At 45.3% G+C, this 143634-nt stretch overlaps 6 protein-coding genes and 1 long non-coding RNA gene across 19 annotated transcripts in view; 3 read left to right on the forward strand and 4 right to left on the reverse strand.

Moving 5' to 3' along the window:
- The window catches only part of pid1 (phosphotyrosine interaction domain containing 1), a 27651-nt gene extending 6068 nt beyond the window's left edge, over positions 1–21583 (reverse strand). Inside the window, exons 1-3 of one of the 2 annotated variants that reach the window (XM_064303664.1) lie at positions 21356–21583; positions 8975–9030; positions 8088–8234 (exon numbers count right to left, since the gene is read on the reverse strand). In XM_064303664.1, the coding sequence (XP_064159734.1) occupies positions 8088–8222 (135 nt within the window). In that variant the 5' untranslated portion in view covers positions 8223–8234; positions 8975–9030; positions 21356–21583. The remainder of the gene's footprint in view (positions 1–8087; positions 8235–8974; positions 9031–21355) is intronic. The other variant, XM_064303663.1, reaches the window with a different exon arrangement.
- Positions 21584–22636: 1053 nt separating this feature from the next.
- dner (delta/notch-like EGF repeat containing) lies at positions 22637–54868 on the reverse strand. Of its 2 annotated transcripts, none has more exons than XM_064303660.1 (13): positions 54357–54868; positions 36701–37009; positions 36024–36106; positions 35452–35615; positions 33984–34132; positions 33614–33767; positions 32083–32196; positions 27293–27523; positions 25623–25745; positions 25224–25337; positions 24970–25101; positions 24119–24365; positions 22637–23675 (listed from the first exon to the last, which is right to left on the reverse strand). In XM_064303660.1, the coding sequence occupies exons 1-13, from the start codon at positions 54597–54599 to the stop codon at positions 23564–23566; spliced, it is 2175 nt and encodes a 724-aa protein (XP_064159730.1). In that variant the 5' UTR covers positions 54600–54868; the 3' UTR covers positions 22637–23563. The 2 variants fall into 2 exon arrangements, with proteins under 2 accessions (XP_064159730.1, XP_064159731.1); XM_064303661.1 differs by lacking the exon at positions 54357–54868 and adding an exon at positions 48340–48529.
- A 4433-nt stretch (positions 54869–59301) lies between these two features.
- Positions 59302–93828, reverse strand: trip12 (thyroid hormone receptor interactor 12). Of its 5 annotated transcripts, none has more exons than XM_064303706.1 (42): positions 93702–93828; positions 86893–87039; positions 85580–85705; positions 84619–85379; positions 78732–78837; positions 78326–78462; positions 77977–78060; positions 77520–77615; positions 77124–77275; positions 76998–77033; positions 76815–76910; positions 75933–76025; positions 75593–75754; positions 75233–75301; positions 74974–75139; positions 74476–74593; positions 74203–74359; positions 73871–74024; positions 73229–73457; positions 72687–72805; positions 70659–70863; positions 70329–70429; positions 70016–70190; positions 68971–69112; positions 68695–68886; positions 68342–68493; positions 67990–68147; positions 67813–67886; positions 67528–67727; positions 67197–67324; positions 66811–66962; positions 65787–65929; positions 65485–65641; positions 65100–65198; positions 64880–64994; positions 64604–64758; positions 63642–63806; positions 63366–63530; positions 62817–62930; positions 62531–62625; positions 61303–61406; positions 59302–60817 (listed from the first exon to the last, which is right to left on the reverse strand). In XM_064303706.1, the coding sequence occupies exons 2-42, from the start codon at positions 86988–86990 to the stop codon at positions 60621–60623; spliced, it is 6147 nt and encodes a 2048-aa protein (XP_064159776.1). In that variant the 5' UTR covers positions 86991–87039; positions 93702–93828; the 3' UTR covers positions 59302–60620. The 5 variants fall into 5 exon arrangements, with proteins under 5 accessions (XP_064159776.1, XP_064159779.1, XP_064159777.1 ...); XM_064303709.1 differs by having other exon boundaries at positions 93768–93789; XM_064303707.1 differs by lacking the exon at positions 93702–93828 and adding an exon at positions 92763–93335.
- Positions 93829–104073: 10245 nt separating this feature from the next.
- LOC135236970 (uncharacterized) lies at positions 104074–117861 on the reverse strand. Of its 3 annotated transcripts, XR_010324722.1 has the most exons (4): positions 117771–117861; positions 116090–116199; positions 104399–105098; positions 104074–104333 (listed from the first exon to the last, which is right to left on the reverse strand). It is a non-coding gene; the product is annotated as an uncharacterized LOC135236970 (long non-coding RNA). The 3 variants fall into 3 exon arrangements; XR_010324721.1 differs by having other exon boundaries at positions 104074–105098; XR_010324723.1 differs by lacking the exon at positions 117771–117861 and adding an exon at positions 116383–117725 and having other exon boundaries at positions 104074–105098.
- Positions 105097–114706, forward strand: zbtb38 (zinc finger and BTB domain containing 38). Of its 4 annotated transcripts, none has more exons than XM_064303623.1 (3): positions 105097–105397; positions 107838–107945; positions 110245–114706. In XM_064303623.1, exon 3 carries the CDS (start codon positions 110251–110253, stop codon positions 113812–113814), a length of 3564 nt encoding a protein of 1187 aa, XP_064159693.1. In that variant the 5' UTR covers positions 105097–105397; positions 107838–107945; positions 110245–110250; the 3' UTR covers positions 113815–114706. The 4 variants fall into 4 exon arrangements, with proteins under 4 accessions (XP_064159693.1, XP_064159692.1, XP_064159690.1 ...); XM_064303624.1 differs by lacking the exon at positions 105097–105397 and adding an exon at positions 106089–106226; XM_064303622.1 differs by lacking the exon at positions 107838–107945.
- Positions 117849–132953, forward strand: LOC135236969 (ras GTPase-activating protein 2-like). 2 transcript variants are annotated; one of them, XM_064303627.1, is made up of 8 exons: positions 117849–117967; positions 126075–126198; positions 129284–129384; positions 129583–129677; positions 131078–131154; positions 131901–131984; positions 132222–132294; positions 132828–132953. In XM_064303627.1, the coding sequence occupies exons 2-8, from the start codon at positions 126179–126181 to the stop codon at positions 132906–132908; spliced, it is 531 nt and encodes a 176-aa protein (XP_064159697.1). In that variant the 5' UTR covers positions 117849–117967; positions 126075–126178; the 3' UTR covers positions 132909–132953. The 2 variants fall into 2 exon arrangements, with proteins under 2 accessions (XP_064159697.1, XP_064159696.1); XM_064303626.1 differs by having other exon boundaries at positions 117962–118101.
- Positions 132954–135895: 2942 nt separating this feature from the next.
- Positions 135896–143634, forward strand: part of LOC135236968 (ras GTPase-activating protein 2-like) — a 13438-nt gene continuing 5699 nt past the window's right edge. The window contains exons 1-10 of the mRNA XM_064303625.1: positions 135896–136144; positions 136357–136505; positions 136854–136968; positions 137305–137379; positions 138313–138436; positions 139211–139317; positions 139543–139629; positions 139895–139972; positions 140261–140334; positions 140606–140712. Of these exons, the coding sequence (XP_064159695.1) occupies positions 135911–136144; positions 136357–136505; positions 136854–136968; positions 137305–137379; positions 138313–138436; positions 139211–139317; positions 139543–139629; positions 139895–139972; positions 140261–140334; positions 140606–140712 (1150 nt within the window). The 5' untranslated portion in view covers positions 135896–135910. The remainder of the gene's footprint in view (positions 136145–136356; positions 136506–136853; positions 136969–137304; positions 137380–138312; positions 138437–139210; positions 139318–139542; positions 139630–139894; positions 139973–140260; positions 140335–140605; positions 140713–143634) is intronic.

Raw genomic sequence — 143634 nt, forward strand, 5'->3', positions numbered from 1 at the left:
TGTCCACACACACACACACACACACACACACGCAAAAGCCCTGAGGACAATCTACAGTAAATGCAATAACTAACAGACTACAAAGTAGTGAATTCATTTTTATAAGATTAATACGTCCTTTCAGATGCACACATTGCATGCAAGCACTTAATTTGTAAAGATGAAATCACATCCCCGACCGCCAAGACCTGCAGCTAATCTACTCTGAAACAAGCAGTGGCTTATCTACAGTGAATATAGGCGCTAACCACATACAACCTCAACCTACACAATGATATAAATAGATTCCTTTGGCTTTGATTACAATAAACAAATTACTGGAAGTCTATCCAATCATTTTGCAGTGTGGGTGGTGGAGGGGTGGTAGGGAGGTGAAGAGGTAGTTAAATCGGCTGAAATCAGCCAGACCCTTCTGAGTGTGTACTGAACACTGCACCTGGAAATCTTAAGCTCCTTTGCAATCTCTCGCTGGGAATAACCTTCTTGCCACATTATGTTCATTTGGCCCCACACATCTAAGCCTAACTCCATCTTCTTTCCCATATTTCTTCCAACTTCAGTGCCTATTTTAGTTTCACTACAGACTAAAGTTACTAGGCGACCGGTGGTTTAAAAGAAATTAAGGTAGACAAGATTTCACTCAATTTAATTACCCCTTCACGTCCCTCCCACTCCTCCACCACTGACTTTGAAAAATATTAGGACAGATTTCCAATACATTGTTAAATTGCAATTATGGATGTTAACAGTAACAGTATGTATGTGTATGTGTATATACACACGTATACATGTATATACATATTATAATATCTAATATATCACTGTGAAACATATTTGTCATATTTTCAAAATAGTCCAAATATTTGCAATATATTGCAGTCGATCCCATTTTCATAAGGGAATGCACAGGTAAACAAATGAAGAAAAACACAATGAATCATCATTTTTTAGCACAGAGGAACCTGAAAGAACACCACTAATTCACCAACAATGTGATCAAGTAGCTGGTGTGGGTGTGAGATGTGAAGCACAGAAGAATGAAATCAAGCCTCTGGCGCAGATCTTATTCCCATTCTTCCAGACTTCATCCCCAAAAGTGGCTCTGTTCTGCAGGCAGCTCATGGAGCAATACACTGTAAGAGATGAGGGAGCCAGACTTCCCACAGAAACAGACAAATTAAATTACCAGGTACAGTCTTGTCTAAAACCATACAAACAACACAGTTTTTTGCATTTCAGCTGGGATTTGGTTTTTGAAAACAGTTTGTGGACAGACGCAGAGAAATGCAGCTGCGGGCATACAGGCACAGTCATACAGACACACAACACAGACTCACACACACATACACACACTCACACACACACACACACACACACACACACACACACACACAGACAGACACACACACACAAAATACCGTGGGGCACACAAAAAGCAGTGGCAGTGGCACGGCCAAGTCTGCACAGTTCACAGTGTCAGGCCAAGCTTGGCACTGGGGAAACGCCTGCGTGTGGTGACACAGGCAGCAGAGTATCAAGGAAAATACACTTACACTGTCTCTCTCCATTCACAATTGGTGGACTGTGATAGTGCGGTCACTTTTTCATTCGATAATTGAACATGTTTGAAAATTTTGAATATGTAATTAAAGGTTTGAGTTATCTCATTGCCTGGGTGAAATTAGGAGCCAACCGGTGCTCTGTGCTCATTCATCTTGCGTTCGTGGTGGCGCTCAATATCAGAGACCGATAAACAACAAGCCAAGTTATTGTTTTGTCTGGAGGCTATACTATTACAGTAGGTAGCCTAAAAATAAAGTTCATGTGTGGGTCTTGCTGTCAATGTGGCCAGTAGAGGCTATACATTTAAAATGGAGGAGCCAAGATACACTGCACCACTTGGAAATATTACAGGATCTATGCCATTGGAGGCAAAATAATAACCAAGGAGGAAGTCACCTGCAAGGTAAGCAAGTGGCAACTGCCCTATAACCCTCCAAAGACAGATGCCTTTTCCCCTCCTGATGGGTCAGTCCTGTTTAGTTTAAGTAAGACATGCCATTGTTGTGAATTAATTATGGACACATGCATCATAATTTTTGTGAATGGCATCACTGGCATTGTTATGATGCTCCCAGATTTTATTTTGTTCTCATTTCTTAGTTCTTAGAGTTTTAGCATAGCATGTTTAAACTATTTGCCTACAGTTTTAATGGGAAATTAAAATTGGGCCACAATGATTATGCATTTAGGCCACGTTTTATTGAAACTTTGATGGCAGGAAATTCAAACAAATTCAAATGAAATTCTCTTACTTATGGGATTTGTTCAAACTCAAATTTAGGAAACATAGACAGCCCTACAGTGTGACGATTTCAAACATCTTCACATTGCACAGGCCAACAGCCAACTAACACTTGCAGTGCTGGGCTGCACAGTGGCAGCTCGTCAGGGTTTGCAGTTTTCAAAAAGGAAGTGCCTGTGATGCCAAACATGTAAAGACTAAAGCACCATTTCATTTTCCATGGCCCAGACAACATCCTGTTAACATGCCAGAGAAAGACAGAGCAAGAGAGCACATCCGTAATTATATCTGCCTGAATCCCAAAAGGAATTCCAAATTCCTAAAGGAGACCCTTGCTGAGAGGAATACCCAGAGCACCTCTCGGTAGATGAAGAGGCTCAGGATAGGGGGCGGGGGGGGGCTTGGGAGAGGGCAGGACAGGTCCTGCAGCTGCAAGCCCAGATTGTCCCTGACCACACTGCTCCAGACTGTTTACTAAACACAGGCACAGCTGTTTTCAGAATCAGAGAGACAGAAGTGCACAGAGAGCCGTCTGTCTGTCTGGCTGCAGCGACACTCCCCCTGCTGTAACGCACTTCTACCTCCTGTTCACAAACACACAGCCTACGGACCTCACAACCATCCGGCAGACTTTGCATTATAACATCACTCACTATTTCACTGACATTTCAGACTGGGAATCTACAGAATAGTCTCCCCCAAAGCTCAGTCCCCAAGCAGAACTGCTCTTAACTGCTACTGCCCCCTCCCTATCCAAACTGTAAATCCTACTTTCTCCTCCTCGCACGAAACCCCCTCCCCTTCATACTAAGCCCCCCTTCAAAAGCTTAAAGTCAGTTCTGCATTCCTGGGGAAGTTAACATTCTTCCCTACTCGATGCATTCTTGTCGGCCTTGAACATGGTTCCGTCTGGGGCTGTGGAAACGGTGTACAGTAGAGGCCCTGTTCACCCCAACTGGTCCCCACACCATTCGCTTCACCTCCACCTCCACAAAGGGGGCTTTCATACCCCCTTCAACCCTTTCAGAAATACCAGGATTCTCGCCACCAGGGGGCGAACTTCTCTGTGCCTGTCTGTGTTCTGCCTGCTGTCAACATCACGGGCAGATGAAAAATAATCTCACTTTCATACAATAAATATTCACAGGAGGCCAGCAGAGGTGTACGCTTTCCCTGCCAACGCATGGAGATGACTCTGTTTCATACAAAACTAAACACCTCAAAGCCTGCAGTGGCAGCGTTAGGTATTTGAGCAAACAAGTGTTATGCAGCATGCCTGCTACTGAACAAAGGTAACCGCAGTGTTGTGCAGACTCCACGGTGGCACTGCATTTGCATGTCTGTTTCTAGCTCCCCTCTTCCTGTGTCCCTTCCACACACCAGTAGCTGTTTCCATCTCCCTTTCCCTCTCCTTCTCTCTCTCTCCCTCCCTCTCACCCTGCCTCTCTTCCCCTCCCCCTTTCTCCCTCTCTCTCTCTCCCTTTTGCGCTCTCTGGCTCTCCCCCCGCCACCTCTCCCTCCAGACAGCTTTATGGTATCCACAGTGTACCAGTACAACAGTGCTTTGTTCCGCACGTCTCTCACTGCATGTAAAGCCCTGTATGACAGCGCGGACAGCGCGAGAGGCAGGACCAATGAGCGGAGCTCAAACTGCGGCTAATACACCAGAACCCACGTGTTCTTCATATCAAAGAGAGGAATTTCTGGAAAACCCAGGCGGTTATGGAGATTAATATGTACGTGCAGAACCCGCAGCTAACTGGAAACGGCTGGGAGACCACATTCATCCTTGAGCGACTCTCACTCTCGCAGTTCAGCTGTACGGATCCCCCCTCAGTCACACAAAGGATCAGTAAGAATCCTGAGCCACCCAGAATCCTTGCTGAGCAGAAAAATGTATCCAGATACTGTGTTAGTATTTTTCCAAATACATCTTTAAAAACACATGTAGCTTATGCAGACCTGGTACAGACACCTAACATAATTTCAGACTTCCAACAAACTAGCCTTTTGGAACCTGTGAACAAATTTACAATGAAACATTGTGACCTCATGAATACATATGGAAATATTGAATGCTATATCAACTGTTGAAGTGCTTGGCAGCCTGAAATACCACAATAATAAAGGGGAAATTTAAGTACCTCAAGCTTTACTCCGGCTTTTGAACTGTTGTTGAACTTGAAGCAGAATTATTTGAGTGTGCATGAGGGGGTGATCAAGGAAGCACAGGGCTTATTTCACTAAAATGGGAACCATACCCTGGGCTCCAGCTCCACAAGGCAGCAACATTACTGCCTTGCCACGGGCCAACCAGGAACAAAAACAATCTTTTTGACCTGTCCAACAGAACATGCAACTTGGTCAACTCTGCTATCGAAGTGAACTGACAAACAATAAGTGCAGTTATGGGGTGCTGTAACATGGTGGATGAATCCTTAGTTCAATGTGTCAGACAGCTGGGATACTGCTGGTGATTTCCCTTTATTTAGCTTCCAAGCAAATAAAAGGAAATCACAAGCAGTATCCCAGCTGTCTGACACATTGAACTAAGGACTATTTAGCCAGCTATCATCCACCATTTCTATTTTTTAACATAACTGGGAATCTACACTCAGATTAATGCACTGGATAAGTGATGGAGGAAGTACTATATGTTTGGAAAAGCATTTCAAATTATAGAGTTTATGTAACATCTTTTAAAGATTTCTGGAGGTACAGAATTTAGGTGAACCAACATAAGCTGGTCATAAATGTCAGAATCACGGCTGTGGATAACCACTTACAACCAGTGCAGTCCTGCAGCCCAATCATCTGTTTACTCTCCCATTAGCTATTCAGTCAATAAGACTCCCAAACCGCAAGACTGTTAGACTTGTTGTAACACTATGCGTATTTGAAGATGCCATAGAAAGCAATACAAGTTCAAATTCAATAAAATATTTCTATAATATTAGGCCTAATAGATATGTCATACAATACCTGGAAGATCAGAACCATTGAGATAAGCAACTGCTGACATTGTGGATATTGAAAGTGTAATAGATAATTCCAGTGGGTTGAGGGTGAGTAATACCCTGATCCTGGATCAGTTGTTGGGGGCAAAAAGACTCAACGCGTTACAAAATTACAACGACACACAGCCTTGGCCACAAGATGCCCAGCTCTCTTCAGCATTCACCGGCGCGCGGCTGTGTCACCATGGCAACAGCGTGTACCTCAGCTTGGGTCGGGTCGTTGTGTAATCACAGGGATGCAGACCGTAGCTAGGCCAGCAGAAACACTCCCCTGCACAATCCCACACTCCTCCGCCCACCTCCAGGCCCATGTTGATTACATGCAAAACGATACGGAGGCTAGTCATTTAGGCTGCATCAAACAGAGCAATGTTCTGCACATTTCTACGAATGTTAAGAAATGCCTGACGAGTAATTATGTCTTAAGAAATGGCCACCAATGCAGAAGAGGGTGTCACAGTTACAGCAAAAACAGACAGCTGTATAATTCCCCATGTTATTCACATAGTTTCCTTTACACCCACATTACAATTCATTAAGATTCTATGCAATAGAAATTTGTGCAACAAAGGCTAGGGGGAAAAGCTCCAATTAATTATAGCCACATAACAAAATGTTACTTTCAGTTTACAGACAAAAGCTTTGAACTTGCTTTTTTCCAGCCCTGGAGCTAATGTTGTGCTAGCTGATCCAGACCAAGCTAATTCTAATCCTCGTAGCTGGTTAATGAGGGAACATTAGGAATGCGGTTCAGACCAGAGCTAAAGAGTTGCGCTGCATCTTTTCAGCTCTCAAAGTCCAGTGTCAGCTGTCCATTCACTGCGCCTGTTAGCTCTGGCATAGTGACTATGGGGAGGGGGGTGTATGAGGGGAGATGGGGCACACAATTAACCATTTCACACCATCATCTGCCAGCCTAAATAAGCAGCAAAGCTTTTCTTATTTCTGCCACAGGCACAGATACCCACACAGAGGGGCAGCCGTGCACCAGAGACCTGAAACACTTTGGCTGGTCCCCGTTTCTCCTGACAGAGTCATTTGCAACCCAGCGAATCCTATTCTTCTGAACATCCGAGTCATGGAAGATGCACAAAAAATGAGAATGAAACAAATCGCAGCTCTTCTTTCCAGTGAGTATTCTTGGATAAATGGATGCAGCGGTATCCATAACAACGCAGGCAGGCTCTCTCCCAGCTCCCTTTGAGGGAGTATGTCTGGAGAGCAGGGTGGATACAGGCCATCGCACCCACCCAGAGAAGTCCTGGTACGGGAGCCTTCCCCAGGGAATGACTAAATAAACTGAGAAAGGCTTCACTATAATCAGGGCTGCGTACATCAAGGATTGGCTGAAAGTCTGACTGAAGGTTTATTGAATATGCCCAGTCCTGGCTCGAAATGCTTCAATACCTAATTCACATCCTCACAGCTGTTTACCACCTCTAATATGAACTTAAGCCTGGCTTAAAGAACTACGTCCGAGCCCAGCCCACCAAAGATGAATCCAACCTGCTGACGTACCATCTGAGTTGCAAAACCCAACACACGCGTTATTTTATGTTTATAATTCTAGGGTAGTTGCCAGCATGTCTTCAAGCAGTCTGCCTGTCCATCTAATATTGTCAAGAAGGACAAACATTTCTGATCAATAAATATGCACGTTACTGTCTGCGCATATGACGAATGCAAAAATAATTTCTCTTTAAAACCTCAGGCTTCTCCTTGCACACATAAATAACACCCCAAGCACACACCTACCTCCTAGTAGTCTGAAAATGAAGTACATCTTAAAGTACCTCTGACCCAGCTGAGATTTATGCCCCCTGCCCCCCCAAATATTTGCCACCATTATTAACATTATCTAACCCTGGACATTGAGTATGCAATGGGGATGTGCCTGTTCAGTGCACAGCAACCTGTGGTTCTTGAAAGGCCGCAGTCCAGTTGATCATAGCTGGAATACTGAGTGAACTGACTGGGCATTGTCACTTCCTGTGCACATATAATAACTTATTTTCACAGACGAGAAGTTTTTTCATTAAATAAATGAACTAATAATTGAAAAAATATATTTTGTGTTTACTCAGGTTCCCTCTGTCTAACAAAGATTTGAAACCATTCAGTGTGACAAATTTTCAATAACACAGGAAATCAAGAAGGCGGCACATACTTTTTCACGGCACTGTACATGACTGTGATATTTGTGATTATTAGCAGAAGACTAGCAGGAAGCCCCTGTCGAAATGAGTCTCCCCCTTTGTGTTATTGTGACTTGAAGTAAACCCACATGTGCCGCCCCCCACCAAATGCACACACATACCCACAAACACACCCACACACAAACCCACACGCACACCCACAATGCCATGCATTTTCCCTGGTGTTACAGTGTTTACCGCACTGGTACTGTCTGGCTTCCCGGAAATTATGCAACAATAACACAGTATATTTACCTGACTATTTTAACTCCACAACAGAGTTTATTTTTCTTATGACTGAGACAGAGCCACAGAGTAAACTGAATCAGCTGAGACCCACATAAAAATGCATGCACACGAATGGAAAAACATGGCAGTTCGTATAAACACACGGGAATACATACCGCTACGTAAACACATATAGCAATACGTGTCAGGGCACAGTTTTCTCAGTAAACAGTCTTTTGAACTGTGCAACACGCAGGTCGTGGCAAATACTTTACTTCATATCAGGAGGCCACCATAAGGGCAGAGGGCCTTAGGCCTGGTGCCGGAGGTACAGCAGCGTACCTTGTAGCCCGTGTGGGCCTTGTTCTTCACCAGCGGCGTGGTGGAGCAGAGCTCGATGGCCTCCGGCTCATGGAATATCACCGTCGGCAGGGGCTCCTTCTTCAAGGTCAGAACGGTGAGTTTGGTCTTCAGCATCGTTTGGAAGTGCTGGAACAGAGAGAAGCAAAACCACCAGGGTGACCCAAAGGCAACATGACGGCGGGACAACTCTTGAGCCCATGCCACCCCCTCACACCCCTCTGCACTACAGCCCCCCCAGCCAGGACACCCAGAAACCACACAGATGATTGTGACTAGCATGGTCTCTCCCAGCCTCTAACCCAGTGCAGAACGCTCCATTACCTTCCTCACACAGAGGGTGTTTGTACACAGAGTGAAAAATGTCAATAGAAATAACAGATGTAACCTTGTACTCAAGTGGGAATCTGAGAAAATGATATTACTGAGTCCCAGGCAGAAAAAAAACAGATCCAAAAGCAATACCCTTGGCTGTGGGTTTTAAACTTTTTTTTTTTGTGTGGCAACTATCCACTGCTTAGGGATTTTATCCAATAAAGAAGGAAGTGGGCGGATCCAACTGCCCACGTCCAACCAAATAGCTAACGAACCATAACTAGCTGACTCACACAGTGTGCAGAGATGCTTCCCACACATTCTGGCACCAGTTCTATCGGTACTCAGTAGTGGTATGCAAATATTATACAATGTGTTCTTTTTGAAAACAGAAAATCGATTTAGCACATTACATACTAAAAATGACACGTGTATAAATGAGTCAGCAGCTTACCAGAAATTTACACAACAGCAATGGATTCTGGTCTATAGGGGAAAGATTCAGCATAGTACATGCTAAAAAAGACATGTGTATAAATGAGTCAGCAGCTTACCAGAAATTCACAGAACAGCAATGGATTCTGGTCTATAGGGGAAAGAAGAATGTGGTCTGTGGAAACACAACGCCAAAACTTGGGATTCGAAATCTGTCAGCAGTGAACAAAATTAACTGCGCTATAAACCAATGTGAAGTAAACGGATGAAATAAAAATAGCAAAAAGGAACTCTCCAGTGCTGTGAAGCTGAGTGGTGGGGAGGAAGAGAGTGGTTTGGAGAAATGGTTCTTATATCCGAGTGCTAAACTTCACGGTCACCGTTTATAAAGTACACAAATTAATTATTCAAGCCAAAGCAAAAAGCCTCAGGGCAGACAAGCAGTGCACTGTATGACCAAGCATTCCAACCTGAGCATGTCAGAAGGTTCACAATATAACGGACAGTACCTTCACACTAAACACGTGTCTGCATTAAGATTGGCACTCACGGCTGCGCACTTCCCAAGAAACACATCACAACTCAAGAAAAGGGAAAAGCGATTCAGACACGCATTCATGCCCAAGCAAGGACGTGTGCGAGACGGCGAGCTCCTCCAGCTGGAGTTCCATCCCCCGAGCGACCTCACTGCGCGCTACCTGGCTGCAGCTGGACTCCATCTGAAGTAGGACATGCTGCCTTAAGGCAGGCACGTCATTGGCCAGCCCTGAAATCTAACCTGCTCACATCTGAGGCACGACGAGGTAGTGCAGAGGGGTTTTCTATACCGAAGGCTACCTCCATGCACAATTGTACATTAGTAATGCATGCCACAATGTTGGCCTTGCAAACACCAAGAAAGTGGATCTTACAATGCACCCAGAGGAAGTGTTGAGTGAGGTGTACTGTGTCAGCAGTCTCAGTTTCAAAGAACATGAATGCTTGTGCTCGTCTCCGGAAATTGACTGACTATGGGACACTTATGAGTAATGAGACAGGCCTATATTTAACTTAATAGCTAAAAATAAGGAATTAGATGTTAAAAAAACTAAATCAATGTTTAGTTTACTTCTACACATTTTAAACATTATAAATAATATTATAATGTTTCATAACATCCCACAAAATCAAAGGAGCTAACAACCTTTCACAAAATACAATGTGACCTGTTTCAAGGAAAAATCAAAGGGCTGGTTCTAGTACTCCCTAATGAAGCAGATCATACAGTACATGTGCTCAAAAAGTATAAATACAGCACATATAGTACCGTTTACCTTGTATACTCAATGAAAAAGCTTTTTAATGAGATTTCTACATTACATTGGAGGCATGTTTATTATCACAGTTTATTATGCAGGCCTATATTAGAGCAGAATACAGTAATTATGTTTATTGATGTTTTGTCAGTTTTTCAGACAGATTGTCTTTATATTGAGTTGGAGGCAGACGGTACACACGCAGGGTGGCAGGCTGTAGTCACTCTGGTGAAATCTCCGTCCGTTCAGCGTGTTCTGTGAGAGACAGAGAGGCTTTTTGGGGAATCTGCGGCCCATCCGGGGAGCAGACGCAGCCCCCCGCGCCCGCTCGTGAAACAGATTCCAGCTCGGGCCGGAGCGGCTCTCAGACCCGCGTCCTGTTTTGACTGAGTCTCACACGCAGAGCGAGTCCAGCTGCGCGGCACATTTCCCCCGCGGAACGCCTCGCGCCGCGTCACCGCCGCCGCCGCCGACGTCGCACGCGCGTCCTCGGGGCCGGAGCGCGGACACAGACGGACATACAGACTCCGCGTGACGGACCAGCACAGGACGCGCACCTTTAAGAAGGGCGCCCTGGGGCGCGGCCCGCGCTCAGAGACCTCCCCGCCCCGCAGCGCGGTCCGCGGGTCCTCAGCGTGAGGCGAGGCGAGGATCCTCAGAGCGGAGGAGCCTGGGTAATAAAACCCGAGACACATGTGCGCAAACGCTCCGTGACCCGGGCTTCCTGACGGAGGTCCACATTCCTGCGCTCCCGCCAGGGGAGGCGCAGGAATTCTATTCATAATATTTTTTCAGTCATATATTTTTTTTTTTATTCCTCAGACAAAATCTTTTTTTTTTTTAATATCAAGTTACTTATGTTATTGATTCTATTTATACCTTATCCTTTGTAGAGAGGAGTGGCTTTTCCTGAGGCGGGGGGGGTGGGACGCTATGGCTAACGCCCCAGCACCGACACTGCAGACGGGAGCTGCTCAGCCTACACTCCCCCGCCCGGCCTGAGACGAGCACACAAGGGAGAGACACCTTCCCAGACAGGGACAGTCCCTCAGAGGGACGGACACACGATTCCCCAAACAGGAGAGAGACTAGTCTCCTGACAGGAGTAGAGGCACATCTTGAGCGGAGACAATTCCCCGCTGAGGAAGGTTACTCACACAAAGGCACACTCACTTCTCCTTCCACTTCCCCTCCTGACCATTAAGAGACAGACTGCCCCGTGCCAGTTTAAACTGGAATCAGCACAGCCTCAAATCCTTCAGTGTCACCATCATCACCCCCTGTAAATTGTCAGAGGGGTGTCTTTGTGTATGTCGGCGTGTGAGTGGATGTTTAAGTTGTACCGTGAATGTACTGTATGGTTCATATGCATGTATGAGTGTAGTTTATGAATGTATGCGTGTATGTGTGGAGTTTGTGAATGTGTGTGCGCACATGTGTGTATGTGTGAAGTTTGTGAAGGTATGTGTGCGTGTGTGTGTGTGTGTGTCGCTGTCTCTGGCTCCAGCAGTGATGCGTCTAACAGCTCACAGATGTTGGCTCTCAGAAACAGTGGAGGGGCAGGGGGCGCATTCCTGTAGGGACTGCGCTGTTTTATACACGACCCTTCAGCTCATCAAACGCTGGTCCCAGGCAAACACACACACACACACACGCAATCGTGCACCCACACACATGTACATGCACAAACAGGCATACATGCTCACATACACACAAGCACTCTCATACACACACACACACACATACACACGCACACACGCACACGCGCACACACACGCACGCACACACACGCACACACACGCACACACGCACACACGCACACACAACAACATGCACAAACAGACACACACACAAAGACACAGGCACACACACACATTCGTTCACTCGCTCACTCACTCACACACACACACACACACACACAGAAGGTCAGCGTGACATGCTGCGGAGATGAAGGGCAGAGTAAAGCAGACTAACAGATGTCAAGAATATCAAGAGGTCCTCAGAGTGGCCGGGGAGAGCAGTACTGGCACCACTAACTGCTCTCAGATCAGCCAATCATTGCTCAGACAAACGGAAAACCTATAAGACCAGTGGCCTTCAGTTCACTTTGACAAAAACATTTTTACTACCCCTACAGCCTGAAAAGTAATAAACCCACACCTATTGTGCTGTGCCCATGGCCAACAGACTGGGCTGCCAGCACTGTGAACCTAACATGCTCAATCTAATAGCTTATCTGAGAGTATCCCTTGTTCATGGGGCTATTCACAAGCATTAATGAAGGCTAAGACCACCCGTGGGAGGTTGAGGGCTCTGATTGGTGGAGGATACTGTAGGAAGAGAGCAGCACTTCCACCAAACCTCAGAGCAAGGGTTGCACCTCAAGTGATTCACCATTAACCATCTCACATTCACCCTGTCACGCACCAAACAGGCATGTTCACCATCTGAGACACAAGCAGACAAGGACTGGTGCTGGCGGTCCTGGGGGAGCTAAGCGCAGAGGAACTGGGGGGTGGGGAGGGGACCATGCGGACAACGATGGAGTGTCAAAGACGAAGCACAGCTGGTCGGACAAACGCGTAAATTAGACCAACTCCAGAGCTCTCGAGGTCAAACAAATAACAGGCTGAAGAGACACTGTTTTATGTTCACACAGACACAAACCAAACATCCCCTCTTAAATCACCCCATCACAAACCTCCCCCTTTCATCCAGACCCCGTTCTTTTAGACACCTCCCTCTCCGCTTCCGCACTCTACCACAAGGGGTCTCACTGCAGCGCAGACGTCTCCTCATTCTCCTGAGAACAGTCACAACAATTTCAGTTTGTTTTTCTACAAAAAAAAAATCTAGCCTACATTCTACTTATCTACATTCATTACCAGCAAAGGCAGAAAGTGTTTATAGATAAACAAAAAAAAGGTGCCTGTTTGAAATAGTCACCATTCGTGTAATAGAGGTGCATATTACTTACCATTACAAAAACGCAAATGCAATAAAAAAGAAAGTGTGTACTTTCAATGTCTTTTTGTTCTACACTGTAGAATCACCTTATCGCTAAAGCTGATACACAGGCTGTCCTGTGTACTGTACCTTTAAGGTTTGTCACAGCAAGATGAACAGCTCCTTTACTCTGCCACTGGATTGGATTGGTCAGTTATTCTCACTGCCTGGCACCGTTTGCTCCATCACTACCTTTCAATGATCTCCACTCTTCCCATCGCCACATCTCTCTTCAGCTCATTCCATTTCTGTGATTCAACACTGCGCAACAGTAAACAAGCTCAGTCTAATGGCCTGAAGCAATCCCTTCCTCTCAGTCTATGCCAAAAAGGACCCAAACTATTCTATTCCAGACACAGAGCGAGGAAACTTTCATGTAAAATTACAATAGCATATCAGAAATTAGTGTTGCGATTATGTATCAAATTATTATATAGCCAAGAATTCAAACTGATTCTAGTGGTCTGAAATTCATTTCGGTTCAACAACTTTTGTTGACAATTTCTTGAACATGCCACCACAGAGCTCGGACCCAAATGCAACAATTGATGTGAACTAGTTGTGACGTTAAGGCCAATATGCACTCCCAACCAATCTTACATTTTTTCTGTTTGCTTGGATGTGAATGGATTATGTGAACGGAGCCCAATCCAATACCACCATCTTGTTTCCGGCTATTTTGCACAAAATTTGTCAGATAGGAACATGAAAATGCAGTCATGATTCATTATTCCAATGGAGCTCTATGAATAGAGTTCAGTTTCACACCTTGTGTACAATCCCACATACAGCAGTGGGATTAGGATTTCACACAGACCCAAACAGTCTGACAGGATTGATTGTCTCCTCTACTGTGCTTACATATGTGCCATGGCATGCACTATGATTGAGTTATGCTTTCATCATAATCCGAGTGTAAATTTTGCTGGCGGCTTCCTGTTTTCTTCCAGTATTTTATTTTTTCAAATTTAAATTCCATTCCTGTTGCTCATTATATAACAAGGCACAAAGTGTGAAGTGTCAAATAAAAATTACAGCCGTTTTACAGCTTTTCCCTTATGCAAAATAAAAAGGAAATACCAGTGCTTTTGGTATGCCTCTGGTGTGACTGGATGTTGATGTGGAAGAGTAGCCTTTTGCCAACATTCGTAGTTTGTCATTCGCTTTGTCATTCTCTTGCCGCCCAATATGAGCCATTTTATAATTAATACTGCTCAACTCTGTGAAAAGAACCATTTTTGTAGATGTGGGAGACACTGCAAGTCAAGGCCAGTCAGAGAAACTCTTGAGCAAAGTCATAAGAAACATCAAGTTAATTACTAGTATACGCATAGCCCATATAAGCTTGTTATTTATAATTACAGTCTACAGTGCATCCAGCACCGTGTAAAGCTAGGTCTCTGATTCCATGAAATAGTGGATTTTTACTAGTAGATAAACATTGGTTTGAGGAGACTCATGTGTACATGTTCTAACATTATGACAACATAATATAAACCATAGACGTGCCTTTCACATTGGTATTTCTGTTCTGCATTCCAGAGCCAAAATGGCTCAGCCAGAGCTTTCAAAAACTATTTGAATGAATGAATTTCGATGAATAATTACTCAATGAAAGTAATGGTGTTGTATCGAACACCGCGTGACTGATAGTGTTAAAAACCCTGTGCAATTAAGCTACACAACAGAGCACAACCAATTCATAAAACTGCAACCAAGTTTGCACTTTCATGGAAGAACTAAATGAAGTTTTCAACATATGAACGAAATACACAACAAATTTTATTAGTATGACAACATTCCTTCAACTATCTGTTTACTTTATCATTATGCAGAGAGTCTAGAGAGCTACTGTACTGAGTTTGTATAGCTTTACTTGAGATTAACTAGTAAAAATGATAAATTAAAAATAAATAATAACTACGAGAAGTTCCGATACTTATGATTTGGCTATTCTTGCGCAAGGGATTTTCTTCATTTCACAAGTTTATTTTAAGCTATTACTGGCAAATATTGATGGGACCCATATATCATTGCACATCCCTAATTACAATATTTATTTTTTTGTGTCTTCTCATGTGTAACTATTAAAATGATTACGTTGATTGCACAGGGTCTTTAATGTATTCATTCAAAGGGAAAAAAAATACATCCAAGTATATTATTTAAAAAAAATAAACAATTAAATCTTCAATCAAAACGTTCTCTCTGAGACTAAAGGGATGAGGAGTCTCGGTCAAATGCCCTCCCTTCTCTGCTATCTGACGTCCGGCCATATGAAGCGGTCTGCCTGGGGACAAAGACCCATGACACGGCACCATCAGAGGTTCAGTTGGGAGGGACCCGGTTGGGACTCCATTTGCTGTCCTCTCTCGTTCTAAACCATGCCCCTTTGCCTCCACACTGTGCTCATCAGAGAAAATGGAGAAGAGCATAAAGAACAGAAAAACAGAAGGAAATGCAGATGAAGGATGGGAGTGCAGCTGCAATCCATGTAAATACAGAACAAAACAGGAACAGAAACCAGTTCTGAGATCTGGGAACCAAGGGGGGGGGCATTTCTACTTCCCTCTCCCACAGATTACTCTTGATCAAAACAGTTCTGTTTATTTCCACTTCTTATTTCCACTTAAATTAATAATTATTTCGCAACACACAACTGAGTGCGAAGCATCAATTCCAGACTCCAGGATTCCAGGAAAATGACTGCATTTTAGCATTTGACTCTGGTGTGGATAAGGGTTGGTGAGAAAGGCCAGCATTTAGACAAATGCTGGCCGTTGTTTTTGGTGTGCTGCCCGCCAAGCTCTCTTATAGCCCAATATTATAATCTTCTAAATTAAAATATAAAAATCACAATTTGCTCACAAAATAGAGGGGAAACGCAAATCTCTCAGTACAGATGAATAGGGGAAGCTAACATGAAAAACATCACAAAAAGTGATTTTTAAAACACTAAATGTGCAACAGTTGCATTTTTCAGTGATTATTAATAAAAATTAACTGCCCATTTTAGTTGCATTTTAGTTTTTTAAGACAAAATATCACTACGATTCCTATTATATATATATATTGTAACTGTAAAGTACTTATGGGTTTGGAATGCAGTACAATCAACAAGAACACGGTGTCATGTCACCTGACATTGTCATGCGCCCAGTCAGCCAATCACCTAACTAGAAAGTCCAGTCAGCAAGCAACCATGATGGTATGGACAGCTAACAAGCTAACTAGTCAGCCCAGACAGGTCAGTGACACATGTCCCTTACAAAGAACCCAAACACAACATTCTTCTATCCACTTCACTAGATTTTGATGTTGTAACAGTCATTAACTGAATATTACTCTGGATGTGCCTGAATTGGACATGTCCAATGAATTTACAGTGTGTGAAGCCAAGAAAAGGCAGGTTTGTTCCACAAACGTTGAGCAGAAAAGGCTCAAGTCATAATAGGGAACAAAAATGTTGAGCAGGAATGGTTCAGGTCTGTGACTAAGGGCCGGTAACTATACTTGCATAAAAGGGTGGGCTATTTTGGCCTAAAATAAGATTTTGATTAATTCAAACTTACGGACGATTCACAGTTTTATCTCAATTTTTAATGTTTTTCTCCAAACAAACTAAGACAAAGACGTAATTCAAATAAACATTTTCTTTATTAGGACTAGAATAAAATAGTGAGTGTTCTGTATGAACTTGGATCCTTCTTGTCATATGGGATGACACTGTAAAATGACGTAGCTAACGTCTTATGCGTTTGGGGAGTGGGACGGCAGCCATCCACAGTGTCACAGATTGCTCCCGTTCCACTGCGCGTTTCTGTCACAGGTGCAGGAATAAATCTGTCCAGCTGCCACTATCAGCTGCAATGGACTTTCTACAAACTTTACACAGGACACCGGTTTTCTCACGTCAGACCTCGCAAAACCAAACCACGTCCATATCACTGAAATTACATTACTGCCTTTTCTTTTTTAGAAATCTCATACTCCCGAGGAGCGTTGCTGGTTGCCAAGTGGCAGCTGGACAGATCTTGATAGCATGCCAGACTGACTGGCAATACATTTCATGGGCGTGGTAACCAAGAACATGATGCGTGATTGGTGGATAGGCAATGTTTGTCTGACAGAGAGCGATCAGCTGCCACATTTGCACACATATTAGGCGAACATAAAACCTTGATTCCACGATTCAGACATTTTCTATGCCGTGCTAAAACATAAATTTGAATTAACTGATTTAAATCAATTTATCACGCAGCCCTATTACATAGACATCTTGTTTAATCAATATTTGAGGTCATTTACCGAACAACAGCTTGAACCTCTGTTCAGGCATTTTACTGGTCAAAATTGATTTTATAATTTTCATGCATGAAAAAGCTAGATCTATAGCTGGATGAGCCAGTCCCTTACTGGTGGTACTTCAGCCTCAATTATTTAAGTCTCACTAAGACTGGAAAAAAAAAAAAAAACTAAATTAGTGGCAGATCACTGACGTTTTATGGATGCTAAAATGGATGGCACTATTATATATCAATGCCTTGCTGTTCTGTTACAGAGACAAAAGCATATTGGTGCCTACAAGTAAAATAAAGATAGCATATGATAGACTAGTCTCTATATAGGGGCATTTGGAGTGGTACAGCTGTCCACTGATAGTACACCAATTCCTCATGGCTTCAACTGGAACCAGCTTTCTGCTTGGTGGCAGGAGCCCAAAGTGTTGTGCAAATTAGAACAATCCTAACAGTCTCTCAATGCATGTTTAAAGGACCAGGTTTGATCTGCAGATGCAAGGCCCAGTTGGAGTGATCAGATTTGCCTCAATTTCAAAAACAAAGACCCTCTGCCACCAGTGGCACCAGTGCATAAATTTTAAAGGAAACTGGACTGAAATTGTCCAGTGAGCAAAAGCCAGGTTTTCCCCTGAACGCCAAGACGGTATAGCCTATATATAGTGAGGCATTGTCTTCACTTCTCTTTACCACAGCAGGCATCTTCTAGCTTCCTTCAAGATTTCTTTTGGGTCTGTCAGCACTTTTAATGTTCTTGTAGATGGTACATACAAGAGCCCATGGTGTGGCCAAAATTAGAAAGACAAGGGATGAGAATGTGAAGTGAGTGATTCACAAGGAAGTGCAATCACAGTTGAGAGTGTGGCAACATTAAAAGTGCTGACAAACCCAAAAGCACTTTTTTGAAGTGAAGGAAACTAGAAAATTCCTGCTGTGGTAAAGAGAAGAAGACAATGCTACGTGCCACAAGTGCGATTTACTCGTGCTCAACACAATTCTGCATCACCGTAAAACATTAAACAAATAACGGCTTTCAGCAGTGTATGCGCAACTGATAGAATTTAATACCAGCAACATCTGTACAAACACTGCCACAAAAGAGCAAGATCGGTGAAACCAAGAGTCACGTGACCCAGCCGGGGGGTTAAACAAGCAGAGCCATTCTAAAGAAAGTCAGTTTGTCAAAGTGGAGCACTAGGAGGAAAAAAAAATCTAAATTCTTCATAGGGCCGTATCTTACCTGTCCTTACTGGGCATAACAGCCAGGCGTGAGGCCAAACCTTCAATCTTTACAGTAAATAGACCGAATACTACTCTGGTCAGAGAATGGGTGGGCCTTCGATATGGAGAATTTAAACATTCTGATTTACAATTCAGTCGACAGACACAAAAGGGAACACAGGTTTATTTGTCACAAACTTATTTTAAAACCCCTAGTTAACAGCATATAACATAGACAGATCAAGGCATTGCAGTCAACATTGTAACAAGCCTAATGAAGTGCACCAAAGTAAATTTCCACTGTCAAACATGGGAACTGAGTAGTGAATAGTCCACAGTGAGACAGAAAATGGGCAAAGGTGTGAAAGCAATGGATCATAAAAGTATTCTCTCAGGTTAACATTCAACAACAGGTTGTTTCCTGTGGCCTGCTAGTGGGAAAACAACCACGCGGGAAATAGAAGGAAAAAAACTGTCACACTGATTGCAATTATGGAGGGAACACTGCTAACACCTTGAAAGCATCCCTACTAGCTAATCATATTGACAACTCGGTTTTACAGATCAGTGGATTTTCTCTCGTGCATTACCCTCAAAATGGTCTAAAAGTCCAGCATGAAACCATGATGCTGCTGGCCTCACCGATGTGCTCTTCTCAGAAGTGATTTTGAGACATTTTGAGTTAATGACAAAGTGCCTCATGGTTACAACACTACTTCCTAAGCTGGAATACGAAACAGCAGCTTCCTGGCTGCAAGTAAGGGTCCTAATCACCCTCCCTAACTTAACATACAGCACCCAGTGGACAGACAGGTAACCTGGCTGAGAGCAATGAGACAGCATGGAAAGGCCACAAGCCTCACAATCATGTGATTAATGACATTCCCTTAAAACCCTACTCTATGGCAACAGCTTTCTCACCAGGCATGAAAGAACCCATCTGACAGCCATTTATTCATGGATCCATGCCAGAACATTGAATTCCACTAGAATAGCATCCAGTCAATACTATAACTTCTACAGTATCAGGTCTGTACTACAACATATAGATTTCAGTCAGTAAAATGACATACAAGGTCCAGTCAATACATTAACACGAGCCTTCAGTATTACACGAAGAGTTCATTTCGAACATGATATGTCCGTGATTGATTTTGGTTTGTAAATCACAATGCACAGCTCTTCTTCAATCCAAGAAAAAAAAATAGGATCCTGTAAATAAACCTACAAGAAAGAGTATGATCAAATTTGGCAGAACCTGAATTAGTGGTAGTACTGATACTTAAATAGCTGTGACAGTGATGTCATTTCCTAAGGGCAGTGCAGAACCCATAATTGTTTGTTTTTTTACAAACTTTGCTTTAGGTTGAAAATGTATGCGTATGGAGGTCAGAAATGACAGTTTGCTGTTCCTCAGGACTTGAGGGTTGATGTATAAGCAGATGTCTGCGGTCTGCCTGTGTCTGAGGCCAGCAAGTACACAGCTCTGATTGAGAAGAACGAGAGAAGAATGAGAGTTGCACACATTTTTTCAAATATTTGTTCCACATAATTATTTGAATTGATATTTACTTAGGATGTATAGTCTCTTTTTTCAATCAACTGATTTTAGTCGTATTTGTGTCCACAAAAAAAAAGGACTTCGTTGACTATTTCAATGTGCTTATAGGCCTACTCGGCTTTTTTCCAACGTCTTTCATACTGTTGTTAATTGCCATAGTATCGTGGATGTGGTATGTGACGCTGGCATTTAAAATTAACATTGCCATATTTTACAGTTTAAGACTGGAAATACGAAGATAGTATCACATAAAAATACTCTTCTAAAGTTTACTACACGATTCAATCTCCCCTTGGCCTCGCCAGGCGCTAGAGAGATTGTGCAAGTTCATTTGGCAGGCCGTGTCGCGCCATCTGGAGAACATTACGGGGGAAAAGACGTGCAGCCAGCTAACCCCGCGCCCCGGGAGAGCAAAATACGTGTCATTAACTACTTTTTTTCCCTGTTACTAACAGGTCAAACCTCATATTAATTACTGATCTTTGAGTGATTAATAAAATCACATTTAGCTATGGAATATGAGAATAAAAATGGTGGGATAAGACCGGGCGTCTACGAAAGTATGCAGTATACTTTAAAGACAAAACAGCTTGTATACATATGTGGCAGTAAGTTTTATTTATTTATTTGTTTATTTATTATTTATTTATAGTAAATACACACAAGAAAAAACAGGCCCCTATGTCAAGTTCACAGCACATCAGGCGCACTTCTCAATACTATTTCATTAACAAAAATTCAGTTGGTGCACCAGTACATTACCATCTATGCTTGCATAACGTGCAATGTGTGTACCATATGAAGCGCTTGGTAGGGATGATGGACAACGCAAGCAGATAGGATTTTTGAAAATGATCACCATCACCACGACCATAATGTGCGTGGCGTGCATGCACCCCATTAGAAACCCGAATATTTTGCTACAATAGCCAGTGTCGACAATAGCATTGCTATCCTATGTTTATACAAAACCTCTGCAAAATGTATCGGCAGTACATATGTATTTAACTAGTACACAAACGTATCCACACAGAAAACCATGTTAAAATCCATCATGGAATTCTACAATAATTCGATTTCGGAAAAGACATACGCGAAACAGAACATCGCCACTCTTACCTGCAAACGCTCTGTCGCAGGCTGCCACATATTACTACAATCGCTTGTTTCTGGCTATTTTACAGCTGGATCTTCGCTGATGTGTAGTCCAGCTCACATCTGCTTGCTCACAACACTAGCCTTCTCTTCGCTGCAATCTGGAGCAATTTGAAGAAAACAGACAGTGAATTCCAATGGTGCGCGAGGACGGAGCTCCGCCTGCGAAAACATGAACCCCCCTCCTTCAATCAGTTTTTAGAGCGCACCAGTAGAGGGCATTAAGGAGTAAACACACAATCCATATGATTCTTTTAACCAAACAAAACTCAAGCGTTGGATCAAGTATGTAAGCACGTACCAGTTCTCAAATTGTGTTGGCAATGTACTGTGTGGTTATTGAACTGATTACCCTTATACTTGCTTGTAAGATAAGGATTACTCTTGTGCACTTTAGCAAGGTAGTTTAACAGAATTTATTCACAAGCTGTGAACCTGGATTGAATGTATTATAGCGTGTGCATTATATCTAACAAGACAGATATTGACATTTGATGCATTTTCTTGTAGAAATATGCTATATGCCTGTGAATTAATGTGCAGGTTGATGTTTGACTTTTCTTTTTTCTTTTTTTATTGTGGAAGCAGCTCGGCCTGGTAGCACCCTGAGGAGTGCTGCAAGGAGGCCATAGTTTATTTATACAGTTGTATCCATGCCTGTGCATTTCCATGGGAGTCAATTTCGTGCCTTGGCCTTGATGGCCATGTTTACTGCATGTGTCAGGCTGACAATGTTTTCTCGTCCGCTCAGGGAACCAATGACACCGGAGAGATTCAAGGTATAAAAGTAACTGCTTCCATCACTTGTTTGAAATATTGTCTTCCATTACACATTCTGGTGCAGCAAGTACAGCACTGAATGACACACGACTGACGCGGGTGTGTAGAAATTCACTGTATCGTGTTCATTTTCCACATCAGTCTCCAGAGGGTCCTGACTGGGTTACAGTCCATTTGTGCCTGTGTAAGCATGGCGATATTAGTCAAAGCAATGCCATGCTGTCATTGTAATGATAGGCGGAATAGCCAGCCCTGCAATGTCCGTCTTAATTTGTTTCTGTCGTGTGTAGACCGTGGGATGGAGAGACATACAATGCAATGTGTTTCTGAAAATGTTACTCGTGATGAGAAATAAGTCTTGGCGACTTCTGAACCATTCATTTTGCTCCATAGTTCAGAGCTCAAAGGTGGTTTCTGTTCGCAGGATAAGACTGATGAAGGTTAGCACACAGAAGGGCACACAGGAAGTGTTCACTTTGACCTTTATTAATACATCATTACACAGAATTCAATCACGTGATATTTTTTTTAAACATTTTTTTATAAAAAGAGGTGACCCAGGAAGAACATCTGTTGGGTCAGGCCTCAAGACAGGAAATGGAGAGAGAAGAGCCCACCCTGAGATGATCAACACCATCGTACACAAACAGAGAAGCACATTACAGCAAACTCACACGTTACCTCTCACTGTACCCCAGCAGAGACATCGATCTCAATGGAAAACTGGAAAACACGGCGAAAATTATCATTTTATTTTACTTGCTTCAAAACAATGAACAGAACAACCAATAAAATTAACAAGGAACACTCTTTGCCTCTACAACACAGTGGCCAGTAAGATCCGTCCATCACCGCATCTGGTCCAGAGAAGACTATGTCACTAACACTAAATAAACAACAATGTATATAAGGTTCCAAATAATGGCGAAACCATCAGATCTACCCATGCACCGATTAAGGCAACCTACTGCAGAATTATTTTTATATATCTTACTGCACTGTAACAAATGCACCTATTACTACTGTACGACATCAGTAATTACTGCTATCAGCTCTGAGTGGTCACATGTCTGATGACTCTAGGGTTAGATTTTAGCCTATCAGGATGGAGGTCGGGCAGGGGCTCTTTTGGCCCCCTCCCCCAACACACAGCAGGCGTAACACTATTTACTTACCAACGGTGGCTGTTTCGCTCACCTCTGATCAAGTTAGCGCACATTAAAGATTATGCATACTACAGCCTTACATGTAATAGCATCATGGGTTCCCAACAGGAAAATATACGGAATACTTTTCTCTTCAATGATGCACATTTGTTTTTTTTTATAAAGAAATAAATACTGAACAGGAAATTGAAGTGCACGTGGACTGAGTGAAGAGGCTGTGGGTGTTTTATAAATCTTTTGTTTTGATCAGAGTGACAAGTGGCTTGTCATCAGGACTGTAATCTTCGTAGGTGATGGGTGTGGCGTCGTACATAGCAGGTCTAGACTTCTTTCCAAACCTGTGGGAATAAGCCAAAATTCTGATGGACACTTGAGTTAAAAAAGAGACTCTTTAACTTCAGCATCAATATTAAACAGCTATGAGTGAATGCCCTGCAACAGAGCTGGGGTAAAATTCACATTTTTTGGAATTAATTAAAATTCAACTCAAGCACTGGAAATGGAATTAGAATTTTACAGACCTGCAGGAATCAGAATTTATCAGCAATTCCTATTTCAATTCAAAATGGATGCCAGACCTGCTCCACAAGACCATGCACAGCAGCCGTCTGGCCAATGAAAATCCCAGAACTTGTATTCAAATGACTGACAGCATGAACCATACATAATGGCAGAGACTAGGCCTGCAGAGGTGACAAAGCTTCACCTGAAAGAGAGAGATAGCGCTAACGTGCTAACGTGCTGCTCTCTGACGCCTCTCATCACAGCGCAGGGGACTCACCTGGCGTGGCGAATGGAGGCGATGGCGTTGCTAAACTCGCTGTCAATGCTGCGGCAGTTGTAGAACTCCTGGTAGGCGTGGCGGGAGGAGCCCTGGTACTCGATGCGGCTGATGCGGCAGATCCCCACGATCAGGATGATGAGCATGAGGACGAAGGCCACGCACAGAGCCCCGATGATGATGTACAGGGAGTGGCGGGGCATGCTGGGAAGGGTGTCCTCAGGGTGAGCGGCCTTCCACTGCAAGTCTGCGAGAAAGATGCACATACACATATGCACACACATACACACACAGACACACACATACACACACAAACCCACACATACGCGCACACACACACATACACACACACACACACATATGCACACACGCATGCACGCGCACACACATGCACGCACACACACATACACACACACACACAGAACACCATTTTAGGGCATGGATAAGTTTTTCACCCAAATTTTGAATGTCAAATCACAGCTATGAGGCTGTTCCATTTCTGCAACATGCTCCATCAGTCAGGAAAGGCCACACACTAGTGACCATCCTCCAAAATGTGCGCACAAAGCCAATCTATTCTTTTGCACTCTGAAATATGTGAGCTGTGCTGTCATATCAGCTGATACAGACTGACTGCACGTGCCTGATCACCCAGCCAAGCCATAATTGATTAAAGAAGCAGGGAACGCTCTGCTTCTCCCTGGGCGGTGTTGTGGCAGATTTCACATTCAATCCAACAATCACCACTCCCTGTACAATTTAGTGCCTCCGTCAGGTGCCCCTTGTGGCAAGGACTAAAACCAAGCAGGGACTTTAGCCAAACAGAAGAGCATAAATGTTGAGTTACTCACGGATCTCACAGCTTGCTCCCACCCACCCTTGTGGACAATGACAGGTGAAGCCGTTTGATTGGTCAATGCAGGTGCCGCCGTGGTGACAGGGGTTGCTGTCACACTCATTGATGTCGATCTCACAGTTTGTCCCTGAGAAAATGGAAGCGGTTAGTTCTCTGATAAGTACAGCCTGCTGCTCTGGACAGGGCTTTTGGGTGTGTTCAGCTATTAAACTGGTCAGGTACATACAGGGGTACTTTAGAGAGACTCACCCATGAAGCCAGGTGGACACACACAGGTGGAGTTGAGGCCTAGTCTTTCACAGGTTCCTCCATTCTGACAGTGCACTTTCAGGCATGGGTCCTTGTAGATCTCACAGTGTCTCCCTAAGGATACAGTAGATGTAGCACAATGTAACATTCATTGATACATAATTGCACATTCTTTTTTGCCATCCAGAGTGACTTAAGTAAGTCCATATAACATGGCTTGAACAATGCAGGCCATGGAAAATCAATTAAGTCGCAGACTAATCTCAGTCAGTTGTAGAGATGAGTACAAGAACAGGGTTTTTTTGCATGCACAGACACACACCCACAGACAGAGACAAACACACATGTGCACACACACGCACACACACACACGCGCACACACACACTCTCATTACCCACCCTGATACTGTGGAGTGCAGACACACTCATAGGCATTCACGAGGTCCCTGCAGGTAGCATGGTTCTGGCAGGGAGCTGACAGACACTCATTGTACTCCTCCTCACAGTACAGCCCATGGTACCCTGGGGGGAAATGCAGGAAAACTAGAGCTAGATTCAGATTATCTGAAGAAAAGAAGCATGAGGCATTTATTTTCTTTAGGTCCAGAAAAGAAGGATTTGATTGAAACCTTGACTGGCAAACCATAGAAGTATAGGGCAGGCTGAAAATCTACACTGCTCTCCCTGACCAACACACGCAGTACGCACACCTGGCCATGAGGTGGCAGTATTCAACAAGAATCAGAACTGGAGTTTTTTTTTTTTGCGTTCCATGTCCGTGTGTGTGTGTGTGTGTGTTTTGAGAAGGTCTGAAGGAACAAGGTCAAACCAGAAAGATCAACTGAATCTCATAAAGTATAGACTGTTTTCGACGGAAACAGGAGCGGAGAAGTAAATTCTCAGCCTAAGACCACAGCACTAGCATTAGCCAAGCATGGGAAACTAGCCACGGTCAAAAGAGTTAAAAACTGCCTGTGTGTACCTGTGTCTTTGTGACTGATGGAACACCAGTAAAGATTAAAGAGTGCTGACACATGGGACTCTTAAATGTCAAGTACTCTCTAGAGTTCTTTGTTCTACTCCCCCGAATCTATTGTGGATAACAGTGAGAATATTCATGAAGATGTATAAAGGTCAGTAATTTCCCAACACACGAGTGTGAGCGCGGATTACTGCGTCTGCACAGATCACTGCTCCAGCCGCGGTGCAGTGTCATGCCTTGGGAGACTGCCGCATGTACGGCTAGATTCAGACACAGCTGCAGACAATGGGAACGGAACATCGGCACTGCGTCTCCATGGCAACCAGCGTGCGGAGGGAATGCAATATTATTAGAGAGAGAGAGAGGAGAGGAAGAGGAGAACAGAATGACAAGATACGCATAGCAGTATTTATTGGTCTGTAAATACGCATAAATATCGCTCATCTTCTCTCACATACACCTGTTGGTGAATTTCTGTCTATGTCTGAAGACGCTGTTTACTGTCTTACAGCATGTATAGACATGGTTCTGTAAGCTGAATTGTACTGTATGGCAGGGATATGGCATCTCGGCACAACAGGACCCAAAAACAGTCAACCCCTTATATGAAAACAACAACATCTGTCTTCATGTTTGTCTATTTCAACCACCTCCTTTTAATATTTCTCCAAGCTGTAAAAAAAAAAATAGAAACAGAAAAATCGCACTGTGCAGTCTTTTACCATTATTATAATAAATTAAACAGAGACCACCCCCCCCCCCCAGATGAAAACAAAATAGCTGTGGTAGGAAAGGTACTGCTGAGGTGCTTGATTATTAACTATTTTTATTAGGTTTTTTCTCAAATAGAAAAAAGCATCCATATGTTTTATTTCATTGCTATTGTTTCTCTTAAAGCAGAACATTTCTCTCAGGAAAAAATACAGAAATACTGACACCCAGTGGAATGTGTGGTACTGCACATTGGTTCCCTGAAAGTGACTAAATCTGGGCTCTGAGCTGACACCTGCAAGGCCCCTGTGTTGCTCAGTGGCGTCAGGTGGTTGGTTTCACAGAGACTTCAGATGTGGTCAGGGGCAGTGCTCACCTGGCACACAGAGGCACCTGTAGCTGGTGCCCACGCTTCGGCAGATCCCATGGGCGCAGGGGTTGAGGGCACAGAAATCGACGAGCTGGGCACAGGTGGGGCCCGTGAAACCAGGGGCACAGCTGCAGCCGAAACCGAAGCCCCGCCCATCCGAGAAGCAGCTGCCGTTGTTGTGGCAGGGAGAGGAGGCACAGGGGTCAATCCTCTGATCACACTGCGCTCCCTCGTACCCTGCAGATAGAGAGAGAGAGAAGGAGAGATGGGGGAGTGGGAGAGAGAGAGAGAGAGAGAGAAACAAGTGGGAGAGTCAGCAAATTGTTTTATTTACTTCAGTTGCTAGTGTATTAATTCTCTTCTCATGACTAATTTCTTTAATTGCTTTGGCATATCTTTTTATGTTCACTCATCCCAATAAAGCATAATCAAACATTATTAAACTCAACAGAGGGAAGGGAAGTGGGAAAGTGATTCAGGGTGAAAACGTAAAGTCGAGGACCCACAGACAGGAATGTAAGATCTAAACTTCACACAACCAGTTAATCACCAGCACCCATAGTCCCCCAGTTAGTGGTGCCGGGATGCAGTGGGAACATGTACAGCTACTCCAGACACTTACGGACACAATGAGTCTTCCTTAACACTGTGGTATAAATATTCATCACTCCGGGTGAAACATGGAGCCAGGCTGTCTCCGCCCTCCGAGGCAATTAATCAGAAAGGGCCGATGGGACCTGGAGCGCCGGGTCCCCAGATGGACCGCGCGCTGATGGAATTACTGCGCTCATATTTCACCTTTAACACACGGGACCCGGAGGACGAAGCTCTGCTGTTCTCCTCTCCGCTGCCATGACAATGACCCCAATGTGGCAGGCTTTGACGGAGTATTCCCTCGGCCGGGAGAACCAAGTCCTTCCATCTTAAGTGTGCGCAAAATACAGTACGTTTTGGACAAAGTTGAAGGCAAAGGATAAGGATTTGGAGTTTTGAATACAACGTTCATTTAACATGGCTTGTGTTTGGCAGAGGAAGGCCAGCTAACACAACCAAGTACTCTTCGGGGAAGCCCTGAGACCTTGTGTCAAACACTCAGATACATTCATTCATCCCTGAATACATTGCGTAAGAACAGGTAAAACCTGAGAATTATCAAACCTGAATGTCCTTTCCCCTCAAGAATAAGACATAACACGTTCAAATCTTTACAACTGAAAAAGCCATGCTGGAAGACAGAAACCCAGTTCTGCCTCTTCTTGACAGTCACTGCCTTAATACTGTGTACATTGTCTGTACAGCTCTAGCTACAGTATATTTCAATGATAAATAATGTCCTCAAATGTCAACGCATTATTTCGTCCCAATTTGAAACAGCCAATCATATCTGTAGCCATTACTTGCATCATCACCCGCCAGCTCTGAAAAGTGCATGCTGCCAGATACTGTTCCTGCTCACAGTTACACACTGCAGCCCAGCAGCCGAGCCATGCAGCCATGGTGTCAAAAATGTAGCTTTTATCCGCAGCTGGAGCAGGCAGCCTGTGGGCAACCCAATTACCTGATGCGACAGCCCCGCTAAATGAAGCCCTCTTTCCTCAGTGACTCAGAGCCAGTTATGTGCGGCCCTGCAGGGCAGTTAGCCGCAGTGCACACTGGTTAGAATGCAGCACCTGACTACGGGACACGTAACTGCCCCCAGCTTGTGAGATACCGGACCATTCAAACTCTCCTCGTTTCGTGGGCATGTTCATTTTCAAAAATACTCAAACGAAATGAAGTGTTTACACACATCATCAAGTATGAAAATGAGATTGTCTTAAGTAACCACTAAGATTGGGCAAGATTATTGACCAACTATGTTTTACAGAAATTTTTCTAAATTATACATTCATTGGAATTCTTGGATATGTTCCATTTTGCACCACTTGAGGGGGAAGTAAAGCAGTGCAACATTCACCTGTTCCAAATGGTGTATAGAGTCCCATCGTTAAAGACACAGGAAGCAGTACATCAGTGTTCTCTCAAGTAGGACAACAGACAGCGCACTCTCCTGTGAGTTCTGCTGAGTTCCTTTGGTCCACCTTCAAATGTCACCTTTACTTTCAGTGTGTGGGACTTATGAAGTTGAAACATAAAGACATGTAATTTCCTGTCAAAAAGGCACTAATATTACTTGTCATGCTTTGTGCACACCTATACTACTGTGTCCATAAAGCATTCAGAATGAAATCTCTCTGCTTTCACTGCCGGTTCATTGTCACCGTGGCAATATTTATGAATACATGAATATCAAATAAATTAAAATCAAACAGACAAAAAAAATGGAGTCATTTTCTTGGTGGAGTTGAACATCTTCTGCAAATACAGTTTCATCAAGACAAATGTGTGCTTGTGGCCTACACTCATGAATAATGCTTCTAATTTACACTTCATCCTGCACTCCTATATTCTTATATATTTAGTATACCTGCAGGCAGGGTTTGTATCTTCTTGCAGGGTGGGGGTCTGTAAATCTTACCATGTATCTGCAGAGAGGTGAGATCTGTAGCCTTATTATATTAAGAGTCAGGTCTGTAGTCTTCCTGCGTCAAACGCAGGGGGTGTGGTCCTACGTAATGGATGACATCTGCTGTGCTACGGAGTCTGTGCGGCAGGTGGGGTCTGAAAGCACACTCACAGTGAAGTCGGGGCTGCAGTTATACTGTGGAAAAAGTGCAAAGCTGTCGCACTCTTTATTGCAGTGATAAAAGAGCACCACAGCGTATCTCCTGAAATAAAAAACAGTTCCTCCCTCAAGGTGATATTGCTCTGTTGGAATCAGAGGCTGACCCGCTTCCTGTCCTGGGTCAGAGCCGAGAAGCCTTGTGCTGGACGTTTAGGATTTATCCTCTCTGCGATAATTCACTTGGCTTCTGATATCATACAGGAGGATGGAAATGATAATCCAGTCATCCTGCATCACTGGGCGCAAACACCTTCTTCCTTTTCCTCTTCCGCTCTGCTATTGGTGGAGGAAGATTCTGTCAGGCCATCCTCCCTTCGTTTTCACAAAACTGTGTCAAACAGGAGGACGTGGGGAGGGGCAGAACAGAAAGCAGAAGAGGCGCAGGCCTATATTCGGCAGCCTCTGAGGATCCGAGCGGAGACTGCAGCGCGTGATCCGGAGGACAGAACTAACACGCCGCATTTTCGGCAGACCCAGCGATGTGTCAGATCAGGTTTGCAGAACCCGCACCCTGGGACCCAGTCTGCATCAACAGCCAGGACAACTCTGCCCCTTGCTGTATTACCCATAATTCATCCTGCCATCAATGGCCTTGGTCAACTGGTGGACTGACACATTAGGATTCATGCTTGACAAGAAGAGCAGGGTTTGACACTAAGTTCTAGGGCATCCCCCCCCCCACTCTCAGTCTGACAAAATACAGTCTTGAAGGCAACAGACACAGGGGACAGCTCCACCAGGGTATGGTGGACAGTGATGGGATCTGACGGAAAGGGACAAGATGGGGGCAGCTTAGTTCATAAAGTAAAGTAAATGTACAGCATGTTCCATGTTTTTCAACAGAAATCAATATTAAGTATTTCTTCACTGAATAAATGCTTGTTAGCTAACTATTACTGAAAGGTGGTGAAAACTGTGTAACGTGTTTAAGGTACTTCTGGCTGCATTCCCTCCTGTCTCAATATGTTCTCATTAAGGGCAGGTCTGATGATCCCAGATGTGTACTTAACTAGCATCATATCCCTTCTGTAGCTACATGGTTGAGAGTGTGAAACTTTGAGAGAAACCATTAAGAAAGAAGCTTTAAATAGGTATATACTGCATGAGAAGCAACCAAAAATCATCTAAAAGCAGGGAGTGGATCAAAAGCAGCACTGACTAAGGCATTAACTGCCTGAAGCTATGCTCCTCGACTTCACTTAGCTAATTGAAGATTTCTAAGGCCATTCCCCAATATAGTCACCTCAGTTCCTGAAAGAGCAGCGTTTTTGTGTGTGTACTGGAACATCTCCAATCCCAATAAATAATTCAGCGGGGAATGCATTGTTCAGTGGTCCTGAAGGAGGCTGTTACTCTTCTGGGCAAAGTGGGATTCTGCAGCCAGCTTTGTTTCTGACATTTGTGTTTTTATTTATTTTATTATTTTGCCTGGTGCATTTTTTTCTTTTTTTTTGAGAGAGAGTTTGAATGAGACTTTTGGAGTGCTTCATCATTCACCATATTAGTGATCCATTACAAGACAAGACACCCGGGAGGACCACAGGTCATGTAAATGTTCTGGTTTCATTACAGTGATGCGACAGAGTCACTCTGGGTGACAGACCATGTGGAGCCACATAATGATGAGTCATAAATTGTTCAAGTTCAAGTGTCAAGTGGACAAAGATGACCACACCACAACAGTCATTATAGAAAGGACATTCATCAATGATAATGGCTGTTACTTAGATAACGTTCTATTACAAATCAATCACAGCAGCACAAAAAAGACTGGTAAGGGGATGCAATCACATAATTGTACTCTGTCTACAGGACAAAAAACTGGCCAGTGTGGATGCTGGAGGAGGGTCAGGATTAGGTTGGGATTTCTGGGGCTGGGTTGCTGTTAGCCTGGATTTGGGGACTTATACAGTAAAGCTTGGCTCTTGAGTAGGGTCAACTCTCGACTGGGTTCTGGATACTGAGAGATTAGAGCAGGTTCTGAGAGGTATGCTAGGCTGAGATATGATATGATATGATATGGGCTCTATGACTAAATGCTGGTAAGATGGGTTCTACTGGTGGTCCCTACCCTCCGGGCAATGGCAGGTGGGTCCGAGGAGGTCACTGGAACAGGTGGCCCCATTCCTGCAGGGCTGAGACAGACAGTGATCCACCAGAACCTGGCAACGCTCTCCTGCGAACCCTGGAACATAAAGCAAACAAGGGAACAATGAAACACATTCCACCCTGATTCAGCAATAAATGCCACGTGACACGACAATGCAACCAACGATACTATTCTCACCCACAATTCATACTCATCAGCACACTCTGGAAAACACTACAACACAACACAGCATTGTATTGTGCACACGGAACCCACAGTGTAGAACTGTCCACGTGTAGAAAGCACTGGTTCACTGTATGAAAAGAACCAGTGATTAATGTTAAAGTATTATTTTCAAAATGAAATCAATTCACATTATTCCTGCAGATGTGAAACAGTAAATCAGGATATTTAGCTCATCAGCTGATCAGTTTCTCTGGCTTTGACTATGAATATATCTTCCAGATATTGCATTTTTATTGTGTCTCGATGCAATGAGCCAGAATATTTCTTTGTACAGCACACTTGATATGATTGATTTTCTACCATTTTAATGAACCAGTATTTCATTTGTTTGTTTTTTTTCTGTCTCTTCAGGGTAATAAAACTATTATCAGAGTCTTGGCAGCATATTGAAAGAAATAAAAATAAACTTCATTGTTTGGTGCTCCTCTGCAGCTGGTTATGATTATTAAACAGAGAAACCTGTACCTTTGCCATAGACAAACAAGTCACTTGGAAACTCAGGGTGAATGTCTTACACTACATTTATTTATGTTGAGCCATCACAAATACTACACTTCCAAGCAGGATGTAATCCAGGTCTGATGCATGTGTTCTCTTTTGTCACACAAACTGCCCATGTGTAATACCCTTAATCTACCATTTCCCTGCGGACTCAGGTACAAGGTCAGTTGAATGGCAAGGCCATTCTCAGCTAAATTATTAAATCATCGATTTTTGCATTTCAGATTCCAGGGACAATTTGGCACAATGTCACTCCCTGATACGAGAAAGGGCTGTTGCACGAGAAAGGAGACTTGTGGGACATACTGTATACTTCCAAGGGTCATTTCAAAGATGTAGGACTCTGTAATGTAATGTAGGACATTGTATTGCATGCAACCAGACATTAGTCATGTAAACTAGAGATGTGGAAGAGTGAACAAGCGATTTTATTATTTCACTATGGTTAATAACATTAGATGTTTTTCATGTGATACCTGTTATTACATTTATCCTCACTTTCAATGTGTCTGTTGAGGTCAGATATTGAGCTATAGAATATAAAATATAAAGCTCAATTCATAAAGCTTTAAAACAAAAAATAAACATAAGGGTTATTGCACAAAATAGAACTAAACATAATGATTACAGTGTTTTACCATTTGTTGTTTATGTCTTAGAAAACACAGAACACTGACACAAAATGGCTGCCGTGCAGATGTAACTGTGGTGTTATACTTTGGGCTAAAAAGGGTGAGGACTGCACAGGTGAAGCTGTGAAACACACCTGGAGGACAGGTGCACGTGAAGTTGCGCCCCTCATCCCCTTGTCTTAGGTCACTGCATGTGCCACTGTTCTCACAAGGCTTCAGATGGCAAGCATCAAACTCCTCACAGAAGATTCCAGAATATCCCTCCTCACACTCACAGTAAAAGGTGCTCTGGTACACAGAAAGAGACAGAAGACACAAGACCGGTCTTGGAACACAGAAAGGAAATGTGTTTTTGGTGCTAATATGATAATGATTCATATTCATACATTCTGATACTGGTATAATGATGTAGTTTTACTGTTGTATGACATGACTGCTATTACTCGATGTATGAGGTGTAAAAGCCCACAGGTGTGTCCGGAATGGGTCCAGCATTGACTCTACCTTTGTGGGCTGAGTGACACATCTCCCCCTCCCAGAGCATTGTGGGTCGCTGAAGCGGCTGCCGGGCTCCACACAGCTGCTGGCCTTCACTGTGAGATGCAGGCGCAGTAGCACCTCAGAAACACCAGGGGTGCCACTCCGAAAGAAACCTGCAGGAATCGGCCAGTGAGTGAAAGCAGCCAATAGTGACGAGAAAGGTCGTGGTTAAATAGGATCAGATCCTGGGAGCTTTGTACATGTTAATTTAGGCCTATGATTAAAACTTCCATGTATCTGATCCTATGCAGGCATGATGTGGTCTTGCCTCACTACCGATTTGAATGAATCAGATATGCCTCCTACCCATTCTCTCTGATTAGACAGAAGAAAGAAAGAAATACCAGTGAGTTGGCAAGCTAGTGGCTTTGATCCATCATTTTGGCGCTAATCAGCCATTTTCTAAATTTTCCTGTCACTTGCCAGCTACTTAGCAATAAAGCACAACTGCCCCATGTAACAGCATGCTAAGCTAATTTAGCATATACATAAGTAGTCACTTGGCTACAAGTAAACATAAGAGCAAGCATGGTAAACATAGAAACAGAAGCTCAATAGTGTTCCAATGGTGAAGGGTTCTGGTAGTTCCGTAATGGTGTCAGGCACATTTTCATGGCACAGTTTGGGTGTACTCATACCCTTAGAAGGCAAGGTTTGTGGCAATCATACTGACCAGCCTCACCCCATGTAAAAATGAGTTTCTTTTCCTGCAGAGACTTTTTGAAAGGGTATTAATACCTAATAAAAATTCTTTAATTAAAAGGTATAAATAAATAAGAAACCACCAGGTAAACAAGCAATATTTCCATTGCAATTCTGACATTTATGCACTTTGTAGAGAAGACATAAACATAGTCTTTGAACCACATGCCATAGTGATTTGTGCATCATATTTGTAAGTCACTGGAAAGGTTTTATTTATTTTGTTTTTCTCATAACCCAACATTCAGCATGCTAATCAGTGGCTGAGTGTGACTGAAGGTCTGGATGGAGCTGGCAGTGCAGAGCAGGAGGGGAGAAGGGCCAGTGCTGGAGCAGTCAGAACCATTAGGAGACCGGGGATCCGGCCTGTACAGCAAACGTCACTCATAATGACCGTATCATCTTTCTCTAAGCTCCAATCAGCTACAAGCACACAAACACAAAGACTACTCTCCAAAACATCACAGGTATACACCCATACACACATGCACATATGCACGGGCATACACACACACGCACACACACACACACACACACACACACACACATGCACTTCCACTACAGATTCACAAAATAATTCACAGACTTAAGAAAAAATCATGAACACGAGTATTAGAGTTTAGGCTTTTGAAATTCCCCTGTTAGGTGGAACACTTTAGTTTAGTTGACACATTTTTGGACATCTGTTCAGCACACATTTTATTTAAAAATGTCTGCCGGTAGGATTTACCCAGGAAGTAGCTGTGACCGAGGGGGAGGGACTCCCCGGGCAGAACCAGTCCGTCCGAGGCCTGCTGGATCCAGGCAGCAGAGCCGTCTAAGATGGAGCAGCGCTGGAACTCTCTCTCGTCGACTCGCCACAGAACTGCAGCCCAACTGCCATTCATCTGAATCCTGCCAGAAAATAACACACACACACACACACACACAGTACAGTGTTCCCTGTGTACACCCTCGACCCACAAACGCTTCACATACAACCACATAGTGCACCCACGGCCAGTGTACACATCCTGTGGCCATTTTCAGGAGAACGGATACGTGGGTTAGCACATGAACGACTGCTACAGACAGTGAGGTCCCTCCTGATAAAGAAGTAAGATTAATTTGATTTGCTCCCTCAACTGGGGACCATTGGTCTTTAACTCAGCAGGGCTAATCATAGCTATTTGTGTGTGACATGGCCGAGGTTCAAAACTCACAGCAGTCCTACCCTCATTACACCCACACACTCTTCAGCCAGATGGATTTCACAGACAGATTCAAATTTAATATAATTTGATAAAACAGGCTTATTCTTACTTTACAGCTGTCTCGTCAGCTATCTCTAGGGAAAGAGAGACCATTCCTGAGGACACATTCCCACAGGTTGTCCCGTCTGTTACCTGGAAAAATTACACAAAACAAGCATATCTGAGACAGGTATGCACACATAGTTTCCCACCTGGGAAAGGTACATGCACAGTGACATGACAGAAATAGGAACCAAAACATGTGAGACAGGTACACAAGTAAACACACTTGGGACATCTGCAGTACACACAGTGGTTCTCCCAGCTAAGGTAAGGTATGCGCACGCAGGCACGCACACACACACACACACGTACACACACACGTGCCAGTACTGGGTGTAGTATCAAGTTGGCGGACTGATCAACAGTGTGCATTACTGTCCAAACAAAAATCACTGCCACTGCATTAGAACTCATATTTCAAGAAGTGGTATGATATATTTATATGTAGAAATTCTCATCCAGTTTTTACTGATACTGATACTGATTCTGTTACATAATTAATTCATTTTTTTACTTGCTTGTTCGTAAGTTCATCATTCATCCTCACATTCAATCAGTCATTCAGTTATATTTACTCTGCATTATTTATTGGCCAACATGTCTTGCTTTATAGATGCCAGAGGTCTTCAGAAGGGATTAAGCAGGAACTGCGTGGATCCTACACCCCGACAGGAATAAGCTTACCTGCTCCTCTTCCCAAGCTATCTCAGCCACTCTCTGTCCCAACCTAGGTTGCCATGGCTGCAGTGTGGGTGGAGCCTGAGTCGTAGAAGGGACAGTGGTGGGTGTGCTGGTCGTGGCAGGTGTGGCATGCTCTGGGGCAGGTGGTGCAGACGACGAGGCCCAGGCAAACGTGGCCAGGCTCAGGAGGGGCTGGTCACACTTCTCCCCCTCGAAACCATCGCTGCACTCGCATGTGTACATGCTACCATCGCCACTGCGGCTGCAGTTACCATGGAGGCAGGGGCTGCTGGCACAGGGGTCTGTAAAAAACTGAAAGAACATGCACATTGCACCTGAGTGTACAGCAGTCTGCAGTCCTCCGGGAGACTTGTTTTTTGCAGAATCTTTCTTTTGTAATTAATAAAACTGCCAACTCAAGACCGCAGAGTGCCGTATTATTTGGCTGCAGTTCTGTCAGGAGAGGATAAACATAGCTCAGAGGCACATGGAGACCATTATTACTTCCACCTCTGCCCTCCCTTCTTCCCTCTCCTGTGCTGTCTCCTCGCTGTCCATCTCTCTCTCTCCCTTCCTTGCCAGTCTCTTCTCTGTCCATCTCTATCTCTCCTTTCCTTGCCTTTCTCTTCTCTGTCCATCTCTATCTCTCCTTTCCTTGCCTGTCTCTTCTGTCTATCTCTCTCTCTCCTTTCCTTGCCAGTCTCTTCTCTGTCCATCTCTCCCCTCTCCTTGCCTGTCTTTTTCTCAAAATGGCATGTTGTCCCAACCAGTCCTAAAATGTGCTACTCTTGTTAAAAGCGCCTCCTTCTTTTACGACCCTTGAGTCCAGTGTCCAAGGGGAATAGATGCAAAATGTCATTTTTGAGAATGCAATAGGGTCAACTCTACTTTAAATAATGAGCAGAAAACCATAAAGAAATGCCAGAATCCTTTAAAAAGGAGAATGCTGTGACACAGCACTATCATTAATACTGCAGCTTGGCTGAGAAGAAAATGCCTCTGCAACACCATCCAACACAGCACATCACATTTGATAAAGGCAGAATTTACACAGTTCTACAGTATACTGCAGAGCTGCAGAGCCATATTAGATTTATATTGCAGATGGACAGAGGTACCTCTGGGCTATGCACAACACATCAATGTCCAACCTGCCATGCCACCCTGCAGAGTTAATTCTCTAAATGTCCAAAATCTCTGCACGGGGGTCAGCGCAGAGAGGACCCAAGGCTTCCCCTGGCAGGTGCAGAGTCCATTCACTTCACAGCTCACTGCTCAGCCACCCAATGCACCCCCAGCAAGACTTAACATGCTAAGCCTTTCATACAGTACCTACAGCCTTCTGTCACTCACTGTTCCGATCTTCACTCTCATATGCCAAGAATGGCATGTAGAATGGCATGTTACATATTGACAGACAACAAATGTAACACAACAAATGTCTTAGATTTAACAAGCGCTGCAGATACAATATCTGGTTTTGATTCAATGTAACAAAATCCTGCAGAAGGCAAATTAATGACATTGGTGGTCAAATAAACCTCATTTGGTAATTCGGAACAATTTCTAAAAGCAGGAGGTAATCAATAGAAACAGTAGTAAACACAAATCTCATTATTCAATTGGGATCATCAATTCCAGGGTTAGAAGGCTATTGGATGATATTTTGGCATGTTGCCAAGTTCACTTGTCCTGTTTCCTGTGATTAATTATTTAATGGAATTAGTCAGGAATAAATGACCAGGACCAGACAAGCAGTCCATTATCTTACTCATAAAAAATGCCCAAATGAATCAACAAGATTTTTTTTCCTACAACAAAATGCATTATATCACAACATCTAAGATAGTTAATTGAGAATGAAGGTCATTCAAAAAACTTGAAATGTTTGTGATGAAACTTGAATCCTTTGTTGATGGGAATTGAACATTTGCATAACAGTGGCCTTATTTTTAAAAACGAGCCATTCTCCTCTAGTAGCAACCATCCTTCAATTTTGTTTATAACCAAAACACAAACCAGGGACATTTCATTATATCAGGTTTTCATTAGGTCATTCATATTTTATTAATATTTTATATATATACTTTTTTGTTTTTCAGTGGTCCGCTATTTAAAAAAAATTTATTTTCACTATGCTTGACAACAACAACAACAATAATGTTTGTATTTACGGTTTGTTATAAATACAAATATTCTGAACATACAGAAATACAGCAATATCAATAATTGGAACTGATCTGAAACCTGTTTTAAAAATTTCTGCTAAAAATATTTAGATTTGTCAAAATAATAAATTGATAATCCGTGTAGAAAATAAGAAAATTAACATATATATCACATTGGCTGTGCTGATTTAAATTGACTAAGTAATCACCATAAAGCAGACTTGATGTGTACCTGGTAATGACTGCTCGTATTTAGCAGAGGGAATCATATAATGGCTGATCTGGTATGGATCAGAATGCATTTGGTACTGACTGCCCTGATCTGTTACTAGTTTGTGGACGTGCTGAGGATGCCAGGATGGATTAAGCTGGGTTGTGATTGTTTATAATTGAGCCCGGCCCATTAGGCAAATTTATCACACAATGAATGTTTATGAGCTCTGATTCATATTCATCATGGGTTGCAGGAAAGGGCAGCTGGGGGTGGTCGAGCACTAATGGCGAGAGTGTACATCCAGCTACACTTAAAATGGAGGGATATGTGATGGATGTGGTGAGTGTGAGGAGTGCTAAGGGGTTTTTTTTTCCCGAACAAAATGAACAAAAACACATGAAATACCCCCACCCTCGTTCACCCCCACCCCATACAGCTCCTTAACCTATCACTGCCACTACTTTACTCAAAACAAAATGCACACTGATTAATAAGCAACTTGCTAAATACACAGCAGAAACATTCCAGGAGCATGGACTACCATCACATCCGGAGGGGTAACTGTGTCGGCAAATGGCGCAGGATATTTTAACAGAACACACACATTGTGTACAACACAGCTGCACTCAACTGCCTGTGTTCTACAGCCACACGATTGTTCACATGGATTTAAAAGAGATGTGACAAACACCCCCATTTCTGCACTGTGCATTTTGTGACCATTGGTAATGACCAAAATATCTCTGTTACTATGGTGACAGTCGCTAGGTAACATGAAAGTGATGGCCCGGGAGTGCAAGAGCAAGGTTTGTGAGCTGGTCCAAATTACAGGCCAGACCTACATGTTTTTCGTGAAAAATAAGAGGCATTTGACATGCATATGAAAAACAGACATGATTACAAGCATTGACATTAGCGTGAATCAAATGCAATAGATGCCTTTCCCTAAAATCCAGAAATAATCGCCTGTCTGTGCTCCCAAGTAACACTGCTACTGGGAGTTTCTGTTACTTAAATCAGCTAAATTTATGAGCAATAAAGAACTAAAATCATAGATTAGCACAGATTTGCATAAACGAGCTGCACCCAGGAGGAAACGAAGGTGTGTAATAAAAGTTTCAGATGCTCCCATGGCTCTGAAACATTGGCAGGAAAGAGAAGATGCTATTGTTCCACATGTCTGCAGAGACATTGATAGTGGGAATCAACAGCCGTTCAATACCCACACTAACTAACAGCGTCCTGGACAATTGTACCGTTTAACTGCGGTTGTAAAGTTTCCAGTTCATATTTCCTGAAAAGGGCATAAAATCAATTGGCAACAAAGACTACAGTTCTTGCCCATGTGTACAAGTTTGTTCAGAGGGAAACGTACATATGTAATGTGAGACAGGTACCGTTTCTTTCTATTCATAGATTTCCAAGATCCATTTCACTAAATGATTCCTTTAACTATAAACACTCTTCATGCAATTATCTTCTTCTTTCTCCAGGCTCTAACAAAAGGGACAATTCTTTTGACCCACAGATGTATCATTTGGGTGTTTATCTGATATATAAATTCCCACATCTCACATTTCAACAGTGTAACGCCAAAAAGTTATTTCCACCTTATCAATGATAATTATACGATTACGCATCCAGATCACCGCACCGATGTTAGCGCATCCATTGTTTTTTCTGTGCAGAGGGAGACAGCAGGGGTTGATGTAGCTGCATCTGTCACAGCGGTAGAGCCACAGAAACTCTAGTACGAACATGTAGTATTTCCCAGTAACGTGGCTGCCTGACAACAGCAAGGCATAACTAGCTGCTCATGCCACTTTCACTCCCCGCGCATTAATCATACTGAACAATGTGGAGAACGTACCGTTTCCAGTTAAGACTGTTTTAAATAATTGTCTAACGTAAGAAAAAGAGTGAAACCGTTCGTCCCTTTTATGATGAACAAAACATTTTGCCGTTGAGCGCGGAATATCTTAGGGCATTGTGAGGAAGTGTTAAAGAGACAGGACCTGACAGCTTCAGAACTAGAACTTACTGTTCCTCTCACACTCCGCTCTCCCTTTAGGCAGCTGTCCTGAGTAGTGTGGAGCAGTCTGGGACGCATTTATAACGGAGCGCGCCTATCATCATTAATATTCTGATTGTCTGTGTCACATTAAGTACAGTATGTGGAAAAAACTTGTCCAATTATGGTCAATTACGGATATGAATGCATATTACAAAACGGTTGAGTAACAGTCAAGATTGAAAAGGATAGACTTTTTGTCCAGGAAGGGTTTAGTGCCACGTGTTACATAAGGGGTTCAATTATAGTTGGGATTCAGCATCATTGCCTAACTCATGCCTACTGTAAGGAAAGCACATGACACCTTCGAGAAAAGATGATGTCATCAATATTAAGCTTCACAGGGAGCCATTACCACCTCTTAACCAGGTCAGGGCCTCTTAGCAATGTGGTCAAGATGGTCCCAGAGATCAGGTTTTGATTCCTAGAACGGAATGTAGAACATGATCTACATGAGTCCATTTCTTTCGCGCAATTTTTGCCATTAATCACTGACGCCATTTTTGCTTACAAAATGAAAACCGCAGAAAGACTGTGAAAAACATCTACTGGGGTTCATTATGACGACCCAGTTCAGCGGGCTGCTGTGGTCGGGCGCAGGGGGGCTGGACATCCATCTTGATGCATTGTGTAACTGTGCACAGGGAGAACCACTAACAGTAGAAATGAGGCCACTGTGGAGAACTCTCCAAAGGCAGGAATAAGAAGGGTAGCTAGCTGAGACCGAGTCTGGACACAAGCCGTCTGAGCCACTGCAGAGCCTCAGCCACAAAATTACCCTGTAACTGGGTAATGAGTGACCTCTCCCCACCACAGGGACTACCACTGCTTCCAATTAAAGCAGGATCCTGTACCTCGGGGATCGTCATAGCGGCAGTCATCTTTACAGAAGCCTCAGTTCATATCATCCACAGAATTTATCATTCAAAGGGAGTGTTCTGAAATTCAGAGAAAATGGCTCTGGATCTCAATGAGAAGGTTCTGGAGCATAGTGACACCGTGCAGCTACAATGTTTTGGAGTACAGGGAGATCTACAAGAGGAAACAGGTAGCTTCCTTTGCAGAAACCCGTGGTGGATTTCTGAGCCACTGACTTTTAATTTATTAAGTATGTAAGGAAAAACTAATAGTTAATTCATTCATAAGCATGAGCCAACAGATTTTTCATGGTGCACATTCTATCACACAACATAACAGAGTCCATTATATCAGATATGTTCTGATCATTTATGAATTTTGAATGGTGATGTTTCAATGTGAAGCAGACAGGTGCACTGTTGGTTAGGAAGCATGGAAGCTGAGATCCATCATGTACAGCTTTATTCGTTTTTTAATCTTCAGCTGTTGTCATAATATCTTATGAAGCTGATGCAGTTCTGTGCTGGAGCCTCTGTGTAAAACCATTTGTCTGTATGGTCTTCTCCAGACTCACTTTCTCTGAACTCATTTTATTCAGTAATTGCCACTTTTCTGTACAATACAGGCATTCCCAACCCAGCAGCAAGAGAACATACTGTATATATATTTGTAACTGCAATGGTCGGTATGGTCCTTTTTTCCAAAATATTTTTTTGACAACGTTTGGCCACTGCTAATAAAAAATAAACCACTGTATTAAACAGTGATATACATGTCACAGCCCCTCCTTATATTCCCATTTCAAAACCAGCATCCAGGCTGCCTCTCATAGAAATTTACATCCAAGAAGTATATCTCTGAGGTCAAATACATTATGAGGTGTCTAAACTGTCTCTGGCAGACACCAGGAGAAGTACAACTACAAGCCAGCATATGGATGTGCGTTATTTATGACTGATTGGGTACAAAGAACTCTTGAAATGTACAAAGCCATCTATTATATTCAGTGGTTTCCCTTGCCAAATTAAAATTCAGTGTTTCCTCGCTGTAACTTCATCGTTGCCAAAGTTAGGGTAAATTTAGAAGCAATATAACATTTGTGATTTACTGTGTGAGTGTGTGTGGGTGTGTTAAATAGTATATTATACTAATATATAATTATTCATATCAACACTATATGACACTTGTCTGGTATGATGCGGTCTATGCAATTTATATCTGACATTCCTTTGCTGTAATCTTAAGGGCTCACACAACCTTGGGCAGCTTATAGCACACATATGCTTCAGCAGCCTCTGGGGTAGCTATTAAGCATTGGCCATCTCACACAAATGCTTACACCTTTACACCACCGATGTAAACTCATTACACACCATTTTCCCTGATCCTACCCTTCAGAGGGTTTGAGTTTCCTCTGAGCATTTTAACATCAGCATCTGCCCTCATTTTTTAATGTAACCAATCTCTGCACATCAAAGCATTGCTCTCCTTCCACCCCCAACCCCCCCGCTCCTGATTCAAGAGATCAAAGGATCAAAGTGTATTCCTGTCAAAAACACAGAAATACACACATGCGCGCGCGCGTGCACACACACACACACACACACACACACACACACACACACACACACACACACACACACACCCCCGCGTGCACACACTGCTACAAAGATACATCACCACACAATGGCCCATCTGCATTACACGGACACACATTTGTCACATGTATCCAGACACACACAGGAGCCGATGACTCATTCCTGCAGTCAAGACGACCATCACACAAATCTCACCCAGTCCACTTCACTCTCTTTTCCCCTTTCTGCCTCCTTTCCTCTCATTCAGAATTTAAATCCCGTCCCAAAGTTTATCTGGAGATTGGAAGGAGAAATAAAGACAGAACTGAGCGAGAGAGAGAGAGGAAGGACAGTGTGTGGTGGCGGACCGAGATCTATTTTTACTGGCGCCCGGGTCACAGCCGCTGACGTAGCTCCAGCAAGGCTTGTCATTCTGGGTGATTAAAGCCCGGGAGAGGCTCTCTGCTCTCAGAGAAAAGTGTGGAAGTTAGGCCGTCGGCCTGTGCTCCGCTGCACTGCTCTGCTGACTGGTGCTTGCGCATTTCACAGAGAGGCAATTAAACTTACCAATACCATTGCGATAATGGATGCTCAGCCATGCCTGACGCACTGGCAGCACTATAAAGCAGATAAGGGATGAGACGGGTAGAGAGAAATAAAAACATTTACACTGCTCTGAAATGTCACGCCGATCAGTCTTTCAGAAGTATTTATGGTGCATTTAGACCCTTTACCCTGCGGAGTCAGTCTGACTGCTTCCTAAGGAATCCAAAGGCACGTCACCCTCCCCCTTCCTCAAATAAAAGATCACTGCACATATTTACAGTAGGGTCACCTCTCTTTACATGGTCACAGCTAACAAGGTTTTGACTAATTAAAAATTTATGTAGAAAATGGCAATGACAATTTTTGTTTAATTATAAGTGCTCACTAAATGTCTGGGTTGAATTATTTCCCTTGTTTGACTGTATGATATGCAGCACTGTCTGGCCCTCTGGTAGTCAACAATGTGAGAAGTAAGTGGTAAATCAATGTGACATCCGTCCCTTTGGTGAGGTTCTCTGCCACAGTGTACTATTTTAAGGTCTGCTCTGTTTATCAGATATTTCCGAAAACCATTAACTTTTTTGCATTAATCAGGTCTGTGGTGCAGTAACTACAGTCCGGAATCAAATCCGGACCATGCCATTGGCTATTGTGGTCGCATGTCTTATGGGGCAGCTCACAGTTTGCCAAAGGATGGCTTCAGATGGCCAGGTATCCCCTGCCTTTTAGACATAATAGAGACTCCTTTGGTGAGTGGGTGGAGATGGCCAGATTTGGAGTACTCATTTATAACGATGGAGGATGTTGCAGCAAAGGGGTACTTTAACCATTCATGTACATTAAGCATTCACTACACTCAATAAAGAAAACAGTATGGCACATGTTTCTATATGGCATAGCTCAGTAATTAACTATTTAATTAAACGATTTGATTTGAGAACAAACAATGGAATGAAAGCCAAGAGGACTGGGGAAAGAGAGGTAAATGTGCTGATGCTCTGAAGTCACATTGAGTCAGGCTGACAGCTCTTCTATTCTCTCTCACACACAGGAAATGGTGGACCACCTTCCTGTCTGAAATCCAGTTTGCACCACCAGGGAATCAAACCCCAATGAGCCTGCTGATTGCTATGGTTACGCTCCTGAAGAGGTAGCGGGGTAGAGCAGAACTAGCCTGCAGTGACGTCCGAGAGGCTATGATGGGGAGAGGCTCTGGGACGGACTGCAGCAAACTGCCCTGCAATAAAAAATATACTAAATATAACTTTGACTGCCCTCATCTCTGCATTCATGAAACCTTTTCACATGCACCACATTTAAAGCAGAGAATGGTATGGTATGAGAATGATAACATACCTGCTTGATCAAAATGGACATTTCAGAGCCTAGTAAAACCTTAAACTCCTCTAAAAATTCACTCCTTTAGCTTTGAGAGATCCTCAATATGGAGCATTGGGCTAGGAGAAGGGTAGAAGGACTGTATTTGGATTTATCAAAAATATTCCACAGCAAAGGAACACACAATAGCTCAGTTAAGAAGTGGAATAAAAGCCTTTTAGTAACTACAGAGCACAAAACTGGCATTAGTCTTGTTTAGCACTGCGGAACGACAAATAAGAGGCAGATTCTGATGTGACTGGTGAATGCAGGTTGAGTCACTGCTCTGATTTACCCCACCTCCAGGTTGTTCCTTTCTAGGGCAGACATGACTGGTCTATAAAGGAGCCAGAGAGGGTTCTCGCAGCACACACGATCAGGCTGACAGACAGACTGCCGTGTCGCGGGGCTCGCCAGCTCCCTCAGAGTCACGCCTGTGTCCCATTAGCTGCCCCTGTCCTGCCCCTTCTTCTCAATTCTGCTGCCCAGCTGCAACTGTTGGCTAATTGCTATAATTATCAGTATAAACCGTGTGTTCCGCTGAGAAATTCTCTCATTGACATTCACGATCTGAGCCAGACAAAAAAGGCAGATCTTTCCAGATCTATGCAGGCAAAGACAAAGAGTTGGCAGCGTTCCCCATGCACTAAAATAGCTATATCAATATGATGCACTATACAGACACGCAGAATGCATCACAGAGCACCCACAAATTACACAGCACAAAAATCAGCCCTTTATGCAGTACAACATGGCTGGATAATGCAATCTCCAAAAATTCAGCTCTAAAACTGTTAGATACATTTGCAATATGGGACAGTTGTAGTGTTGGATATTGCATTGTTGAAATCTGCCTAAATTTGGTATGCTGTGGGTTTGTAAAAATGTGAAACAATCACATTCAAACATGGTATATTTTCAATTCACAATTTTAATTTAAAGCATATACAAAATGTCAAAAAAGCAACCAAATTGCATATAAATTCACCTCATGGTTAGAAGGATAATATTGCTAAATTGTGCTTCTCTATTATTTTTCATGTATACCATTCAAATTCAGGATTTAGAATTCAGAATCAGCCCACAATGTGTGTACATCAAAACCGGCAAATTTTAATTTTTTTTCAGCATGTGAATAACATACTATTCTAATAACCAATAACATCCTGTTGGACCATTTGCAATTTAGACACTACTAAGAATAACACAGAACTGCCAGAAGGCAACACAACTGTTGACTGCGTCTCTGTCACAGGGCTCAGTCAGTTAGTGTTCCACTTTTCATCACTATCTAGTGAACCCCATTGGTCGATCGGGCGCCTGCATGTAAAAGTGGCATATGAAAGGTTTTCCCTTGACTCGACTCCATGCTAACACTGTAGTCGACAGTGTGAAAAGAAGCAGCTGGCAAAACCATGTGTTCTGGAGGGATACCACGGCTGTCTACACTCTCCCCAGTTGGCGGTTGCATACAGTCGCCCATTCCAAATAAGGGTAGTAATCGGACGTTCTCAGCCAACATTGGGCGCCAAATTTATTAAAACAAATAAACAGTGCTGCAGTAACACACCTGGCAGCTTAAAATAAAAAAGGACCATACTAGTACTAATCATGGCCAGGATTTGCATGGGACAACACATAACTGCCCCAAGGAAGAAGGGCATCATTCACTGGGTACTCACTGCTTCATTACCCAGCAGCACCAGCTGCGTAAAAATTTCAGTTTTCTGTGAAAAAAATTAGTGACCGACTTCAGGGGACACATACAGCACTACTCAATCCTACATGTGTATGAAATTTTTAAATTCTAAGTCACAAATGTGAAATTTTCAGTAATATGAGTCACTAATGGATGAGGTAATAATAAAATACAGAATACGGTATTTTCAGTGCGTGTGTGTGTGCTCGCTGCATTTATGCATCTGTATTCTCTCTGTGGATTTTGAGGTGTTGCAGGATATATTCCCTCAGCAAGACCAGCTAAAATTCTAACCTCCACCCCTTTCCCCCTTCATTACAAACCCCTCTCCTCCCGGTTGAAATCGCCTTGTGAGCGTGCTCACAAGCATCACAGAGACAGCAATAGATTCTGCAGCCTGGTTGCTAAGAGACACGCGCTCCTAGAATAATGAAGGACGAAAGTACAGATTGTCATGACATAGTCTGGCTGGTGGTCTGTCTCAAACTGAACCCCCCCTCCCCCCCTTCCACACACACGCACACACATTTAAAATATTAATATGAAAGCATGACAAAGCATAAATGATATTTGCTATAGTAATTAGGATCAAAGTGAGTACGTATAATAGCAGGTCCTTTGTGTTTTAATAAAGTAGAACAGAGTAAAACTGCATGCAACACTGTTATAGATGAACGGCATTAAGGAAAAGACTGCGAAGAGGAGAAAAAGCGATTAAAAGAAACAGATTCAGCAGAAGTCTTGTCAGGTCTATTTCTATCCAGGACAAAATTGTCTCTGGAGAGCAAAGGGAAGAGCGGAGTTAACTCCTTCAGCGCCACAGCTCAGCAGCACCGCGGCACAGCACTGTTCTGAGGCCGACAGCACAAAGCCCTCGTAGGGAAGGCTCGTCTGGCATCGATTTACGCAGTCTCATCCACCCGTCTGACGTGACTCACTCAGGCCCCTGTCAATCACGACCACTGCCTCAGCTCTTTGTCCAATCCATTGCCTTGATTTCCCCATAGAGTCAAATTAGCTTAACTTACACAGCATTTTCCAGCGGATATGAAGGGGGTGGGCGCATTGAGTCAATAAAGCCATTACCAATGAGTAGGACCCAACTGCCTGAGGTGAAGCAGCCATTTCTCACCATAACGCTCACCACACTTTCGACGCGGGCAGTGTTTTTCATCCTTGGTCCTGGGACCCACTGCGTGTGCCTGCTGGTGTTTACCTAAGCTGATCTCCTGCTCAATTAAAGCTGTTGAAAGTGTGTTTTCACCTTACAGTCTTGGGCATGCGCTGTCAGTTGAGTCCATTCATTTTATATAGATGGTTTCAGGTTTCCACATTCTCAGCAAATGGGACCAAACTGATTTCACCTGTCAGTTTGAAACTGCATCAATTAAAAATGGAATCTCTTTCAATTAGAATTATTAGCCATAGAGCACATGCAGCACAGTAAATGAAAACATAATTTGGTCTGAAATTCCATGGATGTGAATATGGGACATTTATTTTTTAGGGCATGCATAGCTATATCATAATGTGGCTTTAAGGATAAAAAGTATTTCAGTAGATGTAATAAGTCTAACTAAGGACAATTAGTGTCTAATTAAGAACAATTAGTAGCTCATTACAATACAGAACTTGGTCTGTGGTTGGAACCAGCAAACACAGAGGGTCCCCAGAAGCATAGTTAAAGGCCAAGGCAGGGGATAATTAGATGTCCATATTGAAAATGTGGTCCGACCACCAAGGAGTAACCCGCTCTTTTGCAATAAGCATTATGGGATCAAATTTCTCAAGTGTATTTGTCCACCCTGGGCACTGACTGATGGATACAATTAGAGAGAAGACAGTGTGCACCCAAGTGCTTTTTTTCTCTCCATTTGTATGGCTTGAGAAATTGGCTCTGTGATTGGGAACGAGATGTCCCTTCTTACAGATCTGTCTTCAACAATTAAATTATGATTAAAGCACTTTGATCTGAACTCATATGACTCATATACACCCCTTTGTTTCTCAAGGCTTTTTAATTATCAGGGGAAACCTTCGTTTGGATAATTAGGGTGCATTTGAACGCACATTGGTCCCTAAACGGTTTGGAATGGCACTAGTGTTGCCTTTTCAAAGTATTCTTGAACCCCCCCGTGGCTGTTAAGCAGTGCGCTGTTTCTGTGGTGGCAATTTATTAACCTCATTCGACTCCGTGAGCATCCTCTTGGGCATCACAATGGTGTGTGAAACAGGAAGACGTGTGTGTGTGTGCTAAATAAAAATGAAAAAAAATAAAAAGGAAAAGAGAACGTGACAACCACACAAAAATAGGGACACCATTCTATTGCCATTTTAAACTCCAGGATCACTCTTACCAGGGCCATTAATGTGTTTATATATACCTGCTAAGTTAAATGCAGTCTATAGACACTGAAGCAGGTGGGGCCTCAAAAAATTCAGAGACCTTTAGGGGACTCAAAAAATTCAGAGACCTTTATACTGAGAGCACTTTATCATCTAAAACTGACCTCATTCAAATGGATTCCACAATTTCACATTTTGGCATTTCATACAAACCCAATTTGCAGGTTCTGCTTCTGTGCCCCAGATCTGGTTCAGACAATCTTCTTGAGATACCGCTCATGCCAAGAGAAAGCGTCTTATAGATCATGGATAATCAAATCTGGGCCTTGAATCCAGATCCGGCTCTGGTTTTCTTTTCCCCCAGGTAATTAACTGACCAATTAGCACTACTGATTGGCCAGACTGTATTCACACCTGCCTCCCAGGTAAAGGGAGGGTGGGAAATCAGCAATTTTGGGACCCCAAGGGCCATCATTTGAGTAACAGGGTTATGGATCTGTACTCACGTTGTAAATATTAAATGTCCCACTATTGATAAGATTAGTTGTAGCTGGGAGATGGAGCTGGGATGTGAGTTTATGATGAATGGTGGGATTGGTCCTTGCTTTCCGATGCCCATCTGGGTCTAACACAATTTAAGGTGTTGCACTGAATTCATCTCTGTAAAAACAAATTATCTCAATTTTGTCCAGGGACTGCACATTTTTCATACAAAGTTTTTTTGTATTCCTGATGTTCTCCACTACTGTAAATCACTCTGGATAAGAGTGTCTGCCAAGTGATTGTAATGTAATGGACTGTTGACAAATGTGATCATTGTGCTCTATCCCCAGCTGAGCCCATTCACATATTTTGGTTTTTTGGCTCTTGCATTTACTTCTCTTCTACTGTAGCTTGACAGAGAATCTTACTCCCCCCCCCCCCCCCTTCACCACCCAAGGATGTCTTTGTTCGGAGACATGAGCTTATTCCTTAAGTATGTATGATGCATTCTTTCCAATAGAACAAATATGTACAAAAATGAAATAAATTTTAGCACAGTGTGGAATCTGAATGCAATGTGGAATCAATGCTGTGCATAGAGTATAAGCACATTGTGGAATTAGGTCTTGTTTACACATGGCTTTTGGCTTTTTGTGCAACATTCCAGATCCAATTTGAGTCGCATCTGGAAGAATCTTACAGCAGATTCTGCTGCTATCAGATCCAAATGCAAACACTCCAGCATGTGTCTTCTGCTGTCAGTTACATTCCACTGAGAAATAACAGCCCATAATATGTGCCACCCAAGGCTAAGATTCTTCTTCTCCTTGTCAGAAGCATTCAAGGCCAGAACAGGTGACCTCTCCTGTCTCACTGTGGGATTCTCCCTGGGATACTGAGAATGGGACTGGGATTCACTTAAGGACAGGGGGCATTTATCCATTAATAATGTCTGGGCCTGGGGCATGGGGGGATGGGGGCAGGGTGGGGGTAGATCAGCTTCCCCCTTCAAGAGACAAATCACATGCAAAAGTACTGTATGTATGTCAGCCTGTTGAGAGGTGTTTGATCCAGCCACTGGTATTTTAGTCAGACAAAATAGCAACAGGAGGAGGCTTGTATCAGTGCCAGGAGACACCGGCGAAAATGAAGAGCAGATGTCCAAACGTAGAGTCCTAACAGAGAGTGTGAGACACTGCCCTGCCGAAAAAAAGGTCAGCTGAGAGATCCCCCCCCCCCCCATTCCCCCAGTCTTGGGAAGAGCGTGCACACCAAGAACACCATAACTGCCCTATAGAGATGTTCCTCTGCTCCAATATGAGGTGAGATTCTGTTTAAAATGTGGACAATCCTAGTTAGCAGAGTGGTGCTTGGGTAAAGTGCTCAGGCACAGGGCAAGGATGTACTCAACAGCCCAGGTACTTGTGTGCCAGTACTAGGAGTCTTTTGGGGTGATGAATCAGCGGGCTAGCAAGCACGTATGGAGGGTTTCAGTTGGTAAGCTATCTCTTGCCTCATTACCCTAGTGGATGCATCTAGTGGACAGTCTCCCAGCTGAGTAGCTGTGGAGCAGAAAATAGCTTTGTGCATTTTGGAGAATATGTGTGACAGCGTACACAATTTAGAATTTCAGCAACAGGGCAGGCCTTCATTTGTAATTAAAGAAAAATGGAGGATACCAAAACAAATCTTTGAGGGGTCTCTGAGAACTTCTAGATAATGCTGTCTTATGTTGGTGACTTCAGCACCACAGATATTATTGTAAAAATGTAACGGACACTGCCTCACTCTAAACCCCAGCATGTTCCCGAGCCAAACTGTTCAGCCATGGTCAGCAACAACATTCAATATCAGCCTTGGCTCATTGTAACTCACAAAACCCTGATACACAGCTCAGCCAAGGCTTATCATACGTCATCACACCTCTATACAGAGCACAGCCTCGGCTCATTGTAACTCATTAACCCCTGATACTGACTTAGGTCTACTCAGACCCCACCCATGTCTTCATCCACTTCTCCCTCTCTCTAGAGGAGGTCCTCAAACCTCAGGCAGCCAACAAACCCCCTCCCCATCAGCACCCTATATATGTAGTTAAGCATCACTGCAGGCATCCAGAGAGTGCAGTGGGATTAATGAGCTTGTTAAAGAGAGATATTAAAGCATGATTAAAGAGCAGTAACACACCAAGGTTGTTTCTGTGTGGGGTAAAGCCCAGCCACCTGTGGGCAGTGATGCCACAAAGATTCCACCAACTCTCTTGGCCAATGGCTGTGCTGCGTTTTTTTCCTCCCTGCCCACTCTGAATGACAGGTGCACCATTGGCTGGACAGACTCATTCCCAGCTAAACTGTACCCCAAATACAACCTTAACCCATAATCAAGAACCCCTAACCTCACCTCAAGAACACCATACTCAGAGCTCTCAGCTCTTTCACCTCACTCTGTCGCAGTACTGCAGGTTCCTCTGGAGAGCTTCTACACTGAATTCATTAAACACAGTCAAGTACTAGTTCAGAGAAAACGTCAGAGCTATTTTTTCTTATGTTCTGACTTCTCTCTTTCTCTCATTTCTTTGTCTCTCTCTCTGTTTCTTTTAATTATCTCTCTCTCTCTCTCTCTCTCTCTCGCGCGCGCCCTCTCTCCCCTTCTCTCTCTCCATCAAACTAATGCTGAAGCTGAGGAGAATATGAAAAGGCAAGGCACCTGGTCAAACAGGCTTTTAACCCAATCATTATCGACTGCTGTTCATGTTGCCATGGAGAGAGAGAAAACCATGTCCTCTAGAGAGCTCCTTTTGCACTGAATTGAGGGAAGCGTGCAACCTCTGGCATTACAGATTGCCAATGCACAAATTGTATGTGAGGGAAGGGGTGGGGGGGGTGAGGTGTTACATGAAAAAAACCAGGAGGTCATGTGGTCCCTCCTGAAATAGCCCCTTATATGGCTACACATGACACATTATGCAATTCATCCTCTATGTCCATTTCCCCTGAAGGACACCGCACCACCTCTTTGATGAGGACTGCAGCTGCTGTTCTTGCCTTGTCTAGCTTTACAAAAGCAAAATGATCTGCAGAAGAACCGACTTGCTGATAAATTACATCCTTCTATGAACATATCCTGTAGCTCTCTACAGAAGAGGTCCTAATTCAGGGTGGCCGATACAGTCTACATTCTCTAGCATTATCTACATATACAGTACAGATATTTACTAAAACAGTTCTGTTCAAGTGTCCTAGATAAGGACACAGCAGCAATATCATGTTCTACATTCGAATCAGGCCAGCAACCTTCTGGTTTGCAATGCAGGTCAATCAGTGCTAACCACGACACCATACTGCTGCCAGTTTACAGCAGGGTGGTCTGGAGTCCATCATGCCTTTAAATTGGAGGACAGAGGGTGCAGATTAACCTTTCAGATAAACTTAGAAAATAACAATACAACACTGCATTTTCACAAGCATGTCCTAAGATATCTTCTCAGAAATCTCACATCCTGTATCACTTACAGAGTGTAAGAAATACGAAACAATTTATTTTCTTTTTTAATGCAGAAATTCTGTATAGTGTCCATACACCACAGTGTATGAGCCTTCTGAGGTCATTCTGTATCTCAGCGTCTGAACGCCAAGGTTGGCACTGTGGACACAAGGACACATTAATCAGGACAGGGCTACATCTCTACAGCTACAAAATTCAGCTGTCACTCAGAGAGACACAGGCTAACGAGGTCTTACACACTGGCAATATAGAACAACAACATATGCGAAGGTTACAGGGAGCGTGAATATTTATTAGCCTCTTGTCAAAAATATCAGCACAACTTCTTAACAGCCTGGAAGGACCAAAGGACTAAACTCCTGTCTGACAAGCATGCAGTCATTCTCCTGAGTTACACAAACTTTGTTCTGCTGCTTTCTGTCAGGGAATGTCTGTGCCTTCAGACACACCACAGCACTGTTCCTCTGAATGGTGACATCAATGTGAAAATGAAACAGACTGCATCCGCCTGCAGGTTAACACCATTCCCTATCTCACATCCCTCTCAGCTCGACTGCCTTCCCTTCATCCTCTGACTCATTAGAAGACTCAGTGCAAAACATGAACCATAATGGAACAGATGCTGCGTCTGAACATCGAGCCCGCCGAGCTCAGCTTTCCTGCTGCTCCGTTGCCACAGTAACGGCACTTTCCTTTCTCGCCCTAATCAGCGTGTGTACATAACGAGCGACACGAAGAGCTCCGAGAGCGCGTATCCGCGCGCATCCCGCGAGCCAGAGCCCCGCCAGCGGGGGCGCCGCGGACCCCGAGTCTTACCTCGCAGTTCGGCCCCGTGTACCCCGAGCCGCAGGAGCAGGTGTACGCCTGGGTGTCGGGTGGCGACTCGGACGTCTCGGGCGAGGAGGGCGCGGGCTCACAGGAGCCGCCATTGAGGCAGGGCTGGCCCTCGCAGGGGTCCGGGGGAGGCGTGGAGACGTCGGAGGTCAGCGTGGGGGTCACGGGGGAGGACAGGCAGCCCCCGGTGCTCAGCAGAAGCAAGAGGCACACGGAGTGCTTCATGCTGGTGGAGAGGCTAAACGAGGCAGCCGCGCTCTTCTCACTTATCTCCTCTCTCTTCTCTTTTCTCCCTCTCCTCTCTTCTCTCTGGCTCTGTCGCTCTGCTACGAGGCTGCTGCTCTTGTGGCGTGTAGCTGCCGGTCGTGCGCGCGAGTGTGTGTGAGAGAGAGTGAGCGGACGGCAGCGTACTGTGAGTGTGTATGTGCCTGAGTGCGTACGCAGCAGTTCTGAGCGGCGACTCTGCCTGGACTGGCTCACAGACACTGAGTCGGGGGGCGGGCTCCTGCTCAGCTTCAACCGCTGATCACGGTGACGGCAAGTGACGTCACACACACACACACGAGCGTGCGCACGCACACACATGCACACACCAGCAGGGAGCTCATTTAGAGCTCCATCATTTCGAAGCCAGGCTGCCTCTCCTTCTTGTTCCTGTGAAGTGCCAGCACAGGCTGGAAACAGGCTGATGAGCTTTACTGGTGAGAAGCATTAATGAGAGCAGGAACAGACAACCAGGCAACAGGGCTGCAGCATCCCCACACATCAGACATGCTCACATCCCAGGGCTGTCAGCGGGCACTCCTTCCATTCGCCTGACCCAAAACTCAGTTAGCCATTCCTTTTCTCCAAGGACAGCAGGAAAATAATGCGTTCTTTTTTTTCTTTTAAATGCCAAGTCATTCAGTGCCCTTTGATTACATAAATATGCAATAACAAAACATGAAAGGCAAACAACATTCCTGTTTTGGATATACAATTATGGAAAGTAATTTACTCATCTATTATAATTAATTTTAACATCATCAAAATTAAACAACAGAAGGTGAAATCGATGAAGTGCTGATTGGTCTATTACAAGCTGTGGAGAAGAGGCACAGCTGCCCACTACATAATCATGAAGTTGTTCTTTATCTACTTTTACTACTGAAAGTACTTAACAATTAAATTACAATTTAAATTACAATTATAATATCTTAAATTAATAAATACAGTTTATAGAGCATCACCAAACTCAACACATGATTTGAACATTATGGGTTACCATGGCTGCTGTCTTTCTGTGAAAAGCAATTTTCAGAAAATGTAGGGACAAATTTGAATAGTATTCCAAGAAACCACAAGAAACAATTACTATTGGGAACAACACGTTATATTGCACAGTATGCAGTATATTCAGACAAATACAAATATAAGACATTGGCCAAAGTAAAGAAAGTGAATTATCACTATCATAATGATAAATTGACAGTAAATAGGGAAAACAGGGGTAATTGCTCAGAATAATTGAATAACTGCTCAGAAAAAAATATTTTGGAGTAGCATTTGCCAGGATAACACTATTAAGTCATCTCCTGTACTGTTTTGAGATAGATAACTATATTTGGTGGAACTTGTTTCCATGCAGAATCTTTGAAGATCCTTCAGATCTTGTTTGTGTTTCTCTTCAATGGAATTCACAAATTTTTAATCAGAGTTGGCCATTACAAAACAGTAATTTTGTAGTCAGTTAATCAATTCTTGGTGGATTTCGAGGTAAGCCTGGGATCATTGTCTTGCTAAAGGATCCATTTGCAGCCAAGTTTGAGTTTCCTGACAAAGGGATCCAGCCTTTGGTCCAAAATGTCATCAAGAATTCATCAATCTATTTACCTTAACAAAAGCCCCATGACCAGAAGATGCACCATATTTCACCAAAGGTATGGCACACTATTTAACATAAATGTTTCTTCTAACTATGCCAAACCCACTGCTGGTGTGCATTGTGCAGAATTAAAATTTTGATTTGATCTGACTATAACCACCTATAAACTGTTGTCCATCAGCTAAAGAAAACTAAAAAACACAAATTGGAGAGATGACAAAGTGGAAATATTTAGTAAATCAAAGGTGAAAATAGCTTATTTTTACTCAAAACAAAAGTAAATTCAAAGTCATGGACACAAAGTGGAAGTACTGAAGAACCGAAAACATCCGACTCATCCAAACGAACGGTTCAGAAAAAAGAATCAAGTGGCCCAACACTAATACTAATCATTGGATTACTTTCCTTCATTACATTCATTAAGAAAAAAATGCTATTACTGTGCAGCCCTTCAGGGCCCCCCTAGTGGTCGGGGGCCCCTAGTGGCTGGGGGCCCGTTTCAATTGCAAACCATGAAATTTGGTTATGTGCACAAATTGGACCACAGTAACTAGCTTGCTATTGTCAGCATCATATCACTGGCTCAAACAAATGAAAATGAATTTCTGCAAAGATGATTTGCAGTGAGTGTGATTCTTCTGTTTTAACGCGTTTTTTCCAGGGCATATATTTGCATGTTGGAAACTAAAGTTTTCACATAAGAAAATTTAACCAATATTGCATGTTTTCCTCTGGCCTTTATTGTAGTATGGGTGCAACAGTTCATACGCACTCTTTGCAGATAAAAGATCCATTCAAGCTAAAACTGAACAAAAATTTTTTTTCATCATCCTGTTCAGCTTGCAGGAACAAAAAACGAACACTGCATACAAACAAAATATCCCACAATGACTAACTTTACTTGCCTCCTACCACGCAATTATCAAACACTGCAGTCTGGGAAAAAGAGGCCGTAGGGAAAAGCTAATTAAATGTGAAGAAATATCGATGTCATCATCGCAGTGTTAGCTTAATGCCAGGAAAGCTGCACACATGGTAATGAAGAGGTACTGTAGGCTGACGGAAATACTGAATGAGATTTTATTACTTTAAATGAAATGTAGAAATGTTGGACCCTCATTGCATGATTACAACACATCAAAATACCATACTAATGGGCCTATTCTACTATAACCCATTGGCACATTCAGCCAGTTGCCATGGAAACAAACAGGAAATTAAAAATGCGGATCAACCGAGTTGTCCAGGGGTTTGTGTCTTTATGATGGCAGCTGGCAGATGTGGACCGTAATAAGACTCACAGGGAAGCTATAATTACAGCGTTTCTTTGAGGGAGAAACTGAATTTAATGTTAGTGTCGTGAACGGATTCCCTGGATACAAGCCACAGGATAAATATTGTGGTTCCGTCCCACCCACAACATTCAATTTAATACGAGAGCAGGGCCGGGTTAACAAATACAGGCCGAGCCCTTTGGGAAGCCTCGTCAGCGCTCCCTTCCGATGGTTTGATTGGCAGCTTCTCTCTATGGGCAGTTAGGCTGGAAGACAGATGCATGGAGATCCCATGGGTCAAAGGTTCACACCACTCATAGACAAGATCAGCAAGGCATAGTCCTGAAAGCCATGTTTCCCAGCAATGTGTTCAACAACTCTTTCTCCCCTAGTGGCTACATAATATACCCATCATATCAATATGCTGTGAGGTGAGTAGATACACCTTCACATCACTAATGCCCCAGCAGGAGTAAGACATGTTCAGTTAATGCCAAGGTGTGGTTCTCAAACACTAAATTCACAAACTGCACTCAAAGCCGTTGTGTTTGTTTATAACGCCTGGAATGAGTACGCTTCTCAACTCTTCACCTAGGAAAACTAACCCACATTTCAGAAGGGCAATACGGAAATAGTGTTATTTTTGCTCTCACTCATTGTATATTTCCCAGATGTGTGGTTGAAGTATTGGTATTGACAGTGCCAATTTTATCTTGCCAGTTTGCCTTTCTGTTAATACTGTTGACATTCACTTAGAATTTTGAAAATGGTTTTGTTGCGTGCTTCCAACTTACTGCGACTCCTTTTTCACCCACAAAACCAAGACCCACTAAATGGAATCAGATCAAGTGGATGCAAAAATCTACAGCAGTAACAGCACTTCACACAGAATTCACACGTGCCACGCCCTCACAGGCTTCCAGTGGCTGCTCAATTCAATCTGACATTGGCACACCAAGCTGCAAATGGTATTACCCATTCTGACATCTTCAATGATCACATGGCACACCCTAACCAGACCTCTCCGTTCAGCTGCCAGCGGGCTGTCCTCACGGTCAGGGTTGGGGTCAGGATTACGGTCCTCACAATCTTCACGTGCTCTTCTCTGCTCTCAGCCTTTATCCCCAAATGATGGAAAAGCCTTTTCCCATAAAGTCATGGCAGATTCACCAGCGGTCTCAAAAATGACCTTTTCATATTACACCTCAATGATTCCATTTAAACATGTACCCACGCGTTACTCCCAATGTACTTCAGCAATGCACTGTTGTCTGCTAAATGACTAAATTATATGTACACCTCCCCTTCTCTCTCGTTCATGCATGCAGAGGAATGTGCACCATCCACTGTGGCATTAGCAAGTTTTCAATAATACAAATTTATATGAATAATAATAGTGGAACATCTCACCAAGACATTTCAAAGCATTTGAATCGCTACCCATACTTTCAGGAATATAAATATTTCTTGAAAGCGGCTGATGCAACTTTGAAAGTCTACATCCTGTTGCTGTTAATCCACAATCCACTAAAATGTTTTCCCAGTCGACTTGGTGTTTTAAAGTTCTCGTAAATTGCCTCTGAAAATAGAGGCAGAAGAAAGCACAAGACTATTTCACTGAAAAAGGTCACATGTTGAGCCTTTGAATCTTAACATCTTTATTTCAGTGTGGATATTTTATTTAGATATGCACCCTGTTCAGACTGCTCTTCCTCCCAGTCAATGTTCATATGACCACACAAACATAAGAAAAAACACAGAACAGTAATTTAAAAAAATTGAACAAAGATGAGTCAAACAGTTACTTTATTTATGTTCAGGTAAAAACATGAACCTGATGCAGTAAATTATTGCAGATCTTAGAAACCAGCACATGAACGACTAGCCAGGAGAGCATACAGTGGCGCCCTCCCCTGGCCACAGACTGCAGGTGCACACCACGGTTTGTTCCAAGCCAGCAGTGCAAAAAAAAAAAAAAGAAAAAACCCTACAGCAAGAAAAAAAAAAAAAGAATGATAGAAAAATTAAAAAAGGGTAAAGCAGCCATGTCACCTCAGTCTGTGTGTGAAACTGCAGACAAACTTAATTGAACTTGAAATGCTGTCTGGCTGCGAACTGATAAAAATGAGACCAGCCAAAATTTTTGTGCTCGGCTACAACATGGGATTGGAGCGCTCCCGGCTTCGCTGAGCCAATCGCGTCTTTCGGAGAGGGCTGAGAGCCACGCCCACGCTGGGGCCCTCCGGGGCCCCCGCAGAGTCACACTACTCTAACAAAGTATCAGCGGAAAAAAAACAAAAAAAAAACTACTTATCCAACGCACTGGGTATAACTCCTCAACAGAGGGCCGAAGCGCTTCGTAACACCATTTAACTCTGACCAAAACCCGCACTACAGGCAGCGCCCTCACCCCCCCGACTCCAGCCTGCCTTTACACGAGATTTAACAACACACACGAGGGGGGGGAGAGAGGAGGAGGAGGAGGGGAACAGAAGAGACAGCACAAACCGGTGGCGTTTTATACAAAACGGTGCAAACGGAGACAGACGGGAGGAGGACGTGGGAGCAGAGCGATCCCCTCATGTGAAGAACGAGCAGATCTGTACAAATGATCTTTGGAGCTATAGTGAACCTGGTCTGCTCAGCGCAGGCATCCCGCCGGACGGCCCGCACAGCAACACCTCTCACCGCTCTGGAGAGAAGCATCCCTTTTCTTAAATATCACACAGCAATGCAAGTTTAAAACGTCACCCACATTTTTTCTTTTTTTTTTCTTCTTTTTTTAAACATTACTCTCAACTAAAGATTAGTCTTCAAATTTCTGAATTGTCGGTCATGTAATGCCTTTCAGTCTGTGGGAAAGAAAGGGGGGAGGGGGTGGGCAGCAGATATATTTTTTATATATTGAGTCTTTTCATTAATGCAAGCTGCTCTCTCTAACAAGGCTGTAACTCGTCTGCCTTGATGGAGGTGATTACAAAAGAAACCAAACCAAAAGAAGGGAAATAAAAAGTGAAGGGCCCTAGAGGAGCTGGGATCTCTGCTGCTGTGGAAGGCGGGTGGCGGGGCGGGGCGGGGCGGGGCGGGGCGGGGCGGGCGGCGGCGGGATCAGGACAGGTGGAAGGACTGCTGTCCCTCGCGAGCCGCCATCAGCAGCTTCCGCCGCATCATCTCCATGCTGGAGTAGTCCGGCAGCTTCAGGTAGTTGACGCAGGTCATGACCGAGGGCAGGAAGTCGTCCGGGTTCTCCGTCGACTCGAACGTCTTGCGCACGATGGTCAGCGGCGGGTTCAGGCTCCGGAACCCTGGGCGGGGGGGGGCGGGGGGGTAACATGACACACTGAGCAAACAGCAGCCTTCTGGAGAATGGTCCCCCTTCTATGCTAGAACACACCCAAAAACAAATATCTGAAAATGGTCTTAAAATCGAGTTATTAAACCCAAGGTCGAGATAATGAAGTAGACAACGAAGTGCTTCTCACGTCATGATTATGTATTCAAAAGAGCACTGCTAGTTTCTGTGAAGATCAACTGTAAGCATTTCTTTTGATGGCAAAAGACATTCCAAAATTATGGCTGCCACAAGGTACAATATCAAAAACTAAAAGCAGAAATTTTCAGCTAGCCAAACAAACAAACATGTATTGATTTCACAATCACTGCAAATCTACAGATGGCTCACGCAGCTCACAACACAGCAACCCACACAGCACAGCGACCAATGGCCGATAAGCTTGCCACGGCTCAGGGCTGCATTTCCTGGTCAAATCTGATAAGGAGCAAAACTCACCTCCGACAGGCAATCTGGGACTCCCAGTCACAAACTGCAGGAACAATCTCTGCTGTTCCGCATCGAAATTACTCAGCACCTCAAAAAGGAATCGCACCGCGCGGCTGCAAAGAAACACATGCGCAGTGTTAGAGGAATCTGGCCTCCGGTGCACAGAGCGTCACGCAAGAGCCACGTCACACACGCACACAGAGAAACTGCACCTCGCCATGAAACTGCACCTCGCCATGAAACTGCACCTCGCCATGAAACTGCACCTCGCCATGAAACTGCACCTCGCCATGAAACTGCACACACGCACGTGTAGCGTGGGGGGAGGGGTTACCTGTGGTGTGTAGCATGGGGGGAGGGGTTACCTGTGGTGTGTGTAGCCGTGGGGGAGGGGTTACCTGTGGTGTGTGTAGCCGTGGGGAGGGGTTACCTGTGGTGTGTGTAGCCGTGGGGGAGGGGTTACCTGTGGTGTGTGTAGGACTGTGGGTGGGAGGGGTTACCTGTGGTGTGTGTAGCTGGGGAGGGTTACTGTGGTGTTGTACGGGGGAGGGGTTACCTGTGGTGTGTGTAGACGTGGGGGAGGGTTACCTGTGGTGTGTGTAGCGTGGGGGAGGGGTTACCTGTGGTGTGTGTAGCCGTGGGGGAGGTGTTACCTGTGGTGTGTGTAGCGTGGGGGAGGGGTTACCTGTGGTGTGTGTAGCCGTGGGGGAGGGGTTACCTGTGGTGTGTGTAGCCGTGGGGGGAGGGGTTACCTGTGGTGTGTGTAGCCGTGGGGGGAGGAGTTACCTGTGGTGTGTGTAGCCGTGGGGGAGGGGTTACCTGTGGTGTGTGTAGCCGTGGGGAGGGGTTACCTGTGTGTGTGTAGCCGTGGGGGAGGGGTTACCTGTGGTGTGTGTAGCCGCGGGGAGGGGTTACCTGTCGTGTGTGTAGCCGTGGGGGAGGGGTTACCTGTGGTGTGTGTAGCCGCGGGGGAGGGGTTACCTGTCGTGTGTGTAGCGTGGGGAGGGTTACCTGTGGTGTGTGTAGCCGTGGGGGAGGGTTACCTGTCGTGTGTGTAGCCGTGGGGAGGGGTTACCTGTCGTGTGTGTAGCCGGGGGGAGGGGTTACTGTACTGTGTGTGTAGCGTGGGGAGGTGTTACCTGTGGTGTGTGTAGCCGTGGGGGGAAGGGTTACCTGTCGTGTGTGTAGCCGTGGGGGAGGGGTTACCTGTCGTGTGTAGCGTGGGGGGAGGTGTTACCTGTCGTGTGTGTAGCCGTGGTCGGGTCGACAGCACTCCATGAGCGTCTTCACATCCCAGGTCTCAGACTTGCTGCCGCACAGCAGCTGATCCAGCTGGGGTTCAGAGGAGAGGAGACTGAGTGAGACTCGTGTGTGTGTGTGTGTGTGTGTGTGTGTGTGTGTGTGTGTGTGTGTGTGTGTGTGTGTGTGTGTGTGTGTCTGTGTCTGAGTGTGTAAACATGAGGTCCATGAATAAAAAAAGAACAGAAGAGAGTGAGTGAAGAAAGAGCCAGCCTGGAGCTCACCTCCTCAGGGTAGAAATACTGCAGGTGATGCAGGGGGAAGACTGACTCGAACCCTTCCCGAAAAGACTCAAACTGCCGGGACACGCCCTCATTCAGCGTCCAGTATACCACCAGCTGCAAAAGGGAATGAACAACATGGTCAGAGGTACTCCTACAAACTGGGTGCGCAATCGTGTAATATACCCCAAGGTACTCCTCCAGGTTGTGAGCGTGTGGACGTGTGTGCAGTGTAATACCCTGAGGTACTGTTCCAGGTTGTGTGTGTGCGTGTGCATGCGTGTGCGTAGTGTAATACCCTGAGGTACTGTTCCAGGTTGTGTGTGTGTGTGTGTGTGTGTGCGTGTGCGTGTGTGTGCAGTGTAATACCCTGAGGTACTCTTCCAGGTTGTGTGTGTGCGTGTGCGTGTGTGTGTGCGCGCAGTGTAATACCCTGAGGTACTGTTCCAGGTTGTGTGTGTGCGTGTGCGCGTGTGTGTAGTGTAATACCCTGAGGTACTCTTCCAGGTTGTGTGTGTGCGTGTGCGTGTGCGCGTGTGCGTAGTGTAATACCCTGAGGTACTCTTCCAGGTTGTGGATGGTGACGGGGATGTCCTTGCCCCCCTTCTTCAGCTCGATGTTGGGGAAGCCGGGCAGGGTGAAGTCCAAGCCCAGGTCCTCCACAGAGCAGCCGTTCATGTTGAGGCCCTCCAGAGCCTGCTGCAGGGTCTCCCGCGTCTGGAGGGGGGGAGGGGGAGGGGGAGGAGCCGTCAGCACAGCGTTTCCACCAATCACGCTCAGCATCACACTCTGACGCCGGGTCTGAGAGCGGGGGGCGGGGCCACTCACGTGGGACCGGTCCAGCTCCAGCCTCCTCTTCTGGCGGATGATGTCCTCCAGGTGCTGGATGGACTTGGCCACGGCGGGGTCGATGTTCACCAGGTCGTGGGAGCTGATGGAGCCCTCGCTGCGCAGCATCCACTTGTAGAAGGGCAGCCCGAGGGGCAGGTCCAGCTGGAGGAGGAGAGAGGAGGGGCGGGGCTCAGAGCAAGGCCTCAGGGAACACAGAGTGACTGGGTGAGCTGCAGGGAGAGAGCAGCGTGCGGAGCTGCGCTGGCTAGTGTGAGGAGATAAAGGCGCTGTGTGTAACTTTTTCATGTAGACAAATAAGTGATATCAGATACTGGGGTTACCGCCTCCAACAAGGCTCCTGAGCCAGTAGCACGGCCATCTTTTCCTCATGAATGAAATGCACAGCCAGTTGCCAGTTAGTGTTACAGTCAAGAAATGGCCGAATATGTCGTGAAGTACACAACTACACCCGAGAGAGCCCGCCTACACCACCCAGCATTCACCACAAAAGTGTCATGATAAACCTCATGGGAAAACAAGCGAACACTGGTCTAGTGCAGGAAGCTGAGGGAATTAAGGGATAAAATGTTGACTACCCTCCTTCTCGACAGGTAGGCTGAGTAACTTAACTTTACAGCAGGACTGAAAAAAAACTATGATCACACTTATATTTCTGTAGCCTAGCATTATCTATGGTTACATTAGTAACATAGAACCCTGTCAGACTAATATCTGAACATTTGCTATTTAGCTAAATTATGATTTCAGAGCTACATACTATTTGCGTGTGAAGACATAGGTGATTGCTAACTTTAGCTATTTCTTGCGATGAAAACAACACATGTACCCTAACTCAGAGCTCCTGAAATAGCAGGCATCTTGTGCAGAATGCAGATAACAAGCTAGTAAGTAGCCCAGCTAGTCAGTGTAGTAATGCCTGTCAAGGTAGCGATAGTTACCAGTCTGAAGTCCATGATGGCTTTGGCCATGAGCTTGCCCAGGAAGCGGAACTTCATCTTGACCTTGGCGATGTGCGCGGGTTTGGTTGTCCTGCCGAAGGGAACCGCGAACAGACCCCTCGAGCTGAACATATACCTGGTCCCTTCCTGGCTTCCTGTGGGGGGGGGTGAAGGACCCACGTTCAGTACAGTCAGGACGGTCAGAGGGGCTCCTCCCCAAAGGGCTCCAGTGCGTGTGCCACTCCCCAGACGAGCTGGTCTGCAGCGCGGACGTACCTTTTGGGTTTGACAGGGTGACCTCCTCCCCCCTCCAAAGACCCAGGTCAGCCCTCTGCAGCTCCTGAGATACAAGTGCATAAAACTCCAGAGTGGGACCCAGCCCCGTGCCCACCTGCAGAGGGAGCAGAGTCAGAGCAGAGTCAGAGCAGAGTCAGAGCAGAGTCAGAGCAGAGATGCAGTGATGAAGATGTCTTAAACGTGTTTCAGGAAACCGTACCTCATTCTCGTACTGGATCTCCAGCATGGCCCTGGAGCTGCCCAGGTCTTGCATCACCGACTCGGCCTGCTTCAGCAGCTCCTCCCGGTTTATAGTGCGCTACACACACAACACACACAACACACACACACACACACACACACACACACACAAACACAAACACAAACACACAGCACACACACAAACACAAACACACACAGCACACACAGAGGTGTGTACACAGTTAGTCACAGGTTTGAGCATTTCATTCCCATGGTTACACAACTGCTGTGTTAAAACTCTCATCCAAGGGGCCGTTGTTTACCACAGAAAGCCACAGTAACTCAAAGCGTGTGGAAACTGCACCCCCAAAAATCACCTCCCCCCCCATTCCCCCTCCCCTCACCTTCTTCCTGTCGAGCCGCGGGGCCACCCGGCTGTCCTGGGAGTCTGATTGGTTGATCTCGGGGTTGGTGTCCAGGAGCCTCTGCATGGCGCGGTCGCGGTCAAACGCGGTCACGTAGAAGAGCATCTGCCGCGTGTCGAAGGGGAAGAAGAAAGGGCTGCAGGCAGAGGAGAGGAAGAAGTTCATTTAGCACGAGTGGCAAAACGCAGCTTTTACACATATCAGCAAAGAGAGCATGTATGTGTGTATGTGTGTGTTTAACTGGAGTGTGTGTAATAGGAAGGGTCAAGGGCAGTGTGTACCAGGTCTTCCCAAGCTCGGTCAGCCAGCAGGGGATGTTCCCGGTCATGATGACCAGAGGGTCCTGTAGCTGCCGGTTGGCCTTGGCCGTCAGCTTGCTGTTGATGAACTCGCTGGTGGGGATGATCTCCTTACACACAGCATTCTGCAGGGTAGAGAGGGAGTGTTCTGAGAGACTCACACACACACACACACCCTCAGATAAACAGACAGAGCGCGCACACACACACACACACACACACACACACACACACACACACACACACACACACACACACACACACACACCCTCAGAAAAACAGACACAGAGCGCGCACACACACACACACACACACACACACACACACACCCTCAGAAAAACAGACAGAGCACACACACACACACACACACACACCCTCAGCAACAGACACAGAGCGCGCGCACACACACACACACACACACCCTCAGAAATACAGACATAGAGCACACACACACAGACACACACAAACACACACACACACACCCTCAGAAATACAGACATAGAGCACACACACACACACACACACACAAACACACACACACACCCTCAGAAAAACAGACACAGCACACACTCACCCTCAGCAAAACAGACACAGAGCGCACACACACACACACACACACAAACACACACCCTCAGAAAAACAGACACAGAGCACACACACAAACACACACACACACCCTCAGAAAAACAGACACAGAGCACACACACAAACACACACACACACCCTCAGAAAAACAGACACAGAGCACACACAGCACACACACCTGAAGGAGACGCAAGCACGACTGATTCTACTAATGAGCAGCTCAACAAGATCTCCAGCTGCTGAACGAGGGGTACTGTGTCAGGGTTTGGGTGGAAAACCTACAGGGTGGTATATCTCCAGGAAACGGGGTTGGGGGACAGAGAGAGGGGCGGGGTGCACTGCAGAGACCAGCCGTACGTATTGAGGGAGCCACAGACACTCCTGCACAGTGCAGTGCACTCAGGTCTGCGGGGACACTCACTTCATACAGGTAGAACCAGTATCTGCTGATGGAGTGCAGGACCCTGAGCAGCAGGTTCACGTCCCGGGACGGGTCATCGAAGGTCATGCTCTCCGGCGGCTCCGAAATCAGGTACGTCTCCAAGGGGTTGGTCACGCCGGGACACACACCATCTGCGCAGACGGACAGCGGGACACAGGTCATACACTCCCAGAGAGAAAGGCAGACGCGCAGACAGACAGAGGTCTGCGCAGACGGACAGCGGGACACAGGTCATACACTCCCAGAGAGAAAGGCAGACGCGCAGACAGACAGAGGTCTGCGCAGACGGACAGCGGGACACAGGTCATACACTCCCAGAGAGAAAGGCAGATGCGCAGACAGACAGAAGTCTGCGCAGACCGTACCGTGCCACAGTTCGTCGTGCTTCTTGGCGTTGCGGGGCGAGGTTTTGGTGGGGGCGGTCTGCGCACGGCCTCTCTTTCCCCCCACTATGTCCTTACTGCCATCCTCATCCTCTCTCACAGGCTTATACCTGAGCAAAGAGAGCGTAATATTTGTTGTAGCCCAAGGAATATATATAGCTTCGGTAACTTGACATGTACTTGTCATAGCCATTGCCAAGAGTACTAACGATGAACAGTAGTGATGTGTGAGCAAGCAGGTGTCATGTAGAGAATAATGGACATGTACAGAGCGTGTGCTGTGGGAGAACAGGCTCGCGTGGCGGACAGGTACCATATGGTGTGGGTCTTGGTCCAGATGCCGGCCCGGCCGAGCGGGTTGGCCTCGTCGTCGGTGGACTCCCTCTCCTCCTCGGCCTGCAGGCTGAACTGCCGGACCGCCTGGTACACGGTCATGTTGTAGGGCAGGAGGTGCTCCCCCATGTAGAACTGCAGCCTGTGCCGGACGCTGCCCGAGTTCAGGAACTGCGCCGCCTAAAGGGTCAAAGGTCAGGGGTTAGGGCTTGGAGAAAATCAACCAACCGGAGGTTTAAATGTGAAATAAGCTAACGCTGCGAACCAGCGACTCGTCGATTTCATCGTCGGATCCATCGTCGTCGCTGTCCTCGTCTTCCTCTCGAATTCTTCCATAACCTGAAACGAGGAGGTCAAGAGTACCATTTCCATCCATGCGACTGGTCCGGCAAAAAAGAAAAAAAAAATACATAAATAACAGCAGTCAAGAGATTTCTCGCACCTCTGACGACCAGGTATCTCTCGATGGCCTGCACCAGCGCCAGCGGGTCGATCTTGACGGGGCCCCCCTTCCACTGCTTGACATTGGTACAGTCCGGGTGTCTCTGCAGCTGGCACTTGAGCTGGTGAGTGTTGAAGAACTTCAGTGCCTGAGAGCCCCTGGAGAAAACAAGTCACAAATCAATACGATCCAATCAACAACACACACAGACACACACACACATGCACGCACGCACTGTGAAAAGATAAAGAGTGAGAGGAAAAATTCATATGGGCAGGATGAGTGAAGAGGACGGGTAACCCAGACAGAGAGAGAGGGAGGGAAGGACGGAGGGACGGACGGACAGACGGACCTGCTTCCTGTTCCGTTGCCGCTGGGGAAGTCGTGCACTTTGACGGGGAACTGCTCCATCTGGCTCAGGCAGTTGTTCATCTTGTGCACCAGCGCCAGCAGCGGGCCGCTCTCAGAGGGGTCCAGACGGCCCTCGGGCTCCTCCCCCGGGACCTGCAGCAGCGCGGGGAGGGGGGAGTTACACTGACTGACCCCTAGAGCAGCTACACTGTTTGTTCAAATCTGCCAACACTGCCTCAGAAGGCAGAACCCGTTTAACCAAAACAGCGGACCAGTTTGAGATTTATTCACACGGAGGAGTGACGCTGGGAGCGGGTCCGCAGCGGTGCGGGACGGGGAGGCGCGGGCGCTCACCGGGCAGCCGAAGAAGACGTGCAGGAACCTCTTGAGCCGCACGTCCCGGCTGAGGGCGTCCCGCTCGCTGTTGGAGGTCAGGTAGAGCAGCAGCTGCTTGACCAGCCCGCTGTGCTGGATCTCAAACGAGGAGACGTCCGACTCCGAGACGATGCTGCAGATCTCCACAAGGCACTCGATCCCGCCGTCCACCTGCAGGGGGAGCCGGGAGTTAAAACCCCACCCTCCGACTCGGCTCGAACCCTGAGCACAGTCAGCTGGTATTAGAGGAGGTACCTGTAAGTGCAGCTGTTCCGTAGCAGTGCAAAGCCTCTGCAGTACATTCAGCGCTGGGTTGCTACCGTCCACGTTCTCGGAGTTGAAGTAGCGCTCCACGAACTTGCTGGCCTGCTCTTTGATCCAGGCCTTGATTTTGTCTCTGTGTAACAGAAGCAGGGTCTCAGAGGCTCAGTCAGACAGGAGGAAGAGCTTCCTCCAGCGCAGCCATGGAGCGCTGATTCACAGCATCGCTAACTGGAGATCAGCTAACGGAGCTCCGAGACTGATCTCGTGTGCAGCGGCCGCCAACAGATGGTCACACCAGAAGGGACGGAGGCTCCGCCCATGTCTCGCCAACAGTCTGATCTCTCGTCAGGAAGTAAATAAATCATGTTTGGTCAAATCCTCCAAACGAGCCATTTTGTTAGACTAGAAAAATCTAGTGGTTTTGTGAATTCAATTCATTTCATTTCATTAATTCATTTGAAATTTAAATTAAGAAAAATTCAGAAGGTTTATTTTTAAAACTCCAAACTATTTAGTTTTACATTTCATCTGTCGGTGTCAATGCTGTCCATTCTTGGGTGGCCTTCTAGTGGTGGCCTTGTGCATTAGGAGGGACTAACCAATCAAATCAACCAAGAATTACATTAAAATCCACCCAAACTCCTGTGACATAACGACAAGAACAGGCCATTCAGCCGAATAATGCTTGCCGTTGCTATCTAAATTGTACCTAGTTCTTGGACTACCTACAGACCAGACAGTAGCCTGTTCTGGAAAACCCCCAGAATTTCTGCCTCTACTACATGACGTGGCAGGTTGTTTCACACAGTGGCTGCGTGAAAAAATGCTTCCTAATGTCTGTTTGGAATTTACCTTCTGCTAATTTTCATTTAAGTGCCCTCGTTCTTCTAACAGAACCATGACTGCTGGGCATCACCCGGATAGGTGCTACACAATGGAGGTGGCTGAGAAGAGGCTCCCCCACACTGTACAGCTGTAAGAGGGATGAGAAGCACCTCACAATGTGATGAATACTCAGCACACAGCTGAGCCGTACCTGTTGTTGGAGACGGAGTCCTTGGGCGGGGCACGAGCCAGGCCGCTCACTCCGGCTGTGCGGGAGGGCTCAGAGTTGGCGCTGGTGTTCTGGGCGCCCAATTTGCCCCAGGTTTTGGGGTTCAGACTCGCCAGGAAGGAAGATTTTGGGGACTGAGTTGTGGTGGGACTCTTGGCTGAGGGAGTGAAAGGGTTACGGGAAAACGATTATGCGTTTAAATATTTAACAGACGTCCCAGCTTCACCCTGCTCAACTTTCAAAGTTAAATTCAAACAGGGTTAAAATGAAATAATAATAAAACTGCAACACGCACCCTGATTGTCAACTTTGTCATCGTCCCTCGGAGGGGAGTACTTTGGCCTTCTCGGCCCTCGTTTGGGAAGCCGTTTCCTTTTCAGAACGTCACTCAACCTCCTGAAAGACAGAACACAGAACACCAATGTCAATGCCCAGGGCTCTACAGCAACTCTTCACTGTGCTGTGATTGGGTGTCTAGTGGGAGGAGGATCTGGTCAATTGTGTCATACAGCAAATAGGTTTCTGTAGAGGGGTGGGGCTTGGGCAGAACAATACTGTGATTGGATGTTTACAGGAAAGGCAATGGCTGCAAAGCTACACCATTACATCAGATCTGCTCTCTCACCCCTGTGGGCTCAGGTCCAGCGAGTCATCCATGCTGTGCTGGAAGCTGGGGGAGCCCAGGTCGGGCGTGGCATTGGTTGCCGCGGTGGTGGTTGCCGTGCTTATGGTGGTTGTGCACAGGCTGGCTGTTCCACTCGTACACGCCTTTGGGGGGCTAGTGAGGAAGGTCTCTGACTCTGCTAGATTCTTCACCTGGTGCATCACACCTGTACACAACAGAAAGGGGTTTTGAAGTGAAACTCACAGGACAGGCAATGCCTTTCCATACAAACCAAACCTTCAATATTTTACCCAGAAACCAAAATCTAACCAAGACAGTTTCAAAATAGGCGAAAAGCTCTGCAAACTAATGATCTCAGGCAAACACAGAAGTGTTTCCAAATAAGAGATTCAGAAAAGGGCATACAAGTCAAATACCCAATCAGCAAACTCCACAGGTGATCACTTAGATCAGTTTTACCAGACAGTGATAAGGGGGAAAATTACACCACAACACCCGCTCTTCAAACTCTCTAAAGCCTGCTCGTTTCAGACACTTCTATTCAGCAGTTACTCCTGCAAGTCAAGTATAACTCAAGACATTTATTTAGCCAGCTTATATTACTTGGTAGCCAGGTAGCTAGCAAGACAGTATGCTAACCAACCTGTTACCAAGATCAAAGCCACAGTAAAACAGAAGTTATTTTCTTACAGCATCTGGAAATAATTTCATAAGATAAAATAGGCAGCTGCATTGGAGAGTCCAAATGGTTTAACGTAACGTTAATTAAAACGACGAGAACAGGCGATTCAGCCCAACAGTGCTCACCATTTTCCTACCACTAACAGGAACCTAGTGTTTAGTTTACCAACAAAATAGATAGTATCCAGCACCGTATCAAGCCTGGTCTTAAAAACCCTCAGTTTCTGCCTCTACTACATGACCTGGCAAGATATTAGACACAGTAACTATACTGTGTGAAGAAATACTTCCTAATGTCTGAGCAGAATTTACCTTTTGCTAATTTCCATTTATGCCCCCATGTTCTACCAAACTCAACCAAACTCAACGTCAAGAATCTATTGTAGATCATGTTGTTAATCCCTTTTATCAATTTACAAGCCTCAATCAAATTGCCCCCATGTCTAAATTTGAAGAGATTATGCACCTCAAGTCTTTCCTCATGACATTAATCTTTCATACCAGGAACCAATTTAGTTGCCCTTCTTTGAACCTTTTCCAGAACCTCTATATCTTTCTTGGTTCCCAGAACGGCACACAATAGTGTGGTCTGACAAAGGTATAATATTGTATTGTATATAGTATTGTGTAATACAATTTTCTTGGATTTATACTCAGTACATTTGGCTTCATGTGTCAGCATCCTGCTAGCCTATGGTTTTATTTCCCACTTGTAGAACATTTAGCTATACTGAATTTTATTTGCCATGGTTCTGGATTCTGTTTAAATCTTCTTGGATTACTTAGTAGATTCCAAACCATTACCCAAACCTCCCAGTTTTGCCTCATCAGCAAATTTAACTAAGGTACTTTCAATGTTCCCGTCAAGCTCGTTTATGTAAATGTTCTGTTTGTCAACAATATGGGGGCCACAATGGGTACAACTGGTTATTCTTCTTTGTCGTCCAGGACTTTGCCATAAAGACCTTCTATCACACTAATGTACAAGAGCCCAATCAAAAAGTTGCAGTGACGTAATAACTGTATCGTTGTATATATTTCGGATAACAGTGTAGCATAATGGTTAACTTGTCAGAGTAGCATAATGGATGGCTTGTCTGATTCCCATTAGTGACATCGCTATTGTTTTCTTTGAAGCTGACATGCAACAATGTAGTCAGTGCAAGCTGCTCTGCACAAGGTCATTTGCTAAATGTCAAAATGTAAAACATAAAAAATTAAATAAACAAATTAACATTCACATGGATTGCACTTTGTCTTAAAATTTGAGTGCTCAAAGACAATCTCAGTTTGTCACTGCCTCAGGATAAATTTTTGTGGATCTGATCAAGATCTCCAAGGTGTTACCTTCTCGCCGGAAATAGACGCTGAAAACATCCGACAGCTTCTGCATCAGGATCTCAGCCATCTGCAGAGCCCCGACCACGATCCTCAGGTCCTGACTGGACAGCATGGAGGCGATATGACTGGAAAACACACACACACACACACATTAGCAGTGTCCACATCTTCACACAATCAGAACTGCTGACAATCACACTAATGTATAGCTGGAGCAGACACTTTTTGGGAAGATGGAGTAACCGCAAGAATGCCTTTGTTGAACAGAAGTTTTCTCCCCCCAGTGTCAGATAAAAGCAGGAGGCAGAACGCCTCCCCTCTAAGCTGCAGTGTTCTTTAGCGCACAGCAGTCGGGTCAGAGGGAGGGGACTCCAAACCCGACAGCCTCCCGCCTTCATCCTACAGCATGCTCCTAAACGCTATTCAGCAGCCTATCTACCCGCTGAACACCAGGGTCTAACCGAGGTGTACAGCCGAACACTGGACCGCGCCCGACGGGGCGGGGCACCCGGTCGTGTTCCGTGCGTCCGAGGCGTCCGGCCGCTCACCTGGACACGGCGTGGTTCTTGAGCACGTCCTTCAGCAGCTCTGCGTCGGCGAAGTAGATGATCCTCAGGATGGCTCTAAGGCACTTGTGTCTGACGGCGGGGCCGGCGGAGGAGCTGTACACCTCGTACAGGACCCCGAACAGCGTCTTAATGAAGCACCGCGCCAGCTCCGGGTCCTCCTTCATCAGCTGCGCCCGCGCGTCCTCCCGCTTCACCTCCGCGTGCCCGCCTGCGCCCGAGAGCAGCCCAACAAAGCAGCGCGTTAGCCTGGCAGCCCCAGGGCAACCGTGGGCACATGGCACCACAGCCAATCTATGTAAACGTGACCTCATAAGACTCAGGGGCCAGAACGTGTCCAATTCCAGGCACGGCAGACTATGATTACACTTGTAAGGTCCTACAGTAAGGTCACTGCCCTGTAGGTTTCCATAACAACCCTAATCAGGCACACCTGAATCTACTAATTAGGATGCTCAACTAGATCTCTACCTGTGGAATGAGGCGTGCTTTGTTTGAGCTGGAGTGAAAACCTAAAGGATGGTAGATCTCCAGGTACAGGATTGGGAAGCCCTGTCCTACAGGAAGTGAGACTAAACCCATTCAGCTTGTGAGCATGCTCCCTGGCGGTCACATGTTACGCACCGGAGTTGGGATTGGCCATGGGGTTTGGCTTGCGCTGGATTCCCCGGGCGGTTCCCGTGTCCTCGTTGATCTGCTGCATAGAGTTGAAGTCGATGGTGTAGACGCGGCCCAGCGTGGACAGGCTGATCTCGTCCTCCCCGTTCTGGTGCGCCGTCTGCGAGCGTACACATCTGTCACAAACTCACTCCCAAAGCATGCTGGGAAACGCACCCACAGTCTGAGATACATCAGGACCAAGGCTTGCAGTCACCTGGGATAATCAAACATGGCAGCCTGCAAGCCTCCAGTACTCAGTGTCTGGCGGTGGCGGCCCTAAGTAAGGAGACGGGTACCTCGATGATGCGGCTGTCGATGCGGTTGTAAGGGTGCCACAGGCCGCGGTCGTCCCTCCACTGCCATATGGCCCCCTCGCTGGTCTGGGCGCTGCCCTTCTTCAGCATGGCGTCCACCGCGAAGATGCCCTCTCTGGGCAGGCAGGGCATGAGCTCGCTGCGGGGCGGAGCACAGGGTCAGCGGGGCGTGCCGGGGACCAGGCCGCAGGGCGGGGCCGTGTGCAAACGCGAGGCGCGTGTAGCGGGAAGCAGGACGCGGGCTCGGGGGCTCACCAGATCAGCGAGGTCAGCTCATAGAGCTCCTGGGGGCTCCTGGGGACCAGGTCGATCTGCTCCTGACAGCTACCGCTCGACGCTCCGCACAGGAGGAAACGCAGAGTCTCCGCGATGTCTGGGAACAAACACACCGTCAAGAGGCAGTCTGTGTGTGTGTGTGTGTGTGTGTGTGTGTGAGTGCACTTAAACTGAAGACGCTCAAGACCTGGTCAGGTAATGGATTCACCATCTCCTGACAGTGGCATCATTAACCCTTTTAAGGTGTCACAAAGATCACAAATATATCATTAGAATGTTGCTAACAGAACATTCTAATGCTGATGTAACAATCACTACTGGTAATTGTAAGCAACGTACTAGAACAGACTTATTTTTAAAAAACATTCCAAAAACCTAATCTTCAAAGGGTTAATAACAAACTTCCATTGTGATGTCACAAGGGGGTTCAACCGTCGGAGGTGGAGTGGGGCAGGGCGGGGTGGGGCGGGCACTCACTCTGCTTCATCAGCTGCACAGCCAGACAGGGGCAGTTGGAGCACATGAGCGACAGCATGCGCACCACCATGATGAACATTCCGGAGCTCAGCACGGGCGGGGTCACCACCAGCAGCTGCTGGATGTTGGTGAGCAGGTCCCGGGACGCCACCTGCTGCAGCAGGTTCTGTGGGTAGGGGCAGGTGGGGGGAGAGGTCAGAGGGGAGGTGCACTTTCGCGCCACAGAGCACAGAAAAAACAGAGCAGGAGACGCACTCACCTCCTCGTGCTGGAAATTGTCTACGAGCCTGGCGAAACACAGGCAGGTGCTTTCAACAGACTTCTTGTCCTGGAAACAGACACGGAACAAAAATAGACATGAAACCACCATGACTCAATATCATTCACCACGCTTCATTTTTCATCCTCTTAACCCATTTGTCTGTGTGTAGATGTAAGTGGGGGTGCATCCCTGTGGAGGACTTGGTGTAATGTGTATGTACGCGTGTGTGTGTGTGCATCCCTGTGGAGGACTCTGTGTAATGTGTATGTACGTGTGTGTGTGTGAGTGTGTGAGTGTGCATCCCTGTGGAGGACTCTGTGTAATGTGTATGTATGCGTGCTGGTCTCTGGCCGGTACCTGGTGGGTGAGTCTCTGCGTCAGCAGGGGCAGTGAGTCCGAGACGAAGTGGAACTCGTCGGGCGTGATGCTCTGGCAGCAGTTGGCGGCGATGGCAAGGGCATTGCGCTGGGCGTTGATGCTGAAGAACTCCAGGTACAGCAGGCAGTCCGCCAACCCGCCCTGCAGGACAGAGAGGAGCCAAACTCATCAGCGGGGGTTTTATTAAAACGCCCCGCGCGTCTCGAGCGTGGCGGAATACGGTAAGGTCGGAGAGCGCCGCCGGACCGACGCCCGCAGCGCTCCGAGGAAGCCAGGAAAGTGCTGGAGCGCTGAGTCACGGCCGGGAATCCTCACTTACCGCCTGCAGGATGGCTTTGCTGTGTCGTCGTGACAACATCTCCAGGGCAGTGAGTGCTTGCTCCGCCACGTCAATGAACTGGATCACCTGAAGCTGTGACAGGAATAAAGTCACTCATCAGTGGGAACACAGCACCGAGCAGACACAAGGACACAGAGACACACAGACACAGACACACACACACACAGAAGGACACAAGACAGAGAAACACACACAGACACAGACGGCGCACAGCCTTAGCTTCTGGTAGCATGTCAACCGCTATACCTTCAGGCAAAACAAGATAAACGTGCACTATAATTTCAACTACATTAATACTGCTTATTTTAACAATTACTTATTAATAAATACACACAACACTGAAACTTACACTAACAATTTCACTCTTTTTATTATTTATTTAAGCAAAGCAGCACTACATTCAAAGAAATTAATTTAAGTACACACACATAGTTGGAACTGATTTTAATTCAAATGCTGCTGTTATCACAATTTACACAAGTGATAACATTTGTACCGCACAGGCCCTGGACGTGCAGCTGCGTTTCTCTTTCTGCCAACTGACCTTGCTGCTTGGCATCGTTCCATTTAGCCCAACACCACCTGGCGTGTTCAGCGTGGCAATTAGAGTAACTGCAGCTTCTGTTTACTTGGGATTGTTTTAGCTGCACGAGGGATCATGATGGCCCACACGTCCCTTGAAAAGTCAGTCAGGCAGCTGCATCTCTCACAGCGGCGTAGCATTTCAGTTCCAACAAAAGCTGTCACTGAACACCGTCTTTCAACAGGAGGCAAGGTAAACCGCGGGGTCGCTTTCTACCGGCGGCCAGCTCAAAGCAGGCCTAAGGCTCAGCGCACGGGCGGGCCAGGCGGGGGACCCACCTTTTCCAGGAAGACGGGAATGGCGTCCACGACGACGGCGGAGGAGCGCGGCAGCGCCTCCATCATGTAGGTGAGCGCGCGCGACGCGTGGTTCATCTGGGAGGGGAAGCAGACGCTCAGTCACACTGACGCATTACGCCTCACTACTGCAGAGTCACAGGCACGGGAAGGTCTGGCACTTACGATGTCGAAGTTGTGCTCCATCTGCAGCAGGGTGATCTGTTAAAGGAGAGGAGGCACGGTTAACCAGCCGGTAGCGGCGGGGACACGCTCAGTGAAATACAGAGCTGGCGCCGGGCGAGGGCTCACCAGAGCGGGCACCACGCTCTTGACCGGGAACCCGCCGAGCGTCTCCTCGTTGCCCATCACCAGCAGCTGGCACATCTCGATGGCGGCCTGGAGCTGCTGGGACTCGTCCCCCGTTGCCTGGAGACCCTGCAGGAGCTGCTGAGCCTTGGAGCCTGAGGGGCAAAGACAGTGGGGTAAGAGACGGAGAGAAAAGATGCGTCACTCCACCGCACCACTACAGGCCCACAGACCCTGCTCCAAATCATGGGGGGTGTTTACAGGTGTTTGCAGGTGTGTGAAGCCACATCGTGTGAACAGTTTCAGAGGGGAGGTGTAACGCCGGTCCGACTGAAACGGAGCCACAGACAGACGTGCCGGAACGGGCACAGACATTCAGCCCGGACGAACGGTACTCACTGGCACCGCTCCCTATCGTCCTGTGGAACAGCTGCGACATGCGGGGCCCCAGGGGCCCGAAGAGGTGAGGGGGGAGGCCCCTGGCCTCCAGAAGAGCTATGGAACATACACATGCAGGGTCAACAGGAACAAACTCACAAAAACTGAAAAGAGCCAATTTGCACAAATAAATTTTAATACTATTGAGCAAATATGCAGTCATTTTATACCCTGGCAAGCAATTAGCCAGCAGGAGCTCAGAGGAAAATTGGCTACATTTTAAAACTGATAAACTGAAGTACTTGGAAGCGCTTCAAACACAGCACCAATTGCATATTACACACAAATTTGCAGACGCTCATGTACACGACGTAGGTCAGGAGCTTTGCAGAACACGTCAACAGCGTCATCTTTACAGCAATAAAATCCACTGGAGCAGGAGTTGATTCAGCTGCTCTGGACAGTTACAGTAACGTACCTTGCAGTCTGCCCATTTCTGAGTCATCCGATTCGCTCTCCCCAGACGTGGTCATCCCCACCGCTCCGGCCACAGAGCTAGAGGCTGGAGAGGAGAGAAAGCAGAGGCCTGTGTCATCATCGCCACCGTCTGCAGCCATGGAGCTCACTGGCAGGAAAATGCCAGCGCATTAAAAGTTCAACAAGAACGTTCAGTGCTGTAAAATCAGCAAAGCAGACGAGCTGGGACTACAGTCAAACTCATGCCTGCAGATTACACAGTTTCGTTCTGACCGGCTGGTAAAATGCGTTTTGCGGCTAGCCATCCCGGCGCGTGCCGATTAGCGAGCGGGGGCTCGCCGCGCTCGTACCTGACGCTCCCTGAGGCGCCTCGTCGGTGCGTGCGGTGGAGGAGTTCGCTCCGTCCTGGTTGTTGTCCGAGTCGGCCATTTTCTCCTGGCGGCGAGTGTCGGCTGCCCCGCGCTTGCCCAGGCCAGAGCCTCGCCGACTGAGAAAGAAGAGAAACGGCGTGAGCTCGCGTTCTCACACAAACACCCGTGCACACGGCCAAACCCCTGCACACGGCCAAACCCCTGCACACGGCCAAACCCCTGCACACGGCCAAACCCGTGCGGTTACGCAAGCCGGCGTGAGGTGGCACCAAAAGAGTGCTTGAACAGACAAACGGACGCAGTACTTTTACACAGCCATACAAGCCCAGACACAGACAGTCTAGGAGCCACGGGGAGAGTCTGGGCGGGAGAGGACGTGACTCACCTGGTACTAGCACACGAGCCCGTGGTCTTCTGCCGTGTGCTCCGCCGAAAGCTGGGGAGCTCTGCCGGAGGGGACTCGCTGCGCTTCTTAGTGGACTTCCTCAAACCTGAGGAGGGGAGAGGCGAGGAACCGGGGTCAGATACACCATGCGCACACTTATACACACCATAACACAGGGGTACACAGGCCTGAAACACACTCATACCACAGGCACACAGGCCTGAAACACACTCACACAGGCCTGAAACACACTCACACCACACACACACACACACCATACCACAGGTACACATGGTTTCCAGTGTATTGCAAGTCCGGCGGCACGCCGGGCCTAAGTTGACCCCCCGCCGGGCCTAAGCCTCAGGAAATTAAAAAAAAAAGAAAAGGGAACTGTGTTTATCTACAATTGAATTATCCAGATCGTGGGCAGACTTGTTAGTCAAGGAAAATGATTGGAAGTCAAGACTAATAATCAGGGGAAGTTTTCTGCGTCCTCGATTTTCAGCTCAGCAGCCACTGCTGTGCCTTAAGTTAAACTATCAGTACTAGTCAGTTAAATAATGTGTAATAGAACAAACCTTGCCACACCATATTGCCACTATAAAAATTCTCTCTTTCTCTACCAAAATATAACATAAGCTGTGTTTTCCATTTGATTTGTCAGTTGATGTGCATATTGTGTTTTTGTTTTGTTATTATTACAACATTAACATTACGTAGTCATATTTTCAAATCTCCAGTCAGCTTTTAGCATTGACTTAATGTAGGGCCCTATGGAATCTGTGTCATAGCTTTTTTAAATTCGAAATTCCACGATTCCATCCGTGATTCTATTATCACAGAAACTATAGGACCCTACCTTAATGCTGCCATCAGTCTGTCGTGCCGGGCCGCCAGCCCCCGTCAAAAGATACTTTCCACCGGGCCTAACAACTTTTCTGGGGGAAACCCTGGGTACACATACTGTAGGCCTGAAACACACTCACACACACCATACCACAGGTACACAGACCTGCCTGAAACACACTCACACACACACAATACCACAGGTACACAGACCTGCCTGAAACACACTAGCACACACCATACCACAGGGGTACATAGGTCTGAAACATTCCCCAAGACATACAAACAGAAATTTCAACAATCAAAAATTCAATACCAAGGCTACAGAGAGGACATTTAAAAGATCAACACACTAAAATGAAAGCCCTAAAAAAAGTCATTTCACTGCCATTTTCCCAAGAACCAGGACTGGAGCACACTGATAATCAGAGGACTGGTAAACCAACACCCTTCACACACTCTAAACATGAGGAGAACTAAAAACAACTGAGCACATGCAGTAAATACTCAGATGGAACAGGCTGTGACTGCTGGTGACTCTCCCCCACAGCACATCCCATCAGCATGCTGCCCTTTAAACCCAGCGGCTGCACCGCGCCACGCAGCAGCCTCTCAGATCAGCGCTAGCGCCCCCCGTCTCAGGCACGCCCGCCATCCGCCCCGCGTCTCGCCAGCAATGTTGCAGCAATGCTGCCGCCCTATTTTAGAGCCCCCGAAACCCTCCGTGCACCCTTTCAGTCCGCAAATGCCATCTTCCCCTCCCCACCCCCTCCCCCTCCCCCCGACCGCGTCTCCGGAGTTCCAGCACCCGGTCCAGAGGATCCTGGTGACGCCATGGAGGACACCGCGCCGCCGCGCCGCCCTTGGCTCCGTGGGGCGGGATGGTCCGCTCCTCTCTCGCTGATCTGATCTGACCGGCCCGGTCACCGGAGGAACCGCTCGCCCCTCTGGTTCTACACTGCAGTACGAGAGGCCTGCTAGCCTCTGCCCTGGCCCAGATTACCCCCCCCCCCACTCCCCTGTCCAGTTCCCCAGCGCCGGGAAGAGAGCTCACTTACAGCCGGGGCTCAGGGTGCAGCGTGGCCCACCCTAACCCGCCGTGTGCTAGCGCACCATGTCCGCACGCCGCCTCACACTGGCCACCAGCGGTGTATTTTTAGCACCAGCTCCAGCATAAGGGCTGAAAACAGCCTGTGGGGTTGGGGGGGGGGGGCTGAAACATGAGCCAGCAGCCTGGGTCTGACCAGAGCCCACAGCCCCCCTCCATGCCCGGCCAGCTGAGCACAGCTTTCAGAGGGCCACAAGCACACGCCACCAACAGGCACTTGGGCTCCTGTCATACCTGTCTGTGCACTGTACTGTGTTCCTGCGGACACACGAGTGTGCCTGTGTGTGTGCTGTATCTGCGTGTGCGCATGTCTCTACAGCATTAGCATATATTTGCACCTGTGTGAGTGTGTGAGAGCGTGTGTGTGTGCGAGCGTGTGTGTGAGAGCGTGTGTGTGAGAGCGTGTGTGTGTGTGAGAGCGTGTGTGTGTGTGAGAGCGTGTGTGTGTGCGAGTGTGTGAGAGTGTGTGAGAGCGTGTGTGTGTGAGAGCGTGTGTGTGTGAGCGCGTGTGTGTGCGAGCGCGTGTGTGTGAGAGCGTGTGTGTGTGTGAGCTGCAGTCACCCCGGCAGCGGCAGGCCTGCGCAAGCTGAGCTGCTGTAACTGAAACCCACTCGAAGGCCCCAGAGATCCATCCAGTGACATTTAATGGCCATGAGTCACCGCCCCCTGCATCCAGGCCATGCCTAACTTCAGCAGGGCTGCCCCTCTTAACGGCACCTTCAGAAAAACGTGAGCTTGCAGTTCCTCGTCTGGAAACTCAGTACCCATTCAAATTTAAAAAGAACTAGTTTGACTTTGGGAATAACTCAATTTCCTGACACCACTTCTCACCACGTGTATCATACAAATGGGTGGAAACAGAACCATGGACATCTTTATAAACCAGTGGTTTGTTTACACTCATTTCTGAATATATATTTTCTCAACAATTTCCATGAATTAACTGCCGTTCACAGCAATGAACTACCTCGCCTTATCTAAGGTGAAGATGTAAGCACTTCTGGACATATTGCTAACTTGGTCCATAAGCAGACTGATTTATGAGCAAATCCTCCTTCTTGCTGTCAAATAGGGACTGTTTGCAACTGCTCTTGTTACCACCATTATATCTCATAGTTAAAAGCAAAATGCTTATTCTGAACAAGCATGCCACAAAGAGGAAAATGTTACGTCCCCCTCAATATTTAGAACAGGTGCATTTGTCCCCCCCCAATAAAAGCATGAAAGAAGCAGAGGACCTTTAAATTGATGCAGAAAAGGCACAAACTGGTGCATAAAAAATAATCAGAATGCAGGAAATGAAGTGTTTGGCACTCAAAAATTTCCTGGGGGAGGACCCCCACACCCCCGCTCAATTTCCCCCCCACCCAATGTTCAAACTAAACCTACGCCACTGGTTTATATTGTATTTAGAGTCACCTTATTTCTCATTTTGCACAGTCTCAATCCGGGACAGAGACACTGCAGTGATCCTAAGGAAGGCCATTTGCAATTATGATTTTTCTTCACGCTTCAGACGCAGTGCATTTTTCAGAGCGGCCATCACGCAGTCAGGCACTTTCCATGAATGAAATTCACTTCCGCCCCTCTCTTACACTGCTCCCAACATCACTTTCAAGGGCCTGACAGTTCATTTTTAATAACATTTCACATTTCAGGATCCGTGTAATCGTAACACTAGAAACATTTTAAACTGAAGTAATAACGACCTCCTAATGTGTCTAGGAAGTGCAGTCATCTCAGTCACACTTTGCAACAGTAACGCCAATAATCAGAGCATGCTAATTTATTTTTTAAAGTAAAAATGTCTAGATGCAATGTTCCCGAGCTCAGACCTCTATCGAGATCCCTTTGTGTACAGTCGGCTAAGGGCTACTGGTGGCAATATAAATGCATTGACTGCTATGGCAAAAATCAATCAGAAATACAGAATATTCTATTAAAAGAGTAGACTAGAATATTACGGATGGTCGACAGAAGGATCCTTAGTAGATGGGAATGCATTCTTGAGCAGCTCCAGGGAGATGGCACAGAAGCTGTTTGACATTTCCAGGTTAGATCGACTGCTACTTTGGCGCTGAGCTGCTCTGACAGGCTCACGGAGTGAACTTTACACGTAAGCTACGCATAACCCAAGTGAACAGCAAAAAACACAACACACAAAAATAAATCACCTACTTCTGAATCAAGTTCCCATTTAGTGAAAAATGTACGCTTTTCCTAACTAAAATGTTTTTCACCGAGCCAGGGCAATGTTCCAATATAAAGTGCACCAAACACACAAGGTTTAAGTTTCTGCTGTGACTAGAAGTGTCGACCTTGTAAGCTGTACTAGTTGTGCTCATGAAATACAGCTCCAGGGCATGTAATTCAATTCAGACCCGTTCCCCTGTACTAGGCCGGTTACTTGGACCAGCTTACATTTCCAGGAGATAATATTGCTGTCAACAGTATTCACCATTAGCACAGCTCGAGCACCATTACATCTTTTACAAACCTGAACAATGTTGAGCTGCCTACAGTACAGCAGCTGTGCACGGTGCAATGCTGCCTGTTGCCATTTACTGTGCAGTCCATAAGTATTTGGACACCGACAATTTCTGTAGTTCTGGCTCTGTACTCCACCACATTGGACTTGAAAGGAAACAATGAATATGAGGTTAAAGTGCAGACTGTCAGCTTTAATTTGAGGGTATTTACATCCATACCGGGTGAACCAGGTGGGAATGTCAAACCCTTTTTTACATAGTTCCTTTATTTTAGGGGCCCAAATGTAATGGGAAAATTGACTGCTCAGCTCTTTCTTGGCCAGTTACCGGGTGTGTCAAAATCACCTGCTTGGTACATTATTAAGAGGAAAGTTGTGTTCCTCTCCATGGTTCAGGGCCAAGACCAGGAGCACAGAGAGAGAGAGCATTTTGTTTTTGTCCGCACACAAAAACGAAAAAACATTGCAGCCGGAAACTGAAAGGTTTGTTATTTTAGTTTGTTGTTTTAGTTTATTGCTTTTGCCCCAGAACCTGTGAAGGGGAAGGGTGAAAGTGTCTGTTTATTTGAGTTTGTGTGGGTGCGTTCTCCCTCTCTCTCCATGCGGCAAACAACGGTCGACTTCCAAAACTGCTGCATCTCCCTCCCAGGGGTGTCATACTGGTGTGTGACAAGTTCCTATATTTATAGCTTAACTAAACCTGAAAACAGCTTATCAGCTCAAAAAACAGAGACAGTTTGACATTAGCACTCTTTTTCATCAATCTATTATCTTTTGTAGTCAGTTTGTACTTTAAAACTATTAATTTCGGTGAGGTCCCAAAAGAAACGTGAGTGAATTGGGAGGCGAACAACCAGGAGGAACGGCGACCCCATAAACAGTAAGCAGGAAGAACTGAGGTGGCTAGTACTCACGCTATCCAAATACAATGGGGTAGGCTCCACAAAACTACCTATGTCATACCAAAGAGAAATATCCCTTTAAGAGGTAGCAATCTCTAACCACTGCTTTTCACCAGAGTACCATCAGTCATTTGGTAAATAAATGTTAAGCAAATTTTTTGAATGTGTGTTTACACGGAAAAAAGTAATAACAGTGTTGTGAAGGGTCTTGAAACGGCCACACATTTAGATGACCATTCTTCTTCCAAGTGTCAGCTGTATAATTCTGCAACTGACATTTTTAAAAGCATTCTACAACTGAAGAGCACTGACCATATCATTTAAGTGGTTCTGAACACAAGTACCTACTACAGCAAAGGTACATAGCAGCAATGTTAAGCATAAAGTCAAGTAGCTTTTAAAATCCCCAAAATGTTTAACATTCACCCGAATCTCTTCATCAGCCCAGACAATCAATAGACAGGGAAGGACAAACGGCTCTTAGCTCTTCCAATCCCACACGTTCATGGGAAACAAGCTGACGGGGGGGGGGGAGGGACTCACTTGCTAGTTTGGCCTGCAGTCCTGAAGGGCCTGGTTTGGAGCTGTCGGCCTTGGAGGACCCAGGCAGGGAGAGTTTTGGCTTTGGCAGGTTGACTTTGGGGCTGAAGCGGGCGGGCCACTCGAACTTGGACGAGCCGGCGACCTTGGCGGGCTCCTTGTCGCGGCCGCTGCGGCGCGGGCTGGGGCTGGAGGCGGAGCGGGAGCGCCGCGCCTTGCTCTGGTCCTTGCCCTGCTTGAGGCGTGCGCCCGGCGGGGCCGCGGCCGACGACGAGGACGAGGACGAGGTGGAGGCGGAAGAGGAGGTGTCCGTCACGGTGCTGCACCCAGCTTTGGCTGAGGCGGCCGATTTAGAAGCCAGCTTGGAGGGTTTGGCGGACCTGCCCTCGGACCCTGCTGTGCCGCTGGCGCTGGAGGCCGGGTCAGTCTTCCTCCCTTTCTGGGGCGGGGAGCCCCCGGCCGCTCCACTCTTCCTGCCCTGCGCTCGGCTGCTGGAGGCCGGCTGCTCCGGCGCCAGCCGTCTCTTCTTGGGCTTGGCCGCCGCCCTCCGGGGCTCGGGCGAGCTCTGCGGGGGCTGGGGGGCTTTGGGCTTTTTGGCGGGGCTGGGCGAGTAGGAGCTGTTGTGGTCCGGAGCGGAGGAGCGCTTGAATCCGCGGACTCCCTCCCTCTTGGACGCGGGGCCTGGCCTGTCTTGCTCGGATGTCCCCGCGGCGTCTGGGTCGTCTCGCAGCACGAATGAAGCCACCGACAGCGAAAGGCCGCTTCTGCAAGCAGACGCAACGCCACGATTACAGCAGGCTCCCGCCGCCGTGCAAACAGGCACCGCCTTCAAAAGCACAACTTGCCAAGGAACGCAGTCATCTAGCGCTACATGTAAAAGGATCAACTCAACGACAGCACACGCAGTTACTGTGACGAACAGGAGACCACATTACACACATGGTTGAGGATAGTGGAGTGGTACCTTTTTGAGCTGTGCCCTCTGGACTGCCCAGGGGCTGAGCTGGGTTGGGCTTTTGAAGCCTTAGATATAGGTCTTCTACTTTCAGGAATGGAATTTGCTTTTTGTTTAACCTGCTCTGACTGCAACCTGTAAGTAAGGTTGAAAATTTAAGAGCAAGTGACAGTGGGGGCGGTAGTAATTCATTTCATAATCAAAATGGAGTACAAAATACTCCCCCCACAAGACAACTAGCACCACCACCACCATACGATACAATCAACTTTCTCTTACAATATGAAAGGAATTGTTGTACTTTTTAAATTATGATATTGAAAGACCATTCCTGTAAAAAGTCAGTGTAAAATTCAGTTTAAAATCATAAGTAGGCTAGTACATTCAGCATTCATATGAAAAATTACACTTAAAAAAAATAAAAAGCTGATGCATGCTGGTCATAACAGTACGTGAAGTCTAGTTTACTCATTGCAATTGACTCAGCAATATTCTCATGCAAAGTTTCTAATCAACACTCAACCATTCATCAGCAAGAAACACACCACAAGGTAGAAAATGACTACTGTATTATTCCATGGATATAGTATTTTGTACTTAGTTATATTTGAAATGGCAGAAAATGTGTTAGCTACTAAGCATTGGTGCATACGCTTACCAAGCTTTGCTATAAGTATATAAAGCACCCCATAAAATTTAGGTATGCAGCAACGTTTAAAGGAAAATAGCATGACAGCATGCTAACTGCATGTTTTATAGTACATAATATCCATTCAGAGAACCAGCATGGTCAATACACAGAAACACACTAATGCACTTGCATATTGTAGCACATAGCAACACTAGCTGCTGGTACTGAAATATCAATGACTGTTGTATAGAAGGGCATTGTTACACTCAGCATATGTTAAATTAACACAGCTAGCTACAGAAAGGTAAAACAGGGAGTGCAAGCTGGCTGACAAGCTAACACTCATTCAAATCCCAGCTAAAATATCATGAACTGCATGATAGGTTGGGCACAGAATTTGTAACCTTACACAACAAAGGTAATTCCTAGACATTTCAAATGGTATTGTTAATAAATAAATCAAGTAAGTACTTGATGCGAATTTTTAGCACCACCATAGTTAACACCTTCTAGCTATTATCTGAGAGAAAACAAGCAGAGACTCGCAAACTTCCCATACACTCACATACATGTCCGCACGCACACGCACAAGCGCACGCGCACGCGCACACGCACACGCACACGCACACGCACACGCACACGCACACACACACACACACGAGACAGCCGGTGGGCGACGCGGCAGACTCACCTTCCTGCGACTGCGTGATCTTGTGGCTGGGCCGCAGCAGTGTTCCTCTGTGAACGTCGCAGTGACCCCCCTGGATTGGAATTAGGCCGGTTGGACATTGGCACCTCTCTCCTGAAGGGACATACCCTTTCTAGACACTACCATTCACTACAATGGCGGGAGAGAGAAGAGAGGGAAAGAAGAAAAGCAAGTCAGTCTGACACACTCCACAAGGCACATTCAGGTTCACTTGCACATGCTCCCCCTCCACACATGTCCTTGTTGCCTTACTGGCAGACAGGAAGAACACTGGCATGAGTCATACCACAAAAGCTTCTGATACGGATACTCAGGCCCTCAAAGTGCATTACAAAATCTGAGATTACGATTGCCACACAGGACCATTACCATACAAGCCAATCACTGCACAGGAAAACTAAACTTCCTCTCATCTTTGAACTATTTGCATCTAACAAAAAGAGTTCGGTCCAACCAGAGAGAACCCCTTGTGCTCAGTGCATATACAAATTTTTTTCAAATGAAGAAATACTTACAAACTTCAGAGACTGGTAGGAAATCATGCCATAGGCTAAATTAGCTTACATATTTCTCAACTACAGCACAAGCAACAAGTAAACTATGATATTCTCTGCACCTTTGCCAATTTAATCATTTTATCCAAAGTAGAACCATCAGGATGCAATAGGACTGAATAACTACAGCAGTTTTAGTGGAGAGCGTTCAAAATTGAAAACAGGACAAAAAGGTTGTCTTCCATTTTTAACCCTGGCACACCAAGGGTCAGGTAGTGTAACGCGGTTAGGGTTTGGTTCATAAGTCAGGACCCAGGGTCAGGTAGTGTAACGCGGTTAGGGTTTGGTTCATATGTCAGGACCCAGGGTCAGGTAGTGTAACGCGGTAAGGGTTTTACACATGGCCTTCACAATTTCACATCACAAGACATGCCACATCTCATCTGGGAAGTCCGATTGCCTATTTGTCAGCACAAACTGGCCTAAAATTTACTATTTACAAGTTTGACGGAAACTTGGCTAGTGTACCCTGAAGTCTTTATTCAGCTGGATGTGCTTGAAAGATATTAGCAGGATTATTGATGTAAGTTTTCATTCATTGAGGTAAGATTTTTATTCATTTCCTTCCCATTTTGGACCAGGCACCTCCAGACCCCCATCTGTATAGTCCTGGGGTCCAAAGAGGGAAGAGAGGTCACAAACCAACATTTTAATTTGTCAGTAGTTTTCTTTCTGGTTTCAGACCATACCATTTTTGAAAAGCATCCAGGGTGTAAATTTAGGAAGCTGGTACAGGTTTAACACAAGTGAGTATTCAGAGACGATTCAAAACATTTTGCAAAAACAAGATTCTCCAGTTGGTTACTTGATAGATTTTAGCAGGCCTCATTTGTTATTATAACAATGAGCAAGCTAGCAACTGTTGAGCACATATCAGTACAGAATACCTTTATATCAAGCAAGCCTGTTAGCTAATCTGCCTACTATTGTTCATGAATTATTTTTCACAGTATAATATCCAGCTGAAGGCTATGTTTGGAACAGGTAATTTGATCATGGCACATATATTTCCATTTAGTTGGTTTTAAGACCCCTGAAATTAACCCGAAAGATCAAGTATAAACAACCGTGGAAATCAATGTAAATGACTACAATGGCAAAAGACATGGGAAACTCATCTGTGAAAACACAATGTGAGCCGTGTTTATTAACAGTGCAGCTGGCAGTTTCACAAGCCAAAGAGGTGCCCTCACATTCTAAGCAAAGATTACGAAGCCCCGCCCGTTATTTCCATTCAAACAATCACATAAACCTCTTGGCTCAGCACTTTGCTCTTCTGAGTTTATTAAAACACTCATAAAATTCTGTTTTACATTCCACCCATTCATTAAAACAGAAATACTGCCATTTGTATCATAACATAGCCTACGTTTTTCTGTATATGCATGTCTATCGATGCACTAACACTGTCCCCAAAGTGGTCTTCATTTCTATGCACCAATGGGGTGTATTAAAGCACAAAGTTAATTCCTTCCACCTCCTGTATGGACCCTCTAAAAAGTCTAGGGGGAACACAGCAGAGTCATATACTCTGTCTTGCTTCCATACGGACAGGGTGATTTTCTGGGTCATCCTACAATTCAACTGCCTGGCTCTGTGGAGTTAAGTTAGTGTCACCGCTTGTTGCTTTCTATCCGATCGGGGCAAGAATCCATCAGCAGCCCCATGGACCAACCCAAGAATGATCCACAAGCCCCACTTGCACTCTGTGATTCTGCAGTGGATGCAGGAGCACACATGGGACACTTGGGAGGGTGCACACCATCGCAAGCATCCACCGAAAGGTGCACAGCCAGTCACCGATTCCTTTCACTCTCTAATCCAACAGCTCAGCTACACAGCAATTACACCAGAGAGGCCAGTAAAACTATGGCAGGTTGCAGACAAACCACAGGTGACCAATGACTCAGGGGACCTGCTATAGTGTAATGCGGCAGGGAATACCCAAGACAACCCTTCCTCGCTGGGTGACACAATAGGAAATGGCTATAACGTTTAAAAGATATCTTTCTTAAATATCAAACCCTTAATGGTCTGTATATTTTTGGTCCACAAAATGTCGCAGATTTTGTTTTCGGTTTGTTAAAGACTTGAATTTTAAATAGTTTGTTTCTGAAATGTTATCATAGCATCTGCATGTCGGGTGGTAATGAACTGCACTTTAACCAGCCTTTATAATTTCTCACACAAGTTGTAAATGGTATTTTCTGAGCAAACCAGAAGTTAAATAGTGACTATTGTTAATTTCATAACAGTTGTTTTTTTGTGAACTAGTGCCCCTGTTACTTCTAAAATTAAACACAAAAAATATAGCAGAAACAAAGGTAAGAAGACTCAGTGTTATTAGTTAAAAGATACAGGGATCTGCATAGCTGTGCATAGTGTGAAGTCAGAGAAAAACACTGAAAAAGTGAACTGTTAAAAACAGCAAGCAGAATGCTTGATAACCCCTCATCCACTGATACTCGCATTATGTGGAGACCGAATGTTCAAATTCAGCTTCTGGAGAAAAAACACTGTATTTAGACTAATACAAGTTGTTTCCAGTCTCACAGGAGCTTCACCACCATCTACCAAGACGTAGAGAAGCCATCATGTGCTAATCCATCTACAATGCACCAGAAATCCATCAATACATGACAAAAACGTACACCGATTCAGCCCTGCCATGTTCATGAGTGACCTGCGCAACTTTCCCACGAACATTTCTGAACCATCGCTGCTAGAAGGAATAGCCGGGCATCCAGGAACCAAACAGTACATGGAACTCAACAGTCCAAAACAGCCTGTGTAAGTCCACAACTTTCCACAAACCTTATGCCATCACATTACACAATGCATCTCAACACTCCATTGTCTGGGCAGACAGTGTGATGAGAGCATGTTAAATATGTTAGCCTGTGAAAGGGCTAGCAAAAGCATGGAAATACACAAATGGCCCTCTCACCTGCACTCCGCAGTTCCATCTCAACACACTTGCGCTGCATCCAAACAATCGTTTATACCCACAAACCACATTAAAGCCGTTTTTCCCCTTGGTAGCTCAACTGCCCTGAATGCTTCGGCATACTGATCTGATCTTTGGACCGAAATCTTATCAACTTGAACAGTACTCACTTTAAACAGATAAACGCCATTTATTTAACATTTAGCTAGCCTCATATAATCATACGTGCAATAATAGCAAGCATCTTTTTTAAACATTTAACCGATTCAGTCTGAATCAAGAAACAGTATGTCAATTGTATCTGGAGCCATTTTGAAGTGCAACCCACTTCTTACAAGCAGATTTATGAATAAAACCAGAAAACAAGTGCACTGTGCTGCTGGGAAAATTATTTCATTGGGCAAATACTGCGAATTTCTAAGCAAGAAACCATGTATCCATAGGTACAGCTTGCATTTTTAAATGAAGTCAGAATTAAATTGGGTCAGTGTCTAAATTTAGATCATTAGACAGAAATGACAGGTGTCATTTTGGCTTGGGATTTGGAAAATGGCCTCACATGATGGCTATGGCCTGCCTCAGCCCTTTCACTTTCCCACACTCCCACTGCATCACAGACTGGCATGTGGGGGGGCTGACTGAACTTGCCCAAGCGTTACTGGCACAAGGCGAGCGGTCGCTGGCATTCTGAACAGAACGTGCGGAAAAGTGGCGGGACATTAACAGCACAGCAGCTCAGGGTGTCATGAGCCTTTATGGCAAGGAACACAATTACATCGCAATCCAGCAATCACTTTTTAATGACTCTACCTGATCCCTGTCCCTCATTTAACCCCCTCCCTAGCACACCAAGGTTGACTGGGCCATTTTGGGGTGTGAGGCTGGCATTAACCATCCTTGGACTGGAGTGTTCCACATCCATTCCTTTGCAGCACTCTCCAGTCTGCATGGTCATTACTCAAATACAAATACACAGATGAAACCATTAGCCAAAATCCTAATCAGATTATTTTTTTAAATGTGTGTGTGTGTGTTTAAAAATATGTACACATACATTGCTGCGTGCGTGTCTATTTATATATAAGTAAATGTAAAAATGTGTGTGTGTGTGTGTGTGTCTGTTGCATGTGTACAAACCATACATATGCATGATGTATACGAGCGAGAGAGAGAGAGTGAGTTCAGTTACTTTCCATATTGAGAAACTGGTATTCCCTATTAAAATGATTTAAGCAGGGCATTTATTCAAACACAAGAACTGCATGCTAGCTATTCAGTTGGCACCGGGGGCATTATCAAATGGCGACGTGGAAGACATTCCATGTTAGGCTTCGTTATTTTAAAATTTCCAGTTAATGCCCACATTTAATTTAACGTACACAAAAGGCAAATAAATGTGAACTGAACAGTAAATTCAGCGACACGTTTCAGATTCGATTGTCTGTAAAATGCCGCACAAAATGTACTGCTAAACGAAGATGTCAGAATGCATTCATAGACATAACTGACGAGTGGCACTTTGAAAGACAAATGGTCAAGAAACCCAGGCTAATGTTCGCTTTTTTCTTAAGCTTTCAATAGACTTGGTTATTCCACTTTAAAATGACCCCTGTGTAAATGCGTAGGGTCAAATATTACAATTTTCAAACGTGATATAGATACATAACTTTTTATATTGTGTAAAAGGTAGTGCAACTAATTATCTGACTTTGACGAGACTGTTTTCAACCAGAAAATACGACATAGCTATTACCAAGGCCCAATTTAGGCCTCCGTTGACTGTACACATCCTCCTCTTTGTTTATTTTGGTTTATCATTCGTACTTTTAGGCCTTTGGAGTTCGTTAACAGCATAGCCGTATACATCCACATTATTCCATCCATGACTGTGTGTATTTATAACACTGTACTAATATACCAACAGTGTTAAATTTCTTACTTTTCTGAAAAGCGGCCTGTGTTCTGACGTAGCCACTTACAGCCCCGGACTCGATTTAGCAAGCACAACCACAAAACAGTCACCAATTCGGATCGTGTTTTGGTTTAAACTAAGACTAACGCAATTATCTTAATTTATTCTTAGAAACTTTTTACATCTGATTTGGAAACAAAGGTCTGAAATATGAGAGTAGAAAGAAAACTGTGAACCTAACTGAAAGGAAATGCGTAGCGAGCTATTGATCTGATAGCTGCCTCTTGAGGCTAGCCGACAGGCTAGTTGACTAACGTTAGCAGTCATCTGTAATATATTAGTTGGCTAACGTGAGGTTAAGAACCAAAGCTAAAAGCTCACAATATCTAGCTGTATTCACAGTTAATGTTCGTTAGTTAACATTAATATAGTTACCTACCAATAATGGTCGCTCTACGAAGAAGCCACGGCGTTTCTGCTCAGATACGGGAAAGTACCGTGCTGTATTAGCTAATTAAATCTGAATCGTTAGTGAGCTAACGTTAGCTACAGAAGGAATTTGTCAGTGTCCAATTTGGTAGCCAAGTTAGCTAACGTTAAACAACAGTGCTACCACTGAATCACACACAAAAATAACTAACGTTAGACTACTGCAAGATGCTATCTGATACGAATTTCATAATGTAATGGCTGCACTGCTTTCATGTTTGGCTTCTAGAGAGGTTTAATTAGAGCCGTTTGCTTACGTGTTTTACTCATAAGACTACGGTTAACAAGCTAGCTAGCTTCGAAAACAAATTCCGGGTTAAAACCATAGGTGGTGAAATTCGAGTTACTGGCCAGATAGCTACCATAGCACCAAAATATATATAGTTAGCTAAATCAATATAGCTGGCTATGAATGTACAGTATCTAAACCCAACGCTGAAGTAGATTATCTGGCTAGCTGGCTACCCAGCCAACAAACCTTTCAGCATTGAAATCTGACATGCTAGCTGGCTAGCCATCTTTTTAATTAAAACCATATCGTGGCAGAGCCAACTTGCTGCAGCCCATATTAGCGAATGTTACTAGTTCCAAATTTGTCGTCAGACAGTTTCAGAGCCAGCTACATAGTTATGACTATATAGTGTTTCGCTCTATCAAGCTAATGCCAGTGCAACTGCAAAACGAAATGGCCTCTGAACCTTTTCGCTGCTTGCATCACTCACAAAAAAAAACAGGAAAGCAGGAACAGGATTCGAGATGACAATTGGAAACCATATTTTTCGCGAAACTGAATCTCCCTTTTTACACACCGTCTGACCATTTCCATTCAAAACATTCCCTAAATCGTTGAAAACGATGTTAGTGAGTGTTTGGTAGATTTTGTTATTACCTATTTGTTCCAGTGTTGTAGTTGCTGTTACAGACAGTGCAGCAGCTCCACTCTCTCAGCTCTTACCTTCACATCAGCTGAGGGACCTGCAACTGCAGTATACCTCCGCTCAAGCGTCTCTCCTCTTCCGCTGGGAACTACTTATTTAGCGACATAACTGGGACAAAGTAGTCTGTGACATCAATTCCAACGCGTTTGAGTAAAATATTCCGTTAAAACTGTACACAATAATACTTTTATTTTGGTTTATTTGCTATATGATTGTACATGATCTGACATACTCCATGGTAGAGTTGTCTAAGAAATACCAATCCGCCGGGTCATGACCCCCTAATCTTAGCTAACAACTGTTTACCAGATTATATGCCTTTGGGTTTTTATTTCTGAGCTACGTTTGTCATAATGTACATTTATTACTATTACTACATCAATTCGACGTCCACGGTATTACACAGACACTTGCGTTAATAGTGTGTTTAACTGAAAAGAGTAGTCCGTTGCCCAGTCAGTTGTCATGGTAACATGTACGCGTCCGAAAATGGCGTTCTTGAACAGTAAGTTGTGATGAATATTGGCAGCGCTAGATAGCTAGAGCTGTCTAGCTAACGTAAGCTTAGCAATTTAGCTAGCGGGATGTAAGTTGCTACTTTAGACACTGGCCAAGGTTTTCCTTATTTCTAATTTATATATGTTCCTGGGCTAGATATACCTAGCCAAATAGCTAGCTAGGTTTGGGTTGACTTGGGTTGTCTAGACTGGTAGTCTAGCTAGCATGATAGCTAGCGCGTTGTTCGTCAGCCAATGTGTTAGAGCTAACACTGTATGGTAATTTTCACTCTATTTGTATCAAAGATAGCGTGACTCAATTATTTTGCCTGTTCGGCATTATTTTGATTCGGCTGTGGAACGAAGCAAACTAGCTAGTTGGCTAAGACAAGTAAGTTAGAATAGCGATTTAACGTTACGCGTTTGTTAGGGAAGCATGACCTAAACTTGGTTGTGTGACGTTAAGATACGCATATAGCTGCTTTAATACATATTTTAAGTGAAAGCATTTCGTGATCTATCGGGATCGCAATATTTGCGGCTACATTAGTCAGATAATTGTTGCAAATAAACAAGCGACAATGTCAAAATAAGATAACGTTAGGTTAATGACGTTGAAGATTTTCTTGTAGTTTCAACCAATACACATTCCATTGCCCTTTAAACAAAACAGCCTAACGTTAGCCGTTTATAGCTAATTTGGCTGCGACGTAGCTATGTAGTTGGACTACAACACAGGAAGCGGAAACATCCTGCGAATGAAGGGTTAATTCTAAGGAGTCTTGGGGCGGTCTTTGTTCGCTTGTCTTTGTACTGTAGTTGAATGCGACAGTCGCGGAGGTGCAAGATGTGGCTTTGTCATTTTGAAGTTGCAAAATATGATGTTTCACTTAACCTCTGGCCAGTTTGAATGGGTATTACAGATTCAGAAAGCCGTCATGTTTTTCCTAATGAGAAATTGCATTTGGAGGACTTTACCAAATATTATTTTTTTGCTCTTGTTTTTAATTAACTTTTTTGTTGCAGTATTTCCAGCACCACGTTAACAAACGAATTAAATGACAAGAACATATTGATAATCTGAATTACCTTTCTAAATATAAAACTATCTGGGTTGATGACAAATAAGGTTTTCAAAGGAAAAACGTCAATTTAAACTAAATTAATTTAAAAATTATTTTTTAGGTCCACATGAATGTCCTCTGTTTATTCATTATGGTTCACCATGTGCAAAATGCAATAAAACATTTTTTAAGCAAGAAAACTTTGAACATCTCCCTCCAGGCCCCAAAGACAACTGGGTGGACTGTGTCGCAGTGGGAAGATGTAAGACAAACCTTCACAAATGGGGATATTCCACCAGCTCAACCATGCACCTCATAAGATGCCCACTGCTGACAGCGACCTGCACCAGAGAAGACCTGACCATGTACACTCTACCGGCCCAGCTTTGTGTAAAGAAGTGGGCAAGCACAGTCTGACGTAGGACACAAAATAAGAAGAAGCAAGAAACTTGCTTTTACCCTTCCAAAAATGTCAAGTGGTGTAACCATTAATGTATTTAAAATGATATTTTTTTCTATGTATTTTCCACAAATTAAAAATGTAAATATCAATGCTTGTAGTTATATAAATGGATATTATATATTTATATATGGTATTTTTTGGCTATTTCTTTATGTTTGTCAACTAAAATTTCTGTGGGGAACAAAAAAAAAAAAACTCTAAAACTTGCTAAACTTAATATTGTCATTGTTAATGAGAGCTGTTATATTTCTTCTTTTATTTTGCTATAATATCATGAGGGAAAATATTTAAATGTTAAAATATGGGTTACACAATATGTCCATGATAGGTCACACCGTTTGACATTTAATTTAGTTCTTCAAAATATAAACTGATATCAACTAAATTATAAATAATTAAAATCTTTTATTTATTCATTAATTTTTTTGTTGTTAACATTTGCATGGGTATCGCCGCATATTAAGACATCGTAGATTACAGTCGTGTCAGCGTATTTGATCAAAAGGAAGTACACTCAAAACAATCTGACAAATTGATGTTTTAATGTCAATGTAAGACCATTTGATAACATCTCTTCATCTATGAGAATCTCTGAAAGAACACTGTTCCCTCCGTTCTGCTACCTCAGGACGCCTAGCACCTCCCCCTCTTCGCACCTGCACTTCCAGAACACGTCTCCTGTCTGTTCTGGCCCCACGATGGTGGAATGACCTCTCTGTGGAGGTCAGAACAGCTGAGACTGTGACCCATTTCAAACGACGACTGAAGACCCACCTCTTCAGGCTGCACCTCTCCCCATCCCTCCCTTCCCCCCTGTAAATGACTAAACTTAGGGTTGTAACTAGGCAGCTGTTTCATAGGTGACTTAGTTGATGCGCCTGTCTTAACGACTAATTGTATTTTTATTTATTTTTATTTTTCCATAGATTGCGTTGTTGCCGTTCTCGTTGTTAGTGTTAATCAGTTTAACCATCAGGGTCCAAGTTGAACTATGCGGTTGTTCCCTGTACTTGGACCGGTACTTCTCTCTAGGGTTTTCGTCATACTTGTTCCTGGTTATGGTTATACACTTTGTTGTACGTCGCTCTGGATAAGAGCGTCTGCCAAATGCCTGTAATGTAATGTAATGTAATATAGTAATGAAACAATGTAAAACACAACTCCTTAAAAACATCTCATCATAAAAATTAACTTTAAAAAAACTAATGCAAACTTGGTTTTGAACGTTGGTATATCAGTTGTTTTATGATTTTGTCCTCTCTTTTGCTTCTTTGATAACTAAAAAAATTAAAAATGATTTTGGTGATTAATAATTCCCATCAATGGGAAAGCATGGGTACATACTTCCGAATAGGGGCATTGTCATCAATGATTCATTAATATTGATATGTCTGTTTTAATGCTTTTAGAAAATTACGTCACCACAGAAAAGTCATTTAGATAGCATCTTCAGAAATGTTGTTAACTTCCAGGAAATCAAGACACGGCAATGTGAACTGCATCATTTGGCAGGATTCAACCATACCTGATGACGCACTCTACCCAGCTGCTCGTCCAGGCTACGGTCCAAAGCCCTGACCCTTGCCTACACTGCTGCCAACAGGACAGCCCCCATCTACTTGCAGGACATGATTCGATCCTATGTGCCTGCTCGACCACTCCACTCTGCAGCAGCAGGGCTCACAGATCTTCTCCACCCTAGCTCCCCAGTGGTGGAACGAACTCCCTGTCCCTCTTCGAACCTCCCCCTCACTACCCATCTTCCGCCATGGCCTGAAGACTCATCTCTTCAGACTATACCTGGAATAACTACCACCACGCTGATTATTTCACTCGAAATCCACCCTCCCCCCCACCTTTTCATGACACTTGTTACATGTTGCCCCATCCCAGCACTTTTTGGTAATTTGTATTTGTCCTAATACTGTAGCTTATTCTTTTGCCTAGTTGCCTTTGCAGAGGTTAGGTCAGAATAGTGTTCACTGTGTGAACTAAACTGTGTTCTTGGCTAGAAATAGCTGTACAAATTATTGTATCTTATTGAACCTGTGTTTTGTAGTTGTCTATGACCATGAAATGCACTTTTTGTACGTCACTTTGGATAAAAGCGTCTGCCAAATAAATGTAATGTAAATGTAAATGTTATTTAGGCTGGTTACACTGCCTTGTCATTTAAAGAAGTTATTCAGCCAAAAGTAAAAAATAAATAAATAACAGAATATTTTATAAACAGGCCTGCTGTACCAAATAGACTTATTTAATAGCAATGTAAAATGAAAGCATGTCAAGCTATTTAAAGAAGAGTTATGTTAGTAAGTTGAGTCTTTTCATGTAATCTTTGTTGTTTGTGTCCCACGTTTGGATGATTACACCACCTTGACGTTTTTGCCATTTAAAATCCCAAAACAAAAAAAAAATTGTAATAATTCATTGAGAATTTGCAGCAGATGCACAGCACCTCAGTCTTAGCCAGGTTGGGTTCAAGATGACAGTCCATCATCCGAGAGATATCCTGCAGGCAGGAGTCCTGAGTGCCAGATGAGAGCAAGAGGGGAAGCAGTGCCTAAGTATGGACACTATAGAAATGAAGAGACTGTGGGAGGAGATGACAGATGACAGACCTTAGTTATCCTACAGAAACTAGTCTTCAGTTGCCTAACGAGCAGGCCAGAGTGCAGAATGTTGCAGTGCAGATGTGATGTCATTTTGCGTCCAGCAGATGGAGCCCTTGTACATTACCTACTTTTGTTCCACTGTTCATTTTCCAAGAAACGTTAATGAGAGTTAAAACAGTCAGTTGCTTCCAAATGGATATGGCTATATGCCTTAATCATAAGCAAAAATGAACATGTTTTCTTTGCAGTTCACGTGTTGGTCTTGTTTGGTTTTTTGTTTTTTTTTGTTAGTTTTTTTTGGGGGGGAGGGGGGTGGTCTGTACAGGCTGAGCACATCTCATGAGTTCTGTTTGTTTTCTTCTGTGGGTGGGATTGCATTATCTTTCCTCTTTTGACCCTGGATAGAACATACTGCACCATTTGATGTGCACTGCACAGAAACCCTTTCCCTGTAAAATGTAATAATCCAAGTTACTGGAATAGCAAAATCTATTAAATATATTAATTTAACAGTTTTGGAAATACACAAACACAATTAAAAAACAAAACTAAAACGATTCTATCTTTAGGATATCAGCAAAGTAAATGTTATCTGTTTTTGACTGTCATACAAGACATAATTTAAGTTTAAAAGAAAATGATATAAATGAAAACCATCTACCTGGGTTATTATTTATCGCTGGAATTCACTAAAATGTCAACAGCATTACAGTTAGAGGAAGATAGTTTTTAAAGAACTGAGAAAACAAAAGTGAAAAAATAAAATAAAAAGGCAAATCTGATGCATTTATATCCCCTGAGCAGCTTCAGAGGTACTGCACTACAGGAGGCGCTGTCTTTCAGATGAGACGTTAAGCTCAGGCCCTGAGTCAGTGTGCTCGCTAAAGATCCCATGGCTCTTACTGCAAAGAGGAGGAGAGACCCCAGGATCCTGGCTGAATTCTCAAACTGGCTTCCTTAACGTGACCATCTAATCACCGCCCAGTTTAACTGGCTCAATCATTTTCTCCCTCTCCTTAAGCTAATGTTCAGTGAGCATTCTGCTGCAGAATCACTGTCGTGCACCAATGTGGACACTACACATTGGTGGCTGAACACTGAACAGTTATCCCCTGCTCAACCATTGTGAAGTGAAGTGCTTTGAGGTCATGAGATCATTATAGAAATACAATCTATTATTATTATTATTATTATTATTATTATTTCCACCCATTTTATTATTGTTATTATTATTATTATTATTATTATTATTATTATTAATAATAATAATAATAATAATAATATAATAGTTAACCACAGTTTTGTTGTTTTTATCCATATCAACACTAACATAAATCAACATAGATTTAATCATTTCCAGTTACTTTTATTAGTATCTGATTGAATTTTACCCATAACAAATGTGGTTGTCAAACAATGTATTTCTGCTCTAAGACAGACTTTCCACAGTTTAACTGTCCTAATTTCACAGTAAAAATAATCTCATTTGTATTGTAACTTTTTTGTAGCTTTGCGATTTGCTGGGGACTGAAAAGGAGCTTTTCTCTTACTGGTACAATACTTAAAATGAGTCACTACTCGTTGAGCATTGTGCGTGGTAATTAGGAACTATGAGCATAAAGGACAGCTTTGCCTATCTCGAATGATTGTGGCCCGAGGCATCATTTTTGTGGAAGAATGATTCATCAGATGAGGGCAAGTCTTGATGCATTGAGTAATGTCCCATGCATGAATGGTGGTAAAACAGATCGGGGGGTCAGCTAAGGTTTTAAGGTAAAATTATAGTGATGATTTAAACTGACGTCATACATCATGACCTCCATCGCGCGTGTCCTAACACAGATGTTAGACGCAGTTTAATTGCACAGAAGTGGGTGTGTGTAGGTGAGACTTGCTACAATTTGGCTTAAAGCATTGTGGCAACAAGCCATCGTCAGCTCGCTAAGGATTAGGCTCACAATCAAGCAGAATAAGAACTGTGACTGTTGGGCTGAAGTAGGTCATGACACACATGCTAAATATACTTTTTGTAGGCAAATTGTGTGACACAGTCCACACATGGCCGGCTCTTGAACCTTCTGACATATCCTTTCTCTGTCTGCGCATGGTACAGCTAGGAATGGAACAGAAACAGTAGACGCTGCTTTCTTTACAGTTCCTAACCAGCAGAGGGCGTTTTATGTCAGTGAGAAGGTGCCATAGATCACGGTCAACATTAAAGGCTGGTCAATATTTTTGGCAGAAACCAAGATAACTGACTCATAACATGCCTAGCAGAGAAGACAAATTGTACACAGCACTACACTTTACTTCACAGAAACAGACACAAGCATAATTAGAGTAAATATACATTAACCTGAAAACCATCCATACAACAGAAAAACATTACAGCAAATGTTTTGCAAACACATCACGAACAGTAAAGCTTGTATCCTTCAGGTTTCATTCGTTATTAGAGATGTTTGTCCTTGCAATTGTTGCCTCTGGCTTACTTTGTGGGGGTTTAGGCCAGGATTTACTGTTAAGCATATGGTGACACATTCTTTGTAAAAAATACAATATATAAGTAAAATGTGATTGATAGTGATTTTAAGTTCTGAATAAAGATGACATAATTATTGGTCTGAATAAACAGTGGTTTCAATGTGTTCATTTTTTTCCTTTGTACAGCGGTGTAACATTTGACTATGTGAACAAAGTCATACAGAGCTATTTTTACCTTGCATATTGGTCAAAACTAAACAGAAAGCACTTTTCCCTTAGCTTGCTACACCCAAAGAGGTCTGTGGCTGCTATGGTCTGGTCTGGTCTGGTCTGGTGTGGTCTGAATGTACTTTATTTTATGGCGGGGGTTTTCAACCTTTTGTGATCCAGGCACCCAGGTTCAAAGGCATCCAGGGGACCCTATCATAGGACTATATGTTAAAAGGACTATAATAGCTTTTTAAAAAGGTTTTATATTTTGAAATATTTTCCCAGATCTATATACATACAGGCAACAAAAAAAACTTTCCAAAACAGCTTCACTATTGGTGTGCACAATCTTTCAGAGCTGTCACCAACACTATTATCGATCCTCTATCAATTTGGAAGAGACTTTTCTCGTAAATTCAATTTTTTAGCAGTGATGAAGTGATATGCAGTTGCAACCTGTGAAGTATTGTCCTGAACATTGCTAACCGTTTCTTTAAAAAGGCCACAGTGCCAAATGCCTGACTGAGACTGGCTGCGCAGATGCTTCTGCACAGCTCTACTGCAGAAAACACAACCCAGATATCCGAAGCACTGTTCAAACACATCGGCTGTTTCCTGGCAACAGGCCAGGCTCTCCTTACTCCTAATGAACCGAATCAGCATAATAGTCAGGCCAACGGCCATCACAAAACCACATCAAAACATTTCGATGCCTATGAGGGTTTAATATCTGCACATTTATTTATCTTCAGTTCTTTTTATTTTTGGCTCACTTGTAATCCCCCCTTCAGAGATAACAGACGTTGGGAAAGAATGCTGAGCTGTGCCTTTTTCAGTGTTTCGGTTCTCGCATGGGAAACAGAGTGGTGAAGGTGCCCCTTCAGTCTGTGGGCCTGCGGGCATCCCCTCGCTGCAGTGCTCTTTGTCACTGCGGAGCCGCCGACGCTGCGCGCCGTAACGGATCGCGCGGGCCTGCGTATCCACTCAGGGAGCACTCAAGCAACCAGCAGCCTGCACCAGAAATAGCTACCGGTCGTGCTTGTGGTTAATGATGTACAGCGCAAAGAAAAACAGGCTCTCCTGTGACTGGCGCCTGGCCTGCAAGCTCATAGACACACGTACATCCGCTACTGCTCAGAGACTCCTTCCGACATCAAAGTTTGATCTTTTTCTGCAAGTCAGTATGAACAATTTACAGTGAAACTACCATTTTCTTCCATGTAAAATGCAACAGATAATACATGATGTAATTCAGGTTCAAAATGGCAGTAAAGCACGTCCTTATTTTTGCAGTAGAGCAAGGTAATGCAGACAAGCTACTGGCTATACAAAAGCCAACAATTAGAATGTCATCTGCTATTCTTGTTTGCACATCTGCCATTTTAAAGTGTTGTTGTTATTATTATTATTATTATTATTATTATTGTTGTTGTTGTTGTTATAGATTCTAAGAAATTATGTGTTCTGCCTGATTCAACGACGCTTGTATCTTCGATATGAAAGTAGATAACTGAGTAACCTTGGAAGCCAGATACAAATACCTCACACGCCGGAACGTTCCAACTCCTATGAGCCTTGAGCCAAAAACAACACAAAAGGGAGAAAGAGAACAAGTTTTACTTTCTTGTTGAATGAGGTGATTGTCCTTGATACTGGCACACGCACCTTCACACAGTACTTCCTAGAGGGTATAAAAGAATGCTGAAAATAATTATTTCTAGTACGGTGTTGTTTCTTGTCAGCAGGTGTGCTCTTTCTGCAGAAATAAAGACCCTTATAATTATAATTGAAGACTGGATTGCCTCTTTATTACAAGACAAGGGAGAATTCTTCCTTTTCAACCCAACAAGGTAAATGTGCAAAATATTTCATTAGCAATACAAAATCTTAAAATGGATTAGAACTTCCCTATAATACAGCACAGTCCATTATTCTGAAATATAAATTAGTGCTTCAGACAGCTAGCACCCATACTAGAAGTAAAAATGGCAGCCCAAACTGGAAACTGTAACTCTACGAATGAAATAGCGAAGCCATTTAGAAATCCTTTCGAAATACAGGGACCTTTGCCTTCTTAGAAACTGGAGGCCTGTAGCCCTTCTCTGTACAGACTGTAAGATTTTATCTAAGTGTGTAGCCAATAGGGCAAAGCTGCAGCAGGACACCTTGATACATGGAGACCAGTCACACTGTGTGCCTGTTTGGACAATCAATGACAACCTCTTTTTATTACAGGACTTGCTGGAGTATTTAAAGTATCATGGGGTAAATGTAGGTTTGTTGTCCTTGGACCAGGAGAAAGCTTTCACCAGGGTCAACCACCCAATGCTGGTGCCTATCTGGAGTGTCTGCAAAAAAAGGAAGTGTTTTTGTTGGGTAAGGCAAAGACAGCCATTTGGCTGACTCAAAAAAACTAAGTGGGTGGAATGGGCTCGTTGCAGGCTGTACATGTTTTAAGAGCACTTGTTCGCAAGCGTCGGCTCACAGAGTTAGCGTTTTTCTCGTTGGTGGATCTTCAGGGTTTTTGGGACATGTGGGGAGTGGGGGGTTGTTTATGTACAGTGAATAAGGGGGGAATTGGAATTGCTGTTTTGAAGTCGTGGTAAGATCTTTTTTCTGTAATTGTGTTCTGGCTTTTGTTTTTTGTTTTGTGATTGTGCGGTTTTGTTCACTATCTTTTTTTGTGTTTCTTCAGGCTTCCTGTAATGGTCTCTCATTGTGTGTCTATTACGTATATTTATAGATGTATATACATTATTGTTTTTATTGTTTCTTATTTTAGTTATTTTTACGTTTTTTCCCCTTTTGCTCTGCATGCAGCTGTGAGTGGGTATTTGTGTTAATGTGGTCTCTCTTTACTTTGTTGTTTTATGCAATGAAGGAGATCCAAATGTAAAAAAAGTCTCCCCCTCCCTCTCTCTCTCTCTCTCTCTCTCTCCCTCACACACACACACATTTTTAAAAACGAATCCCCTCTACAACAAATCCGCTTTAAGGTTTTGTTGTTATGTATTTGACAGACATCAAACTGTAAAAACACAGCAATTACATGCACATATATACAACTCGAAAAGACAGCACATTCTCATATATACATAGCACTGCAGTTCCTTGGGCAACTAGATACTCTGGGGTGCTGGCTGACTCCATCCACATACATACACACCCCTGTTGGCACTTCACCAACTTGAACAGTCCATACATTCCTCCTCTCTCTCTCATTCTGACTCTCTGTCTCTCTCTCTCAACACTCATTCTCTCTCTCTCATTCCCTGCCTTGCTCTCTCTCTCTCTCTCTCATTCTCTCTTTCTGACTCTCTCTCTCCCTCTGTCCTCCAGCGTGTGCAGAAGCAGGCAGAAGATGCTGAGCTTCATCTCTGGTCCCCCTCCAGCCATTAGTCTGCATTACCCACCAGTACTGCCACTGTATGCATTTATGCATGCGGCTGAGTCTCCAGCCATTATTGTGACTGAGAGTATGAATGCATAATGCAGAGTAAGTGTGCGCGCGTGAGGGAGGCGTTTGTGCGGCAGGCTGTACGAGGCGTGCGGCGGTGCTGCTGCTGCGCGCGTGTTTGACGGGGCGTGTGCGATCTCTTCTGAACGTGTGGCTGCATTTCTCACGGTGGCGGGAGCTCCTGCGAGGCGGCGGGCGGCGCTAGCGCTGCGTTTTTGTATCGCCGCGGTGCGCCGTGGCTCAGCTCAGCGATGACGTGCAGCCGGGCTCCCAGCCTCTGCGCGACGCCGCTGCGATGTAGCGAAGCTGCTCTGCACTCTGTCTGCGCGCAGCCATGCTGAATAAAGTTCCCTCTTCCTGCTTGGCTGCAGACTGCTCCGGTCACCCAGCCCGCTCGGAAGCAGAATCCGGCTATTTTTAAACCTCCGTGCAGTGCAGCTCCTTCACGGGGTGGTTTGGCCAGTGGTTCGGGAACCGGACAAGGGGCGCAGGGTGGGCAAGACAAGATCTGGCCAGCCCCAGGACCTGAAGTCTTCAGAGAGAGGAGGAGGAAGGAGGCTGGAAAAGGAGAGAGAGAGAGAGAGAGAGAGAGAGAGAAAGAGAGAGAGAGAGAGAGAGAGAGAAGGGGCAAGAGAGAGAGAGGCAGAGAGAGAAGCTCTGCCTTTAACAGCACCACTGAGCAGCAACGAGTCTCATCAAAAAAAACAAAAAAAAAAACCTGCTACTTTCACCTCCAGTTTCCAATACAGTTTTGTTTTTGTTTTTTGCTGTACAGCACGCAAACAGTAGCAGAAGAATACGGCATGGTATCGTTTTCCGCGCACATTCTGCACCAAGGTTTTCTCTGATTTTCTCAGGTACGTTCTGCACGTTTTTCACCATAAACAACCATTTTTACCGACGAAAAGATACACATGCAGGGTGCACGGGTGCGAGGTCCCGTGGCTTTGACTCAGATCGATCTATATTTTCGCTCTTTCTTTGACTGGACAGCTTGTATTCTACTGTGCCGCTTGTCATGCCTGTGGTAAACAGTACATGGGATTTTTTTATTTTTCGCTTAGTTTCGCCAGCATTCACTGCGTGTTATTTCGAGGAAAGAAGGGTGTGGCCAAGTGGACGCCGCTCATGACAAATATAAAATTTCCGCACAATAAGAGGACGATGAACACTAAAACGGGACGAACAAAAAAATCCTTTCCTGAATAATCCGCAATGTTTGAGTCAGAGGCGTTTGCTGGCGAAACTGAGTTTCATAAACGTCAGAAAGCAGGGTGGAATATTGAGCGAGGCGAGGGCAGTCGTCAAAGGGACGTTTCTCGCGGCGGCTGTCTCCAGTGCGTTGCGTTCTGACTGCAGTTGCCCACGTACGTACATAGATAACGCAGGCACTCGCGCACAGGCACGGACGCAGACGCGCAGACAAAGACGAGCCTGCGTGGCGGACGGGTGGCGGTGAAGAGCGGCACGGCGCTGGCAGACGGTCCCTCAGACGGCGCTGAGCGCGAGGGAGACGCCATCCCCGGCCGCTTAATGCAGCCGCCTGCAGTTCAGCTGAATCCCAATAAGTGCTGCGCCACAGCATGTTGCCGTGACAACGGAGGCCTGTCAGAAGCGGGGTGGGCAAGGCTGGCGGTTGTTTTCGCAGCGATCAGACCGCTGTGCCTCCCTCTCGCCGGCTGGATGGTAATGCTGATTCACAGCTCAGTTATAATATTAATAACAGCAACAGAAACGTAAGAAAACAGCTCATAATGACGGCAAGCGTGTATCCTCTTACAAATGGCCTTCTGTAGTAATGCAAATTGTATTTATTGATACCGTTGTTCACCTTTAAATTCCGTTGTTTATACAAGTGCATGTATAGGTGTGCTGTTTTTGCCTCGAAGCAAAAGAAAAAGAGAATAACGGTCTGAATGGAACAAAGTGATGGGATTCCGCCGTCTGCGAGTGTGTGTAGGTGTGTGTGTGTGTGCGCGTACGTGTGGCGATTAGTGCAAAGCGTACGATGGGGGCTGGTGTCTCAGGGTGAACCGCGTTGCGTTTTGCTGTGTAATTCATGTAAAGCTCCTGTGCGTAGACTCGTTTGAAAAGCACAGGCAGCTCTGTCGTTCTCGGCAGCATCCCCCTGCTTTGCTAAGGGCAGCCAACAGAAACACTACGACCTAAAAACCTCCATCTGACCGAGCCGCTGTGCGGAGGAGAAAACTGGTGAGGCATTGCGCAGTTGAAGAAGAGATCTGGATTGATTGGGGGGGGGGGGAAGTGTATAGAAGTAGCATCGGAGCATGCTATGGAGTGAGAAATTTTAGGATGGGACAGAGACAAATGGACCCTCTCTACTGGCAGCCATTTTACCTCCCTTCAGGTCTCCCACATACAGGGCTAAAATGGCTGCCACGTTCGAAGGAGGCACTTGCTGTGGTTCCAACGCAAGCAACTGCGCAACGCCTGCGATGATACGATCGCAACGCAACAAAACCAAACCACACGAAGACAACTGCGCAGTGTCCGAAATAGCACCGCCAACAACGCGCTTTCTTACATCTTCATCCATCAGGTCACGCTGCTTCGGTGAATGGGATGGTTAGGAGTGGGTGGGGGCTGGCATAACCACAGATCGGTAAAATGTTAAATGCCTTCATCCAGAAAGCAGCGTCTTGATACCGTGCACCAAATATTAGACAAACGTGGGCGTCAGAGCGTCTGATCCGGAAAACTGAAAAACAGACTAGGCGGAAGAACATGCCCAGTTATTCAGAGCGATGACTCATGAGATTCTCTGATCCCTCTATAAGATCAGCCAGGAATAACATATATTCACATCTAACTAACTATTTTTTTTATTCTGGCATGTAAAATAAAGCTTGGGTAACTCGCACTAGACGGCGAGTCAGACAGAAAGGCGTGCCGTCCCCTTTGGCTGTTTCTTTATGCGCGCTGATAATTCAGCACAGCGTCGGTCCGTTTTTCATTATGACGACAGATGTTTGGGAGGGGCCCGTGAATCGACACCAGCCGTCACACCAGATACCACAGAACACCGGCGATTTCCATCCAAACTGTGTGCTCCTGCAGCCATTTTTGTACTGAGTGGAACAATGCTGACAATAACCACTACAAGAATTGTAGAAAATAATGACAATAGGGTTTTCTGTCTGCAATCTCCAGGGACTGGGGATCCATGAAAAACAAAATTATGAAGAGGGATGATAAATAAATAAAATTCAGATGCTTCTGGATAGTTTAAGAAGAGATTAATACAGAGTTCCATAAGGGTTTCTGGTGTCTTGATAGATCAAGATACAAGGACCTGGATAAAGCTGCCGATTCTGCCTGACAGCCAAGAGACTGAGACTGTCTTTCTCTGTGTGATAACCGGTGAAAGACAGGCAAGCTCACAGCGTAAGTTACTCTCACAATATTTTAAGTTACTCTCGCAGTAAGCTGTGGTGAATTAAATTGTTTTTCTTGGTGTGAATGATGGTGAATGGCACCCCATCTCTCATCTGTGTCAGAACAATGGGGAATAGCAGACATTTACTTTCATCAGAGCAGCAGTGATGGAGAATGGCAGAATGACACTTTGTGAAAGTGATAGTGAATGAGGACCATCTCCGCCCTGTGGCCTAGACTCAGTCTGTGCGCAAGAGCAATGAATAAATTAGCTCCTGTGTGAGAGTGCTGGTGAACAGATCTCTCTAAGAGTGAGAGTGCTACTGTGTGAGAGTAATAGATAACAACAGAGATTGAGTGAGAGCGATGGTCAGTGTCAGTAATGCCTTTCTTTCTCTTTGTGATGGAGTGATGGCGAATCACAATAATTCTGTCTCTTTGCAGTTTCTAACACAGGAAAACACTGACCCACTTCACTGAGCAGCAGATCACACATCGAGGCAGGAAGTGCTGCTGTCATTGATTTCCTCTCATTTGTTTAGTAGCTATATCAGAGGAAATACATCTGCAGTCATCATAAAGGCAAACTATGAATGACGGCGTGAACAAACAAATACACATTTATACAGTTACCTAGCTCATGCAGCTCTGTGTCTGCAGAGTGAAACAAAAGAGGGCTTGTAATTATCTGTGTTTCGGTTTTGTGTGTGTGTGTGTGTCCTTTGATAGAATTAGGATTTATTTCCAATGAAGACAGGAAACTCATCCTGCGTTGTTGTTATTTATAATTTCTCCTAGTGGTGAATGACCTGCTACAAAGGGACAAAGTACTGCCTTTATTTGAAAATTAATATGAACTAATGCTGGTCTACTTAAATTACACTTTTTCAGTCACAGCTGATATCTCGCAATAGATTTAATCAAATATTTGCTCTTTGTGTCCTTTACATTGCCATTTGTGTTCTAATGAAGAAAAATGCCTGTGTTAAGTGCTACTTGTTGTTATAATGGCTTGCTGAAACAAAGCTTTTCTTGATTTAAAATTCATGTTGAGTCATTCGGAAACTATGATCAGAATGAAATCTGCATCTTAAAATAACTAAAATACTGAAGTCTTTGACCTACTTTATGGTGAAATTAGCATGTTTTAATATCCTAAATATCTTAGTTTGATGCATATTAAATGTCATAAATATGTCTGTTTGATGCATTAGTCGTCAAGATTACTTATTACTTAATATCTTTATGCCAAATAATTTTCTAGTTTTGGTTTCTCCCACATGTGTAATTGAGTTTAACTGTTTAATTAATCTTTATAACCACAGCTGTGCAGTGCAGAAAAGATCCCACTTTAAATAAATAGGAACCAGCAACTCAGTAATCAGGTACAAGGTTCTGGGGTGACAGCAGAATTTAACAATATCACTCTGACTAGAAAAAATTTAGAAGAGAAAAATCCAATGGCATTCTAAATTGTTGAGTGAAATCTCAGTATGACAAACTGAAGCCCTTATGTCATCCTTCTTTGGAATTGTGCAAATAGGTTTTGGCCACAGAAGCAGAGCACAAAGGAGGGTGACAGGTTTCATTAAGAGCTACTGCCATCTAGTGTAGCAAAACAAGAATGGGCTCTCCAAGCAGTCCTTCCATCACGCAAGGCTTATCAGGGCTGTTTGCATGTATTTGTATAGTCCCCTGCTCTGAACACCTGCATTATTCAAATATCCAACATATCTGCAAATAATTAATAGCAGAAAATTGTATGCTTTCAATATTCTTCATATTTTTTACTGTTATGGAAACATATACGTGAAATGTATTTATTTAATCAAGGAGCCAAGAGCACGGAAACAGAGGGCTACAGAGTTTGCTGGTTTACCACTGCCTCAGTTTATCACTGTTTCATTACGTTTTTACTTTAATAGGCACTGCAGGTATATAAATCTGTTATTTATTTAACTCTAAACTCTAAAGCCTGCAGGATGTTAAGCCACCATTACAGCACTTCACAATCCCAGCTTTACATGTGCCCACTGAGTATCACTAGCTGTTTCGACTCTTTCTGTAGCACTCTTGTCTATGATTATATCCTCACTTCTCCGGTTCTCACAGGTTAACATGAATCTGATTTGATGCATTTACTGTAATTGCACCAAAATGTTTTGAATAAACTGCAATGCAAAACTCTATTGATTACTATTTTTTCTCATTCCTACCAGTTTGTCCAGTGAAGACATAGCGCATTGCTCAGATAATGCATGAGTATTATGATTTCTAAGTATCTGTTTTTCATTCCCCCTACCTGCAGTGGGCAATGGTGTCTCCGAGCACACGAGAGCCAATGGACAGCACGCACCCCCAGGCGGTCCTCGCTGGCCTAAATGAGCAGCGCACGCAGGGCTTGTTCTGCGACGTCACCATCGTGGTGGAAGACGTCAAGTTCCGAGCCCACAGAAATGTGCTGGCTGCCTCCTGCGGATACTTCCGCGATGCCTTTTCCACACCAGATGGTCCAGCGTCCACATCTGGTCAGGTTCTGGAGCTGCTGGATCTTCGGTCCGAGGTCTTTGCCAGCATCCTCAACTTCATCTACAGCTCCAAGATGGCATCTGCCAGCGCAGAGGACACTAGGTCCCTGGTGGCAGCTGGTAAGAAGCTGGGCATCCCCTTCCTGGAGAAGCTAGTAGCACCGGATAGGCTGCAGAACCAGACCATTTCCCAGACTCGAGCGTCCCCCGGGCCTCGCCTTCTGAAGAAGGAGACCAGCCGTTTGGAGGAGCCAGAAGGTACCAGCGGCCCGCGGATCACCAACGCCTTCTCCATCACGGAGGCGGGTGCCGACAATGACCCGTTCACCCCGCTGGACCTGCGACGCGACGGGCAGAGGGCAGCGGACCAGGGGCACCTCCCAGCCACGAGCGTGGCCACCACAGAGAGCGAGCCCGCGCACACGCTATCGGAACACTCCTACGCCGTGAGCCAAATGCGCAAGGCCACCGAGCACAATGAGAACAGCGCAGGAGATGGCAAGACGGACAGCGCACACACACACGTGGCTCCCACACCGCAGGCTACAGAGAGCCGCGGCCCACTCAAAAAGCGCCATAAGCTCAGAGGCACCCTCCTCAAAAGCACACCTGCCGCACCTGCTGAACCTGGCGCACCTGCCGAGGCTTCCGGCAGCTGTTATGCCCCCCTGAGCACTTCAGTCACCCATGTGACATCATCATCAGTCCCATCATCCTTGAGCTCAGACACCCAGAAAAATACTATAACAGCACCACCAAGTGAAGATTCATCCACAAAAGAGTCGAGTCCTCCTCCTCTTACCCCATCAGTAAAGCCCAATGCTCCTGCCCACCGCTGTGAGTACTGCCCTGAGACCTTCAGCAACAAAGCAGTCCTCAACATTCACATGCAGATCCACAAAAGGAGGTTTGTGAGCCATTTGTTCTGCAAGTTCTGTCGCAGGAAATTCATGCATTTGAAACGACTGCGCAACCACGAGCAGGTGTGCACCAAAGTCCAGAGACCTTCACCAGAGCAGGAAAATGACAACACAGAGATAAACTTCCCTACAGAAAGCATCTCCCCCATAGAGGACAGTCCACTCCCTGCACACCAACCTAACGCGCTTGCCTCAAACGCCCCCCTGAACCTCCCCGAAGTGCAGCAGGAGGTGGAGAGGGGCCTGAGGACCGCTGTGGGCCAGAGGAGGGTGTACCCATGCGGCGTGTGTAAACGAGCATACGTGACTATCTCCAGCCTGAGACGGCATGAAAATGTGCACTCGTGGCAGAGGGCGTACCCCTGTCATTACTGCAATAAGGTCTTTGCTCTGGCGGAGTACCGCACCAAGCATGAGATCTGGCACACGGGGGAGCGCCGCTACCAGTGCATCTTCTGCCTCGAGACCTTCATGACCTACTACATCCTGAAGAACCACCAGAAGTCCTTCCACGGGATCGACCCCCGACTGGCAGTGAACAAGAAGTCCGCTTCAACGGTGAACGGTGGCTTCAAGGGCAGCGTTTACCCCATCAAGCTCTACAGACTTCTCCCCATGAAATTTCGAAAGAGGCGGTACAAGACGTACAGCCAAACCTTCCCGGAGGAGGCAGAACGCAATGAGCAGATGTTCCCTGCTCCTCTGAGCTGCAGCTCCCCCTCAGCTACCTTTGAGGAGAACCTAGCAGCGGTAAACACTGACACGGTTTGCGGTGTGGGACAGCCCATATTCTCCATGCCCGTGACCTTTATGGCTACCCCAAAGGTAATCGCCTCAGTGACACCTCGCATCAATTTTGATCAGTCGTGTGTTCAGGGAGAAACTCAGCCTATGCCCTCTGAAGCTGAGGAGTACGTCAGGACATCCATGGACACCCAGATACAGACCCCCCTGGCAGCTGCTGGCCAAAAGGGTCCATCGGTGATCAGCTACGGGCGCAGACTTCCCTCAGTCCCAATGCAGACCAACAGGGCTTCCTCCGTCATTGTCCATGGCAACAACAATGCATCAACAGCTTTTAAGGACTCTGACGACCAGTCTTTGCCATACAGAGATATGAACCCTGACAGCCCTATGGAAGCAGAAAACAGGTTGGGGGAACTCTCGGCTGCTGCCCAGACTATTGAAGCGTTAGCTAGCCAGCTGTTTTTGCCTGGAAGTAACAGCAGCACACTTGAGAAGTCTGATGGAAAGAAAACGGAGACGTACATTGCCAAGCCTGCGTGTCCGGGCACGTCCATTGACAGCCCAGTGCTGCCCCTCTGCCAGATCACGGTGAAAATCGGCGACGAGGCAATCATCCGCCGGAGGATCAAGGGTTCTAAACTCTTTCCAAGGAAGAAGAGGAGGAGTCGCTGGAGCCAGGTGGAGGACGAAAGCCAGAGTAACTCAACGGAAACATCCGACAAGAGCCCGAGTCTGCGCCTGCGGACAGAAATCACTTCCATCATAGAGACAGAGCCGTATGATGATTTGACTGACCGTGACACAGCTGACCAGCTCTGGCGTCCATATTACAGGTACAAACCCAAAAAAAGGACAAAAAAACTGAGATCAAAAGACAGGAAAAGCAATCGAGGCAGACAGCTTGGGCGGCCCTTAAAGGAGGTCACACGGGCAACTGGGCCTAAGGATGTGACAGAGTATCTGGAGGCACCATTAGAACCAGTGGAGACGAGGAAACACCTCAGAAAAAGCACACAGAAGAAGACGTACACCTGCGACATCTGCAAGAACCCCTTCTTCAGCCTGTCCACCCTACGGTCACATGTGATTGGCTGCCACCCCTACTTCTGCCGGACTTGTGGGAAACAGTGCCCCCCCGGGGAGGCAGCCAGCCCCCACTGCCCCTTCCCAGAAGACGGTGGGGACTTTGTATGCAAGAGCTGCATGGAGGACGGCTCCTGCTTTGACAACTCCGCCAGAAGCCCAAACATGGAGAAGCGCTACCGCTGCTCCTTCTGCCCACAGCGGTTCCTATACCTCGCCACCAAGAAGAGTCATGAGAGGAAGCATGTAGAGAAGCATGGGAAGGGGTACAACTGCTATTACTGCCCTATGATCTGCAAAACCCCCATTTCCCTGGGTGCACACCAGAAAAGGCACTTCATAAAGACAGAGCAGGAAGTGGAAGAGCAGGAGGAGGTAGAAAGCAAAGCATCAGCTAGGTTAAAATTGGAAAGGTGGGAGAACCTAGAAATCGATGCCTCTGTAGCCCCTAAACTGGAGGACCAGATGGAGATAAATAGCAACGGACACTATCAGGAATTTAAGCACCTCCGTACAAAAATGCTCAAGTCACCTCTTCTAGACACGTCTTTTCCCAAGTTGCCACCAGAGCTGCCTCAGGACCAACGCCAGCACAGCTAAGAGGCCGTTCCAAAATGGATTCTACACCAGAGATCAAAGAAGCACGGGCAAGATGCTGTGGGTGGACAGGCCTGCGACAATAACAGGAGCCTTTCAGCTACTTTAGGAACTAACAGCCGCTGCAGTTCAGGGCAGATGTCTCCTTCTTGTGTGACAAACGCATCTCCGCCCAGCAGCAAGAGATGCTACTTTCCAAAGTCAGAGATCCAGCACTCATGCAAAGCGAAGGCATCATTTCACTCCCTCTACTGAAAAGAGTGGAAGGAACTTCAGCAGAGTAGAAATGGTGGCACTGCAAACATGACGTGACATGAATGTTCAATAAGACAATAGTCCTATTTTCTTTACAGGATCACCACAGAAGGCACCAAACTGGATAGCTATGTAATAGAAAATATTTTTATTCACTCTGAAAATGCAACTGGAACTTTTTCTTTTTTTAAAGAGATGTTGTTTTTATTTTTATAGGCTTCATTGGTCAGTTTGGGACCAGCTAATGTATCGCTCCCAGTTTTCTTCCCGTTTTGTAATCTATGCAGTACTATATGTTAAATGTATATTGATAGTTGCACTTTGTGTGAATAATAGCTGCTAAGTGACCATATTTTCACAAGAATAACATGATTTACTTCATTGTACAGAAACTTTACTTATTTTTGTTATTTTTTTTGTTGATAAAGCAGCTCACTTAAGTAAAAACATTTCTAAACAATATTGTATTTGAAGGTTTGTAGGTTCTGATTTTATCAGTTACCATTATACCATTAAATTGATGGGAATTGCATATAATTACAGTCTACTGTATAACCAATACGTACAATTCCAGAGCACATTGTCAACTATGAAGAATGAATTGTCTGACAGTATGAAAATAAACCTTTGGGATACTTTACTACCTGTATTTTATTTGTGAAATGTGCTGCACCATCATGTATTCAGGGTAAACATGGGGATTTTCCTGGTATTGCTTTCACAGCTGGTGCAGAGTTGTTCAGGTCCTAAAAGCCCTGATACACAAAACAGTCCTCAGGCGCTAACTGGAACCGGGGGAACGGGTCCAGTGCATTGTGTGTTTATTCGATTCTTCTGCACTCTCATTTGGAGCCATTTATTTGTCTGCTGGAGACCACGGGGCCCATCCATGTGAGAAACTCATTCCCCTACAATCTTTCAGCAAAACGCATAGCTCTGGCTCCACCCCCCTAACAGAACGGCCAGATGTGCCTTGCTCCCTGCTGCACCATGGCTTCTGATTGATGCTCTGACGCAGAAACATATGTATTCATACACCTCCAGAACTTTCCTAAAGGTGGCCTGTATTCGCATCTCAGCTAATGATCACCCAACATTCCCCACAGTCACATTTTGAGGTCACAATGGATGGGCGGTGACTAACCAGTAAAGGGCAGAGAATCATTGGTGGACTTTTTTAAAAAGAACTTTAAAAACCCCTCAGCAACAATTATTTGAGATTAGTAGGCTTACTATGCACACTTCACTTAAACGAAACTCACTTTCTGAGTACTGATCTGTGATGGTGCAAAGAAGGGGTTTGAAATGAATCCACTAACATCCAGAATCATAAGAGCAGAGTCTCATAGCTCTCTCTGAAGAAACACTGGTGCTCCATGATTTGTTAAGTCATTAGGTTAATATTTTAAGTAAGTATACGGGTGATGTCCAAACAGTGGGATAAATACATTAAAGATGATTTACACTAAACCAGACTGCAGTGGATATACTGTTGTTCAGCAATAAGCAAAAGTAAACAGAAGAATCTGAAGAACTACCAGAATGCCTCTAATACCTGTGTTTAAGCTACTGAAAGAAGAGACATTGTATTGTTGTTACCAATGAGACAGGATGATGTGCAGTCAATGAAAATATAGAATCACGAAGATGTTTTTGGTAAAGGATCTCTTCAGATTCAATTTCATCATCCGCAGCAAGAATATTGTTTCTCCTGGCAGACATTAAATTAATAATACATTTCCTGGCAACGATGACAAAAGCATGAATCTAGCTGGCTAACTAGCAAAACAATACCAGCGAACAATTACTAGTTAGTTAGCAAACACAATGGCCATCACTAGATACAGAAACAACTACTACTAGTAGATACAGTCTACTACTATGCACATGCTACAAGTTTATGTGCACCAGCAAGCTAACAATCCAGCAAGCCAGTATAGGCTATGTTCTATTATAAACAAGGACACACAGCGTCATTGATGCGAAGCACCACTGTTACGTAGCACCCCCAAAGTTCACCTACCTGAGCACTAATAATCCCCCTTGAATCTTTAGCCTGATAAACGTGAGTCTGTCAGTCAGTCAGTCAGTCAGTCAGCAAGTTATGAGCCAGGTCCATGAGGTGCTTCACATCTGAAAAGGGCCAGTATGATTTAGTGAGCTATCTAGTAAGCCATGCTAGCAGTTAACTTTGCTAGCTAAATAAAACTGGGAAAAATTTCTGAATGACAAATATGAAACCCTACCCGAAACACACCAATTTGTTGACATTCAACAAGAATGAAAAAAAATCTTGAGATCAGTAGCATTACCAACCTGCAATTCATGCCTCCACCGGCATGGACAACGCACACAGGCTCTTAGATGTAACTTACTCATAAGAGGTTATGATTGGATGTCTCTGTACCTGTACCTGACCTTGGGCTATGATTCATTGGTCACTATAAGACCCTTCTGTTACCGCCCGATAAGACTGTACAATTACACTTCCCGGCGAAGCTAAATTCTTGTGACAAAGTCAATAAAATCATTTTTAAAAGCATCAAAATGACTCATTAAAATTGATTTTTCTAATCATTTCTAAATTCATGCGCCAGCTTGGAGTGTATTCTAAGATGTTCGTTAGATGGCGCTATTTTGCCAAATTTCACACACACAACTGAACACTTCGACAAAGAAAATAACTGATTCATTTTAGTGGAGGTCTGACTACTTGACTCCCATGAGCAGCCGCCACTGGTTTCACTCACTTCGTTTATAAAATAACGAAAACGGTTGCATGTTCGTCAAAGGTTGCTTCATGACTTCAGTCCATTAGGCTATTATAATTCAAGTTGTAGGCAAACGATGAATTAATTCCTTTTAAAGTTCTTCACTGAATCATGACCAATTCGAGTGCCAACTCTGGTGAGGAGGCCCGCTGGGGGAGGCATAATTGGTACGACAATACACAAAACTGCTTCCCAAGTTTGTTTCTTCTTCTTTTTTTGCCTGCAAGTCAGTCCTCCAAAGGTTAAATTCCGACAAAGCTTCATTTTCAAGCCATGTGTTAACTAACAACTGAAATAATATTAATATTTTTCACCTTACCTGAATCATCTCAATTAGTAATCAAATTAGTGCACTTAAAGCTTATGATAATTGCACATCCATACAGAGAGGTGCTGACACATCCATAACACATACTTTTCATTTTGTACATTGCATCCAGTGGATTCATAGCACGTTTGATCACTGAAATGTTGTACCTTACATGGTCAGACTTGTTTAGTATGATGCATTTAGCATATTTTGTTCGATTACACGACACGAATGATTGTTCTGTCTTTGTTGAGTCCTAATACAGTTATTGCATAATGCTGCTTGTCAATTTGCTCCGTTTTCAGTTTAAAAGAAAATAATCGAACTTAAGGCCGCTTAAATTTGTTGACTGTCCGTGTCCATATAAACGGCAGATATATGTAGTATTTAACTGTAGACTCAAGTTGACGTGTTGAATTTTGGACACAGCGGCCAACGCAGACGTTTTAAAACTCTGTAGTTAACGCTTAACTCTGAAAACGCTCGAAAACCGTTTCGTCCCCTATTCTTCATTTAAATCTACCTGGCAACGTATTTATTTGTAGCCTACCGCGAACGCCTTATGTTGTGTATCAATAAAAATGTAGGAGCCCCTCCATGAATACAACTGTGCCATAGCCTACCTGGCTGTACAGCTACCCCTTTCATCGGCGCAGCCCAGTGTAGGCACACTGTTTCTGATCTCGTTAATCTGTTCTTTACAGTGAGGCTATGCGCTTCCGTTTGTTTTACAAATGATGTACCCGTGAGCCGATTCACACAGATCCCCGCTCTGGTGTCAGCATGCATTCCTAGCCAATACCCGTGCAGCAGCGCTACAGTAAGTCCGCCCTCTACGTGCATTCATAAACGGATGTGCTAAGTGTTGAATGTACTGTACATACACAGCTAGGACCATGGCGGAAGAGGACGACACGAGAATTCGGATTTTACAGAGCTTGCGGGGGAAGATCTGTAAGTGTAAACATCACCTAATTTGTGTTGTGAGCCGCCGAGCTGGGGTATAACAAATGGTGATCGACTTCAAAACAGAGGGGCGCGGTACCATCAACAGAAGCCAACCAGTGGTGATACTTTCTAGACATAGCTAGCTCGCTAGAGAACGAGGCATTGTTAGGGTGAATTAATATTTACCGGGCCCGATTAATTTATTGACGTCGTCCTTTGCAGTATACGTACTCGCTACAGGTCTGTTTAAAAGATTAGTTCAATCCAGTGACACATTTTGGCAGCTAGTGCCAGAAAACAAACGCGTTAACTGGTGTGCCACGGTGCCATGTTTCACACAGCTCGCTGGCTATCTTGTTAGCTAGCAATCTTGCTAGCAGGTTGGCTAATTTTTCGGACTACATAGCAACTAGCTAGCTAGGAAGGTAGGTGGGTGCAAGCGAAGTCATTGTCTAGCTACCAGTATCCCAGTACTGGGGCTACACTATTATTAAATAGGAACTATATTAGTGTAAGAGAATGAATCATACTAAGCAGAAATGTTGGGGAATCGCTTCTCCGTTTCCAACAAACTTGCGAAACGCTGGAGGCAGGAAGTTGGCTTTGCGTTGCATACTGAAACTAGGTAATTGTGATGGCTATAATATAAATTTGATTACAACGGGCGATTAACTATCAGCTGATGTCTTAGACATGAGCTGGTTTTACCTTAGAAATGCTACGACACGTTCCTTGTCATCAGTTTAGCTGGAAAGTCGATGCGTAAACAACGATGTTTCACAATATGTAAAAATGAAGAGCAGTAACTAATGTGCATATCAGTTATGCTCATCACATTCATCAGTTGCTGTCCTAATCACTTCTCTGAATATAAAACCAACGACAATAGCTACTTTACTAGATGGGGGTGTTAACAGAAACGTATACATGTGAAGTTGCTTCCAATTATATTGCACGCGAACTTTGAAGAGAGTGAGGTACGTTACATATTTTATAGCCATGTTATCCTTGTAGTTACCAACACCACTCGTGTTTTCATTTTTTTTTCCGAATGCCGAACAAAATGGATTCCTAACTTTTTTTTAAACCGTTCGTAGCATGGTTAATGACAGCGTTTTCTGCCATGGGTTCTACTGGTTGTATGTTAATAAATATTCACATCTCACATTTGTCCTCTGTGCTGCTGAGTTTTGTCAGCCTTTGTCTTTGCTGTGTTAAGTAAATGAGTTTCATTAACCAACAAGATTCAATTATATGTGATGTGCAAATGTAACATTATAGGATATGTATTCCTTGCATAATCGTGCATTACTGAGCATAAGATAGATGAACTGTTGTCATGCACCCATACATTGTTACCATTAGCAACAGGAGTGCGCCTGGCAGTAAGTGTGGCATCCAAGGACAGCTTTTCTCTTCTTATATTAGTAGACTGAGCTGCACACCTTTTAATACACCTGTGTACAGTTAGAGCAGTCAGAATGGCCCCAAGACAGGAAATAAAACAGGAACACCATTCTGGAGGAAGCTCTGTGGAAGGCATGGCCATTCAGGTGTGAAGGGATAATATTGGTTGCGTGGTATTTTATTTTGAGACTCAAATGGATTAGGTCACATGGAACAGAAGGGCAGGTAAGGGGCATTTGGAGAGGTTTCTTCTTGCCTACCTACTTGGTTGCTTTGTGGGGGGGGGGGGGTCTGTAATCTGTTATGCTTCACCTTTGATCCTCCTTCAAAAAAAGATGAAGATGTGGGCTATGAAAAAAGGAAAGGATATAGCCTGGGTGAGAGAAAGTCTGAAGGCAAACAGGCTGCAGTTTGCCGTTTGAGGTCTGCCTCACTTTTAGATTCTGTATAATATCTGAGCCACCTTGTTGTAGGTACTGTAGAGACTTCAGTATGTTTCTTCAGCATGTTTCTTTAAGTTCTCATCCCGTGCTCCCTGCTGTGACATCACACCCCACGTTGCCTGCGGAGAGATCACACCCTGCCTTATCTGCTGAGGCTTCACATCGCCTGTTATTTGCAGGGTGCTCAGACCCCACACTGCCTGTCTTGCTTATGGTTTTTGTATCTTCCTCAAAGTCATCATTTGCTCTGTAGGCTATGCCATACCCAGTCCCGTCCTCTCACACAGTGTTGCGTGTCCAAAGAGTCCGCCAAACTTTCCAAAAAAGTAAAACCTTTTCACTTTACCCCGTGTTCCCTCCAGATGTGGGTGTTATTCAGCAGTGTATCTTATTGTCTTCATCTGACAGTTACTCACAGGGCCTGCAGGTGTAAGGTCAGGGTGGCTTGTGATCTTTTTTACATTCTTTCTCTTTTTTTGTTGAAGGGGTCTGTGTGGTGATTGTGGTATACGGTAGTCCTGGTTTTATCAGGAAACCTGTTGGAGAACTCATTGATTGGTGTGCTTTGAGCCACAGCTGTGTATGGATTAAGCTTGGATTTTATCAGCCCAGTTTGCTCTTCTTATCCAGCGTGCATGCTGACCCTGTGAATTGTCAAAAAAAAATGGAATATCTGTCTCCTTTTGAAATTGGGCCTCCAGGATGCAACACGGAGCTCCAACAGATGCCAAGATTCCGTGCATATCTTTATGCCAGCTCAGTAATAGGATATTACTGCTTGTAATATACCAATCTGCATATCTACTTGATACATCTCAAGCAGTGAGCTACATTAGGTTGTTTGCTGAATCCATGATTCATCGCTCTCTCTCCCAGTGTTTTATGGCTGTTGGTTTATTGCTATTAGCCTAGTTGATGACATGAAAAGACTTGAGATTTCTGTACCAGGCAGTCAGAAAATCAAAGTTTTAAAATGGCTTTCAGCAGAATGAAGATCGCCCATTTGAGTGGGAACCCACGTGTCAGCTGCAATGGACTACGACTATGGTCATAGTCCATTGCAGCTATGGTGTCCTGATGATAAATGGTTGAGCTTGTAGGTGCAGGTAATGGTAGTGTTTCACACAGCCTCGTCCTTGTGTCTTCTGATGAGCCATTAGTGGTTTCTGCAAGGTGTGCAGTGTGCATACGTATTGTATATGTTCATGTGCTGACAAAACACTGTCTACTCTCTTTCATTTATGAAGGATGTGGTCTGCTGGTGGTGATTTGACAGTGCGCCTGTTCATCCCTATCCACACAAACTGCCCTCAGTTTAGATCTTTTTTGAATCACTCCGTGAAAAATCGATATCAGGAGACCAACGTCATACCCTCATTGGCCCCAAGGAACTTCAGGGAATTTGAGGAAGTACTTGACATGTAACTGTGTATTAGTTTGGTGTCTTGCAAATAATATTTTCTCTATATCCTTTGAGGAAACATCGAAGATTACTGGTAATCCCTGGTGACCACTGTCTAGATTCCTGTATGTAATTATCAGTTTGGTTTGCCAGGTATGGGAGTGTTGTGTCTGTCTGAGTGACATAGAGGAGGTAATGAACCTCTGGAAGGTCCAAGCTTACTGTGTTTAAGTGTTCCTGCAACCTTGTGTGGTTTAAATTTTGGATTGGTACACCCCTCCCCCCCTAGTTTATCTTACTCTGGGGCCCTTTGCTCAGTTGACTCTGTGGCCCCTTTGGTTAAATTTAAGCACAGTTGGACAATATCATATTTATTTTTAAAACTGAAAAATAAATAAGATGGCTCCCCTTACTGGTTCATTCTTACGGACCATGTGCAGTCAGAAATAGTTTAGATAATATTTGATTTGAATGTAGGCTATAGATAGCATGAAACCACAGGTACTTTACTGTTTTTGTTATTTTTTATTTTGATATTCCTATATTTAGTTTAGCATTTGTGATTTACGTTGGATATGTATGAATGTCATAAACGTGTGAAATGGTTTTACGTTTCAAGAAACAAACTTCCTGTGTGGAAACCAGGTTAAGCCGTGAGGTCTGCACTGAGAGTGATGCGCAAATCTATCATTAGTTTTGAGCATTGCTCCAACATGCAGTAAATGGATGGACATGCCCTCTCCCCACCTGCTGCGAGGAACGTGGCTATAAGTTGGTTCCGCCTATGAACTCCGTAAATTTCTTGGGTTTTATCCTGTTACATTAACACTGAAAAAACTATATTTAAAAGCTGGTTTATTTTTAAGTATTAAGTAACCAGTTCCTTTAATAGGAATTGTATTGGGTATTAGGTTGGAGGGCTACAATAGAGAGGGAGAACTGCAAGGTCCAAGGATCATCTCCTGTGTTAAATCCTGTTCTTGGGTTGTAGTGATAAATGCTTTCAGATGCTGTTGCTTTGAGAACTGTGATATGAGGACAGCAGTGCAGTGACTTGTCACACCTCTATTCTGTAGCGTCGGTTCATTCAAGACTACAGGCGGTGGTTTAACCCTGGCTTCCGGCAATACCCATACAGTTTGAAGTGCACCACAGACACCTTCAAGCTGCTGTTTCGATTTTGTGCAGCTACCAATATCTGGCTGCTTATACCAGGGGAAACGAGACCCAGAGTAACCTGAATATTTTGCCTATTTAATTACAGAATTCATCCTCATGAATATTTTAATTAAGGCTAATTTCTCTGTGAATTTTTAATATCATTTTAAAGCAGTGTCATTTCACAAGTCTTTCTGTTCCTAAATGTATGAATAAAATCTATAGAACTTACTTACCTGTGTTATTTATATATAAGGTCTTTACATGTACTGATTATGCAGATCTAACCCCCAGCCATAGAATATTCTCCTAGTGAGAAATGAGACTAGGAGACAGATTTGTTTAGTAGCCTTTATTGAGAGTGATAACCCTTTGGGCTTTTGTTGCTCTGCTTATGCCCCCCCAAGTTACTGCTCCATGGGTCCAACATGCAGTTCCTCTCCACGGCGCGTAGGCCTATTTCATTATTGATTGAGTAAAGCCCGCTTGAGAAATTGACAGTGTTTGCTCTGTGAATCAGCGCTGTGCAGGAAGTGAGGGGCATGATGGGAGGAAGCTGACACTGCAAGAGCTTAACCACATCTTACGTGTGTCACATCTCGCAGCTCGTCCACATCCGCCCTCCGGGACCGTGTGTCCCGGCCCTGCCTGACTGACGAATCCGGCTGGCCTCTGGTCCAGAAGGTCAGGGCTCAGCTCTGACGGACAGGAGAACTAAATTACTTAATAAACTGCAATCTAGCGTGATACTTGACGTTTTATTAAAAAGACTTGAAGAACGTGTTTAAAAAATAAATAAAAAATTCAATTGCTCCCGGTAGGTTCTTTAAGTTCCCCTGAGAGATTCCAGCTGAGCTAAACATTGATGATGTTCTGTAGTGTTCTGGCGGTGAAGGCAGCTGTTGGTATTAGGCTAAATGTTGCTCTGTAGGGTCTATTAGTGTTCACTTACAGCCTGAACACTACGCACGCTAGACATTGGCCCCTACCAGCTTTGCCTTTTCTTCTCATTTTTGCCTAAGAGCCACTGCCAGGACTGGTATTTTGGAGAACCTGTAGCTGCAGCTACAAAAGATACTGTAACTATATAGTGCAGCAGTGTGCAAGTCTTTTCTGAATAACAGCCTTGGTCTGTGTTTGTGATTACGTGTACAGAATGCACACTCCTGCTCTGCTCTGTCTCACGATTCCAAGAAACCAAATTGTCTCGAAGTACCAATCATTTTAATGACAAGCTAGGTAGTCACCATATATTTAATATTCTTGCCAGGGGACCTGGACATTGTGCGCTTCTCGTTTTGGTGCTCTAAAGGTCATGCAGTTCATTGTCTTACATAAGTGTTCAGATGACTTCATGTTATAGCCTCTATGCCGAGGGCCTGGGGTGACCATCTGGGTTGTCATGCTGATTTTCTGCAGTTATCCTTCAGCGTCCCTGTAGGCACTCGAGTTCCACAAGCACTTGGTTATAGACACAGAGACGTGAGTAATTTCACAACCAGGTAGGCTACTAGCTTAGAGGTGTTCACAGGTAAGTGTGGAGGAAGCAAAACCTTGTCACATAAACACCACCAAGACCTATTTCCGTTGCTGGCCAAGTAAAGCGATATGCGTTGTATGTCAATGGATTTTAACTTATATTTAGACCTACTGCAAGATTACGATAGACCAGCAGTTGGACAAGAACAGTAGCTTAAGCCAGATGTACAAGGGAAATGGCTGCATTTATTCATTTTGAAAATGTGGATAACTTAAAAGTACACACATTTTAGTAAGTAGCCTACATGTGAAGTGAAAAGTAGTCCAATCAGGAAAATGGCTTCTACTGAACATCTGAGAAACACTTTCGCTGAAGCCGTTCTGTATCCATAAGATGTGCGGGATGCAAAACAAGATGGAGGATCACCTGAAATGCATCATGGCTTTTTAAATGGTTGGAGAGCTGAAGGTGGGCATCAAGCCCAGCACCTTGTATTTACAGAGCTTAGAGAACTGGTGGGAGACATTATCATCTGACTGGCCTCATCCAATGATTTTTGCATTAGGCAGGCTAAAATTAATAAAATCTACAATAAACTCGAGCAGTTGATGAATACATATTAAAAACTCTCTGTATAGGATCACAGCACAATGTAGCTATTAAAACAATCAATGAAGTAACAGTAAAAATCTAACTTTTTGTGTTTTTGGTATTAATCTGAATTTATTTCCACATTGCACTACACTGAGTCAGACATGAACATTGTTCTGTCATGCTTCTCATGTGTCTGATTAGATGGTAATTGAATGATTAACTGAGATGGTTGCTACAATTAATTGAAAGGTTGTTTTACATCCATCCATCCATTATCTATACCCGCTTATTCCTGGTCAGGGTCACAGAAGGTGCTGGAGCCTATCCCAGCATGCATTGGGCGATCGTTGTTTTGCATGTGGATTGAAATGGAGGCTCCATCGACCTCTCCGTGGTGGTGCTTGCAATAATCCTAAGATTCTTTCCAGGCCTGAATTACCTAAAATAAAACAGTGTGTGGGTGGACAGCTCTGTCGGTTAACTGCAAGCATTAGGAGCCGGGTGCACCAAACATTTCACCGTTTCTTCCTTTAAGTTGGCCTAATTAATGTTTTTTTGATAACCGTGAAGAAATATACTGTTTCATAATCATTACATTACATTACAGGCATTTGGCAGACGCTCTTATCCAGAGCGTCGTACAACAAAGTGTATAACCATAACCAGGAACAAGTATGACGAGACCCCTAGAGAGAAGTACCGGTCCAAGTGCAGGGAACAACCGCATAGTTCAACTTGGACCCTGAAGGTTAAACTGATTAACACTAACAACGAGAACGGCAACAACGCAGTCTATGGAAAAAATACAAGCAGTAGTTAAGACAGTTAATGCACCTAAGTCACCTGTTGAAATGTATTCTTTGCAAATTTTTCATATCTGTTCGGGCCCTTTGGCCAGGCTCTTATTATGGTTTAACCGTTTGCCGAATCGCCTGACTGGCGCCACTGTGGAGCATCGACAGGATAGCGCAGGGCGAGCAGCAGGGCGAGCAGCAGAGCGGGCAGCAGGGCGAGCAGCAGGGCGAGCAGCAGAGCTAGCAGCAGAGCGAGCAGCAGAGCGAGCAGCAGGGCGAGCAGCAGAGCGAGCAGCAGAGCGAGCAGCAGGGCGAGCAGCAGAGCGAGCAGCAGAGCGAGCAGCAGGGCGAGCAGCAGGGCGAGCAGCAGGGCGAGCAGCAGCAGCAGCAGGCGAGCAGCAGAGCGAGCAGCAGGGCGAGCAACAGAGCGAGCAGCAGAGCGAGCAGCAGGGCGAGCAGCAGGGCGAGCAGCAGGGCGAGCAGCAGAGCGAGCAGCAGAGCTAGCGTAAGGCGAAGCGGCATTGGCTCACTGTCGCCGTGTACGCCAGCACTGATTACACTGAACAGTAGCCCGCATGGCTCTGATGTTGGGCAGCCCCTAACGCTGATGTGCAGGACAGGTGACTGTAGTGAGGGATGTGGGTTAATGACGGCTGTTTGTCCCCCCCCCCTTTTCTGTTTCCCGCCGTTCTGATCCGCAGGTCAAGCCAAGAACCTTGGCCCGTGCTCCGGGCCCAACCGCCTGCGGGACCTGTGCACCTTCTGCACCATCAGCCTGGACCAGGAGGAGGTCTTCCGGACCAAAATGTCAGAGAAAAGCCCGAGGTAGGCCAGGCCTCACCGCCTTCTCCTGCTGTCGTTTGGCCTGTCGCAAAATGGCGTCCGTCCGAACAGCCACAGACGCGCTTGTATGCATGCACAAACAGACACGTGCTTGTACACTAAGCCAGCTACATGTGTTGTTTTACTAGGATTTTGCAACATGTAGTGCTGTCTTTGTACTAGTTTTTTTAGATTCTGTGATTTATGCAAGTTGCAGGGTGACAGGAAAAATTAATGACTAATCCCATTGTGACCAATAAATCATCTCATTAATTTAATGATGAATGGGTTCATGCAATTTTATGTTTATTCACGAAGGAATGATAACTACTAAAGCACATTTTCCCTTCAAATATTTTTCATGATTATGGCCATCAAGTTTTGAATGGACTTTTCCAAATATAAGGATTTGATGCACAGCAGTTATCACTGAGTATTTTAATTGACACGCAGATCGTTACATGTTTTACCATGCTATGAATGAGCCCTTGTACAGTATGAAATAAGTTCTCCATTGCTGCTGTTACTGTACCTAGTGATCACATTAATCGACCTATGGGTTGATTGCCCCTGTCAGTTACAAATCCCTTTAGTTATCAATAAACAATGTCTCCCTAACTGATTATTTGTAAGAAGTGAGCAGAGAGATTTATGTGTTTTTCCTTAACAGTGAACTGTCGTTTCGTTTTGTAAATGTTCTTTTGTCACCAGAGACGATTTTGCCTTTTGCTTTAAGTTGTTTCACATGCATTTAGATAATTAATGCTTCTGAATGAGAAGATTTTGGCTTATTTTCCCGCAGCATCTTGTACGTACTTGGCTCTTTTAAGTTATGCTTTGTGCTAACAGCATCATATAAATTACAGTTTGCATGGAGTCCCCATTTGGATTACTCTGATCATTGTGCAGTCCGCCTTTACATACAGTAAATATGTGCAAACTCATCACTATTTTTCGAATGTTGTTAGGAAGAAACAAATTGCTTAGTCAGTTGGAGTACCTTAGTTACCTGTGACTATCCCTCAGTTTCTGCACAAGAGGAAGTGTCACATGAAAGAGCAAAAGGAGGAATAGAATAGAGAGCAGGTGCTCTTGGACTGGAAGAATAGATGCTTCTGTGAGGTTTTGGGTCGGACAGAATATTTTATATCTAACTGAATTATCACGTATCATGTAACTGAATATGATCATTTGTCACCTCATACGAGTTGTTCATTGCAGAGGAGAGCATTTTTTCCCCACATTTTTGTCAGGCTTTTTTAGCCAGTTCAGTTGTACTCTACTACAGTTCCGTTCCTCGTGTTCTGCTGAGAACCCGTTGCACTACACAACCCCGTCGCCCCGTCTTCTTCATGGTGTGACTCCTCGCGCCCCTGACCGTAACTAACCCGCGCCCCTTGCAGCGCGCACAGCGAATCCCCCCCCCCCCCCGGCCGCCCAATTTCCCGCTCCCTTCAGGCACCGGTCATACTTGGATCTGGCAGGACCTGGGCAAGAACCTAGTCCTCAGTGTGCCACTGCTTTGACACAAAGGACAGCGTTTTTACCACTGCTCCATCGCTGTGCCCCAGAGCATTTACATGACATGCTCACCAGTGTAATCGTTTGGTCTTGCACCTACAAAAATGGTGTGAAATGCATGACTGTGAGGTTTTGTCAGTCAAATAGAGGTCCATTCAACGACTGTGGGCATTGCACATTAAAACTGAAGAAGCTTCCAAACCCGCTTGGTTTGCCCTGCCCATTGCGAGCGTCAGAAGGCACTGGCCCCTGACCGGGGGAGCGAGGGGGCCAGGAGTATGGCGATGCCCTAGACACGGCGCGTGCTTCCCCCGGCAGCAATGGGCTGCGTGAGTGCTAGTGTTTGACGCCTTCTGAGAGTTGAAAGGGCGAGACGTGCAGAGAAAGCCACCTTTCCTCTCGTAGTGCGCCCAGGCTTTCCCTCTGAAGGTATTTCACAAGCAGAGTTCCTTTCACACTGTCAGAGGAAGCGCACCCGCCCACACACACCCCTCTGCTCTCTCTGTTCTCCCTCCTCCAGTGCACACTGTGCTTTTTCTCTCTCCGTTTCCCCTCTCTCTCTCTCTCCCCCTGCGTACCCTGCGTCATCTCCCTCTCTCTGTCTCTCTCTCTCTTATTCTCTTTTTCTGTCTCTGTCTCTCTCTCTCTCTCTTTATCTGTCTCCTTCTTTCTCTCTTTATTCTCTCTTTCTGTCTCTCTGTCTCTTTCTCTCTCTATTCTCTCTGACTCTCTTTTTATTCTGTCTTTCTGTCTCTGTCTGTCTCTCTCTCTCTCTTCCTCTCTCTTTCTCTCTCTTCCTCTCTCAGCCAAGGTTAGGGCAGGTGCTGGACACAACCAAGGCATATGGTCTGTTCTCTTCCTCCTTGGACCCCATTGAGCTAGTTCAAAGCATGTGTGTAGGGACCTTTGTGTATGTGTGGGAGATGTGTGTATATATGTGTGGAGGGCGCGTGTGTGTGTGTGCGTCGATGTGAATATTCACACACATATGCACATGTGTATGTGTGTGTATATGTGTCTGCCTGTGTGTATGAGCCCCACTGCAGTCCCTGAGAGAGGGTCATGTGAACGCGGTGCAGGAGGGGTCCTGGGCGATGGCGCTGGCGCTGGCTGTCTCTTCCCTTTTCCCTGCCCCCGGCTCCCCCCGGCTCCCCCCGCTCCGTGCCCGGCGGACGCAGCGAGGCGCGGCGCAGCGGGCCGCGCGGTGACTCAGCTCTACGGGCGCGGCGCTATTTTTAGCGGCTGCCGTTTAATGACGGTGGATGCAGGAGCGTAATGACTGCGGCCTCTGCGGAGCCCGCCATCCTCCTGCTCCGCCAGGCTCTCCGCGGGGCCCAGGTGAGCCCGTCTTCCGTACCGCTGGGAGGAAGAGGATGAGTAAACAGAACGTTACATTAGCGCCCGCCGCGCGCTATCCGCCAGCCTCCCGCGCAGAAGCCATGCAGGGTGCAGAGGGTTCTTTTTTTTGTTGTTTACTATGAATACATTTTCAGGTGACTGTTTTTTGTTTCCTGTTATCAGTCATTGCGCTGGACGGAGAGGTGACATTGCACATTTGTGTTTTCAGCCCTTTCTATGGAGAGGACTTCTATTTTGAAATCCCACGGCCATTTCAGTATTTGTCCTTCTACGTGTACGCAAAGAGTGTGTTCAGGGACCTACCAGTAGGTGAGTGCTCTGAACGTAATACTGCTGCCAGACTCTTCACTTCTGACCTGTGGAGGTTACAAGGGGCTGACACTGTGTGCGTGTGTGTGTATATGTGTGTGTGTGTGTGTGTGTGCATGTGTATGTGTGTATATGTGTGCGGTGTGTGTGTTTGCACGTGCGTGTGTGTGCGTGTGTGAATGCGTTTTATGCATCCAGGGAAGGTGGCGATCCGGAAGGAGGACCTGTATAAGTTCAGTGGGAAGGAGCACTGGTTCTGCCTGCAGCCGGTGGATCCCAACTCGGAAGTCCAGGTGGGTGGTGACAGATGGCCACGCCCCATCAGATGGCCAGGTTTTCAGGAACCCAGCTGAACTCTGATTTAATCAAGCGTGCGTTTGCATTGCTCACACCAATCCACCCCCATTCTGCTCCTGGACTTCGTTTTTATTTTTTTTATTTTTTTCTTTGAACCGTGTGAGAGATTGTTGGTTGCCAGGATACAGGATGACATGTGCGGGGCCTGCTGGATGTCTATCTCTCCATAGAAGGGCCGAGCTAAGAGCAGTTACAGCTTTTCACTGGTTTCAGACTGATAATCACAGAGTCCTCTCCACGAATGTATGAACACATTTATTATTATTATTTAAGAGGGCGGTGATGTCACGATTGTCAGCAGGACGTCCTCCCCTCCAGTCACCTCGTCCTCTCTGCTCAGTTCTGTACACGGCTCTGGAATACAACCGCTACGCCTTATAAGCATTGCTGGATATCAGGAGAACTGGCGTTTTTAGAGATATGGGGGACGTTTATGATGTCTGATGTAACCTCACTTCTCGGCGTTCAGCTGCTGCCTGGCTCTCCACTTCAGATCCTAGCGGTGTAGACAGGAGAAACTCCGCCATGATTGATTTCAGTGGTGTAGCAGCACTGCGGTAAAAATCTCCAGTGCTGGATTAACACTACACTGTTATACTTGGCATGGAGGCCTCACAGTGATTCTATAACTTCACAGTGCAGTGTCTACATTTAACTTTCACTTACATTTAAGATGTGACCATTTCAAGCTAAATTTCAGAAGAAAATACTGGTCAATTAAGATCTTATCTTTTTCATGTTTGCAAATACAACAGGCTTGTTTAAAAAAAATGGTGGCAGAAATGTGTTTACTAATACAGTAATTGCAGTCTAGAACTGTACAACAAAAATAATTATCAGTGAATATGCATAGTTTGGAAGTGAAGTGCCCAATCTGCACATACACACACACACACACACACATACAGACACACACAGAAAACTCCAGGCTTTAGTAACTGAACTTCCGTTTGAGTTTAATGGTTTCAGGGGTGTGTTTGTTTGTGTGCATCTGTCTCACGCTCACTTCCTGTTGCAGTCTTTCGCAGGTGTGGTCTGGTGATGTTTTTGAATATTCAGAAAAATAGAGCGGCTTTAGTTTCTGTTTAATGTCCATAAGCATGATGTGGGTAAACATTGCTGACTGAGGAACTGAGCCATCTGAACAGGTGGAATGTGCGCATTCATCATAGTGTATTTTGGGCCTCAGAAATGGGACGTCTGATGCGTATCTGAAAGAGCACGCAGGATTGATGGGTGGTGGCATTTTTCTGAATGGGGCTGATGGGTCATGTGATACGTGCCTGAATGACAAGGCAGGGCTGATTGGTTGGTATGTCCCCTTTTCTCTTCCCAGGGGAAGGTTCACCTGGAAATGCGGCTGAATGAGCTGATCACAGAGAACGGCTCGGTCTGTCAACAACTGGTGGTCCGGTGAGTCTGCCACGTCTGTCCAGGTCTGACTGGGCCGTGTGTGTGTGTGTATGTGTGTGTGTGTTGTGTGATTCTGCTGGTTTGCACTCACTCAGCCTGGGCGAGAGCAGGTTAATGAGGAGGAAGTGATGGCATCTCAACAGGAAGCCGTACCATCACGGTCTGCGAGAGCCGCGGTTAGCCTTTGACGTCATGCTTGGCGCTGTTGTTGGTGGCGAGGGGAAAGGGCAAGGGGAGCGCGTGCGACTCTACGCAGCTCGAAGCCTCTTTTTGACATTTTTTTTTTCTGCCCGGGCTGTCTGCACGGCTGGCTGCGCTGGGTCGCTGTCACGCCAACTTCCTGTTGCCTGCAGCTACTACTGCTTTTCCCACGTCTTCTGTTTTTTTTCTTCTTAAATTCATATATTTGCTTTTATGGGGTGACTTCTGCTTTTTTGCCATTTTCCATGCTAGTTTTGTTTTCAGGGTATGATCTTCCTGATTAGTAAATTTAGTCGAAGCCCTTTCGTAACTAATGCAAAGTTTTAAACGTGGACCATGTCGAGCCTGAATTTTGGTGTGAAAGTCATCTGGCCAAATAGTTTAATCTCTATTCTGACAGAAATGTTGTGCCTGAAACTGCATAAAACTGCAAATAATATGTCATTTGAAATGGTGTCGTTGTATTTTGAATTGATTCGGCTTTTCTCACAGCTGCGGGGCGGTGAGAATGCTTGTACTGATTGAAGTCGTGTGTTTTCCCCCAGGATAATTGAATGCCAGGGCTTGCCCCTGATCAACGGACAGAGCTGCGATCCATACGCCACCGTCTCGCTCGTCGGACCCGCCAGGTACCTCCTCTGTGCCCGAGGGCTTCACATGGCTACCTGGAGTGAACTGTTAAAAGGAGTGAAGTCCTTAATAGAGTTCTAAATGGAGGGACGTTTTAAACGGACAGGAATTGTGATAGGTGTAGAGTGGTTTCACAACGTGAAGGAAAGTATTTGAAAGTGTTTTTTTGGGGATACTGGTTTGTAATGGCATCACACAGTTGACTCTGTAGCGTTAATCCCAGCGTCTCTCCTCAGGAATGAACAGAGGAAGACCAAGGTGAAGAAGAAAACCAGTGACCCCCAGTTTGAGGAGACCTTCCACTTTGAGGTACCTGATGGGCTCTGCAGTGAGGGAACTCTCACCAAGAAGTCTAAAGGCCTGGCACTGAATTCATCTATGTGAAATACCATAGGGGAAAAGAGCACCTTTCTAGATCATTCTACATCCATGTGAATATTGATGTTCTTATGGGTTTATTAGAATGGCAATATTGGTGGCAAGCGTTGAAATAAAGCTTGTTTACCATGACGAGCCCATGCTTGGCATATGTGGCAAGCCCTTAGTGTTCTATAGGGTGCCCCCTGCTACAGTGCCCAGTGACTCACCATGGTGCCTTCTGCACGCGCTCTCAATAGACCCTGTCAGTTATAAGGGTCTGTGTGCGAGTTTAAACGTGGTGTACGGTAATTCATTTTTTAAGAGGCATGTTTTCCAATTTGGTGTAATTGTCCATTTCAAACGCACTGTTGATATTGTTTGATTCTTAGCGATCGGCCTGTCTGGACCGTGTGCTCTGTCTGAATGGCTCTGTCTGATTGGTTGCCTGCGAAATGCGTGAACCGCTTTGGTTTTGCTCCCAGGTCACGAGGTCCAGCAGCTACACAAAGAAGTCCCACTTCCAGGTGGAGGAGGAGGACATCGAGAAGCTGGAGATCAAGTGAGTTCCTCTGTTCTGCTTGCTTTCCTCACAATCCTCTCACTCCCTTTCCTTCCTTTACTCCTCTGCTTTCTCGTCCTTCACTGGACTGAATTAGTGAGCTAAAGCTCCTCCTTCATCCTGATGGAAACAGTTAAATGCTTTTAATTTCTTGTTTTTTTACACTTTTTTATGTTTATTATATGTCATATTATATTTACGAAATGATGTCTAAGGCTTGTTTATAGACAGTGTCCTTCTCTGCTAATAATAAATGTAGTGTTGTGTGTAAACATAGTGTGGTTCAGACCTGCACGGAGCGTGTAGTAAAATGTTAGCCCCACTGTTGAATAGTTGAATAACCGATTAGATGAGTGTTTGGTTTGACTGATTGGTGGTAGACGCATTATAAATAGACATTTAATTTGTGAGGTGCCTTGTGACCGTTGGGGAATGATTGACGGTTGATTGCGGTACCCTCCCGTGGGCAGACTCACTAATGTTGCATTTTTAACTGTCTCACTTAGCACACTGATTTTTCAGTGAGGTAAGAACTAGACTCAGCCAACAGAGGTAAAAAAATAAATAAATAAATAAAAACTGAAATGATCAAATGTTTACATGCATGTTTGTGGGTTTTTCACTTTTGTCCATTTGGATTTTTTAAAGCTGTAGTTTCCTGAGTGTTTTTGCTGTGGAGGTGTGTCTGCTTGCAGTAAATACAGTACAGCCATTTTATCAATGAGTGTGCACAAACAAGGGTGAAATTCACACCTTTCATGAAATTCAAAAATGTCTTTTTTTTAAGTTTGTCTTGGGAATTTCAGTTCAGAATAATGTCATATTTTGATATGTTAATTGCTTAAATGATGTTAATGTATTGAAAACTAGATGTACTGTCATGTTAATGATTTGGCCAGTAAATGTCAAATGGAATGGGTGTTCTGAGTCCCCAAATCCAGCAGGTAGGTTAGCCCTTAGACACAAACGCGGCAGAGTGTGTGTGAATTTGTGCATGCGTGTGTGTTAAGAGTCATAAGGTCAGCTGTTTTCTTGTGAGCCTCATAGTTTAATTCTCTTCTCTCCTCCTTTCTCTCGTCATTACTCCCCCCTCTCTCTCTCTCTCTCTCCTGAATCTCCATCTCTTCCTCGAGAGTGGTCTGTGGAAGATTGGGAATCTGGCACCAGGATGTATCCTCGAAGCGCACGGGTGCAGACTGCGGAACCGACACATTCACCGCGCATACGACTAAACACACACACTCATGCGGGAGACAGACAGACCGACACCCGCACACACACACCCATACATACAGACTCACACACACACTCATGCGGGAGACAAACAGACACACGCACTCTCTCTCACACACACACACACACACACACACACGCTCACGCACGCACTCCTCGAGTGTCGACCCCAGGAATGCAAACACCTGCGCTGCCTACAATGGGGCCGGGGCAGAGGCGTGCTGATTGGCCGATGCGGGGGCAGATAAGCAGCGGCTGTTGCGCGGTCTCTGCGCTTCAGTGAGCGCCGGGGCCCTGATCTGTGTCTGTCAGCCGCTCTGACGTCAGCATCCTGTGGTCTCGCTCGCGGGCATGTCGGCACACGCGCCCTCGCATGCAGGCTCGCCAGCTCGCGCCTGCCGGCCCCGGGGCCGCGCCGAACCGCGCGCCGGGCGGCCATCCAACAGGACTCCCAGCCTCAGCCTCGCCCCTTCCACTGCTTTCGTTGTTTTAAAAATGACCGTGGATTTAAAGCTACTGTCATTTTGTATCACGTAGCGCTGAGCCTAGCGCGGTTCCTCTGTGTGAGTGCGGTGCCTGTGGCTTCTCTCCCCGCTGCGCTAGCGTTAGCGTTAGCCTCGTGCCTGCGCCGGCGGAAGGGCTCTGAGCTGTTGTGTAAACACCGCTGATGTGCGTGTAGGACGGCGAAGGAGAGATACGGATCTGCACGCTTTGCATGAGGGACGGGACGCACGTGTGTGCGTGGGCGGCCCTGTGCGGGGCCCGGCTCCACAGCTCCCCCCACAGGGGCCCGCGAGACGGACCGCGCAGACGCTGGCTGACACGCACGGGGCCTTTTCCCTTTTGTATCGAGTCCGCGTCTGTGCCACTCTGAATGTCTGTCATTAAAGTACGAATAATATCAGACACGCACGGGGTATCGCTGAATGAGAATCAATTAGAGGTTTCGCTCAGCATTGAAATCCACTTTCTGATTTCTTCCTCAAGACTGTTTTTGAGGAGTACACACTCAGTCCAACTGACAAGATACTTGTGTTCCACATTCACACTGTACTTCATCACGAAGGACTGAAACTCTCTCCTCACTCTGGAGGATAATTATACATGTAAAGATCCAGTGACCCAGAAAGCAATGCTCAAATACAGAGGAAAATGGCAGATTCAGCTCAGGTTTCAGGATGGATGAACACTCCCAGTATCAGGGCTTCTGATGAAGGAGGGGGAGGAGTTTCTTTATCAGACCAGGCCATTCTTAGTAGTGTCATTTATTGCCGTGTTTCATCAAAAAGTGCAGAAATACTGACACGCTAGTGGAGGAAGTGAGTCATTTGAGAGAGTCCACTCCTAGGCTGTTATCTTGCTCCAGCCGTCCTTCAGAGAACCACAACACACGTGGATAAACCACACGCGCCTTACTTTCTCCTTTCTCATTGGCTAAAATAAGCAAAGGGAGTATCTACTCCACCTGTAAATTCCTTTGATGAGCGGTGTAACTGTTTACGGTTCTCATTTCCCCAATGCAGATGCATTGTGTTAAAATAATGTTCGTGTTTGAGGACAATGGATAATTTGTGGAATGTTTGCTGTGGCCATTTGTTATTTTTAGCGGTTCATTGTTTAATAAAAAAAAAAGGCTGGAAAGAATTAGAAAATATTTCTAAGTATACCCTGTTAAAGTTGTTTCTCACACTGCAATTCTGATGAATCGGAAGGCACTGGGCTATAATTCGGTGCTTGAATGTGAAAAACCTCTGCACAAGATTATCTTTGCAGATGGACAAAGCAGTAACTGCAGGTCACAGAAAGTTTCCCCTCGGCTGTGAAATATCTGGTCTTGTTCTGGTTTGCAGGTATTTACTGCAGCCGAAAGGCAATGGAAATAAGAGCTCAAAGCCGGACGACCTGGGTTCGCTGCGTCTGAATGTGACCTACACCGAGGACAACGTCCTGCCCTCCGTGTGCTACACTCCACTCCGCACTCTGCTGCTAAAATTCCCTGAAGTGAAGGTACCACATCGCCGCCCCACTGGCCCGGCTGACTTATCGCAGTTGAATTGTGCGTGCGTGTGTCTGTGTCTCTCAAGTTCACATGTGTACAGGTGTATATTGAAGAGCTCTCTGGTGACAGATAGAAAAAATGTTTTTAGAACATTTATTTTAGTAAGTTTTCACTTTTCTCTCACTTTTTCTGTCGTTCCCTTTCTTCCTGCCCTGGCCAGCCCATATCGGCGTCAGCTGCCCATATCCTGGGCGATATCTGCAGGGAGAGGTACGAGGCCGTCCTGCCCGTCGTGCGTCTCCTCCTGCATCACAACCGGCTGGTCCCGTTCGTCTCGGCCATCGCGGAGCTGGAGCTGACGCAGACCCAGTGAGTGAGGGTTGCCCTGTTTGCTGTAAACGCCCCTCCTGCTGTCTCACAGACCACCTTTTCACTAACACACCATTTGTTTGATGAACCCCAGTGTCTGTACCCTAAAACTCCCCATTCTGCTGTAAAAAACCTCTCTGTTGCAGAACATCACTCTCCCTGCTGTGTATTAACTATATCACTGCTGTACAATAACCTGTATAAACGGTGTAAAATTCCCGAGCCTCTCCTTTCTGTAAGAACGGCCCTTTTCACTGCTATAAAGCGCTCCCTTGGCCAGGGATCTGAGAAATCCCACCCCTGCCCGGCATGTCTTAACACCCTCCTTCCTGTCTCCTGTTTGTGCAGGGAGGCCAACACCATATTCCGAGGAAACTCGCTGGCAACCCGCTGCATTGATGACATGATGAAGATTGTGGGGCGGAGCTACCTGACTGTCACCTTGAAGCCTGTGCTGGATGAGGTACGGCACACGAAACATTACTCAGCCATGGGGTTCTGGAACACAACGCAGTTAAACTATGCTACTACTTTCAGTTCAGTTACTGCACCTTTGTGAATATTCATTAGCACTGGAACATATGTTTGTTTTGAAATGTCGGCTGATACAAGAACGTAACACGTGACTTCACCGAATTGCATCAAACTAAACAAGCTGTTTTTGTGTTTCTGAATATTCGTGAGGGCCTGCCTGTGTTCCGACACTTGAGTTTAAACAATACAGACACAGGACTGTCAAAAGTTCAAAGAGTTACTGACAGTTAAGGTCACCTGCCTCAGTTGTTTTGTTTTCTTCCAGATCTGTGAATCCAACAAATCATGTGAGATCGATCCAGTAAAGCTGAAAGAGGGAGACAATGTGGAAGTAAACAAGGTAGAGTCCGTATGCGCTTCTAGGGTTAAATAGGTCAAGGTTAGTAGTGATGAGTGCTTATGCCAGTCTGATTTGGTAGCACTATATGAACAACATGCTGTTTTATTTTAATATACATTCGAAGTGGCATAATGGTGCAGTGTCATATTAGCAAACTTAATGATTCACTATGGTGGTAGCATATAATAGCAAAATGATACCATATGTGTGATGCAGTACTGTATCATGCGTGTGTCTGTGTGTGTGTGTGTGTGTGTGTGTGTGTCTTCCTGCAGGAGAACCTGCAGCCGTACTGTATCATGCGTGTGTCTGTGTGCGTGTGTGTGTGTGTGTGTGTGTGTGTGTGTGTCTTCCTGCAGGAGAACCTGCAGCAGTACGGTATCATGCGTGTGTCTGTGTGCGTGTGTGTGTGTGTGTGTGTGTGTCTTCCTGCAGGAGAACCTGCAGCTGTACTGTATCATACGTATGTCTGTGTAAGAGTGTGTTCCTACAAGAGAACCTGCAGCAGTACGGTATCATACGTATGTGTGTGTGTATCTTCCTACAGGAGAACCTGCAGCAGTACGGTATCATACGTATGTGTGTGTGTGTGTCTTCCTACAGGAGAACCTGCAGCTGTACTGTATCATACGTATGTGTGTGTGTGTCTCCCTACAGGAGAACCTGCAGCAGTACGGTATCATACGTATGTGTGTGTGTGTCTTCCTACAGGAGAACCTGCAGCAGTACGGTATCATACGTATGTGTGTGTGTGTGTGTCTTCCTACAGGAGAACCTGCAGCAGTACGGTATCATACATATGTGTGTGTGTGTCTCCCTACAGGAGAACCTGCAGCAGTACGGTATCATACGTATGTGTGTGTGTGTGTCTTCCTACAGGAGAACCTGCAGCAGTACGGTATCATACATATGTGTGTGTGTGTCTTCCTACAGGAGAACCTGCAGCAGTACGTACAGAAGGTGTTCTCCTCCATCACGCAGTCCAGTGTGAGCTGCCCCCCCCTCATGTGTGATGTGTTCAGGTCTCTCAGACAGATGGCCTCCAAGCGCTTCCCCAGTGAGTGTGACATCATTCCCCTCAGCTGTTGAGCAAATCGCGTTAGGCGGAGCCAGGTAACCGATGGTTACGCTGGAAATGCGTGTTCCGGTCAGTCGCAGCCAGTGTGCGCTTTATAAAGCATTTGCTGAAATGAGTATGTGAAGGTAATTATGGAGTCACTCCATGGAAACACCTTACCAGTCTATTGTCAGTGGAGCTGCACACGTTAGAACCCAGGGTAATGTCACAGTACAGTTGTTTAAACTTCGGGTGGGTTTTGTACAAAAGTAATAAGGTCAGGAAGTCTGGTTAGTATTGTGATTACAATATGCGGGGACCTTATCAATGAAAATGTTTCTCTGCTGTTGCCTTACATTTGCTGTAAGTGCCTTCAATGTAAACTACTAGAATTTTCAAAAATATGGATATATTTTGCAGTGTCTCATTCATCACCTAGGAAACAAGAAAAAAGACTTCGCAATAGTGGCACAATTTTTCAGTCTATCAAAAAAAGTTGATCCTCGAGCAGAAAAAGTAACTGTTTTTATGTAAAACCTTTAACAATGGTGGCTTCAGAGCACGCACTCATCTCTGTGTTCATTTACTTCCTTTACGTGAAAAATGTCCATTCGTCAGAATTGGTGACGAAACTGGGCGCAGTTGCGTCAGAGCGCAGTTTCGCGCAGCGCAGTTTCGCGCCAGCGCCTGCTTTCGCAGCCTGCGCGCCCCGCTCCTGTAGGGCGCGGAGGCGCGCGGCGCCCCAGAGCGCTAACCCGTGTGCTCTGCTCGCAGACGACCCCCACGTGCAGTACTCGGCCGTCAGCAGCTTCGTGTTCCTGCGCTTCTTCGCCGTCGCAGTTCTGTCGCCGCACACCTTCCAGCTCCGCCCCCACCATCCTGTGAGTCACCCTGCCGTCACGGGCAGTAAAAGCCTGCGCCGCGTGTGCGGTGCAAACACTGTGGGTGTGAGTGTGTGTGTGGGTGGATGTGGATGTGGATGTGGATGTGGGTGTGGGTGTGTGTGCGTACGTGCGTGCGGGTGTGCATGCATGTGTTTGTGTGTGTGTGTGTGTGTGTGTGTGTGTGAAACAGGGGTAGTAAAGATGACACGTTTTGTTTTTCAGGAGCCAGAGATTTCCCGCACACTAACCCTCATCTCCAAAACCATTCAGACACTTGGGAGCTGGGGCAGCCTGTCCAAAAATAAACTGGTACAAACAATTAGCTCTGTTCTTATGCATTTATCTCCATCCTTATTTTATATAAAACTTAAAAAGATAACTGAAATAAAAAATAGGTGTTTCATAAAATTATACTGTTTTCATGTGATACGTAATTATTTTCAACGTGATGATTTTGCCATTTGATTGAAGACATTTTGATATGCTGTAGAGATTACTTTTTTTATCATTGATGCCGGTGTCTGTGTAGATTCTGTTGAGGGTTTAAAAGTTTGTCTTTATTTGTTTCTTTCAGTCTAGTTTTAAAGAATCCTACATGTACGAATTCTTCAAATCATTCCAAGAAGACAAGTGCATAGAGGAAGTTAAAAAGGTGATGTCATTTCCTCGTTTTTATCCATTCCTATATATGGGCTTCAGGGGGCAGGGTGTTGCATTACATTACGGGAATTTAGCGGACGCTCTTATCCAGAGCGCCTTACACAACCTTTATTTACACTGCGTCCATTTATACAGCAGGATATGTACTGAAGCAAGGTTAATTACCTTGCTCAAAGCTACACCGGCAGTGTCCTGCCTGGGAATCGAACCTGTGACCTTCAGGTTATAAGATTATACTACACTGTTTGTTCTGAAGCAAACCTGTGGTCTCACTCTGCAGTTCTTGGATGAGATTTCCTCCAACGTGAACAAAGAATCGAGTGGAGTGGAAGATTCTGTTGTTCTGAAGGAAGGGTGAGTGGCATGGGCCTCGTGTGCCTTCTGGGCTCAGCAGCACTAATAATGTGTTCAGGGTTCGAAGGGAGGGTCCCGGGTGAAGAGGGTCAGCATTCGCATGGGTGGATTTCCTGTTGCGACCCTATAGGGGCGACTTTCTGAGCTTGTTCTGACTAGTTTGGGTTTAGCGTGACTCAGAGTTCTGGCTGTGTGGTGTGAACGCGAGCATACAACCTGCAGGCTCCGGTCCGGGTGCTGACGCCGGTTCTGTTGGGTTTTCTCTCCGCAGGGAGGTGCACAAGCGGGCCCAGGGAAGAAAGCGGATTGGAAAGAAGAATTTCAAGAAGAGGTGGCTCCGTGTGACCAACAGGGAGCTGTCTTACCACAAGCACAGGGGTGAGTCTGTACCCCTGGCCCCCTCACACGCCAGTCCCGTCACCATTCACACAGTGTTCAGGACCAGTGCTCCTAGTAACATGCTGACCTGCCTGAACTGTAACTGTATGCTCTGTTTGGCCTTGTGGTGTGTGCTGCTCTTCAGCCACAGAGACGATCACCTGGGCCACCTATTGCCCGGCCCCCCTCTCCTCAGACATGCCCAAATAAGGTCATGCCCTGCAGTGCCTCGATTGCCAATCAACGGGTGTGATTTTACTCCTGTTCAGAGGCAGCTATTCCTCTTTGCAGGCTTAGTAGACCTGTCCTGTTGTCAGTATCTGCTCCTAGGCCATAACCCCTCAGCTGCATAGACCTTCTGCCTAAATCCTCCACCTCTCCCCCGTCCAGCTGAACACTATGTGTACCAGTTCAGCCCTCACTTCCCACGCAGGTGAAAAGCTTTGCAAATGCCCAAGGGGACGGAGGTGTGCTCCTGCGGTCCCAGTAACACGCGTATCATCCCCGTCCCCTCAGTCCTTCTGGGACATTGAGTCCTGAGACCCTGAGGGCCACGGCCTCCTAAAGCGAGCAGCGTTTCGGGGCCCTACAGACAGTGAACAGCCCTCCGGGTGTTACGTCCCCCGAGGAGGCCCAGGGCTGAGAAGCCCTGCGGATGCAGTGTCCCTTTTTATTGGCTGCATGTAAATCAGACCCGTGTTTTGTCTGAGTGCGTTCCATAGCGTGTGTTTCGGGGGCTTTTGCTGTGAGCCAGAAACGCGCGCTCCCTGTCCTGGCCCGTCGCTCGCTGACTTTCAGTCCCTCGAGACTTCCTCTTTAAATTCAGGCTGCCTTTCGCGTCCTTCCAGTTTACCGTGGGTGTAGATTACGGCAGGGCCATGATTACCGTAACTGTGTGCAGCTTGTTCCAGGGCAGGCTTCCCGTCTTCAGCAGGCTGAGCTTTTAAAGGATAACGCTAGCCATTTTCATTTTTCCAGTATCGTCAACATATCCTTTGAAAATACTCTAGGTGTAGTTTGTGTAAAGTATAAGTGTAAATTTACTTCAACGCGGAGCGAATTGTTCATTTCGATGGGACCATTTTCATTATTTTGGTGCCGCGTCAAACTACTTTCCACATATCGAGAAGGCAATTGTTGACACTTCACTTCAAAGTTGTTTCAGTAAAATCGTCAGGCTATTTGTAATGGTGAATTACGTTGACCAAAACAGTATATTTGGACAGAAACATTATTGGTTTTGGTCTTTGATTAGGATATGTTGAATATACTGAAAAAATGAAAATTATTGGCATTATCCTTTAAAGCCATCCCCCCCTGCCCCCCCCCTCCTCCCCCCCAGAGGGCCAGAGAGATGGTCACGCAGAGTCAATGTCAAATTTCCATGGTCTCAGGCTAAATGTTGCATGTCTGGGAAGCTGCTTGGCTCTGTACTGAAGGGAAATACACACACACACACTTACAGGTATACACACACTCACAGGTATACACTCATAAATACACGCACCTGCACACACAGCTATACACACATACAAGAAAACACACACGCATACTCATACAGGTGTACACACATACAAAAACATACACAGTGTGTAGGAGTAAAGGAGTCTCTGAGTATTGGGTGCAGGTGAAGATGAAGAGGCTCTTGAGAAAACTGGGGAGCTGGAGCAGGGCTGAGAGAGTGGGGGGGGGGTGATTTTAGTAATCTCTGTTGTGACTTCCTGTGCTTGATGACAAGCGTATGCAGAATAAATGGAGTCGTGGGCAGGTTTTATGTGCTCAGTCTGTGCTGAACCCCTTACTTTCCTCACATCCATGGGAATGTTCTGCCCATATGTAGCAGCACGTAGTGTGTGTGTGTGTATCTGTGTGTATATATGTGTGTGTCTGTTTGTTTATGTGTCTGTGTGTGTGTGTGTGTGTGTCTAGGCTGTGTTATTGTGTTTGGCTGTAAGAAGGCCACAGTAGTGAGCTAATCTCATTGTGAAGTTGTGCTTTGGAATGGGAGGCTATGAGAGATGAGACTTCTGTTCTGTCCAGTATTACAGTATTACAGCGCCCCCTACCCCTGCTGCAAAGCCAGGCCGTGAAACGGCTGCAGGTCCACAGAATCATTTACACAGGCAGGCAAAGCCCTGCGCGTTGTGCAAACATGCTGTTCCAGACTCATAAAACCAATGAGACATATGCATGTACTCTTCGCACCTACACAAACAGATGCAAACACGCAGTTCCACACACGCACATGCAGTCGTGCTACTTCATACACACGCTAACACATGCGGGCTAACATGCAAACACACCATCGCATATGCATGTCCACATATACTGTCACAAGCAAGCTGTCCCGTACAGCTAGACACGCCAGCTCACACACACACACACACACACACACACAAGCGAGCACACACACACACACACGCCAGCTCACACATGACACGCATGCATGTAACGCATGCTGGCCGAGCGGTACGCTCATCATAGAGCGCGCTAAGAGCGACGTTGAGTACTGCTAAAAGAGCCTTCATTCGACATGCTGCACACACTGCCAGATCAGACGCGGACACGCACGTCCTCCGGCATCGCTCCACAGAGATGAACATAAATGGAATGGCTGCATCCCTGCATGTTGACATTGGGGATGAAGTTGACGGTCTTACGATATTTGAAATGCGATATTTATGTTCAGATTATCGCAGACTTACTGACAGTGCCATAAATACAGGAGCGAGTCCTGCTGCTAAGCTCTCTCAGTCTTCTAAATATGTGTGTGTGTGTGTGTGTGTGTGTGTGTACCGACACAACGTGAGCTACGGTTAGTAACTTTGCTTGTCGAGTCCGAAAATACAAAGAGTGAACTTTGAGTGAAATTAAGTTCATTAAAATGAATACATGTGTGTTTGGACAAAAAATAATATCTAT

This window comes from Anguilla rostrata, chromosome 12, assembly GCF_018555375.3.
Source record: "Anguilla rostrata isolate EN2019 chromosome 12, ASM1855537v3, whole genome shotgun sequence".
NCBI classification, from domain to species: domain Eukaryota; kingdom Metazoa; phylum Chordata; class Actinopteri; order Anguilliformes; family Anguillidae; genus Anguilla; species Anguilla rostrata.

Coding starts and splice junctions, on each gene's coding strand:
- dner (XM_064303660.1), bottom strand. CDS start 54,599: ATGAAGCACTCCGTGTGCCTCTTGCTTCTGCTGAGCACCGGGGGCTGC. Junction 35,616..36,023: donor GCTGACGAGACAGCTGTAAA/GTAAGAATAAGC, acceptor ATTTTCTGGCAG/GATTCAGATGAATGGCAGTT. Junction 34,133..35,451: donor CGGTCACAGCTACTTCCTGG/GTAAATCCTACC, acceptor CGATTCCTGCAG/GTTTCTTTCGGAGTGGCACC.
- LOC135236969 (XM_064303626.1), top strand. CDS start 118,017: ATGTACTGTACATACACAGCTAGGACCATGGCGGAAGAGGACGACACG. Junction 131,155..131,900: donor TGTCAACAACTGGTGGTCCG/GTGAGTCTGCCA, acceptor GTTTTCCCCCAG/GATAATTGAATGCCAGGGCT. Junction 132,295..132,827: donor AGGAGACCTTCCACTTTGAG/GTACCTGATGGG, acceptor TTTTGCTCCCAG/GTCACGAGGTCCAGCAGCTA.
- zbtb38 (XM_064303620.1), top strand. CDS start 106,074: ATGCAGCCGCCTGCAGTTCAGCTGAATCCCAATAAGTGCTGCGCCACA. Junction 106,227..110,244: donor TCCCTCTCGCCGGCTGGATG/GTAATGCTGATT, acceptor CCCTACCTGCAG/TGGGCAATGGTGTCTCCGAG.
- trip12 (XM_064303706.1), bottom strand. CDS start 86,990: ATGTCCAACCGGCCTAATTCCAATCCAGGGGGGTCACTGCGACGTTCA. Junction 67,325..67,527: donor ACCAAGACCCACACCATATG/GTACCTGTCCGC, acceptor CTCTTTGCTCAG/GTATAAGCCTGTGAGAGAGG. Junction 64,995..65,099: donor AGATCCAGTACGAGAATGAG/GTACGGTTTCCT, acceptor CTCCCTCTGCAG/GTGGGCACGGGGCTGGGTCC.